This window comes from Homo sapiens, chromosome X (assembly GCF_000001405.40).
Source record: "Homo sapiens chromosome X, GRCh38.p14 Primary Assembly".
Classification (NCBI taxonomy): Eukaryota; Metazoa; Chordata; class Mammalia; order Primates; family Hominidae; genus Homo; species Homo sapiens.
Genome location: NC_000023.11, coordinates 131,010,476 through 131,146,664, shown reverse-complemented (window position 1 = coordinate 131,146,664; position 136,189 = coordinate 131,010,476). Strand labels below are relative to the sequence as shown.

The window sequence follows — 136,189 nt, the reverse complement described above, 5'->3', positions numbered from 1 at the left end:
TGTTGTGATTTTCACAGAGGGTAAAGATGCTAAATTTACAAACCAATATCTCCGCTCACCACCCGCCTCCACACACACACACAAACACACACGTAAACCACAACCCTCTTATGAGGTAAGGAATGTTTTTCCCTAAGGAATGCCAAGTTGCAGAAAGACAATTAATAGATGCAATTCAAAAGATTTTCATTCTATCCAGGGAAAAATAATCAAACATAACTAATGAACAGCAGTAAGAATAGCAATTTTAAGAGGACTTTATTTTTATGGGATAAAAAAGAAACAGATGGATCACATAGCATTCCCAAAAATATATTGTGTAAAGTTACTGAGGGTGCTCAGATACTCTGGGCTAAAACAACACTGAACAGATTAAGGAGTTGGTCCTTGGATCCCATAGCTATATCAAGCTATTAAGGGGTTGTTGAAATCATTTGGGAGACATCTTTAACCTTCCAAGATGATGTTAGGACTAACCGAATCCCCTCCTGCCCTTTATAAACTGTCCTACATTGCACAGCTGGTGTCTGAAGTTGGTCTTATAAGTCGTTTTATGGACTGTGTTTAAAATACATCATTCAGCAGAACATTAACAAATATGCCATGAAAAAGGAGGTTCTCTGATTAAATAAGTGTGTAAAATGCTAGGCTATATAGAGTGAAACTGTATGCTTTATTGCAGTATGTTTCAAAACCTTTAACATCATAAATGGGGATATAATTATCCAAGGAGATAAAATTTGCAGCTTCCCCAGTTATTTAACCTGGTCTGACAAGTGTTCCACAGACTGCCATTTGGAAAACATTGTCCTAAAGCACTGTCTCTAGAAGGCGTCTGTTAAAATACAAATATGATAATTGGGAGAAATATACTATATTAAATTATATATTAACTATTATACCCATTTTCATATTTGAGGGCAACATGTTCCCAGAAGGATAGAGCATCAGAAATATCCATTGCCCTTGGGGAGCTCATAGTCTATTGGTGAGACAGGAGAGAACGAAATCTACAGCACTATGGTAAGGACTTATATAATGGTACCTTGAATGAGGATGGTGGCAGTGAAAATAAAATGAAATGGACAGATTTGGGATATATTTTAGAGGAAGATCAATAGGACTTGGTGATGGATTCGGGGATGTAGGATGACAAAAAGGAGAAAGTTTTAAAATGACCGTAAGGTGTTTGATTTTGCAACTGCATGAATAGTGATGCCACTCACTATGACACAGAATGGAAAAGGGGAATGGGTTTTGGGAAGACAACGAGTCTAGCCTGTGAGATTTCTAAGGAAAGTTATTCTCAGGATCATCCTATGTGGCTGTTATTAGTCTCTCTGCTCTGCTACATCGTACAGTGAAGAAGCAGTTCTCATGAGGTATGTCACATTAAAGATTCTGTCTAAATCATTTATCCTCTCACTTATTCCTACAGTAGCTTAATTGATTAACTGAAATACCAGACATAGCCTACAGCACTCAGAACTTCACAGACAGAACACAGCTATTCACAAAATAAGGTTATTTCTGATCAAATATAGGAGATGATCAGATTAATAAATTAAGATTGTTAACATTTATAAGATTTTTAACATGAAAGAGTGAAAATATAACAAATTGTATATAGTTTTTTTATTGCTATTTACTCAGTCAGCCAACATTTATTATGTGTCTAGTATCTGCCAAGTTCAATACTGATTTTAAAGATGAAACAGAGTTCTTGATGTTGAATTGTTCTTAAAGACGAAACAGAGTTCTTGATGTTGAATTGTTCAGCGTCTGGGTGTGTGGGTCAGTGACACAGACATATAAAAGCAAGTAAAATAAATTTTTAGGCGGTCTGTAATAGAAGACCATATTGTACATAGTAAGGGAACAATGGCGGAAACATTCGATTCTAGTGGAGGGTGGGCAGAGAACTTGACACTTGAACTCATTCTTACAAAATGGAAAAGATGTTCTCTAAGTGGACAGAGGGGTGAGATGAAATACAAGAGGACACTCCATGAAAAAAATAACCTTGTTGCAAAAGTTAGATGTTTGAAATGCATCTTGCAGGTAATAGGAAGCAATTTAAGTATGTTAAGCAGAGAAATAATGAGTTAGATTTATGATTTATAAAGATAACCCTGGCAGTTGCATGGAGGGCAAATTAAAGAGAACAAGACTGAAGGCAGGAAGGTCAATTAGAAGTTATTGAAAGGGTTCAAACAGGGGATGATGGAGCAATATCAGTGAGGATAGAGAACAGATGGATCAGAGAGATGTCAACAAGGTAGAATCTAAAGACTTTGTGACTTTCTTTTAAAAGTTTTTATTTTTCTATTATTTCAATAGTTTTGGAAGAACAAGTGGTTTATGGTTACATGGAGAAGTTCTTTAGTGATGTTTCTGAGATTTTGGTGCACCCATCACTCGAGCAGTGTACACTGTACCCAATGTGTAGTCTTTTATCCCGCCTCCAACTCCCACCGTTCCATCCGAGTCCCCAGAATCCATTATATCATTCTTCCTCTTCTTCTTCTTTTTTTTTTTTTCTGAGATGGAATCTCGCTCTGTCACCCAGGCTGGAATGCAATGGCACAATCTCTGCTTACTGCAACCTCTGCCTCCCAGGTTCAAGCGATTCTCCTGCCTCAGCCTCACCAGTAGCTGGGACTACAGGCACGTGACTACACGCAGCTAATTTTTGTATGTTTTGCAGAGAAGGGGTTTCACCATGTTGGCTAGGCCAGTCTCGAATTCCTGACCTCAAATGATCTACCCTCCTTGGCTTCCCAAAGTACTGGGAATACAAGCAGAAGCCACCGTGCCCGGCCTCCATTACATCATTCTTATGCCTTTGCATCCTCATAGCTTAGCTCCCACTTATAAGTGAGAACATACGATGTTTGGTTTTCCATTCCTGAGTTACTTCACTTAGAATAATGGTCTCCAACTCCATCCAGGTTGCTGCAAATGCCATTATTTTATTCCTTTATATGGCTAAGTAGTATTCTATGGTATATACATATAGCACATTTTCTTTGTTTTCTTCAACTTTTATTTTAAGTTCCACTGTACATGTGCAGGATGTGCAGGTTTGTTACATAGGTAAACATGTGCCATGATGGTTTGCCTCACAGATAAACCCATCAACTAGGCACATTTTCTTTATCTACTTATTGGTTCACAGGAATTTAGGCTGGTTCCATATTTTTGCAATTGCAAATTGTGCTGCTATAAACATGGATGAACAAGTGTCTTTTTCACATAAGGACTTTTTTCCTCTGGGTAGATACCCAGTAGTGGGATTGCTGGATCAAATGGTAGTTCTACTTTTCATTCTTTAAGGAATCTCCATACTATTTTCCATAGTGGTTGTACTAGCTTACATTCCCACCAGCAGTGTAAAAGTTTTCCCTTTTCATCACATTCACACCAACGTCTATTATTTTTTGATTTTTTAAAATTTTAGCCAGTCTTGCAGGAATAAGGTGGTATCACCTTGTGGGTGTGATTTGCATTTCCCTGATAATTAGTGATATTGAGCATTTTTTATCATGGGGTTTTTGGCCATTTAAATATCTTCTTTTGAGAATTGTCTATCTCCTTACCCCAGTTTTTGATGAGACAATTTGTTTTATTCTTGTTGATTTGTTTGAGATCCTTGTAGATTCTGGATATTAGTCCTTTGGTGGATGCACAGTTTGCGAATATTTTCTCCCACTCTGTGGGTTGTCTGTTTACTCTGCTGATTGTTTCTTTTGCTGTGCAGAAGCTTTTTAGTTTAATTAAGTCCCATGTATTTATCTTTGTTTTTATTGCATTTGCTTTTGAGTTCTTTGTCATGAACTCTTTGCCTAAACCAATGTCTAGAAGAGTTTTTCTGATGTTATATTCTAGAATATTTATGGTTTCGGGTCTTAGGTTTAAGTTTTTGATCTATCACGAGTTAATTTTTGTATAAAGTAGGAGATGAGGATCCAATTTCATTCTTCTACATGAGGCTTGCCAATTATCCCAGAACCATTTGTTGAATAGGGTGCCCTTTTCCCAATTTACGTTTTTGTTTGCTTTGTCAAAGATCAATTGGCTGTAAGTATTTGGCTTTATTTCTGGGTCCTCTATTTTGTTCCATTGGTCTACATGCCTGTTTTATACCAGTACCATGCTGTTTTGGTAAATATAGCCTTGTAGTATAGTTTGAAGTCAGGTAACGTGTTGCCTCCAGATTTGTTATTTTTGTTTAGTCTTGCTTTGGCCATGCGGGCTCTTTTTTGGTTCCATATGAATTTCAAGATTGTTTTTCTACTTCTGTGAAGAATGATGACGGTATTTTGATGGAAATTACATTGAATTTATAGATTGCTTTTGGCAGTATGGTCATTTTCACAATATTGATTCTACCCATCCATGAACATGGGATGTGTTTCCACTTGTTTATGCCACCTATGATTTCTTTCAGCAGTGTTTTGTAGTTTTCCTTGTAGAGGTCTTTCACCTCCTTGGTTAGGTATATTCCTAGGTATTTTACTTTTTTGCAGCTGTTGTAAAAGAGGTTGAGTTCTTAATTTGATTCTCAGCTTGGTCACTGTTGGTGTATAGCAGTGCTACTGATTTGTGTACAGTTATTTTCATCCTGAAACTTTACCAATGCAGAAAAAGCATTTGACAAAATCCAGCATCCCTTTATGATTAAAACCCTCTGCAAAATCAGCATAGAAGGGACATACCTTAAGGTAAGAAAAGCCATCTATAACAAACTCACAGCCAACATTATACTGAATGGGGAAAAGTTGAAAGCATTCTCCCTGAGAACTGCAACAAGACAAGCATGCCCACCTTAACCACTTCTATTCAGTGTAGTACTGGAAGTCCTAGCCAGAGCAATCAGACAAGAGAAAGAAACAAAGGGCATCCAAATCGGTAAAGAGGAAGTCAAACTGTTGCTGTTTGCTGATGATATGATCGTACACCTAGAAAACCCTAAAGACTAACCCAAAAAGCTCCTAGTTCTGATAAATGAATGTGGTAAAGGACTTCGTGACTTTCTGGATGTGCTATGAGACATCAGGAATGGACTCTAATGATAATACTCTCATTTTGTTCTTTATGAGCAACTTAATCAATGACAATTCTATTGGTAAGATGGAAAAATAAGGATAATTTAGGGGAAAGATGATGATTTTAGTTTTAACATAAATGTGAAGTGTCTGAGACATATGTAAATATTTAGTGAACACTTAAATATATGAGCCTTAATTGAAGTGAAAGATCTGCATTTGAAATCTATTTGGGAGCTGACACTGTATATATGGTATTTGATTCCAGGGAATGTAGGGACTTCTACTTCCTAGTTGTATGGACAAGCGCTCCATCCAAAAATACTAGAGAAAGAAATCAATAAAACACTTACACACACAAAAAAAGAGTAAGGGCAAGGAATTTTGATGAACATGATGAAACGTGACCTAATTATAACGCATACAGCACTACACGCAACAATAGCAGGACTCATTTTCTTTTAAAGTATGTGGGGAGCATTTAACAAAATTGATCACATGCTTGGCAACAAAGAAAGCCTTGACAAGTTTATAAAGATTGAAATCATTCAGAGTATCGTCTTGATTCAGTGGATGTAATCTAGAAACCAACAACAAAATAATAAATACAAAATTCTAAATTTCCTGTGAATTATACAATGTACTATGAAATAGTCAATGGATCAAGGAAGATATCACAAGTAAAAGTAGAAAACATTTCGAAGTAGAATATAATGAATATATTGCAATTTCTGATATGCAGCTTTAGTAGATATTAGAAGAAATTTTATAAGTGTGAAATCTCATCTATAGAACTGAAGAAAGACTAGAACTAAATCAATACAGAACTAAATCAATAATTTGGACTTTTACATTTCAAGAAGTTAGAAAACAACAGTAAAATTTAACCTTAGAATACTGTGAGGAAAGAATAATATATAGGAAATCTGAATGGTCCAATTTTCATAAAGAAACGGCATTGTGATGGTAATTTCTATATGTCCACTTTATCTAGGCTATAGTCTCCAACTATTCAATCAAACACAAATCTGGGTATTGATGTGAATGTATTACATATATGTGATTAACATGTATAATCAGCTGACTTTAAGTAAAGGAGAATAACTTAGACACATAGATAGATAGGTAGATAGATCTCCCTCCCTTCCCCTTCTCTCTCTCTATATCTATCTATCTATCTATCTATATATATATAGAGAGAGAGAGAGAGAGAAAGTATACATACAGTGTATATGTGTGTGTATATGGTATATATATTTCTCTGGTGGAACCCTGACTGATACAGACACTATTAACAAATCAAATAAATCAAATGCCTAGAAATTTATCTGATAACAGGCATGAAAAAAATTTATGCTGAAACTTATCACATTTCGAGAAAAAAAGACATAAATAAATGGAGAGAGAGACTATATTATGGATCATACGACTAAATATTGCTAAGATGTAAAATCTCAAAACAAAGAGATGTAAAATCTTCTTTAATTAATATAGATTCAACAGAGTCGCAGTGAAAATCCCAGTATGTTTTTGGATAATTTACTAGGTGATTCTACAATTTATAAGAAAATGCAAAGGGTCAAGAATAATGGGTATTTCATAGAAAAGGACCAAACAAGAGGAATTTACTACCAGATAAAAATCCCTATTATAAAGGAATAGTAATTGAGAGGGCATAGTATTGGCAAAAGGATAATCAAACTAATTAATGGAACAAAATCTAGAGTCCAGAATTAAACCCACACATATACTGTCATCTGATTTATAACAAGAAAACACTGCAGTACTTTGGAGAAATAATGGTTCGTTCAGTATAGTTCTGAGTCAAGTGAATATATCTATGGAAAAAAAATCAACCCTGGATGAACTTCCAGAATGGCTGCTTAAGTGCACAGTGGACATTCTCCCCAGCAAAACAACCATTTTACTGCTGCAAATTATTTTTTGAAAAAACATTTAAAGTATTTGGAAATTGTCCTAAGAGCCTAAAGCAAATAGAAAAACATCTAATCAAGAAAATTATCTAACTCTCTGTAAGAGCAATGAGAATCCGTGACACTTGAGCCTTGGCATGTTTATATCCCCATCACTACCAGCTCACTGTGATGGAAATTCTACTCCAGGCATCTGCAATTAAGAAGATGGGCTCCCTCTCTACCTAGCTCCCAATCTAGGGTTACAGTTGTACCCTATGTGAGGCAGGCCACCAGCATCAGTCATCACCCCAAGTTCCATATTGCAGAAGTTCTATTCTGGGCAGTTACAGCAGGCCAGTCTTCCTTCCCCCGACTCAATGCCTACTTATGGGGTGGAAGTTTTACTTCAGTCAGAGCAGGCATAGTATACTCTGCCCTGAACACACCTGACCTAGGTCTCTAGAAGGGTAGAGGTTGCACATTTCAAGTAGAAAAGACCAGGGACTACCTTCAAAACCCGATCACTGCTCCTAGAGCTGGGGTGTCACTCTAGGAGAAGCATGCTGCTATCCTTACCCCAGGCTCCCTTGCAATAGCACAGAAATTCTGCCCAAGGGAAAAGGCAAGACATAAAATAGCAGAACTCTACAGCTCAGACTAAGGGAACTGGCTTTATTTTTTAAAGTGTGTAAGGAAATTCAAACTTAAGGTATTGTTGAAAACAATTTTGGTGGTGACAAGTTAAGAGAAGGCTGGTAGCTCAATGATACTTCTTGGGGAGATGAGCTAGAAGTACATATTTGTAAATTTACCATTTTTAATTCTGTTATAGATTTCCAATTTCATTCCATTTTGGTCATAGATTATATTTTGTATGGCTTCAGTAATTTTAAATTTATAGAGACATGTTTTACAGGCTAGCAAGGCTAGCATATGGTCTATGCTGGAGAAAGTTTCATGTGCGCTACAGAAAAATGAGCATTGGCTATTACTGGGTGGAATGTTGCACAGATTTGTCTTAGGTCTAATTGGTCTGTCCGTTATTGAAAGTGAGATATTGAAGTCTCCCATGATTATTGGTGAATTTTCTATTTGTCTCTTCATCTGTTTTTGTTTCATTTATTTTTAGGAATATATATATATACATTCCATATATATATATTTTCCATATATACATATATATTCCATATATTTTTTATATATACATATATATTCCATATATTTTTTCAATATATACTCCATATATGTATATTTTTTCCATATATATTCCATATATATATTCCATATACATGTATTCCATATATATATTCCATATACATGTATTCCATATATATATTCCATATCTATATTCCATAAATATATTCCATATATCTATATAGTCCATCTCTATATATTCCATATATATCTATATTCCATCTCTATATATTCCATCTCTATATATTCCATATATATCTATATTCCATCTCTATATATTCCATATATATCTATATTCCATCTCTATATATTCCATATATATCTATATTCCATCTCTATATATTCCATATATATCTATATTCCATCTCTATATATTCCATATATATCTATATTCCATCTCTATATATTCCATATATATCTATATTCCATCTCTATATATTCCATATATATCTATATTCCATCTCTATATATTCCATATATATCTATATTCCATCTCTATATATTCCATATATCTCTATATTCCATCTCTATATATTCCATATCTCTATATTCCATCTCTATATATTCCATATATATATTCCGTATCTATATTCCGTATATATATTCCGTATATGTATATTCCATATATATATTCCGTGTATGTATGTATTCCATATAGATAAATTCCGTGTATGTATGCATTCCGTATACATATATTCCGTGTATGTATGTATTCCGTATAGATATATTCCGTGTATATATGTATTCCGTACAGATATATTCCGTGTATGTATGTATTCCGTACAGATATATTCCGTGTATGTATGTATTCCGTACAGATATATTGCGTGTATGTATGTATTCCGTACAGATATATTTCGTGTATATATACAGTCCGTATATATATATATTCCGTGTATATATACAGTCCGTGTATATATATATTCCATGTATATATATAGTCCGTGTATATATATATTCCGTGTATATATATAGTCCGTAGATATATATATATTCCGTGTATATATATAGTCCGTACATATATATATATTCCGTGTATATATATAGTCCGTACATATATATATATTCCGTGTATATACATAGTCCGTACATATATATATTCTGTCTAAATATAGTCCGTACATATATATATTCCGTGTCTATATATAGTCCGCACATATATATATTCCGTGTCTATATATAGTCTGCACATATATATATTCCGTGTCTATATATAGTCCGTACATATATATATTCCGTGTATATATATATTCCGTGTATATATATATTCCGTGTATATATATATTTCGCGTATATGTTCCGTATATACATATATTCCGCGTATATGTTCCGTATATACATATATTCCGCGTATATATGTTCCGTATCTACATATATTCCACGTACATATGTTCCATATATACATATAGTACGCGTATATATGTTCCGTATATACATATAGTCCGCGTATATATGTAACGTATATACATATAGTCCGCGTATATATGTTCCGCATATACATATAGTCCGCGTATATATAAATTCCATATATATAGTCCGTGTATATATAAATTCCGCATATATATATACTCCGCGTATATATAAATTCTGTATATATATATAGTCCGCGTTTATATAAATTTGGTATATATATATTCCGTATACATATATATTCCGTATATATATATTCCGTATACACATATATATTCCGTATACATATATATATTCGGTATATATATTCCGTATACATATATATATTCCCTATATATATTCCGTACACATATACATATATTCTGTATATATATATTCCGTATACATATACATATATTCCGTATATATATTCCGTATACATATACATATATATTCCGTATATATATTCCGTATATATATTCCCTCTATATATATTCCATCTATATATTCCCTCTATATATTCCATCTATATTCCCTCTATATATATTCCATCTATCTATTCCCTCTATATATATTCCATCTATATATTCCATCTATGTATATTCCATCTATATATTCCATTTCTATATATTCCATCTCTATATTCCATCTCTATATATTCCATCTATATATATTCCATCTATATATATTCCATCTATATATTCCATCTGTACATAGTCCATCTATATAGTCCATCTATATATTCCATCTATATATAGACCATCTATATATTCCGTATATATATATTCCATCTATATATTCCGTATATATATTCCAACTATATAGTCCGTATATATATATTCCATATATATATTCCATATATATATTCCATATATATATTCCATATATATATTCCATATATATATTCCATATATATATTCCATATATATATTCCATATATATATTCCATATATATATTCCTAAATATATTCGTAAATATATTCTAAATGTATCCTAAATATTTCCTAAATACATTCCTAAATATATTCCTAAAATATATATATATATATATTCCTAAAAATAAATGGAACAAAAATAGATGAAGAGACAAACAGAAAATTCACCAGTAATCATGGGAGACCTCAATATCTCACTTTCAATAACAGACAGACCAATTAGACCTAAGACAAATCTGTGCAGCATTCTACCCAGCAATAGCCAATGCCCATTGTTCTCTAGCGCAGATGAAACTTTCTCCAGCATAGACCATATGCTAGCCTTGCTAGCCTATAAAACATGTCTCTATAAATATATAAAATATGTATATATTATATATAAAATCAATATATAAAATAATATCTATATATTATATATAAAATAAATATATAAAATATTATCTATATATTATATATAAACATATAAAATAATATCTATATATTATATGTAAAATAAATATATAAAATAATTATCTATAAATATATAAAAATGTTATATCTTCCTGAGGAGTTGACCATTTTATTATTATATAATATTCCTCCTTATCTCTGGTGACACTTTTTTGTATTAAATTCTGTTTAAATTCTGATATTAGAATGGGCACGGTGGCTGACGCCTATAATCCCAGCATGTTGGCAGGCCGAGGAAGAAGGATAACTTGAGGCCAGTAGTTTGAGAGAAGCCTAGGCAACATAGTGAGAACTTATCTTTCCAAATTTTAAAAATTAGCCTGGCATGGTGGCACATGCCTGTAGTCCCAGCTACTTGGGGGGCTGAGGCAGTAGAATCCCTTGAGCCCAAGAGTTTGAGGCCACAGAGAGCTGCAATTACACCACTGCATTCCAGCGTGGGTGACAAAGGGACATCCTGTCATAAGAACAAATTTATTTATTATTCCGATATTAGTATCACCACTCCAGGTATTTTATGGTTGATATTTGTAAGTATGTTATTTTCTATCCTTTTACTTCAACCTATATGTATCATTGAATCTAAATTACATCTCTTATAGATAGGATATGGTTGGATTTGTTGGTGTTTTCTTTTCTAGGTTAATGAACAGAATAGAAAACTCTGAAATGGACCCACACAAATATGCTCAGCTGATTTTTGACAAAGATGTGAAGACAATTCAATAAAGCAAGTATAGTCCTTCTAACAAATAGTGTTGGAGCAATTGGAATTACAAACATGTGTGCACGCATGCACACACACACACAGAGACAACTTCAACTGAAAATTCAAACCTCACACCTTATGTAAAATTTAAATCAAACATTAACTTAAATTTAAAACATAAACCTATAAGACGTCTATAAAAATCATAGGAGAAAACTGCAAGATCTAGGGCTAGGGAATTAATTCTTAGAGTTAACACCAAAAGCATAATGCATAAAATAATAAATTAACAAACTGGACATCATCAAAATTAAAAATTCTCTTTTGCAAAAGCCCAGGTGAAGAACATGAAAATAAGGCATAGATTTGAAGGAAGTATTTGCAAACCAGCTATCTGACAAAGAACTAATATCTATAACATACAAAAACTTTGAAAACTCAACATTTAAAAAATCCAATGAGAAAACCAGCAGAGGACATGAGCAGACATTTCACTGAGGAGAATATACAGATGGTAAATAAGCACATTAAAAGCTATTCAACATCATTAGCCATCGGTGAAATGTAAGTTAAAACTACAGTGAGATATCACTGCACATCTATCAGAATGGCAAAAATAAAAATATAGTGACAACTGGACGTGATGGCACACACCTGTAGACCCAGCTACTCAGGAGCCTGAGGCAGGAGGATTGCTTGAGCCCAGGAGTTCTGGGCTGAGGTGCCCTATGCTGATTGGTTGTCTGCACTAAGTTCAGTATTCAGCTTCAACATGGGGACCTCCCAGGAGAAGGAAACCACCAGGTTGCCTAAGGAGAGGAATAACCTGCCCAGATTGGAAACAGCAGATCAAAACTCTCATGCTGATAAGTAGTGGGATCATACTTGTGAATAGCCACTGCACTCCAGCCTGGGCAACATAGCGAGATTCCATCCCTAAAAAAATAAAATTATATGTATATAACAATGAGAACACTTGGACACAGGAAGGGGAACATCACACACCAGGGCCTGTTGTGAGGTGGGGGGAGGGGGAAGGGATAGCATTAGGAGATATACCTAATGTAAATGACCAGTTAATGGGTGCAGCACACCAACATGGCACATGTATATATATGTAATAAACCTGCATGTTGTGCACATGTACCCTAGAACTTAAAGTATAATAAAAATATATATATTAAAAAGAAAAAAATTAGATGTATATATAATTATACATAATATTATATGTATATATATTAAGAGACAGAAGATTATATGTATATATAATTATACATAAGTTACATACATATATAATTATATATTAAATTATGTATAATATTACATATAGTGACGAATATGGTTTGGCTGTGTTCCCACCTAAATCTCATCTTGAGTTGTAGCTCCCACAATTCCCACGTGTTGTGTGAGGACCCAGTGGGAGGTAATTGAATCATGGGGGAGGGTTTTTCCCTGTGCTGTTCTCGTGATAGTGGATAAGTCTTAGGAGATCTGATGGTTTTAAAAAGGGAAGTTCCCCTGCACATGCCCTCTTGCCTGCCACCATGTAAGTTGTGACTTTGCTCCTCCTCACTTTCTGCCATGATTGTGAGGCCTCTCCAGCCACGTGGAGCAGTGAATCCATTAAACCTCTTTTTCTTTATAAATTACCCAGTCTCTTGTATGTCTTTATTAGCAGTGTGAGAACAGACTAATACAGTGACAACATAAAATTCTAGTGAGGACGTGAATTAATTGGATCACTTATACACTGCTGGTGAAAATGTAAAATTGTATAGCCTCTATAAGTTTGCTAGTGCTGCTGTAATAAAGTACCACAAAATGGGTGGCTTAAACAAAAGAAAATTTTTGTCTCACAGTTCTGTATGCTAGAAGTCCAAAATCAAGATGTCAGTAGGATTAGTCCCTTCTGAGGTCTGTGAGGGAAGAATCCGTTCCATGCCCCTCTCCTTGGCTTGTAGATGGTCATCTTCTCCCTGTGTCTCTTTACATCATCTTCCTTCAATGCATGTCTCTGTATCCAAATTTCCCCTTTTGATAAGGACACTGGTCATATTGGATTAGAGCTCACCCTAATGACCTTATTTAACTTGATTTCCTCTGTAAAGATCTTATCTCCAAGTAAGGTCACATTCTGAGTTATGAGGGGTGAGGACTTTAACATATAAATTTTGGGAGAACACAGTTCAACCCCAGTCACTCTGGGAAACAGTTTGGCAGGTGCTTATAAAACTAAACATGCAACTATACAACCCAGCAATCGCACTTCCTGGCATTTAACTCAGAGAAATGAAAACATATGTTCACCCCAAATCCAGTACATAACATTCGTAGCAGCTTTATTCATAATAGTCAAACACCGGAAACAACCCAGGTGTTCTTCAACAGGTGAATAGTAAAACTGCGGTACAATATACTCAGCAATAAAAAGGCACAGACTATTGATACATACAACTTGTCAATCCCATAAGATTACATACCTATGATTCCACTTATAAAACATTTTGGGGCCAGGTACAGTGGTTCATGTGTGTAATCCCTGCTCTTTGGGAGGTCAAGGCAGGGGGATGGCTTGAGGTCAGGAGTTCAAGACCACCCTGGGCAAAATAGGGAGACCCTGTCTCTACAAAAAAATTTAAGATCCCAGACATTGTGGCGTGTGCCTGTGGACCCAGCTACTAGGAGAGCTGAGGTGGGAAGATTGCTTGAGCCACTTTACTCCAGCCTGGGCGACAGAGTGAGACTCTGTCTCAAAATAAATAAATAAATAAATAAATACATAACAAAATATTTTTTAATGAAGAACAGACTAGTGGTTGTTAAGGGTTAGGGATGAGAGAAATAGCAGGAGGGAGGCAGCTGTAGCTATAATAGAAGGTACCCTTGTGATGAAATTGTTATTTATCTTGACTGGTAGTGGATACAGAAACCTAAAAGCATGATAAAATTTTATAGAACTAAGTACACACATACACAAGTGAGTGCAAGTAATACTGGGGAAACCTGAGTAAGATAAGTGAATTGTATCAATGTCAGTCTTAATTTGCCATATTAACAGAACAAAATGAGAAAAAGAATGCATAATAGGTGGAGAAAAACTATTCGACAAAATTCAAAATCTATTCATTATAAAAGCTCTCAGAAAACTAGTAGGTATAGTCATGTGCCTTGTAACAATGTTTTGGTCAACAACAAGCCACATACCTATCTATGCTAGTGACCCCATAAGATAATAATGGAGCTGAAAAATTCTATAGCACAATACATTACTCATTTGTTCATGGTGATGGTGGTGTAACTAAACTCACTGCACTGCAGGTCATATAAAAGTCTAGCACATTCAATTATGTACAATACCTAATATTTGATAATGATAATAAATGACTATATTACTGGCTTATGAATTTACTATAATTTTTATCACTATTTTAGAGTGTATTTCTTCTATTTATATTTTTTTAAAAAGTTAACTGTAAAGTATCCTCAGGCAGGTCCTTCAGGAGGTATTCCAGAAGAAGGCATTTTTATCATAGGAAATGACAGCTCCATGTGTTATTGTCCCTGAAGACCTTCCAGTGGGACAAAATGTGGAGGGGGAAGACAGCAATATGGATGATCCTGACCCTGTGTAAGCCTAGGCTTATGTGTGTGTTTGTGTCTTAATTTTTAACAGATGTTTAAATATTTAAAAATAAAAATAGTAAGAACATTATATAATAAGGATATAAAATATGTTTGTACAGCTATACCATGTGTTTGTGTTTTAAGTTGTGTTACTACAAAAGAGTCAAAAAGTTAAAAATTATTATGTGACAGTAAGCTAAGGTTAATTTATTATTGAATGAAAATATTCTTTTATAAAGTTGCTGCAGCCTAAGTATACAGTGCTTATAAAGTCTACAGTAGTGTACATTAATGACATAGGCTTTAACATTCACCACTCACTGACTCACTCAGAGCAACTTCCAGTCCTGCAAGCTCCATTCATGGCAAGTGCCCTATACGTGAGTACTATTTTCAAATATTTTATACTGTATTTTTACTATACCTTTTCTATGCTTAGATATGTTTAGATACACAAGTACTTACATTGTGTTACAATTGCCTGTAGTATTCAGTACAGTAATATGATGTACAGTTTTGTAGCCTCAGAGCAGTAGATAATGGAGCTGAAAAACACCGTAGAGCTTAGGTGTATAGTAGGCTATATCATTTAGGTTTGTGTAAGTACACTCTATGATGTTCACACAATGACAAAAATCACGTAACGACACATTTCTCAGAATGTATCCCCGTCAAGAATGTACCCCTGTCATTAAACAATGTATGCAGGAACTTACTCAATGTGATAAAGGGCGTCTACCAAAAACCTACAGTTAACATGACGTTAATGGTGATATCTTCATTGCCTTCTTAACTAAGTGTGAGAAAAGCAATGAAATCAATTCTCATCACTTACATTCAACATTGTACTGGAGGTCCAAACCGGTTCAATAACACAAAAAAAAGTAGAAATCTGAAAGATTGGAGAAAAAATAGTAAAACTGTCATTATTCATAGATGAGATAATTGTATGTACAGAAAATCCTGTGGAATCTACAAAGAAAGCTACAACAACAAAAACAACAAAAAACCCTAGAACTACTAATTGAATTTATAAGGGAGTAGGGTATAAAATGAATAAATGAAAATTAATCACATTTATATATATAGGCCATAAAACAATTTTTTCCAAAAATTAGAAAAGGGAATCAAAAATGCCATGTACAATGAGATTTTTAAATCATGAAATGCTTAGGAATAGGTTTAATTTAAAAAATGCAATATCTTTACACTTAAAAATTACAACACATTGGTGAAAGAAATTAAAGACAATTAAAATAAATGGGAAAAAATTGCCATTGATTATATGTCTCAATATTAAGATTTTAATTCTTTCCAAATTGATCTAAAGATATAATATAATTACAATCAAAATCCCATCAGGTTTTGTTGAAGAGAGTGATAAGCTGATTTAAAATTTATATGGAAAAGTAAAGACACTAAAATAGCCAAAAAAGACTTTTATAAAGAAACAAAGTTGAAGGATTCAACCTACCAGATTTCAAGTCTTACCATAAAGTTGCAGAAAATAAGACAGTATGGTATAGGCCTAAGAATGAACAAGTGTATTAACAAAACAGAATAGAAAGCACATAAATAGACCCGCATATACAAAAGCAACTCATTTTCCAAAATAGCACAAAGGGAACTCAATGCAGAAAAGAAAGATTTCAACAAATGATGCCAGAAATCTACATAGAAAAAAAATGAGCCATAACCCCTATATCGCACCAAAAAACTTGATTCAAGATGGAGCACAGAACTAAATATGGAAAACTAGGACTACAAAGTTTATGGAAGAAAGCACAGAAAAAGAACTTCATAAACATTGAGTAGGAAAAAATTATACAGAGAAGAGACAAAAAAAGAGTAAAATAACATTTCTAAAATGACACATTGGACTTAATCAAAATAAAAATATTTCTGCTTGTTAAAAGACACAGATGGGAAAAAGACAATAAAATGTAATGTCTATTCTAGCTGTGAGGAGTAAACTGCAGAAGTCTAGTACCCTCACCATAAAAAACTAGAAAACTAGATGAAACATATGAAGCAACTTTTCAGATATAAGACAACAGTCAGTGATGAACTGTCATATCACAGGAAGAATCTAGTGAGATGATTCTTAAAGAAGGGTTAAGCAAGACTCCAAAGACTAGTAAAAATACATCAAGCAGGGGGGAGGAGCCCAGATGGCCGAATAGGAAGAGCTCCAGTCTACAGCTCCCAGCGTGAGCCATGCAGAAGATGGGTGATTTCTGCATTTCCATCTGAGGTACCGGGTTCATCTCAATAGGGGGTGCCAGACAGTGGGCGCAGGTCAGTGGGTGCGTGCACCCTGTGCGAGCCGAAGCAGGGCGAGGCATTGCCTCACTCGGGAAGTGCAAGGGGTCAGGGAGTTCCCTTTCCTAGTCAAAGAAAGAGGTGACAGACGGCACCTGGAAAATCGGGTAACTCCCACCTGAATACGCTTTTCCGACGGGCTTAAAAACCGGCGCACCATGAGATTATATCCCACACCTGGCTCGGAGGGGCCTACGCCCACGGAGTCTCACTGATTGCTAGCACAGCAGTCTGAGATCAAACTGCAAGGCGGCAGCGAGGCTGGGGGAGGGGCGCCCGACATTGCCCAGGCTTGATTAGGTAAACAAAGCAGCTGGGAAGCTCGAACTGGGTGGGGCCCACCACAGCTCAAGGAGGCCTGCCTGCCTCTGTAGGCTCCACCTCTGGGGGCAGGGCACAGACAAACAAAAAGACAGCAGTAACCTCTGCAGACTTAAATGTCCCTGTCTGACAGCTTTGAAGAGAGCAGTGGTTCTCCCAGCACGCAGCTGGAGATCTGAGAACGGGCAGACTGCCTCCTCAAGTGGGTCCCTGACCCCTGACCCCCGAGGAGCCTAACTGGGAGGCACCCCCCAGCAGCGGCAGACTGACACCTCACAAGGCCGGGTACTCCAACAGACCTGCAGCTGAGGGTCCTGTCTGTTAGAAGGAAAACTAACAAACGGAAAGGACATCCACACCAAAAACCCATCTGTACATCACCATCATCAAAGACCAAAAGTAGATAAAACCACTAAGATGGGGAAAAAACAGAAACTCTAGAAAAACTGGAAACTCTAAAAAGCAGAGCACCTCTCCTCCTCCAAAGGAACGCAGTTCCTCACCAGCAACAGAACAAAGCTGGACGGAGAATGACTTTGACGAGCTGAGAGAAGAAGGCTTCAGACGATCAAATTACTCCGAGCTACGGGAGGACATTCAAACCAAAGGCAAAGAAGTTGAAAACTTTGAAAAAAATTTAGAAGAATGTACAACTAGAATAACCAATAGAGAGAAGTGCTTAAAGGAGCTGATGGAGCTGAAAACCAAGGCTCAAGAACTACGTGAAGAATGCAGAAGCCTCAGGAGCCGATGCGATCAACTGGAAGAAAGGGTATCAGCGATGGAAGATGAAATGAATGAAATGAAGCGAGAAGGGAAGTTTAGAGAAAAAAGAATAAAAAGAAACGAGCGAAGCCTCCAAGAAATATGGGACTATGTGAAAAGACCAAATCTACGTCTGATTGGTGTACCTGAAAGTGACGGGGAGAATGGAACCAAGTTGGAAAACACTCTGCAGGATATTATCCAGGAGAACTTCCCCAATCTAGCAAGGCAGGCCAACGGTCAGATTCAGGAAATACAGAGAACGCAACAAAGATCCTCCTTGAGAAGAGCAACTCCAAGACACATAATTGTCAGATTCACCAAAGTTGAAATGAAAGAAAAAATGTTAAGGGCAGCCGGAGGGAAAGGTCGGGTTACCCTCAAAGGGAAGCCCATCAGACTAACAGCAGATCTCTCGGCAGAAACCCTACAAGCCAGAAGAGAGTGGGGGCCAATATTCAACATTCTTAAAGAAAAGAATTTTCAACCCAGAATTTCCTATCCAGCCAAACTAAGCTTCATAAGTGAAGGAGAAATAAAATACTTTACAGACAAGCAAATGCTGAGAGATTTTGTCACCACCAGGCCTGCCCTAAAAGAGCTCCTGAAGGAAGCACTAAACATGGAAAGGAACAACCGGTACCAGCCGCGGCAAAATCATGCCAAAATGTAAAGACCATCGAGACTAGGAAGAAACTGCATCAACTAACGAGCAAAATAACCAACTAACATCATCATGACAGGATCAAATTCACACATAACAATATTAACTTTAAATGTAAATGGACTAAATGCTCCAATTAAAAGACACAGACTGGCAAATTGGATAAAGAGTCAAGACCCATCAGTGCGCTATATTCAGGAAACCCATCTCACGTGCAGAGACACACATAGGCTCAAAATAAAAGGATGGAGGAAGATCTACCAAGCAAATGGAAAACAAAAAAAGGCAGGGGTTGCAATCCTAGTCTCTGATAAAACAGACTTTCAACCAACAAAGATCAAAAGAGACAAAGAAGGCCATTACATAATGGTAAAGGGATCAATTCAACAAGAAGAGCTAACTATCCTAAATATATATGCACCCAATACAGGAGCACCCAGATTCATAAAGCAAGTCCTGAGTGACCTACAAAGAGACTTAGACTCCCACACATTAATAATGGGAGACTTTAACACTCCACTGTCAACATTAGACAGATCAACGAGACAGAAAGTCAATAAGGATACCCAGGAATTGAACTCAGCTCTGCACCAAGCGGACCTAATAGACATCTAGAGAACTCTCCACCTCAAATCAACAGAATATACATTTTTTTCAGCACCACACCACACCTATTCCAAAATTGACCACATACTGGGAAGTAAAGCTCTCCTCAGCAAATGTAAAAGAACAGAAATTATAATAAACTATCTCTCAGACCACAGTACAATCAAACTAGAACTCAGGATTAAGAATCTCACTCAAAACCGCTCAAATACATGGAAACTGAACAACCTGCTCCTGAATGACTACTGGGTACATAACGAAATGAAGGCAGAAATAAAGATGTTCTTTGAAACCAATGAGAACAAAGACACAACATACCAGAATCTCTGGGACACATTCAAAGCAGTGTGTAGAGGGAAATTTATAGCACTAAATGCCCACAAGAGAAAGCAGGAAAGATCCAAAATTGACACCCTAACATCACAATTAAAAGAACTAGAAAAGCAAGAGCAAACACATTCAAAAGCTAGCAGAATGCAAGAAATAACTAAAATCAGAGCAGAACTGAAGGAAATAGAGACACAGAAAACCCTTCAAAAAATTAATGAATCCAGGAGCTGGTTTTATGAAAGGATCAACAAAATTGATAAACCTCTGGTGAGACTAATAAAGAAAAAAAGAGAGAAGAATCAAATAGACGCAATAAAAAATGATAAAGGGGATATCACCAGCGATCCCACAGAAACACAAACTACCATCAGAGAATACTACAAACACCTCTATGCAAATAAACTAGAAAATCTAGAAGAAATGGATAAATTCCTCGACACATACACTCTCCCAAGACTAAACCAGGAAGAAGTTGAATCTCTGAATAGACCAATAACAGGATCTGAAATTGTGGCAATAATCAATAGCTTACCAACCAAAAAGAGTCCAGGACCAGATGGATTCACAGCCGAATTCTACCAGAGGTACAAGGAGGAACTGGTACCATTCCTTCTGAAACTATTCCAATCAATAGAAAAAGAGGGAATCCTCCCTAACTCATTTTATGAGGCCAGCATCATTCTGATACCAAAGCCGGGCAGAGACACAACCAAAAAAGAGAATTTTAGACCAATATCCTTGATGAACATTGATGCAAAAATCCTCAATAAAATACTGGCAAACCGAATCCAGCAGCACATCAAAAAGCTTATCCACCATGATCAAGTGGGCTTCATCCCTGGGATGCAAGGCTGGTTCAATATACACAAATCAATAAATGTAATCCAGCATATAAACAGAGCCAAAGACAAAAACCACATGATTATCTCAATAGATGCAGAAAAAGCCTTTGACAAAATTCAACAACCCTTCATGCTAAAAACTCTCAATAAATTAGGTATTGATGGGACATATTCCAAAATAATAAGAGCTATCTATGACAAACCCACAGCCAATATCATACTGAATGGGCAAAAACTGGAAGCATTCCCTTTGCAAACTGGCACAAGACAGGGATGCCCTCTCTCACCACTCCTATTCAACATAGTGTTGGAAGTTCTGGCCAGGGCAATTAGGCAGGAGAAGGAAATAAAGGGTATTCAATTAGGAAAAGAGGAAGTCAAATTGTCCCTGTTTGCAGATGACATGACTGTATATCTAGAAAACCCCATTGTCTCAGCCCAAAATCTCCTTAAGCTGATAAGCAACTTCAGCAAAGTCTCAGGATACAAAATCAATGTACAAAAATCACAAGCATTCTTATACACCAACAACAGACAAACAGAGAGCCAAATCATGAGTGAACTCCCATTCACAATTGCTTCAAAGAGAATAAAATACCTAGGAATCCAACTTACAAGGGATGTGAAGGACCTCTTCAAGGAGAACTACAAACCACTGCTCAAGGAAATAAAAGAGGATACAAATGGAAGAACATTCCATGCTCATGGGTAGGCAGAATCAATATCGTGAAAATGGCCATACTGCCCAAGGTAATTTACAGATTCAATGCCATCCCCATCAAGCTACCAATGACTTTCTTCACAGAATTGGAAAAAACTACTTTAAAGTTCATATGGAACCAAAAAAGAGCCCACATTGCCAAATCAATCCTAAGCCAAAAGAACAAAGCTGGAGGCATCACGCTACCTGACTTCAAACTATACTACAAGGCTACAGTAACCAAAACAGCATGGTACTTGTACCAAAACAGAGATATAGATCAATGGAACAGAACAGAGCCCTCAGAAATAATGCCACATATCTACAACTATCTGATCTTTGACAAACCTGAGAAAAACAAGCAATGGGGAAAGGATTCCCTATTTAATAAATGGTGCTGGGAAAACTGGCTAGCCATATGTAGAAAGCTGAAACTGGATCCCTTCCTTACACCTTATACAAAAATCAATTCAAGATGGATTAAAGACTTAAATGTTAGACCTAAAACCATGAAAACCCTAGAGAAAAACCTAGGCTTTACCATTGAGGACATAGGCATGGGCAAGGACTTCATGTCCAAAACACCAAAAGCAATGGCAACAAAAGCCAAAATTGACAAATGGGATCTAGTTAAACTAAAGAGTTTCTGCACAGCAAAAGAAACCACCATCAGAGTGAACAGGCAACCTACAAAATGGGAGAAAATTTTTGCAACCTACTCATCTGACAAAGGGCTAATATCCAGAATCTACAATGAACTCAAACAAATTTACAAGAAAAAAACAAACAACCCCATCAAAAAGTGGGCAAAGGACATGAACAGACACTTCTCAAAAGAAGACATTTATGCAGCCAAAACACACATGAAAAAATGCTCACCATCACTGGCCATCAGAGAAATGCAAATCAAAACCACAATGAGATACCGTCTCACACCAGTTAGCATGGCAATCATTAAAAAGTCAGGAAACAACAGGTGTGGAGAGGATGTGGAGAAATAGGAACACTTTTACACTGTTGGTGGGACTGTAACCTAGTTCAACCATTGTGGAAGTCAGTGTGGCGATTCCTCAGGGATCTAGAACTAGAAATACCATTTGACCCAGCCATCCCATTACTGGGTATATACCCAAAGGACTATAAAGCATGCTGCTACAAACACACATGCACATGTGTGTTTATTGTGGCATTATTCACAATAGCAAAGACTTGGAACCAACCCAAATGTCCAACAATGATAGACTGGATTAAGAAAATGTGGCACATATACACCATGGAATACTATGCAGCCATAAAAAATGATGAGTTCATGTCCTTTGTAGGGACATGGATGAAATTGGAAATCATCATTCTCAGTAAACTATCGCAAGGACAAAAATCCAAACACCGCGTGTTCTCACTCATAGGTGGGAATTGAACAATGAGAACACATGGACACAGGAAGGGGAACATCACACTCTGGGGACTGTGGTGGGGTGGGGGGAGGGGGGAGGGATAGCATTGGGAGATATACCTAATGCTAGATGACGAGTTAGTGGGTGCAGCGCACCAGCATGGCACATGTATACATATGTATCTAACCTGCACATTGTGTACATGTACCCTAAAACTTAAAGTATAATAAAAAAAAATCAAGCAATACCCTATGTGAAATTTGAGCCCCCAAAAGGGAGGGTGGGGCAGGAAAATATTTGAATGAATAATTACACAAAGTATTCCAAATCTGTTCAAAATATAAACTCATCAAAACTCAATGAACACAAAGAAAGGAAGAGGAAAAAATAAAGAAAACCAAATCATATGTAACAAACCTGCATGTTGTGCACATGTACCCTAAAACTTAAAGTATAATAATAATTAAAAATAAATAAATAAAAAGAAAACCAAATCAAAATAAATAATAATTAAATTACCGATAAGTAAGATAAAAAGAAAATTTTAAATTCAGCCACAGAAAAAGATAATATATCCATGACGGAAAAGAAAGAGAAATGGCTTTTAAAATATAATTAAAAACTGTGGAAGCCAGAAATGGAAGAAAGTACTGAAAGAAAATAACACTCTCAAAGCAGAATTCATTATCCAGTTAAAATATAATTGAACGATAAAGACAAAATAAAAATTTTCACACAAAATAAATGTCTGTATTACAGGAAACAATAAATGAAGTTTTTTAGACTGAAAGAAAGTAAAACCAATGTTAAATGAAAATCTACATAAAGAAATGAAGGGCACTGGAAATGGTAAATATGTGATATACATAAAAAACTTTTCTCCTGTTTGTTTTTTATAAAGATAATTGCCTGTTTAACTCAGTATTAATAATACCATCTTGTAAAGTTTATTGCATGTGTAGAAATAAATTATATGACAGTAATTCAAAGGATGGAGTGGATAATGGTTGTACATTGTTCTAGGATCTTTACATCTTATATAGAATGGTAGAAAATTATTTGAAGTAGACTGTAATAAATTAAGGATGAATATTGTAAATCATGGATGACGACATAAAAATATTTTTAAAAGTTATAGCCATTAAGTCAATAGTGGTGCAACTTCAATACTAAGAGATATTCAATTCATCTAAAAGAAGGCTGAAAACAAGAAAAAGGAAAACAAAATAAGGGAAAAGAGAAAACAAAGAGAGGGAGGCTATACTTAAAGTCAACCATATTAATAATTACATTCAATAACAGTAGACCTAACACATAAATTAAAAGCCAGATATTATCAGGTTTAGCAAAAATTACAACCCAATTATAATACTGTCAGCAAAAATTATCTTTCAAATTTGAAGACATAAATTAAAAGTAAAAAGATGAAAGAAAACATCATCACAAATAAGCATAAGAACTCTGGAGTGGCTCTATTAATGTCAGAAAATGTAGACATGATTAAAACAGTAAAACAAAGGATAAAGAGTGGTTAAATGGTGTGTGCCTAGTGGCACAATTTCAAAATACATGAAGTAATAGTTAAAGAACTAAAGAGAAGAATGAAGAAATCCAAAGCACATTCAGAGATTTCAACATTACTCTCAGTAATTGATAGAACAAGTAGACAGAAATCAGTAATGTTGTGGAAGATTTGAAAAACACTATCAGCCAGCTTATTGTAATGGATATTCAGAGAATACTATACCCTAGAACTGTAAAATATATATTTCAAATGCACATGAAACATTTCCAAATATAGACTATATGCTAAGCAATATTTAAAAGGCCTCAATAAATTTGTAAGTACCAAAATTATACACGGTATGTTATCTAATGATGGAATTAAATTGGAAACCAATTACACAGCGGTATCTAGAAAATTTCTGAATATTTGGAAAATAACACACTACTAAGTATTTCATAAGTCAAAAAAGAAATCACAAGGAAAACTAGAAAAAGTTTTGAAGTGGATGATGATAAAAAGACAACATATCAAAATTTGTGGGCTATAACTTAAACAGATCTTAGAAAGAAATGTATTGCTTTAAATGATTAAATTGAAAATAAATGTTTAGAATTGATTATTCTGGCTTCTAACTTAAAAGGCTAAAAGAAAAAAGAGCAATTTAAGCCCAAAGTGAGTATAAAGAAGTAAACAATAAAAATAAGACTGGAAATCAATGAAAGAGGACACGAACAACAAATAAAAATCAACAACATCAAAAAGGAACTACAAAAGGTGTTTCTTTGAAAATATTAATGTAACTAATAAAATCCTTACAAGACTAGTTATTATAAAGAAAAAAGAAACACATTGTATCAGAACTAAAAAAGGAAATGTAACTACAGATAATGCAGATATTAAAAAGATAACAAGATATTAATTCTATTTCAACAAATTCAAAAACTGAGATGAATTGGACAAATTTGTTGAAAGACACAAAATTTTTAAAATAATAAAAAAATAAAAATATCAATAGGTCTATATCTGTTTAAGAAATTGAATTTTAAATTAAAATTCCTTCCCAAAGAAAACTCCAGACCCTCATATCTTTAACTTTTTATTCTATCAAAACCTAAAATGAGAAATAATACCAAGTTTATTCAAATTACTTCAGGAAATAGGAAAGAGAGGAGCATTTCTCAATTCTCTTAGAAAGACAAGTTATCCTGAAACAAATACCAGACAAACAGAAGAAAAATATGCACCAATATTTCTCAAGTACATATTCAAAAGAAATTTTAAACAACATTAGCAAGTTCAATTCAAAAATATGTAAAAAAGATAACATGTCATGAAAAAGTGGGGTTTACTCTGGGTATAAAAAGATGGTTTAAAACTTGGAAACCAATCAATGCAATTGACCATATTTACATAATAAAGGAAATAACTAAGTTGTCATCTCAGTAACTACAGGAAAATATCATGTGAAAAATATAGCTATATTTGTGATTTTTTAGAATTTCAGTAAATTAGGAATAGAAGAGATTTTCATCAACCTAATAAAGGGAATCTAAGAAAAACTGATTGCTAACATAATTTTAATGGTAAAATGCTGAAATCTTTCTAAAATTGAGACCAAGGCAACGATGTCTGCTTTCACTACTTCTGTGCATAATTTTCTTGGAGTTTCTATCCAGTGCAATAAGAAAATAAAATATACTTCATAAAAGGCATATATATTGTAAATAAAGAAAACACTCTTCCCTTAGAGAAGACATGCTTTTGTTTACAGATAATCATATGAAATCTTTTCAAAGCATTAAAAGAACCAATAAATACAATTTAGAAAAGTCACAGGACACAATGTCAATATTCATTAGGTATATCGCCTAATGCAATACTATGCAGTCACAATGTCAATATTCAAAGAGGAAGTGAGTTTCTATACATGAACAATATACAACTGGAAATTGAAATTTTTAAAAATACTTCCAGTAGTATCAAAAACCATGAAATATGTAGTGATAAATTTATCCAAATATATAAAAAATCCTAAATGCTGAAAAATATAAAATGTTGCTGACTGAAAATAAAGAATATTGAAATCATTGGAGAGATAGATCATGCTTATGAACTGAGTCACTCAATATTAAGATGTCAGTTTAATTACGTCAGCAAGTTAATCTCTCTCTCTCTTGCTATACATATATATGTGTGTGTAGATATATATAACCCCAATCTAAATGCCAGTAGAGTTGATATAGCAGTTGACACTTTTATTCCCAAATTTATGTAGAAAAGCTAAGAATTTAGAATAGCCAAAACAGTCTTTTAAAAGGAGAACAAGTTTGGAGAATATACACAACATAATTTCAAAGCTATGGTCAGCAAAATACTGCAACATTGGTTTGATGAAAGAGACATAGATGAATAGAAGAAAATTACAAAGATAGACCCACATATGTATGATCAACAGATTTTAGACAAAGTCACCAAAGGAATTCAGTGGAGGAAAAGTAGTCTTTTCATGAAATAGTGATGGAACCATCATATCCTTAAGAAACCAATGAACATTAAGTCTTAACTAACACCATATACTAAGTTAATTCAAAATGTATTATAGACCTAAAGATGAATGTTAAAACTGTGAAACATGTAGAATAAAACATAGGAACATATATATTCAATTTCAGGGTAGGAAAAGCATTCTTACACAAGAAACACTACAAATTTTAAAAATGATACATTAGTAGTTTATTAAAATTGAAAACTTTTACTATGTTCGCTACTTGGGAGACAGGACTATTAGAAGCCCAAACCTCAGCATCACACAGTATACCCATGTAACAAACCTGCATATGTACCCCTGAAACTAAAACTTTTTTAAAAATTGAAAACTTTGTTTTCTGAAAAACACCATTAATGAAATGAAAGACAAGAAATAGGAAGGAAATGTTTGCAATATACATATCTGACAAAAGACTTTTACTAATAATACATTTAAAATCTTAGGGATGAATAAAAACACTCTACAAAGAAACATATGTAAATGACTCATAAGCAGAAATGCTCAAAATCATTAATCCTCAATGAAATGCAAGTTAAAACTGTAATGACATAACACTTCAGACCTGCCAGTACGGTTTTAATTTAAAAACAAGACAAAACAAACAAAAATTGTCAATGCCTTGTGTTTTTCAGGATATAGAGTAACTGGAACTCTCTTATACATTCTTTATGAAAATGCAAAATGGTGCCAACGCTTTAGAAAAGAGCTGGGCATGCCAGGAGCGGTGGTTCACACTTATAATTTCAACACTTTGGGAGGCCCAGACAAGAGGATCACTTGAGCCCAGAATTCAAGACCAGCCTGGGCAACATAGATAGACCACATCTCTACAAAAATAATAAAAATAAAAATTAGCCAGGCACGTTGAGGAACACCTGTGGTCCCAGCCACTTGGGAAGCTGAGGTGGGAGGATTACTTGAACTCAGGAGTTTGAGGCTGCAGTGAACCAGCATCACACCACTGCACTCCAGCCTGGGTGACAGAAGAAGACCGTCAGAAAAAAAAAAAAAAAAAAAGAAAGAAAGAAAAAAAAAAAAAGAGAGTTGAGCAGTTTCTTGTAAAGTCAGAATATTACTGTCACCGACTGTCCCAGGTTTTTAGGACTGAAAGCTTTGCTGGGATATGAAACTTTTAGGGCTAAATCTGAGACTATCCCAGGCAAACCGGGATGGGCCACATTACTTATCATATGAGCCAGTAATTCTTTCACTAAGTATTTTCCTTAAATAAATGAAAGCTGATGACCACAAAAAGACCAGTACATGAATATGCATGGCTTTATTCATAATAGCCAAAAACTGGAAGCAACTCAGAAGTTAACCAACTTGTAAATTAGTACACAAATTGTGGTATCTTTATATAACAAAATATTACTCAGCAATAAGGAGGAATAAACTACTGATAACCTTAACAAAAAAGGACAAATTTCAAAATGTATGCTGAACTTTTCACCATGCTCACACAAAAAAATGTATATGGCCGGGCGCGGTGGCTCACGCCTGTAATCCCAGCACTTTGGGAGGCCGAGGCGGGCGGATCACGAGGTCAGGAGATCAAGACCATCCCGGCTAAAACGGTGAAACCCCGTCTCTACTAAAAATACAAAAAATTAGCCGGGCGTAGTGGCGGGCGCCTGTAGTCCCAGCTACTTGGGAGGCTGAGGCAGGAGAATGGCGTGAACCCGGGAGGCGGAGCTTGCAGTGAGCCGAGATCCCGCCACTGCACTCCAGCCTGGGCGACAGAGCGAGACTCCGTCTCAAAAAAAAAAAAAAAAAAAAAATGTATATAATGTCTGATTCCATTTAATGAAATTCAAGAATAGAAAAAAATAAATCTATAGTGATAGAAAGCAGAACAGTGGCCAGGCACAGTGGCTCATCCCTGTAATCCCAGCACTTTGGGAGGCTGAGGCGGGCAGATGACAAAGTCAGGAGTTTGAGACCAGCCTGACCAATATGGTGAAATCCTGTCTCTACTAAAAATACAAAAATTAGCAGGGTGTGGTGGTGCATCCTTGTAATCCCAGCTACTCAGGAGGCTGAGGCAGGAGAATCACTTGAACCCGGGAGGCGGAGGTTGCAGTGAGCCGAGATCATGCCATTGTACTCCAGCCTGGCCTACAGAGTGAGACTATGTCTCAAAAAGAAAAAAAAAAAAAGAAAGAGAGCAGAACAGTGCCTGCTTATAACTGGATGTAGGAGAAGATTTACTGCAAAGCAACATAAGGAAACTTTCTTTTTGGGGTGATAGAAACTTCCCGTATAATAGTGATTAAATGGATGGTTTAATTTGTGTCATCAAACTAAACATGTAAAGTGGATTCATTTGATTCTATGTAACTCAAATGTCAGTAAAGTTGATTTCAAATAATATAAATATACATGTAAATTCAAAGTCAACTGAATAATAATATGGATGAGAAAATATCCTTGCCTCATATCATACACAAAACTTAACTCAGTATGGAGCAAAGCCCAAAATGTAAAAGCTAACAGTATGGATCAGAGAGAATGATGAAGCTAGGACTTTCATACATCCAAGCCTCCATAAAAGCAACAAGAACTTAGACAAAAATAATCAGAGTCAAAATTTTCTGAATTCAGAATCAATAATGGAAGTTATAATCAACATTGAATTCAGAATTTATAGTTTGGAAATTATCCAAAGGCTTACAACAATTCAAAAAACATTTATTTAAGAAAACTGAATGACTCACTAAGCACAGCAAGTTTTGTGGGGTTTTAACTTAACCTAATCCCATCCCCCTGCCCCAGCTATGCAGTAATTCTAGAAACAAACATCCCTGCAAAAAAGATGAAAACTAGCAGGCTATCAACCACTTGGAAAGTGGCAGAACAGATTTAGTCCACCCTAAAAACATCATTCCCAGAGAATTGTCATTATTTGACCAGTCTGATAGTTCCCTGGAACCTTTACTCCTAGCACTTGTTTTCATGTGACCTGCATAACTCAGGGCTCACTCAATGCAAACAGGTTTACATCTAGGGCCATTTCTCAAAAACTATCAATGGTAATTGTTTAATACAACAGATGCCTGAGATAGCCATAATAGAAATCGAAAACAAGAAGCAGACCAAATTTAGTCATCCCTTGGTATCCGTGGGGGTTTGGTTATCAGAACCCCCGTGGATACCAAAATCCGCAGATGCTCAAGTCTCCTATGTGAAATGGTGGAGTATTTGCATATACTTTATAATTTATATCACCACTAGATTACTTATAATAGTTAATATAATACCTACAGATTTCTTAATTCATGTGGATTCAATGTAATACTTGATGCACAGTAAAGTCAAGCTTTACTTTTTGGAACTTTGTGGAATTTTTTTCTAAATATTTTTTATCCAGATTGGTTGAATCCATGGATTTGGACCCATGGATACAGAGGGCTGACTGTAATTCCAAAGGAAAAGCTGTGAAATGAGATGTCCATAAGAGGTTTGGAAAAACATAACATTGTGGTCAGAAAAGATACATAATATAATTTCAATATTCTTACCCAAAGTTAGCAAGAGGAGGGAAATAATGAAGATTGGTGCAGGAATAAATGAAATAGAGACCAGCAAAATAATCTAAAAGATTGAAAAAAAGTTAAGATTTTGCTGGCAGAGCAAGATGGCAAAATAGAAGACTCCACTGATTGTTCCCCCACCAAGGACACCAATTTAACAACTATCTAAATGGAAAAGAAAACACTTTCATAAGAGCCAAAAATCAGGTCATTACCCACAGTACCTGGTTTTAACTTCATATCCCTGAAAGGCACTGAAGAGGTAGGAAAAACAGTCTTGAATCGTCGATGCCATCCCTCCCTTATCTCCCAACAGTTGTGGTGTGGTGCAGAGAGTGTTTCTGTGGGTTGGAGAGAGGGAGAGCCAGCAAATATGAAGCATTGAACTCAATGCTGCCCTTGTTATAGGAGAAAGCAAAACTAGACCAAACTTAGCTAACTCCTGCCCATAGAGGGAGAATTTAACCAGCCATAGCAGAGGGGAATTGTCGATGCCAGCATCAGAACTTGAGTTCTGGCATGTCTTGCCATCTCAAGCTAAAGTGCTCTGAGGCCCTAAATAAAGTTGAAAGGTAGTCTAGGCCACAAGGACTACAACTCCTGAGTCAGTCCTAGTGCTGAACTGGTCCCAAAGCCAGTGTACTTGGTGGCAGGGGGGAGGCACACAACCTACTAAGACACCAGCCAGGATGGCTAAGGAAGTGCTGGCATCACCCTTCTCCTAACCCCAAGCTGCACAGCTCAAAGCTCCAAAAGAGACCCCTCTTCCTTCCACTTGAGAAGAGGGAAGGGAAGAGCAGGGAGGACTTTGTCTTGCATCTTGAATACCAGCTAAGCCACAGCAGAGTTGTAAGGCCTCCTTTCCAGGCTCTAGCTTGCAGATGACATTTCTAGACACACCCTGGGTCAGAAGGGAACCCACTGCCTTAAAGGGAATGACCCAGTCCTGACAGGATTCATCATCTGCTAACTGAAGAGTCCTTGGGCACTGAATAACCAGCAGCAATACCCAGGTCCTATGTCAAGGACTATGGGTGTGACTCAGGTGTGCTGAGTCAGGTGTGAGATGTGCTGGCTTCAGGTGAGACTCAGCACATTCCCATCTGTGGTGGCTATGGGGGCAAAACTACTTCTGCTTGAGAAAAGCAGAGGGAAAAGTAAAGCAGACTTTGTCTTGTACCTTAGGTACCAGCTTGGAAACAGAGGGTAGAGCACTAAGCAAGCTCTTTGGGTCCCTGATTCCAGGACTTGGCTCTTGAATGGCATTTTTGGACCTGCCCTGGGCCAGAAGGAAGTCCACTGTCCTGAAAGGTGAGCCTCAGGCAAGGCAGCATTCACCACAAGCTGACTGAAGAGGCCTTGGGCCTTAAGAGAATATCAGCATTAGTTTGGCAGTACTCCTCATGGACCTGAGATGGGGGGTGGCCATGGAATAAGCTTCTTCTGCCTTTGGTAAAGGGAGGGAAGAGTGGGAAGGACTACATCTTGTGATTTGAGTGCCAGCTCAGCTGCAGTACAACAGAACACCAGGTAGCCTTCAAGGGTTTTTGACTCTAGTTCCTGGCTCCTGAATGGCACCCCTAGGCCCACCTGAGGAAACTCACTACCCTGAAAGGAAGGACACAGGCTTGGCTAGCTTTGGTGCCTGCTGATTGTAGAGCCCTAGGGCCTTCAGCAAACATAGGCAGTAGCCAGTGAGTGGTTACAGCAGGACTTGGGTGAGACTCAGTGCTGTGCTGGCTTCAGATCTGACCCAGTACAGTTCTAGTGGTGGTGACCACAGGAGTGCTTGCGTCACACTACCCTCAGCTCCAGGTGGCTCAGAACAGAGAGAGAGATTCTGTTTGTTTGGGAGAAAGTAAAGGAAGAGAACAAGAATCTCTGGTAATCCAGAGAATTATTCTGGATCTTGTCCAAGACCATCAAGGTGGTGTCTCTATGAGTCTAGAAGAACCACAGTGTTACTGGGCTTGGGGTATTCTCTAAAGCAGATACAGCTTAGATCATAATTCCTAAATTCTTTCAAATATATGGAAAACCTTCCCAATAAGGTTGGGTACAAACAAGCTGAGACTGTGAAAACTACAATAAATACTTAACTCTTCAGTAACCGAACACAGATGAACATCTACAAGTATAAAGATGATACAAGAAAACATTACCTCACCAAATGAACTAAATGAGGCACCAGGGACCAACCCTGGAGAAACAGAGATATGTGACCTTTTGGGCAGAGAATTCAAAGTAATTGTTTTGAGGAAACTCAAAGAAATTGAAGATAACACAGAGAAGAAATTCAGAACTCTATCAAATACATTTAATGAAGAGATTGAAATAATTAAAAAGAATCAAGCAGAAACTCTGGAGCTGAAAAATGCAATTGGCATACTGAGGATGTATCAGAGTCTTTTAATCACAGAATTGATCAAGAAGAATAAAGAACCAGTGATCATGAAGACAGGCTATTTGAAAATACACAGAGGAGAGAAAAAAGATAAAAGAATAAAAAACAATGAAGCATGCCTACAGGATCTAGATAATAGCCTCAAAAAGGCAAATCTAAGAGTTATTTGCCTTAAAGAGGAGGTAGAGAAAGAGATAGGGTTAGAAAATTATTCAAAAGGATAATAACACATAACTCCCCAGAACTAGAGAAAGATAACAACACTCAAGTACAGGAAGGTTATAGAACACCAAGCACATTTAATCCAAAGAAGACTACTTCAAGGAATTTAATAATCAGACTCCCAAATGACAAGGACAAAGAAAGGATTCTTTCTTAATAATAATATAATATATATTAATATATATATTAATATATATTATATATAATATAATAATAAAAGCACCAAGAGAAAAGAAACAAATAACATATGATTGAGCTCAAGTATGTCTAACAGCAAACTTTTCAGTGGAAATCTTACAGGCCATGAGAGAGTGGCATGACATATTTAAAGAGATGAAGGAAAAAAATCTTTTACCCTAGAACAGCATATTTGGTGAAAATATCCTTCAAACATAAAGGAGAAATAAAGACTTTCTCAGACAAAGAAAAGCTAAGAATTTCATCAACACTAGACCTGTCCTATAGGCAATGCTAAAGATAGTACTTCGATCAGAAAGAAAAGGAAATTAATAAGCAGTAAGAAATTATATGAAGATAAAAATTAACTTGCAATGATAAGTACACAAAAAACACAGAATATTATAACACAGCAACTATGGTGTGTAAACTACTTTTAAGTAGACAGACTGAAAGATGAACCAATAAAAAATAATAGCTACAAGTTTTCAAGACATAGCACAATAAGAGATAAACAGTAGCAACAAAAAGTTAAAAAAGCAGAGGGCTAAGTTAAGGCATAGAGTCTTTATCAGGTTTTTTTTGCTTGTTTGTTTGTTTATGCAATGAGTGTTGAGTTTTTATCACCTTAAAATAATGGGTTATGAGATAGTATTTGCAAGCCTCATGGTAACGTCAAACCAAAAAACCTACAACAGATATAAAAAAATTAAAAGCAAAAAACTAAATCATATTCCAATAGAAAATCACTTTCACTAAAAGAAAAACAGAAAGGAAAGAAGGAAGAGAAAACCACAAAACAATCATAAAACAAATAAAATGGCAGGATTAAGTCCTTACTTATCAAAATAACATTGACTGTAAATGGACTAAACTCTCCAACCAAAAGACAAAGTGGCTGAATGGATGAAAAACCAAGACTCAGTGGTCTGTTGCCTACAAGAAACATACTTCACCTATAAAGAAACACAAAGACTGAAAATAAAGGGATGGAAAAAGATATTACATGCCAATGGAAACCAAAAAATAGCAGGAGTAGCTATATTTATATTAGACAAAATAGATTTCAACACAGAAACTGTAAGAAGAGACAAAAAAGGTCACTATATAATGAGAAACAGGTCAATTCAGCAAGAGGATATGACAATTTTAAATATTTATGCACCCAACACTGGAGCACTCAGATATATAAAGCCAATATTATTAGAGCTAAAGAGACAAACAGACCCCAATACAATGAGAACTGGAGACATCAAGACCTTACTTTCAACATTGGACGGATCTTGCACTCAGAAAATTGACAAAGAAACATCAAACTTAATCTGCACTATAGACCAAATGGACCTAATGGATATTTACAGAACATTTCATTCAACAGCTGCAGAATACACATTTTTTCCCTCAGCACATGGATTATTTTCAAGCATAGACCATATGTTAGGTCACAAAACAAGTCATAAAACATTTTTAGAAAATTGAAATAATATCAAGCATCTTCTCTGACCACAATGGAACAAAACTAGAAATCAATAACAAGAGTAATTTTGGAAACTATACAAATACAAAAAAATTAAACAATATGCTCCTGGATGACAAATGAGTCAATGAAGAAATTATGAAGGAAATTGAAAATTTTCTTGAATCTAATGATAATGGGACCGAAACATACCAAAACCTATGGGATACAACAAAAGCAGTACTAATAGTTTATAGCTGTAAGTGCCTACATTAAAAAAGAAAAATGCCAAATAAACAACGTAGTGATGCTTCTTAAAGAACTAGGAAAGCAATAGCAAATCAAACCCAAAACTGGTGAAGAAAAGAAATAATAAAGATCAGAGGGGGAAATAAATGAAATTGAAGTGAAGAAAACAATACAAAAGATCAATGAAACAAAAAGTTGTGTTTTTTTGAAAAGTTAAACAAAATTGACAAACCTTTTAGCTAGACTAAGAGAAAAAGAGAGAAGACCCAAATAAATAAAATCAGAGATGAAAAAGGAGACATTACAACTGATACAGCAGAAATTAAAAGGATCATTAGTGGCTACTTTGAGCAACTACAGGCCAATAAATTGGAAAATCTAGAAGAAATGGACAAATTCCTAGGCACATACAACCTACCAAGATTGAACCATGAAGAAATCTAAAACCTGAGCAGACTAATAACAAGTAATGAGATCAAAGCCCTAAGAAAAAGTTTTCCAGTACAGAAAAGCCCGGTACTCAATGGCTTCAGTGCTTAATTCTACCAAACATTTAAAGAAGAATGAATACCAGTCCTACTCAAGCTATTCCAAGAAATAGCAAAAGAGGGAATACTTTCAAATTCATTCTATTAGACCTGTACTACCTTGATCCAAAACCCGATAAAGACACATCAAAAAAGGGAAACTATAGGCCGATATCACTGATGAATAGTGACACAAAAATCCTCAACAAAATACTAGCAAGCTGAATTTGACAATACATTAGAAAGATCATTCATCATGACCAAGTGGGATTTATCCCTTGCATTCAAGGATGTTTTAGCATACGCAAATAAATTAATGTGATATCAACAGAACAAAGGATAAAAACCATATGATCATTTCAAATGCTGAAAAAGCATTTGATAAAATTCAACAGCCCTTCATGATAAAAACTTTCAATAAGCTGGGCATAGCGGAACGTACCTCAACATAATGACAGCCATATATGACAGACCCACAGCTAGTATCATACTGAATGGGGAAAACTGAAAGCCTTTCCTCTAAGATCTGGAACACGACAAAGATACCCACTTTTACTCACTGTTACTGTTACTCACTGTTACTCACTGTTACTGGGCATCATAGCTAGAGCAATCAGACAAGTAAAAGAACTAAGGGACATCTAAATTGGAATGCAAGAACTCAAATTATCCCTGTTTGCAGATGAAATAATCTTATATTTTTTTAAAAACCCTAAAGATTCCACAAAAAACTATTAGAACAGATAAACAACTTCAGTAAAGTTGCAGGATACAAAATCAGCAACAAAATATCAGTAGTATTTCTATAGGCCAACAGTGAACAATCTGAAAAAGAAATAAAAAAGTAATCACATTTACAATAGCCACAAACAAAATGAAATACCTAGGAATTAACTTAAGAAGTGAAAGATCTCTATCATAAAAACTATAAAACATCAGTGGACAAAATTGTAGAGGACACCAAAAAAATGGAAAGATATTCTATATTCATTGAATGGAAGAATCCTTATTGTTAAAATTTCTATCAAGACTACCTAAAGCAACCTACAGATTCAATGCAATCTCCATTAAAATACCAATGATATTCTTCACAGAAATAGAAAAAAACTGTCCTAAAATTTATATGGAACCACAAAAGACCCAGTATAGCCAAAGCTATCCTAAGCAAAAAGAACAAACTGGAGAAATCATATTATCGGACTTCAAATTATACTAATAAAGCAATAATAACCAAAATAGTATGGTACTGGGATAAAAACAAGCACATATACCAATGGAACAGAATAGAGAACTCGGAAAAAAAATCCACATACCTACACTGGGGAAAGGATAGTCTCTTAAATAAATGGTGTTGAAAAAACTGGATATCCATAACTATATGCAAAAGAATGAAACTAGACAGACCGTATCACACTATATCTCACCATATACAAAAATCAAATACAAATGTATTAAAGTCTTAAATCTAAGACCTCAAACTGTAGAATTACTACAAGAAAACTGGAAATTCTCTGGGACATCATTCTAGGCAAAGATTTCTTGAGTAATACCTCACAAGCATAGGATACCAAAGCAAAAATGGACAAATGGGATCACATCAAGTTAAAAAGCTTCTACACAGCAAAGGAAACAGTCACCAAAGTGAAGAGACAACCCACAAAATGGGAGAAAATATTTGCAAACTACTCATCTGACAAGGGATTAATTATCAGAATATATAAGGAGCTCGAACAACTCTGTAGGGGAAAAAAACTAATGATTTGAGTAAAAAGTGGGCAAAATATTTGAATAGACATTTCTGAAGACATACAGGTGGCAAACAGCATATGAAAAGGTGCTCAACTTCACTGATTATCAGGGAAATGCAAACCAAAGCTACAGTGAGATATCATCTCACCCCAGTTAAAATCTATTATATCAAAAAGATAGGCAACAACAAATGCTGGTGAGGATGTGGAGAAAAGGGAACCCTCATACGCTGTTGGTGGGAATGTAAATTAACACATCCATTATGGAGAACAGTTTGGAGGTTCCTCAAAAAAACCAATATAGAGCTGCCATATGATCCTACAATTCCACTGCTGGATATATACCCAAAAGAAAGGAAATCAGTATGTCAAAGAGATATCTGCACTTCCATGTTTGTTGCAGCTCTGTTCCCAATAGCCAAGATTTGGAGGCAAGTTAAGTGTCCATCAACAGATGAATGGATAAAGAAAATGTGGTACATGTAAACAATGCAGTACCACTCAGCCATAAAAATAATGGTATTCAGTCATTTCCAATGATATGGATGGAACCAGTGGTTATTATTCTAAGTGAAATAAGCCAGGCACGAAAGACAAACATCACATGTTCTTACTTATTTATGGAATCTAGACATCAAAATAATTTTACCCATGGAGATAGAGAGTAGAAGAATGGTTACCAGAGGCTGTAAAGGGAAGTGGGGGTTGGGGGAGAGGTAGGAATGGTTTATGGGTACAAAAATTATCTAGCATAAATGAATAAGACCTAGTATTTGCTAGCACAACAGGGTGACTATAGTCAACAATAATTTAATTGTACATTTTAAAAATAACTAAGAGTGTAATTGGATTGTTTGAAACACAAAAGATAAATGTTTGTAAGGTTGGATACCCCATTTTCCATGATGTGATTACTATATGCATTGCATGCCTATTCAAAATATGTCATGTACTCCATAAATATGTATACCTACTATGCACCAACAAAATTGTTTTAAAAATTAAATAAATAAATATAAGAATAAAGATAAAAAACAAAAACTACCTTTTTGAAAACATAAATGAAATTGACAGATCTTTAGCTAAACTAAGAAAAAGACAGTGAGATCTCAAATAAATAAAGTTGAAATGAAGGAGGGGACATTACAACTGATACTACAGAAATACAAAGAATCATAAAAGACTACTCTGAACAATTATACACCAATAAATTGTATAGCCTAGAAGAAATGAATAAATTTCTAGAAACTTACAAGAGGGTAGAATCAATAATAAAAAATCTTCCAAAAAAAAAAATTCAGGGCTGCATGGCTTCAATGGTGAATTTTATCGAACATTTATAGAAGAATTAATGCCAATCTTTCTCAAATTTTCCCCCAGAATGGAAGAAAGTTGAACACTTCCAAACTCATTCTGAGGCTAGCATTACCCTAGTACCAATGGTAGACAAGGACACTACAAAAAAGAAAATTACAGGCCAATATCCCGGGTGAACATACATACAAACATCAACAAAATACCAGTAAACAAAATTCAACAGCACATTAAAAGTATTACACAACATATCAAGTGAGATTTATACCTGGGATACAAGGATGCTTCAACATATACAAACCAATAAATATGATACACCACATTAGGAAAATGTAGGATAAAAATCACATGATCATCTTAACAGATGCAGAAACAAGCATTTGACAAAATTCAGTATCTTTTAATGGTAAAAACTCTCAACAAATCAAGTATATAAAGAATGTAACTCAGTATAATAAAAACCATATATGACATACCCACAGGTAACATCATACATGACAGTGCAAAGGTGAAAGCTTTTCCTCTAAGATCAAGAACAAAACAAGGATACCCAGTCTCACCACTTCTATGTAACATAGTAGTGGATGTTCCAGCTGAAGTAACTAGGCAAGGAAAAAGAAATAAAAAATATTCAGCTTGGAAAGGAAGAAGTAAAATTGTCTCTGTTTGCAGATGACATGATCCCATATGTGTGTGTGCATGCACACATGCATGTGGCTCTAAAAACTGCACCAAAGTAGTCTTAGAACTAGTAAACAAACTTACTAGAGTTACAAGGTAAAAATCAACATATAAAAGTCAATTGTGTTTCTCCACAGTAACAATGAACTATCCAAATAAGAATTTAAGAAAAAAAATCCATTTACAATAGCATTAAAAATAATAAAATACTTAGGTATAAATTTAAGCAAGGAGGTGAAAGACCTGTACACTGATAACTATGAAACATTGATGAAAGAAATTGAAGTAGACACAAGTAAATGGAAAGATATCTCATGTTCATGGAAGAGTTAATATTGTTAAAATGTACATGCTATGAAAAGAAATCCACAGATTTAATGTAATCCCTACCAAAACTCCAGTAGCATTTAAAATAAAACATAGAAGAAATAACCCTATAAGTCATTTGAAACTGCAAAAGACTCCAAATAGACAAAGCAATCTTGAGCAAGAATAACAAAGCTACAGGCATCACACTTCCAGATTGTAAATTATATTACAAAGCTATAGTAATCAAAACAGAGTGGTATGGCATAAAAACAGCCATATAGACCAGTGGAATAGAATAGAGAGCCCAGAAATAAACCCACACATATACAGTCAACTAATTTTTCACGAGGGTGCCAAGAATACAAAATGAGGAAAGGATAGCTTCTTTAATAAATGATGCTGGGAAAACTGGATATCCACATACAAAATAATTAATTGGACCTTTATATCATACACAAAATTCAACTCAAATGGATTAAAGACTTAAATATAAGATGAACAACTATCAGGAAAAAGAAAACATAAGGAAAAAGTTCCTTAATGTTCGTCTTGGCAATTATTTTTAAAATATGATACTGAAAGCACAGGCAACAAAAGCAGAAACAAACAAATGGGATCATATCAAGCTAAAAATCTCTGCACAGTAAAGGAAACAATCAACAAAATGAAAAGGCAGTCTGCACAATGGGAGAAAATATTTGCAAACTGTATATTTGTTAAGGGGTTAATATTTTAAAAATATATACAAGGAACTCATACAACTGAATGGCAAAAAATAATAACAACCTGATTTTAAAATGGACAAAGAACTTGAATCAATATATCTCAAAAGAAGACATACAAATGGCCTACAGGCATATGAAAAAGTGCTCAACATCACTAATCATTAGAGAAATGCAAACCAAAACCACAATGAGAAATCACCTTACACTTGTTAGAATGGCTATTAATTAAAAAACAAACGTTAACAAGTGTTGGCAAGGATGTGGAGAAAAGTGAAATTGTATACACAATTGTGTACATAAATTGGTGCAGCCATTATGGACAGCAGTATGGAGGTTCCTCAAAAAATAGAAAATTGAACCACCATGGAATCCAGTAATCCCACGTCTGGTTATATAAAGGCATTGAAATCAGAATCTTGAAGAGATATTTGCACTCCCATGTTTATTGTAGCACTATTTACAGTAGCCAAGATTTGGAACCAATCTAATTATCCAACAATGAATGAATGAATAAAGAAATTGTGGTATATAAACACAAAAAAAATACCATTCAGCCTTAAAAATTAAGGAATTCCTGCCACTTGTAACAACATGGATGGATTTGGAGAACATTATGCTAAGTGAAATAACCCAAACGCAGAAAAACATATACTACATGATCTCACTTATATGTGGGATCTAAAATAGTCAAACTCATAGAATCACAGAGTAGAATGGTAGTTGCCAAGGGCTGAGGTGGGGGCAGGATGGAAAGATGTTGGTCAAGTGTACAAAGGTTTAGTTATGCAAGATAAAAAAAAGTTCTGGAGATCTACCATACAGCATAGTGCCCATAGCTCACCACACTATATTGCAAAGAAGGTAGTGTTTCTTTCTTTCTTTCTCTTTCTTTCTTTCTTTCTTCTTTCTTTCTTTCTTTCTTTCTTTCTTTCTTTCTTTTTCTTTTCTTTTCTTTTCTTTTCTTTTTTTTTTTTATGGAGTCTCACTCTGTCACCCGGGCTAGAGTGCATTGGTGCCATCCTGACTCACTGCAGCCTTGATCTCCTGGGCTCAAGTGATCCTCCAACCTCAGCCTCCCAAATATCTGGGATCACAGGCACGTGCCACTATGCCTAGATAATTTGTATTTTTTTTCAATAGAGATGGGGTCTCCCTATGTTGCCTAGGGTGATCTCAAACTTCTGGGCTCAAGCAATCCTCTGGCCTCCGAAAGTGCTGGGATTACAGGCATGAGCCACCATACCCTGCTTGTTAAGTGTTTTTACCTCCCTCAACAAAATAATAATAACAATGGCAGGAGGAAACTGTGAGGTGATTGATGTGTTTATGGCCTTGAGTTTGGCTCTTTTGTAGGGATATACATATAAATAAATGAAATAGAATTGAGAATCCAGAAATAAACCTTACACATATTGTCAGTTGATTTCAACAAGAGTGCCAAGACAAGGCAATGGGCAAAGAAAATGGTGAAATTTGACCCCTGCCTCATACCATACACAAAAATTAACTCAAAATGTATCATATACGTAAATATAATAAGACTTGAGACTATAAAATTATTAGAAGAAAACTTAAAGGTAAATTTTCACGAGTTTGGTGTTAACCAGTGGTTCCTTGACTATGAAACCACAGTACAAGTGACAAAAGAAAACATAAATTGAACTTCATTAGACCAGTACTACCTTGATCCAAAACCAGATAAAGACACATCAAAAAAGGAAAACTATAGGCCGATATCACTGATTGATAGTGACACAAAAATCTTCAACAAAATACTAGCAAGCCGAGTTTGACAATACACTAGAAAAATCATTCATCATGACCAAGTGGGATTTATCTCTGTGAAGGATATAATCAAGGAAGTAAATCAAGGAAGTAAACACACAACCCATAAGATGGGAGAACATATTTGAAAATTATATCTTTGATAAAAGACTTGTATTCAATATTTATAAAGAACACATATCTTAATAACAAAGAGACACACAGACATAATATGAAAATGAACAAATGCTCTGAATTGACATTCTTCTAAAGAAGATGCACACATGGCCATTAAACACATGAAAAGATACTTAATATCATGAATCATTAAGGAAATAGAAGTCAAAAGCACAATAAGATACCACTTCACACTCACCAGAATGGCCATAGTAAAAAGAAAACAGAAAATAATGAACAATGGCAAGAACATGAAGAAGCTGAATTCCTCGTACATTGTTGATGGGATGGGAAAATGGTGCAGCTACTTTGGAAAGCAGAGTGACATTTCTCCAAAATATTAATCACGAAGTTTCTGTTTGACCCAGAAATCCCTCTCCTAGGTGTTTACTCAAGAGAAATCAAACATATATCTGCACAAAAATGTTCATAGTAGCACTGCTCATAACAGCCCAAAGTGGAAACAGTCCAAATGCCAATCAGCTAATGAAGAGATTAGTAAAATGTGATATATCCATAAAATAGAATATGTAATGCCAATAAACAATGAATGTAGTACTTATACATACTATAACATGGATGAACCTTGAAAATATGTTCAGTAAAAGAATCCAGTCACAAAAGGTCACACATTTTAAGATTCCCTTTATAGGAAATGTCCACAATAGGCAAATTTATAGAGATAAAACTTAGATTAGTGTTACCTAGGGCTGAGGATAAGAAGGAATAGGGAATGACTGCTAAGGTGTATGACTTTTCTTTTAAAAGGGAGGTAAATGTTCTAAAAATTGGGTAGTGATGATGGTTATACAACTCTATCAATTTTCTAAACCATTAGATTGTGTACTTCAAATGGATAAATTTTGTGGTATATGAATCATATCTCAATAAAGCTGTTTTTAAAAATGAAAAAAGGAAAGCCAAAATGGCTACATTAATGTCAGATAATGTTAATGTTAAGACTAGCAATATTACCAGGGATAAAAGGGCCTTTGTATACTTACGAAGGGGTCAATTCACTAACGAAACAACAATTCTAAATGTGTGTGTACCTAACATCAGAGCTTCAAAAATAGATGAAGCAAATACAAATCTTAAAACAAAATAAACAAATTCACATTTATAGTTGGAGATTTCAGTACTCTTTCTACAAGCACAGAGAAATAAATATGTGCAGTATACAGATTACTTGAGTTATACTATTAACCACTTGTCTTAATATATACAGAAAATACAGCACCCAACAACAGCAAAACAGTTTCAAGTACACATGCAACACTTGCCAAGATATACTACCATATTTCTGACTTGTAAAACAAACTTCAACTAATTTGAAGGATTTGAATCAGACAAAGTATGTTCTATAACCACACAGAATTAAATTAGAAATAAACAACAGAAAGATATCCAGAAATCTTCTAAACAGTGTAAAATTAATAAATATTTCTGATTTTCCTTTTGAACAGGAAGGAGTAACAGGGAGCAAATTTACCATCCCACTTGACATGACTAAAAACAATCAATGTATATGAAATAATGGTTCTCAAGACATTGAATGTCATACAACAAAGGACAGTGATCCCTGAAAGACAGAAAATGAATGAGATGAGCCAACAATTGTTCCAGCTTGCTGCCTGAAAGATGTACCAAGGTGCAGTGCAGAGGATAGAAACCCAGGTGTTGCCCAGAATCCAGGCATTCTCTCTGAGTTGAGGAGTTAGACCTAGAAGTCCTAGGAATCCCAGGTAGCTAAAGTTCACAGGGCAGAGTAATTGAGAGGAGAGAGTCAAACAGATAAAGAAATGAGGAGATCTGCAGAGTGTCCTTATTCATTGCTTAGATCAGGGCTGATGGATTTGTGCATGTAAGAACCCAAAGGGATTATAGAAATAGTACCTCATATTCACATAAGGCAGAAAATAATTTATGTACCTACCACCAGAGTGAAAGACCTCATAATTCATGGGACATAGAGAGGAATACTCAGAAGGGTCTTGTCTGAGTAGTGAAGAAAATGAACCCTAGACTAAGTGCTGTTCTGGTCTACCTGGAAGTTTAAAAGGAAGACATTAAGTACCAGCCTTTTTTCAAGTAATTTAGCTGCATCCTAGAGCAAAGCTCACGAATAGTTATAGGAATACAAAATATACAACACCTACAAGTCAAAATTCACATCTGGCATCCAACCAAAAAATTACAAGATGAACAATGCATCAGGAAAACACTACTCATAATAAGGAGAAAACTCAGCTAATCAGAACAGACACAAAACTGGCACAGATGAGAAAATTAGTACATAAGAACATTAAAATAGTCAATTTGCCTGTATCTCATGTTCAAGAAGATAGAGGAAATACTGAATGAACCTGTTAGCTGGAGAAATGGAAGATACAAAAAAGATCCAAGTCTAACTTGCAGAGATGTAAACCACATTGTCTGAGGTGAAAAATACAGTCAATGGGAATAACAATATATCAGACATTCAAAGTAAAAGATAAACAAAGATAAAGATATAGAAATCAAAACTCTCCAAAATGAAATACAGGGAGAAAAGAGATGGAAGTAAAATGAGGAACATCATTAAGTTGTGGGATAATTTAAAGTAGCCTAATATACATGTGATTGGAGCCTCTGAAGAGGAGGAGAGAGAGACAGAAAACTAAATATTTGAAGAAATAATAGTATAAAACTTTCTAGAATTGGTGAAAACTACAAAACCACAGATCCAGTAACTTTAGCATGTCCAAGCACAACAAAGATGAAAAAAAATACATTAAGCACATCATAATAAAATTAACCACAGTAATTCATGAAAACAAACTCTTAAAATGAGCCTAGAAAAAAGACACATCATGTAGAGGAAGACAGGTAAGGATGATAGATAATTTCTTTTCAGAAACCATGAAAGCTATAAGACAGTAAAACGATATGTTTAAAGTACTGTAAGAAGGACAAAGTAAATCCACAATTCCATACCCAGCCAAAATGTGTTTTTTTAAAAGGGATAAAATAACATTTTAGGATACAAAAAAGCTGAAAGAATTAATCACTAATTACATTTTGCATTAAGCAAATTGTACAGGAAGCCCTTCAGGTGTGTATCTATAAATATGGATATGCACAAAAGAAGGAAAACCACTGGGGTTTTAGCATATTAAAAGTAAAATACGTGACATTTTCAAAAAATTGGGAGGGAGGAAATGGCATATCTTAGGATTCTTATGTGGCAGAGAAAATATGAATATGGTTCCCAGGATCTCTACTTCCTGTTTTTATGTCCTGTGTAATCCACTCACCTTGAGTTTAGGTGGCACATGTGATTTGCTTCTAACTGGTAGAATACGACAAGAGTAATGGGATATTACTCCTTTAGTGAGGTCCTGTTATACGGCAAAGATGATAAGCTGCCTCTCCTATCATTATATTGCGTTATAAAAGTCTTACCAGACTGGTAAGAGAGATTTTCTGCTAGCTTTAAAGAAGCAGACGAACATGTTATGAACTGCCTATAGAGATAGTCACATGGGAAAAAAAAACTGAAGGTGGCCTCTAGGACCTTGGGGACACCTCCAGCTAAGGTAAGAAACAAAGGCCTTTAGTCATACAGTTGCAAGGAAATTAATTAGGCCAACAAGTTTAATGATTTTGGAAGCAGATTCTTTTCTAGTTGATTCTCTAGATGAAAATATAATCAATCAAAACCTTGATTGCAGCCTTTGAGACCCAGAGCAGAATATCTCATTAAGCCATGCCTAGATTCCTTACCCACAGAAACTGTGAGAAAATAAATGTGTGTTGTTGTGTGTCGCTGCACTAAAGGTTGCAGCTAGTGCCCCAAGACAAGAAAAATAAGAGGTGAGTCTTTATTGCAGACCCCAAAGGAATAAGGAAGACTTTATTCACAGATACCACAGTCATCAATGTAGAAAAGCCAACCAATTTTACAAAACAAAACTATTATGACTGATAATATACAAATTCAACTTCCAAAATTTACTTTTATTTCTATATACTAATAATGAGTAATCATAAGTTAAAATTTTTTAAAATACCATTTACAAAGGCATCAGAAATGTGAAATACAAATAATTCTGACAGCAGAGCTGCAATATTACTGAAAACTATAATATGTTGCTGACAGATAATAAAAAAGACATAAATAAGTGGAGATTTACCTTGTTAGTGGGTCAAAAGAATCTCGGAATTGATCTACAGATTCAATGCAATACCAATCAAAATCCTATGAGACTGCTTTCATTAAGCTGATAAACTGACTCCAAAATTCCTATTTAAATGCAGAGGACCAAGAATATTCTAAACAACTTGGATAAAGGAGAATAAACTTGGTGGCTAAGACTACTCAATTTAAAGGTTTATTTATAGTCATGAAGATAGTATGATACTGACATAAAAATAGACAAATAGATCCTTCAAACAGACAAAATGTAGAAATACAGAAAAAATGAATTATTAACTGATTTTTGATAAAGCTATAAAGGCAATTCAGTGAAGAAATGGTAGTCTTTTCAATAAATGGTGCTAGAAAATGTGACTATCTGTATGGAAGAAAAAGATAAACTTCAATCCATACCTTATACTATATACAAAATCAACTCAAGGCTAGCGGTGGCTCATTTCTGTGATCCCCACACTTTGGGAGGCTGAGGTGAGTGTATTACTTGAACTCAGGAGTTCAAGACCAAGCTGGGCAACATAGCTAAACCCCATCTCTACAAAAAATACAAAAATTAGATGGTTGTGTTGGCACACCTGTAGTCCCAGCTACTTGGGATACTGAGGTGGGAGGATCCTTTGAGCGCAGGAGATCGATCCTGTGGTGAGCCATGATCACACCACTGCACTCCAGCTTGGGCAACAGAGTGAGACCCTGTCTCCAAAATATAAAAATAAAAATAAAATTTAAAAATCAACTCAAAATAAATCATAGACAGAAATAAACAAACTAAAAATATATTTTTTACATTTTGTTTCTTAATATGATATATTAATTACATTGATTGGCATTACTAGTCAATAGGGAAATGCAAACCAAAACCACAAGAAGATGCCATTCAGACTCACTGGGAGGGCTATAATAAAAAAGTCAGATAACAAATATTATTGGCAAGGATATGAAGAAATTGGAAATATCAGACATTTCTGGTAGGAATGCAAAATGATGCAGTCACATTTTTTACAAAGTGTTTGGCAGTTTCTCTAATATTTAAACTTACGGTTACCATATGACGAGCAATTCCACTCCTAGATACATACTTAAGAGAAATGAAAACATACCTCCACACCAAAACTTGTATATGAATGTTTATAACAGCAATATTTAAAATAGGAAAAACTGGAAACAACCTAATTGATCCTCAACTAATGACTGAATAAATTAAATGATAAAAAATTTCTAGGAAACAAAAAACAAGAATACAGGACCAGGAATAGGGTGACACAAGTGAGGAACTGAGGGTGCAAAATATAAGGACATCCTCATTCTCAGGGACTTGCACAACCCTCAGCATGAGTTCCTCCTTAAATTTTGTGCCTTAGGCGCCTCATCTCCTTCCTCTAATGTCGACCTAAGAGAGACATCTTGTGATCTTGGATTAGGCAAAGATTTTTTAGAAATGACACCAAAAGCAAGATTCATAAAATTTTTTAAAATGATAAACTAGACTTCATTAAAATTTTAGAAGTTCTGCTCTCTAAAGGGCACAATTGAGAGAATGAAAGTCAAGTCACAAACTAAAAAATAAAAAAAAAATCCAGATTGTACAAAGAACTGTCAACATCCAATCCAAAATCTTAGTTAAAAATGGGCAAAAGATTTGAACAGATACATGATGAAAGAAAGAGGAAAAATACAAAAAATTGCTCTACATCATTATTTACTAGGTGAATGCAAATTAAACATGGTATAGCTATACAATTAATTGTTATTCAGCATTAAAAAGGAATAAAGTTCTGATACATATTATTAATACATATAACATAGATGAAACTTAAAAACATTATGCTACATGAAAGAAGCTGGTCACAAAAGATCACATATTGCATAATTCCACTTACAAAAAATATCCAGAAGAGGCAAATCTATTAAGATAGAAACTACTTTGGTTGCCTAGGATTTGGGTGATGGGGAGGATAGAGAGTGACTGCTAACCGCTACATGGTTTCTTTTTAAGGTGATGAAAATATTTTTATTTAAATTCTGGCAATGGTTGCATGCCTCTGAAAGTATACTAAAAGCATTAAATTGTACACTCTAGATGGTAAAATGTATATGAAAATTATATCTAAACAATTATTTCAAATAATCATGAGATTTCTGCTTAGGAAAAACACATAAATCTTTCTTTCCAAACTCCTGCACACTAAGGACAACTATAAACTCTGGAAGCAACTCAAAAGACAACCAAAGAAAAACTCTGAAAAGTGGAAGAGGAAGGTGTCTTGGTTTGGGACCACAGAACTAGGAAAACGAAATGGTAGCCAGTCATCTTATGACCTCTTATCCAACAGAAAATGGTGACCCAGGCCTGCCATTTCCTCACCACCAGCTTGGCAACGGAAGGTGGTCATATAAGCTCATTTTTCCTCAGGATCAAATAGAAGTGCTATCTATAACAGATGATCCAGACAACACTGCAAATCAATAAGAGAAAAATGTCAAAACACTTGGAAACTAAACCAAACTAAACCAACCTTGGGTCAATGAGAATGTCTCAAAAGAAATTAAAAATGTATCAAACTGAATGAAAATAAACACTCGCCATATAAACACTAGTGGTATACTGTTAAAGCAATGCTAAAATGAAAATAGATAGCATTAAATGCTTACATTAGAAAAGAGTAAATCAATAATCTAAGTTCCTACCTAAAGAAAGTAGAGAGGAGAATAAACCAGATGCAAGCAGAAAGGAGGAAATAATAAAGATATCAGTATAAATAAAATTGAAAACAGGAATATAATAGAAAAAAATTAATGAAACAAACAGCTGGTTCTTTGAAAAGAGCAATAAAATTGAAAAATCTACTACAAGATTGACAACCAAAAAAAGAGAAAAGACACATATTACTAACATGAGGAATGAAACAGACTATCACTATAGACCCTGCAAACATTCAAAGGATGTTAAGATAATACTAAGAACAAATTTAATCTCATAGATTTTGCAACCTAAAAGACATGTACCTAATATTTGAAAACCCAAAATAAAATAATCTGAATAGTTTTATCATAATTAAATAAAATTCTTTAATTCATAATTTTTCATAATTTCTAAAGTTCCCAAAAAAGAAATCTCTAGTCCCAGTTGGTTTCACTGGAGAATTCTACCCAATGTTTAAAGAAGGACTAGCACCAACTCTATACAATCTTTTCCAGAAAACAGAGGAGGAATTACCAATTTCCAATGCATTTTATGAGGCCAGTATTATCTTGATACCAAAACTATATAAAAAAGTACAAAAACAGAAAGTTACAGATCAATTATGGATCATTAATCTAGGCATAAGAATTCTCAGAAAAAAATAGCATAGTGAACTCATTAATGTAAAAATAAACAACTTAAATACCATGACCAAGTAGAATTTATTCCAGATACGTAAGCTGGTTCTATATTCATAAATCAACCATTGTAATCCATAATATCTACAGGCTAAATGAAAAATCATATGATCATATCAACAGATACAGAAAAAATATTTGACAAAATCCAAAATTCATGATAAAAAGCAAAAACCTCTTAGCAAGATAGGAATAGAGACGCACAATCTCAACTTAATAAAAAGCATCTATTATACAAAAGACCTACACCTAACATCATAATTAATGGTGAAACATTGAACGCTTTTTCCTCAAAGATGAAGAAAAATGCAAGGATGTCCTCTCTCACCACTATTATTCAATATAATATTGGAAAGTCTAGTCATTGCATTTAGATAAGAAAAAGGAATAAAATGCATATAGATTAGAAAGAAAGATATAAAACTGCCATTATTTTCAATTGACATGATTAGCTGCATAGAAAAGTTTCAGGTAACCTATTAAAAAACACTCTCTTAAAACTAGTAAGCTCATCAAGGTCACATAAGACAAGATCAGCACACAAAAATCAATCTCTTTTCTATATACTAACAATGAACATGTAGAAACTGACATTAGAAATGCAATATTAGATATGTCTGGTTCCAGCTCCAACGTATAAACAGGTTGGAAGTTGTCACTTCCGTCCTACAACAAGAAAAAGCTGGACAAACTAAAAATCGACAACTTTTCTTGACCCATCAGATAACTGAGGTCACAGGGCAAATTATCATCCCTAAATCTGGAGAGAAAGGCACGTTCAAAAATCTACAGCAACTGAAATCTGCTTAACTAAAGCAGAAGCTACTGGAACCATAAGATGGTAAAAACATTTAAACGGTAGTTCTGAAAAATTGCTAAAAGGCTGAGTGTGGACTAGTATGAGAGTCAGAAACTCATAGGATCCACAGTCTTAGGAGGATCCTCACATTTTTTAATCTACTTTCCCTTCTAGGAACCCCATCAGGTTCTTACAATGAGGATACAGGATCCAAGAAAAGTCTCCTTATGGCACTGGTGAGATAATAGAAGAGTAACCTTTCTGAAATACATCTAGAGCCCTCTCCATAACAAATGCTAACTCTCCAACATAATTCTGAAACTTTATCCTAGCTGAGAGAAGAGAATTCATCTGCCCTCCCGCATCTTCCAGCCTTCCTGTCTCACCTGAGGGAAAAATCGTAAACAAGGGTCAGACTTTTGAAGAAATAGATTGGAAACACTGCAGGCAAAGAATGGAACAGGAGGCAGGAGGGGAAAAGCTCTATCATTAAAGAAACACTTGTAAAAGTCACATCCCAAAGACACAGACCCATTAAAAGAGAGATGTAATCAGAAGATTATAAAATATCCCCCGATCCACACCTTAACACCATACCAACAGGGCTACAGTATAATAATAGTGAGTTACAATTGAAAGAGCTGCAAGACACAGACTCTCTCTCAGAGGAGTACTTAGGAAAGCACAATGTTAATTGGGGAGACAAAAACAAGAACATAGAAAAGTTTAAGCCTGAGGCACCAATAGTTACAGAAAAGATTAAACAAAGCCCAATTCTTGCCAGATTAACATGAATCCTCAGACTAGAGGTTTACTTACCTTAATTCCTGACATCAGATACAATATGTTCAGCTTTCAACAAAAATTACAAGGCACACCAAAAGGCATGAAAAATCATAGTCTGAATAGACAATGCAAGCATTAGAACAAGACTGATACAAATGTTGGGATTATCAGACAGGAATTTAAAATAACTATGGTTAATATGTTAAGGGCTTTAATCAAAAAAAGTAGACAACATGCAAGAACAGAATAATCATGTAAGGAGAGAGATGGGGATTCTAAGTAAGAATTTTTAAATGCCAAAAATGAAAAAACACTAGCAGAAATGAAAGCTGCTTTTAATGGGCTCATCAGTACATTGGGCACGGCCAGGGAAAGAATGAGTAATCTTAAAGATAGGTCAATAGAAACTTCTTAACTAAAATAAAAAGAAAAAAAAGAATGAAAAAAGAAAAGAGCATCCAAGAACTATGAGACATTTTCACATGATGTAACATGTGTAAATAGATTACCAGAAAGAGGAGAGAGAAACAGAAGAAAGATTTGAAATAATAACGGTACATCAATTTCTAAAATCGACGATAGACATCAAGCCACACATCCCGGAAGTTCAGGTGACACCATATAAATTGCCAAAAGTCATACTTAAGCATATCATATTCAAGCTGCAGAAAACCAAAGGTAATGAGAAAGTCACGAAAGAAGTCAGAGGGGAAAATACTTTGCCTATAAAGGAAGAAGGATAAGAATTACAGTGGACTTATCACCAGAAATCATGCAAGCAGTGGCACAAAAGCAATTCAATGGGGAACAAATAGTCTTTTCCACAATTGGTGCCAGAGCAATTAGATATCCACATGAACAGACATTTCACTGAAGACTATACAGATGGCAAATAAACACATAAAAAGATGTTCAATGTCATTAAGCATCAGAGAAATACAAATTTAAACCACAATGAGATATCGCTACACAACTATCATGATGGGCAAGATAAAAAGAAATAGTGACAAGACCAAATGCTAGCAAGCATGCAGATACATTGCTGGTGTGAATATAAAGTTGTATAACTACTCTGGAAAGTGGTTTGTAAGTTTCTTATAAAACTAAACATGCAATTGTGTACGACCCAGTAATTGCACAGCTGGGCATTCATCCAGAAAACTGAAAACATATGTCCACTCAAATTCTGTACACGAATGTTCATGGTAGTCTTATTTATAATCGCCCCAAACTGGAGAAACAACCAAAATGTCCTTCAGTAGGTGAGTGGTTAAACAAACTATGGTACATCTATACCATGAAATACTACTCAGCAATAAAAAGAGATGAAGTACTGCTACACACAACCTGGATGAATCTCAAAGTAATCATGTTGAGTGAAAAAAAAAAGCCACTCCCAAAAGCTCACATATGTATGATTCCATTTATATAACATTCTTGACACGACAAAATTACAGAAATGGATAACAGATTAGTTACCAAGGGTTAGGAAAGGGGGTGGTGGGGATGAAAGGTAGATTTGTCTATTTTGCTATAAAAGAGCAACAGGAGGAATTCTCATGGTGATGGAACATTGCTGTATCTGGACTGTATCAATGTCAGTGTCTTAGTTGTCATATTGTACTGTAGATTTACAAGATAGTACAACTGGAGAAACTGGGTAGAGGATATTCAGGACCTTGCTGTATTGTTTCTTAAAACTGCATGTGAACCTACAATTATCTCAAATAAAAATGTTTAATTTAAAAAATATAAGTAAAACATCAAGAGATGATGGTGTGGTGGTGTCACTGAGACTGAGGAAAATAAGTGTATTACCAATGTTTACTGAATGTAATAATAGGTTATTGGTGGTGACTTTTGCCACCATTTTATTAGAGTAGTGGGAATAGAAGCCTGATTGGTATGGACTGAAGAATACATGGGAGGTGAGAAGGAAGATAGAGACCAGGCGTGGTGGCTCACGCCTGTAATCCCAGCACTTTGGGAGGCTGAGGTAGGTGAGTCACTTGAGCTCAGGAGTTCAAGACCAGCCTGGTCAACATGGCAAAACCCCATCTCTACAAAAAATACAAAAAAAAATTAGTAGGGTGTGGAAGCATGCGCCTGTAGCCCAAGCTACTTGGGAGGTTGAGGCATGAGGATGGCATGAGCCCAGGAGACAGGGGTTGCATTGAGTCACAATCATGCCACTGCACTCCAGCCTGGGTGACACAAATGAGACTCTGTCTCAAAAAAAAAAAAAAAAAGAAGGAAGATACAGAATAGAACAGACTCTTCTTTCAATGAGTTTGACAAAAAGAGCAGTATAGCAATTGTTACAGGGTGATGACGGATCAAGGAATTGTTTCTAAGGATGAGAGACACTTGATCATGAGAATATCCTGAAGTAAGTGAACTAGTAGACAAGGAGAGATTTAAAAATCAGGCAAGAGAACTGAGATAATAGTGTAAGCAAGGTTTTAGGGGTGGGGGTAATGGAGAAGGAAAGCAGAGGAGAGACAGAGCAAGGGAAAAGAAACTAGAATAGGAACTTCTAAGCTGAAGGAGTGCTATATAATAAGAAGTAGTGCTATGCAATATGAAGTGAGAGTTAGTGAAGCCAAAAAGACCATTGTAGGTGTAGGGTCAAGGAGCTGAAGTTAACCTCAATCTCCTTTATGAAGTAGGAGTCTGAGCCATTGTATGGGGTGTGGTGAGGGTAGAGTGAAAGGGGCTGTTGTTTGAGAGGAGTGATGAAAATCTTGGAGTACAGATAGGATGAAAATTGGAGAAAGAGATGACCTAGGGTGTGTGAAAGGATTGCAAGGTGGCCAGAAGGGCCAGCTGAGGTTGGAAATTCTTGGGGTGCTGCTCCTTTCTCCCACAGTGGTTATTATGGAATCAGAGAAAACATTTGTTTGGAAAGACCGAAAATTGGAGATAAATAGTGCAGATGTGGTATTTGGAGGGCAAGGGGATGATAAGGCAGTTAATACTAAATCAATATGCCCCAAATTTTGTCTGGACAGGGAAAATAGTGAAGACAAAAGGAAGGTCTTGGGTACTGGATCCCTCAGGGAAGCCAAAGAGCAAATGGCATGGACCCAGCCTTCGTTAGAAGATTTGGGCCTCAGTGGGATATTGGAGTTGAAGCCACGCCCAGTGATGCCAAGTGACTGGGAGTGGTTGAGGTACTAAGAAGTTAAAGGTCAGAGAGGTGTGAGGCCAGGGTATATGGGGTAAGACTTCCATGTGTACATTGTTGGTGGCACCCAGAATAAGGACAGGACTTGGAGTGTCAGGAAGCCTGTGAGCTGGGTCCTTACAGTGTGGAGAACAGCAAGGATAATGCCCACATCTACAAACACTCTCAGGCCCAGTCCCTGAGGCTGGTTAGGAATTGGCACTGGGAAGAAATGTAAGATTAGGAGAAAACCTGGTTTCAGGGAAGGCCAGAGAGTGAAGGCAATGTTTTCAAATCTACTTTCTTCTTTGTTATCTGGTTTGTTTTGAAGCTGAATGGTGAAAGCACACATAAACTTTTCACAGGACATATTTTACTTTTTTGACCCCATAAAGTCCTGGAAATGCAGTCAGAAGGTCTGTCCGAATCTTACTCCCGGATTTCTGACCTTTCCCAAGTCTGAGCCCTAGTATGACTATTCACATAACAAGAAGGTTGGAATGGGTGAGCTCCTACATTTTCTTCTGCCTCTGATATCTGTAAGCCCCAGCTATAACTGCTAGAATCTGCCTGAAATATCAGTTATTGTCTAATAGCCTGTCCTTTCTGGAGAGAAAGGACCTATAAGGAAGAAACCTGAAACTTGCTTGTTGAAAGTCCAAACCCCAATATAAAAAAATTGCTGCAGACATCACAGTGCATCTTTGTGTCTGAGGCAAAATCCCAAGATGAATGGACCAGTATAATCTAGTGTTTAAACAAGCCAGCTTTAGAGACTGGCTGGTTTTCCACTAACCAACTGTGTAATTTGGGCAGGTTATTTAACCTCTCTGTACCTCATTTTCTTCAAGAGTAAATTGAAGATGACAGTAGCATATATCTCAAAGTGTTATTGTGAATATTAAATTAAATGATGAACGTAAAGTTTTTAACAGTGTCAGACACTTTGGAAGACCTTGATATGTGTTAACTATCAGGATTATTATTATTTACAAAATTTATTAGTGTAGGAGGGGACAATGCTACGAGTCTGCAGTCTGTAAAGCTCTATGCAAGGAAATACCCTAAAGCAAAGTGTGTAAAAATAAATAACACAAACCATTCCACTTTCTAAGGCCCTGTATCTAACATGGAAAATTTTCAAGTATGTCATGAAGCCATAAGTTTTCAAGAAAGGTTGGAAGTTTTATCAGTCAGACAGCAGTATGTTCTTCCTCTGACCCTTGGAAGTCATATGTCTGCCTATGTTTTTAGGATTTTATTTTTCACTGATTCGGGGGAACTTCTCAGTTGAAAATACCTAGTGGTCTCCTCATTTATTCCCCTCCCTTCCCCCTTATAGGCTCTCCTCTTAAGCTTCCTTTGCTTCCTCTACTTCTCTTTCATCTCCCCTTAACCTTTTCTACTTTAATAGTAATACTTCCACCCCCTTTATTCCATTATAGCCCTTCCCCTTTATTCTATTTTACTTCCCTTTATTCCACCTCACCCCCCATTTATTCCACATCAGCCCCTCCCCTTTATTCCATATCATCCCCTCCCCTTTATTCCACCTCACTCCACCCCCTCATTTCATGTCACCCCCCTTCCCTTTATCCCATGTCATTCCCTCTCTATTCCATGTCTCCCCCTCTCATTTATTCAACTCTATTCCCTCCCCTTTACCCCACATCACTCTATCCCCTTTTTCCCACTTCACTCCCTCCCCTTTATTCCACATCACTCCACCCCCTCATTCCTTGTCACCCCCTTCCCTTTATCCCATGTCATCTTCTTCTTTATTCTACATCACCCTGTCCTGTTTATTTCTATTCACCTCTCCTTTACCCCTTCAGCTCTCTAGTCAGAGCTTCCCAACTCACCCCCCAAATTAAAAAGAAGAAAAACACAGTAAGCCATGAATATGCTGCTGTCACAATACAGATGTTTATTAATGATTAAATGCCAGAGAAGTTTTAACAATCACAAATCTTTGAGCTCAGCAGTTGTTACCCATTAAATGATCAATTTCTATCCCTCAATACAATACAGTCTTCATTTTATGGACCTTAGCAGTTGTCATCCATAATATCAGCTGTAATTCTGGATCATATGCAACCCATATCTGTGTGTTACCAGAGCATGTCCCACAATTTTGTACTGTCCTGTATAAAGGAATTACAGAGACGATAGTTAAGAACATTTGTAATCAAGTGACTTTACCTACTTGGAACTATATGTCCTTACCTAACTAGCTGTTTTGCTGACAAGAGGGTGTAAACACCAATTGTCTTTAAAGCAGATCCAGGCAATAAAATCTAAATTTTCCTCTAACTTTGGATCCCAGAAACACTAATTAGACCTACACTTGAGGTTTCCCTGTTGGCGTGACCTGAGCAAAACTGTACAGAATTTTGGGAGAGGCCATTTGGCAAGCCATTGGTCTGAATAATTTGGAGGGGGAAATCCTAAGGTGGTGGAGTTGCTGCGTGGACACGGCTATGGGTTGGTGTGACATGATTTCGCATTAATTGTTTGTCAGCTGTCAGTAGGCTGACCTAACGTTCTAGCATGCCTCTTGAGGGCCTTTCCAACTGAGCTCTCTGGAGGAGGGTAGGAAAGTCAGGGAAATCATGCAATCCCATCTGGGGAAGGGAAAGCATCTCAAGATTTGTGAGGTTCCCTGGGAAAGGTGTTTACCACAAATGTCACATCAATTAAAGGAAAGTCTGCAGAGAGAGAGAGAAAGCCAAGATCAGGGGTAAAAGAGAAAGGCAAGGTAGCACCGGGGAGCTTGGGCATGACACAGAAACATCTCTGCTTTTACCAGCAGAAGAGACCAAGCATCCCCAGTGAAGGGGCTGGCAGTGTGTTTGGAATTCTCATCCTGACCCGAGCATCAGGTGGAACTCCTTCTTACCTTCAGATCTTTACCTTCAACTCTCTCCTTAATGTTTCCTGTGACATCCCAGATGTACCCCCACCCTTTTCCCCTGTCTGGCACCTTATAGAAGGAAAAACATCTAAGGAAAGAAGTAGCTGACGCCAGTTTTGGCCTCCTTCTCCCGGGGCACACGGAGCAATGGGCGGTCTTGCTCCGGAATGGGAGGGTTACCCGCTCCTTCCTCATCGTCATGGGAACGGGCAGTGCCGGAAGGCACAGCTGGCTCCTCAGAGGAACCTGAAAAATAGTAACAATGTTAACTCCTTATGTTTCTAGACTTTATACTTTGCGCAGCACCCAAGGCACTAAGACCTAATTTTGAGTTTCAAATACAGTATGAGGCAAGAAGGTAGGACAGGGATGATTATCCCCATTTGACATATAAGAATACTACAGCCTGACAGCAGAACACAGATCTCTGAATCTAGGACCACTGTGGGAACTGGGAAAAGAGCTGAGTTAGGAAAGAGAAAGAGTAAGACAGATACCCTGCGCTCAGAGGGAATGGACAATACCACCAGGGAGACAGGTAAGAGGGCGACCTCCTAATAACCACCACCACCCTACAAGTAACCTGACTAATTTTACCAAGCAAATGAGTAACAAAGCTAGAGCTGAAAGCTTACAGCACTGCATGGAAGACAGAAAGCAGGTGTTGCCCTTCAACACCTCTGGTGAGGACTTGTAGTCCATGACTTGGCCAGGCTGAGACTTGTTTTTAAGGAGAGTGGTATCTACAGGGAATGCAACATCTGCATCTTTATGAAACTGAATTGCCTTTGGATTCTGAACCTCTTTAGAGTTTAAATCTTTAGGCATTGGGACTTCTTCCACATCCATGACTTCTTCAAGATTGACAGCCAGGTCTTGTGGAGGGTCTGGAATTGTATTGAGAATGGAGACATCATCAGTTTCTGGAGCCATAGTGGTAACTTCTTCTTCTTCAAATGCACTGGCTTGGTCTTTCTGATAATCTTGAACTTTGTTGTAAATCTGGGCATCCTTAGGTTTTGGAGCCACATAGAGAACTGAATCTTCTTCAAGACTAGGGCTTTCTTCAGAGTCTTGGTTTCCACTAACATCAGAGGCTTCTTCACGTCCCGGAATTTCTTCAATATCTGAGGCTTCTTCGGTGTTTGGGACTCCACTCACATCTGAGGATTCTTCATGGTCTTGCATTTCATCAAAATCAGAGACATTTTCAGGGCCTGTGACTACATGGAGAGCTGGGACCTCTTCAGGGCCTGCAATTCCATTGGTCTCTGGAGCTTCTTCATGGTCTGGAATTTCTTCAGTGTCTGAGGCTTCCTCATCATTTTGGGATTCCATCAAAATCTGAGACCTCTTCAAGACTGGGATCTTCTTCAGGGTCTGAGAGTCCACTAACCTCTGGAGATTCTTCATGATTTGGGATTTCATGTCCACCAGGGGCTTCTTCAGGGCTTGGAACCACATAAAGAGCTGAGACTTCTTCAAAATCAAGGTCTTCCTCAGAGTCTGAAATCCCATTTACCTCTGGGGCTTCATAGTCTGGGATTTCTTCAGTATTTGAGGCTTCATCATTTGGAACTTCATCAACAGCTGGGACATCTTCAAGACTGGGATCTTCTTCAGAATCTTGGATTTCATCATTATCTGAAGCATCTGCGTGGTCTGGGATTTCATTGTTTGGGATTACATCAAGATAGGGAGCTTCTGCAAGGTTAAGATTTTGGTGGTCTTCAAAATCTGCTCCTTCTTCTAGGTCATGGTTTGAGTTTTCTCCAGGGTTCAGGATTTCTTGCACATCTGGGGCTCCTTCAAGGTCTGGGACCATATCAAAATATGGAATTTCTTCAAAGTCTGGGATCTCAATGAGTTCTGGAATTTCATTATCTGGTTCTAGAATATCTCCAAGGGGAGGAAGATCATCAAAATTTAAAGTATCATTATCATCATCATCATCTTCCTCATCAAGCTCTGGTATTCCTTCAAGATGTGGGCCCTGAATCTCAAAGTTATTTGGGATTTCTAGACCTTGAGCTTCCCCAAAGACTACTCCTTGATTAAGATATTCAAATACTAGCTCTTCATCTTCCTCAGAGGACTCATCTTCCTCAAGGGGCTCATCTTCAGCAACGACCTGGCCTTCAAAAAGGGCCTGACCTTCAACAAGGGACTGACCTTCAGCAAGGGCCTGACCTCCAGCAGGGAACTGACCTTCATCAGAAGGCTTGCTTTGAGCAAGGACAGCAGCCCGGGCTTCAGCAGAGGTTTCCACTGGATCAGAAAGTAGTGCATCCTCTTCCATCTTTATGCGTGCACTCCTGAATGGGAAGGATTTTGAAAAAGTCAGTTTGTGTACTTGCGTTACTTAATATAAAGATAGTCTGGAGTTGGAAAACCCCATAGGAGGAGGTACTTCAGGCTAAGCATAAACAAACCCAAAAAACACTCACTGGATCTTCCTCAAGTTCCTGCGTCTGATAAAATCAAGTGCTTCCGGGCTGGACTTCCACACGCGCTTAGCAACCTGCCTCTGAATATGGGGAGGCACCTGAGGGTAGAATTAGCAACATTAGCCATCATTACACAGCACCTTTTCATTTATACTCATCTCTTTCAGGTACCTAGGACTAAAGGTACCAGGGCCAGCTAATGTGGGAGGAATTTCTAGACTGGACGATCTTGTGGCTGCCTGTTTTGGCTACCCTCAAAGATGCAGGTACAACTGTGCCTTGCCTTGTGAACAGGAGATGGATGTGTAAAACAAGTGCATCCAAAACTTGCACCTACCTGGAAGAGGACATCCCAGTTATCAATCATGGCACGGACCACATTGACAGAAGCAACATAGTGATCAATCCCCAGCTTTGTTTTCCTGGACTCTCTCTTGCCAAACTTTCCTTTTTTCAGGAGAGCAGATCCAAACACCAAGGCCAAGTTAGTGGAAGTCATACGGTTGCCTGGGACCTAGGCAAAGGAAAGCAGAAAGTGATTGACGCTGAGGTAGTACTGGGAGTTGTACAAATGAATATGTCTCTTTTTATTCTTGTTTCTCTCTCTCCTCTCCATCCACCCTCTTGCTGATATACTCCCACATATGTCCCCTACTACAGTTTTCACTACTCTTTCCAAGATCTTTTTACCAACTGTCCATCAATGCCAATTGAGTCCTCGCAGTTCTCAGTGATTTTATGCAGGGCCTTCAGCAGACGCTCCAGGGTATCACTGTGGCAGGGTGGCATCAGGTAGACCAGCAACTGCAGGGCAGAAAGCTGATCCTGGGGCTTTAAAGCTAGAAGAAGGAAAACAGGGGCTGTCTCAGGGGGATAGTCTTGGCTGCAGACTGATACCAAGGGAGGTGAGATTCTGCTTGAAACTTGCTGGCAGTTATGGAGAAAGTACCCAGGCATCTTGCCTTTGCTCATTTCCAAAGCATTTGAGCTCAGGAACTCTGAAAGCAAGAAGTGCCCCCATAAAAACCAGACCTCCTCTACAGAACCTGGGTGGTTTTTTTTTTTTTTGACCTGAGAGGGCACACACATCTTCAAGAAGCTCTAGAGAAATTTCCAAGCAACAGACTTATAATGGAACATTTAGAAATACAAAGAAAGTAACCCAAATAAGTTTTTTATTAAAATTTTATTTTTAATTGACAAATAATAATTGTATATATTCTGGAGAGGTTTTTAAAATCTTCTTATGGTCATTTTGCCTTAGTTCTTCAAAGTCCTCCAGCCTGAGCTCTGTCCCTAGAACCCCCTAGACCCCAGTAATATTTCCTTTCCTTGCCCTACTAGGGAGGTCAGAAGACTCACTTGCTGTCAGGAGGAATGACATGTACAGATCATCTGGCAGCAGAGAATCCTTCATGTCACGGAAAAACTCCTTGAGGAGTGCAGCCACATCATGCACATTCTGATTGTCATCCAGCACTACATCCAGACCTTGATCAAATTCTTCACGGAGCTAGGAAAAGGAGAAGACAGGGACTGTCTGCCTGGCCCACCACAGCTCCATCTTGGTCATTCCTTCAACAGGTTCCAGTATTCAGTGGAGGTAGCTGGCAATATGGTGGGCCTGGGGGCTACAAAGAAGACCCTGCTCCTCCCCCCACCAGGTAGTCAGGTCTATGGGGAAACCCCACCTCCTCCTGCTCTTTCTTATTGGAGGAACAAACATGTAAACATAGCCAATTTACCTGACGCACTCGCTGCACGGAGTATTCAAGGGTAAAAATCCCCACTGCGCTTAAGCCTGAAAGAAAAGACCAGGGGATGCTAAGCATCTCTGAATCCCTTTCCCATGGCATTTCTCTTCTCCCCTCACCCCCTACTGCATCGCGACCTCCACTGGGTGTCAGGGGAATGTTATCCAAGCCCTTCATCCTCGGCCTCTTTTCTCCCCCCATTTCCAGAACATCCCTCCTTTCCCTTTGCTTCCTTCCTTGATTTACCCATTTGCAGCTCCCTTACCATGTTTTTCAATGAATTGGCAGCAAGCCTCAACAACCTGGGGGATTTGTTTCGCAATCGGATTGAGACTCATCTTCCTTTTGGATCCCAGAAGTCGTTGGCCAATTGGAAAGGAAATTTTTGAAAGCTGCAGGGTCTGCAGCAGCAGGGCTCCGTCTTCCAGCTCAGCCAGACTATCCACAGACACTGCACCCTGTGGAGAAATCCAGATTATCTTAAAATGGGAAATAAAGAGAGTCAATTAGGACCTTCCTGAGTACTGTATGTATGACATTCAGGACAAGATACATTCCCTTTGTGGCAAGCCAAGGACACCACTTCAACATATTGTGTTCAGCTCCCCCCTGCCTCTGAGGGCACAGGCCTTGATCCTCCGGCCTCACATTCCTGCATACCTCAGGAGAGGCCCCTGCCTGAAACCTGGAGGGTTTAACTCACTCGACGCCCACGGCGAGTGAACTCCCGGGGCAAGGTGGGCTCATTCCGCCTGCGACTGAAAAAGCGCCGGATGCGGCCAAACACCCTTCGCACCACGTTTCCCCGACGACGGCCCGCAGCCTGACCGGTGGCTTCTTCAACCTGCATCGTGGCTGTCAGTTCAAGATGCTTGCGGCGGGTAAACTCGTTCACCAGGACCTCTTCCAGGCTAATGCCAAATGTCTTGTGTGATACAGCTGGGGAGCCACGAGAGAAAGAATGAGAAACGTCAAAGCCTCGCAGCGCTTAAATCAGGAGGAAGCAGGGGCTGTAGCACTCCTCCCAGCAACCACCCGCAGCCAACCCCACCTCTCCAGAACCGCAGCGCCCCTCCCTGGGGAGCTAGCCAAAAAGACCCCGCAGTGGTTTGGCGAAAGGACTCAGCTCCACTCAACCACCCCGACGAGGCTCGAGGTCCCTGCCTTAAATTTTCCCTGGGGGTGACTACCTTGAAACAAAGAGGGCGATTTCTTCGGGTTGATCTGTGTGGGGTGAGTCCACCAGGAAGGTCTGAGAGGACCGCCCCAAGCACCTACAGCTACTGCGCCATTTCCTGATATCACCCACTGTGGGGTTTGGGAGCTGAGGAGAGTGTCCCCTGGGACAGTGGACGCCACCCAGTCTCCAATAGCCAGGGCCACACTACACAGGGGGTTAGCATTCTATTTCTTTTCTAAAGAAAATACAAGAGCCCCCTCACCCCTCTGCTGTCCTCTCAAAATCAGAAACCACTTATCCAAGGTGTTCGGACGGTCAATAGGCAGAGCTACAGAAAGAGAAAAAAGAAAAGATACACTTACAAATAGGACTTAATAAGTGACTAAAACATCCCAATGCCCTGATCTGCAGCAGGGGGAGGGAGCGGCAGAGAGGCGAGCTCTGCCCAGCGGGCGAAAAGTAATTTGCTTTCTATGAGCCTCAGTTTCCCCACCTAACAACAAGGACAAGCCTATCTCACTCTTATCAGACTCCAAGAATTTAACCAAACCAGACAATCTAATGCGCCGCGTGCGCACCGCGCATCTTGCTACGCACCCGTAGTCGCTCAATACAACACTTAAAACATAAATTCCGGGGCTCTGAAGCCCCCAGATCACGCAACAGGAGAGGGGAGGGAGGGGCTCTCCTGCAGCGCCACCGCGGGTGAGGGTCGCCAAGTTACTGCGGGCGCGCTCGCACCAGGTTGCCGTCGGCTCCCTGCGCTGCGGTAGGAGAAGCGGCGACACCTGGCTGTCCCCGCACTCCGAATCTGGCATCAGTGGCTGCCAGCGGGGGCTCCTCGCCCTTTGCTTCGCTCAATTCAAGCTGCGTTCGCGGTGCGCGCCTAGCGAAGCTGCCACCCCCAGCACTTTCCAATACCTCTGGGGCGCGCCTGGGTCCGCGCTAACCGCCTGGGCTCCGCTGCCAAATCCGCGCGCTTACCCCTGAGATTCCCTGGTGCACTCGAACCTCGTCCTGCGCCGCGTCCTGCTCGCTCCCCGGCAGCCAGCTGAGGTGGGCAGTGCTAGAGGCGCACCTCCTGCCGCCGCCCCCGCGCCCGCACCGCCCTCCCGTTCACCGCCCGGCTAGGAGCGTCTCTCTCTCACGCACTGTCTTGCTATCTCCCTCTACTCTCTGTCTCTCGACCGCGCTGTCTCTATCTCTCCCAGTTCTCTCCAGAGTGTCCCTCTGCGCTTCCGTCTCGCTCTGCCCTATTCTCGCACCGCACCTGCTGCGGCTGTCTCTTCACCGGCCCTCTGTCCACTTGTCTGTCCCTGACATCTGCCCGTCTGTCTTACTGCCCCCTCAACTCCCAGCCTTCGACCAAACTCAACTAATTTTTACCTCTTCCGCAATTCAACAAACAGCCTTCAACTCCGGCTTCTTCAGTTCCCCAGACGCCAGGAGAACTGATCAAGTCCGAGATCAGGCGTGAGCCCCTCCCACCCTGCCAGACCCCTAATCCGCCCCGTCCTGCCCGGAGGGTCCACTCTCCCGAAGGCGAGGATGCCACAATCCGGGGTACAGCTTACCTCTGTCAGGTTTGAATTCGGAGAGGAAATGTCTGGCCACGAGTTCGTGGTAAGCAGTCTCTTGCAGCTTCAGACGCTCCAGCTCAGAGAGGCTGTGTATCGATACCATCTTCGTCCTGCGGTCGGGGTTGTGTCCTGGGGCTCCTCCCAAGACACTCACTAAAAAAATGAAGGCGGACAACAACAGCAAAGGGGGCATGATTCTGGGGCACAGTGCCCTTGCTGCCTTCAGAAAAGGAATGCAGCCACCCATTCTGGAATCGGATGATTATCAAGGCTGCATCATCCAATTGTCACTGGACCTGGTGGAGAGAACTATGGGGGTGGGGGTAGAGGGGGAGGGAAAACTGGGAGGCGGCTTCACCCTCAAGCAGAGCAGCCTCTGGTTGTTTTTGCTAAAAAAGAAAAAAAAAATCCAACTTCAAAAATTCAGCCCTTAACAGATAGTCCAGGAAAAAGAAAACCTAATTAGAAAAAAAAAGTACAAAGAGAGAAAATAAGAAGAAAAAATAAAAGAGAAAAACATTTTTTAACAAAAGCACTTTGAAACAAAAATAAGATAGTATTTTCCATTAATTAATTAGTTAATTAATTAGAGCGTTTTTAGAGGTTTTTTTTTTTCTTTCCATGACGATACTCGATGCTGTCCAGGTTGGATAAAAAGGGGACTTTCATCTAGGTTAGGAGAGCTGCAAATTCAGACAAGTCCAGAAAACAAAATGGACACATGGGTCTAGAGCCAAAAATCGTCCCCAGGCCCTTTGACCTAGTAACTCCCCTTCTAGGAATCTATCCTAATAAAATCTTCCTACAGACAGGGAAAAGCATATCCACATAAACCATAATAGTAACAAAAAAAGGGAAAAAAAGCTAGCCCAGCAATGATATTAGTTATATAAATTTTGTAATGGCCACAGTATGGAAAAATTATGCAATCATTAAAGTTATATTTACAAAGAGTTTTTTAACAACAAATACAAAACACAGAATTGTATTAATTTTGATTGCAACTATGTGAAGAAAAACATGCATAAAAATAAAAGACTGAAGGAAATGCACCCAAATGCTAACAGCATTTGCATTAACTGGTGAGATTTTGTTTGCCTGTTGCTTTTCTCTATTTACCAAACATTGTACAACTTCATTATATTACTTTTTCATAAAAAAATCATTTGTACCAAAACCAACAAACATCATTTCCAGACCATTTCTAGTGAGACTCCTTAAACAGAATTGGTATCAAAGTGGAGTTTGTCTTAGTGTAATGGTAAAACCTATTTTATATGTGCCTTCTCCATGATGCCCACTATCTTATACTACTTCCAGACTACAAAGCATCCCCAATGGGGTATGCCCCTACACCTCACACAGCATCCTTTCCCGCACATTCTCTATTACTCATTTGTTCACTCATTCATTCATTCATTAAAACAAAAACCTGTATTAATTGCCCACTTTGTGCCAGGCGCTAAAGATTGAAAGGATGAGCAAGGTAATACTATTTCTTTTTTTTTTTTTTTAAAGATTTAACAGTGCAGTGAAGGAGATACACAAGTTAGCAACAATTTACAAAACCTTGTGATGTTAGACCTCCAAGATATAAACAAAGTATTGTGAGAGCAGAAAGGAGAAAACAGCTAAATCTGCCTGGAGACAGAGGAGGGGAGCATCCAGAGAGAACAGCTTGTGCAAAGGAAAAGAGATGGGAGAGAGGTTGTCATATTCTTGAAGCTGTATAAAGGGATTGGAAGGAGAAAAATCTGGATGGGCAGGGATGAGATCATGGATGGCCCTATAAGCCAGCTTAAAGAGTCGGACTTTTTCCTGAAGGCAATAGGGCTTTAGGCAGGGAGTGAAAGATTCAGGGTTGCACCTTGGAAAAATCACAGAAAGCCATGAAAAAGCCTGTTTTGGGTAGAGAGCTGGAAGTAGGTAGATGAGCCAAGAGGCAAGGGATATTGACACAAGTCAGTGTCACTAGGGCTGGAGTAGGGGACGAATCTCATGGATGGAACTGACAGGGCTTAGGGAACATCTTTAATTGCAATGGAAAGAAAACAATTTAGGATAGCTCCCAAGTTCATGGTTTGGGTAAATATGGCTGGTTCCTGATAGAGAAGATAATTCAGGAGATGGGGAACTAAACCTTTTGCCAAGAAAGGAAGTAGTTACATACAACTTTACTGAATGTCTCTTTCCCATGGAATCTACAATAACATTCTATATATGATTTGGGGGGTGGGGAGCTTAAATTTCAAAGATCAGGCAATGCAGCTTTGGCAGAGAAAAGTTAAGTAACGGTTTATCATGCAATAATCTAAATAGATGAGCTACCTTCTGTCCAAAAAAAAAAAAACAAAAAACAAAAAACAAAAAACAAACAAACAAATAAACCATACTTGAATTTTGTCTCCAAAACTCTTTTGCCTACTTCCCTTAGTAGCCAGGATCACAGATGTCAGAAATAGGTGCAGTAAGAGAAAAGATGAGGAGTTTTCCTGTGGCTTTTGAACTAAACCAAGAGGAAAACACCTAGCATAGATATTAAACCTTCAACTGCAAAGCTCCATCCCCTGGACCCAAAGTGAACACCTAACCCCAACCACCAAACTGCAACTTGCAAAGTGACCATTTTAACCAAAGGCACATGCATTTAACCACAGTTCCAGACTAAGCCTCTAGCAATTCCCCATTCAAAATAGCAGGTCCAGAGCCTATTAGTCTAGGGTCTCATCCTGAGACACACAGCCTAGCTCTGGCTTAATTTCTCTAACATTACTCCCCTCTCCCCTTTCCCCAATCCAGATATCTTTTGTACCTGTTTTGGAGTTTCAGCTATTTCTTCTTATCGAAGCTTACCAGATCTGATCATCCAAAGAGCAGAGCTGGTTTTTTCACCCAAAAATAAGATGAAAATCAGTCCCTTCTCTCCCCCAAATATAAGGTAAGAACAAACAGTAAAATCCCCAATCAACAACAGCCCCAAAAGGAGAGAGAGAGAAAAGCCTTTGAGAGATGAGTCAGCCTAGATGCTTACAATTCCGAAGGAAATCAAAGGCCTTAGAATAAACCGTTTGTCATTGCCTCCCTGCTCCAGCACACAGGGCTAAACTTAAGAGCAGTTATATGCTGCAGTTCTAACAGAAAAATTGGCATTGCCTTACTTGCTTTCAACCTTCTCAAGGTGCCAGTAGCATACAATACAGAAGCAGATTTAGGAAGACCAATGTCCCCAGACAAGAAGCAGATGGGTGGGGTGGGGAGGGGGAATGAGTAGGCAGGCTTTCGCACTATGAGAGAGGCACATAACAGGATCTTGAGATTTGAATACTTCAGGCCTGACATTTCAAGCTGAACACAAAAGGAGGCTCCCTACAGGAAAGAGGTGCCAAGAGACCTCTCTTGCTCCAAAGTGTTTTCCCCTTACCCCTTCAGTATACCATGGCACTAGCCTGAAGAGACCATGAGATTCAAAAGCAAGATGAAAGCAAACCAGCTCAGTTTCAGTCTAGAATTCAAAACATTTGCAGAAACACTATCTTTAGACAAATACTTTTACTAGTGTTAGAGCCAAATATAACTGAGTTCAAAGCCAGCCTCTAGATTTCTTAGCTGTGTGATCTTAAGAAAGTCAGTTGAATTCTCTGAGTCTCAGTGGCCTTCTCTATAAAATGGTGAAATGACACAGTATCCATTTCAGTGGTTGTCTGAGAGTTGAATGAATAATATTATGTGTGGTATTTAGCATTGGTTTTTAATAAACATGTTAATAGTGAAGGTTCTTTGCAGAGGGCTGGAGTTTACAAAAAAAATCATGTTTCAAAAGTAATTACATAAAATTAGAATTTGTATCAATCCATTGAACAATCTACTCTTCTCCACTAAATTTGAATTATGTAAAGAGATCTTAGGAGATTTTAAGGGATATATCTTTCTTCTTCATTCTCCAATTTCAGCAGAGTCAAGTATTTAAAAAAAACATTTTATAAAATTTAGAAAAACTAACTGCATAGGTTAATATTTCAAATGTTATTATTCAGATTAATAAAGTGCCTGTATGTCTCAAAATTTGTTTCTCTTTCAAGCCATCCAATTCTACATTGTCACTAGCAATATATATATATATATATATATATATATATATATATATATATGATTTTATTTGGATAAGTAAAGGGGCTAGAATATGAGCAGATATCAAGAGAGAGAATTTGAACAAAGAGCGGACAGGCACAAATCAAGTTTCCATCAATACAAAAAGGGGAAACACACTTGAATGGCATCAAGCCTGTTTCTCACGTCCTCCCAAAATGCATGGCACACAGATGGAGAAACAAATTAACGTCAGAAAGGTTACCCACTTCAACATTGTGAGGACTGAAATGGTTTCAACTAGGCATAAATCTACAGCCTTCATGATTTGGAGGACTAATTTACTCCATTACCCCCATAAAATAGTTAAGAATGGTGCAGTGCTTACTAGTAAACACCTATGGAAAAAAAAAAGCAGGGACTGCACTGATGCCATGGTTTAAATCCTTATAAATTAGGTACTCTATGGCATCACTAGAATTTTGGTCCAAGCCTCTGAGAGTGCCTCAAAGTTTAGGAAATTGATAGTGAATGGGGCTGGGTGCCCAGAAGGTACTGCATCTACATTATTCAAATGACTACAGGCAGCGGCAATGGATAAAGACATCCCCATTAATGTATCACAACATGGGAAAGAGATATGGGTCTCTATACGAAAACATTTGGGCACCAGTTTGGTCTGCTGACACATTAGCTTATTCATCCCAGAGCATTAATGAGTTAGCCTTAAAGTTGTTATCCCATAACCTCCATTTCAGCAAAGGCTGCTGATGCAATGAACAATATGGCTCATTTTATACAATGTGGTGATGACGCTCCAAGATAATTAAATCTGGGGATAGTGTTCATCAATACATTGAGTCAGCCCATCATGTTATAGCAGAAGGTCATAAACTAGAGGTAATATTACTGTTAAAATATATGGAGAAAAGCCCTGGCTTCAAAAAAATAAGAAAGTTTCAGAAACATTATAATATTAGAATGTTTCAGAAATAGGACCTTAGCCATCACCTGGTCCCAAACCTCCATTATACAGGTCAGAAAACTGAGGCTCACAGAGAGACAGGGGTTTTCCCAAGACCACACAGCAATTTGACAACAGAGCTTGGACAAGAACCCAGTTCTCTTCAGTCTCAGGGCTCTTGCCATTGACGCACCCATACTTGCTTTCACTAGCTGCAAGATTCTGCATTGCTAAATAAAGAAATCAAAAGAATACACATAATCAAAGCCTGATTCCATAAGCCAGGGTAGGTCATATCTGACGGCAGGCAGCCACCACATATTACAGCATCTTTGTAAAATAAGTACAGTCGTCATTCCATGGAATCCTGTTTTTAAATTTTATTGACTAAAGAAACAACTCAGGCTCAGGATGGTGAAAGGCAATTTTTATGCTATAAACATCCCAAAGGATAGTGTAAACAAGGCAATGTGACATCAAGTACACGAAGATACAGATATTCTCACTATTATCTGCAATATGTATCAGGGTGCATAATAGTGTTGGCATCACAAGCTGTGTCATGCATATCATTTTTTCCCCTTTTGGTTGCTGCTTCTATTAAATTGTGGTGGAAGAAGTTAAAAATAAAATGTTCTATCAATAGGAGGTAAAAGTTTTTAATGCCTAATTTGTCTCCTGCTTTTCATTTTCTTAAAAGCTTTCCATATGCCCATTATCTCCAGACCCTAGCACACAATAGATGTTCAATAAGTGTTTGTCGAGTGAATCACAGGATTATAAGCTCTTGAGAGTCTTGTAATTAAAACAGCTATTCGTGATTCATGAATAAATGAATCATGCCACTTTATTCTTACAATAACCCCTGGGAAAGAGGTAGGTTGGATATTTCCTCCCCATTTTACAATAGCAACAAACTAAGACTTTGGAGAGGCTGTGACTTATCTAAAGTTGCACAAAAATGCCATGGAGGAATATGATCTGGGAACCAGCTCTCCCTTCCTATCCCCAACTCAAGCCTTGCCCTTTCCACCAAACCATAGCAGTTCTTGGTATTCACCACCAACATCTGCTGCCTGGAACTGGGAAAGTCTAAACCAAGACTACCTTCTTTCCTAAGGATGTGGTTGGATTTTTGAGGTATTATTTTTATACATTGCTCTGTGCCATTCCGTGGGAAATGAAGATAGAAAGAAAGATAGATACATGGACACACACACACACACACACACACACACATATATATACACACATATATATGCGTGTGTGTGTGTTTATATATGTGTGTGTGTATATATATATTTACAGGAAGAGTATATATATGTTTTTGGAAAAAAAAGACTATTATGAAAGGTAGAGGAGAGGAGTTGACAGAGGAGAAAGACACCAAAAGCCCTGTGTAGGCATCTCACCATATTTCTTACCCCAGCCCACCCCCAACCTGACAGCATGGTATCCTGGCAAGGTCCTGTGATATAGACTGGAACTTAGCTTCAAATCCCAGCTTCACTCCATGTAAGTTTACACACTCACTAACTATGTGACAGAGAGCAAATTATCTTGCTTTTCTGAGCCTCAGATCCATGACCTTACAAAACAAGAATCATGGTACCTATTAAGTGTGGCTGTGAAGATAAAATAAAAGGGTAGAATGAAAGTGTTCTCCAAAGGGTACATTTCTATGCCAAGCAAGCAAACAAGCAAGGTGAGGAATTGCCCTCCAAAATACCTGGGAGCCAAACTTGAGAGGAAGACTTAGCAGAAGTGCTACTATCTGGAATGAGGCAGATAGTGTCCCCTGCTGAAGAATGCCTCTGTATCATCCTTTGAAGATGAAAATGGGTACTCACCCACTGTCAGCAGGAAGCACACTTCTAGATGGGATAAGATGAACTGTATTTTCACTGGGTCTTTCATGATCAGAGATGCAAGGCAGCTAACTGTGTGATATGTGGGGATTAGTCTAGTCTATGAAATGTAGATAAAAGCTAACTGGCCTACAAAATGGATTTAATCCTGAACTTTGGCTTCCTTGGCACAGTATGGAAGCCACCCATGCTAGAGATGGTGGAGGGAAGGGGAGAGCTACCTGGAGTAGAAAGCCCTTGTTCCTGCCCTGGGATCTCACAGCCTAGTCGAAGGTCACATAAATGTCAAGTGTCTGAAGACTATCAAGAAAGGCCCATGGGTTTAACATCATCTTTCTTGCACTAATTTAAATATGTTTCCTTTCCTTTGTTCTTTTAAGGAATATTAAGAATTGACTATTTCCCCAGGCCCACCAGCACTGGACAGATCCCTAGTCAGCTATAAGTTTTTAGTTTGCACTCTGTAAATTCGGATTCATTCTTCTTATCTCCCTTGCCTCTCTCAAAGCTTCCCTCTTTGAGACCTGCTCCCTTTCAGACACACACACACACACATATTCCCACTCACAGACATCCATGTACACACACACCCTTACACTCTCTTACATAAGCATTTTCCCTCTCTCTCTCTCTCTCACACACACACACACACACACTCACACACATACAAAATTCCCTTCTTCGATGTACTCACTACAAGAGAGGGAAAAAGGGAAATGAGACTTAATTAAAAGAAGGGTCATCAATATCTGCCTCTCCAGACCACATCTGTGGCTTCTACAGAGTGGGCATAAGAAATAAAGGACTGATGGGGACACTCCCGGAAGCCATCTGAACAGAGGCCATATCAAAGAAACCTTCAGAATAAGGAAGTTCTCAGAATCCGTGCTGAGAGCTTCTTCTCCTCCATCTTTGTTCCCCCACTCCTACCCCCTCTATTCTCCTTTGATCATATCTTCCCCAACAAGCATCCAATTTTCTGTCAGTTTTCTTTTTCAAAATCCTGTCTGAGTGGCTGTCATAGGGAACTGGGGCTGTGGGAGATGTTTTTCCCTGTAGTTTTCATGGCAGGAATGGTATTTTAAAACTACATTCAAATAAGCATATTTTTAAAAATATCAATATCTGTCTGTCTGTCTATCCATCCATCCATCCATCTATCCATCCCCATTCAAAATTGGACCACTCTCATGGCTATGACGCAATCAGAAAAATCCCTAGACCAGGAGTCAGGAGGCCTCCTCAGTTACTAAGCAGCTGGGTGGCCTTGGGCAAGTCAGAGAGCGTCTCCAAGCCCGAAACATACTGGCATAATTTATTATCATTCTGTTTATCTAAGGGCACTGTAGAGACACAACTCTCACGTCTGCAAAGTCCTTGATTCTTCCACTGGACTTAGCTAACTCCGGGACACAGGGCCACACGGCTGCTATTCGCAGTTGAAGAGAGAGCCCACCACCCCCAAGCCCCTCCAAGGGGCCAGAGTGCAGGGGACTGAGCCTGTCTCCACCTCCGACCCTCCGCCCGAGCACCCGTCCCGCTGCGTGCCCTCGGCTCTGAGCTAGGGACAGAGGTGAGGGTAGGGGGCTGCGGAATGTGCGCCCTCTGCCTCTCGGGGTTGCCCTGGGTCTCTGGCTGCCACTGCGCTGCAGAGCATGGCCTTTAGGCTGGGTTGAGGTGCGCTGCGCGGGTCCTGCCCCTGGGTAGCTCCAGGCAGCGCAGAACCTGTAAAGTTAAACAAAGCCCTGCGGCGCGCGGAAACCACTCACTGCTTCCTGCTCCTCTGAGAATTAGAAAAATTAAATCTTTCTTGCGCTCTTACGTTTGAGACATCGAACGCAAAAGCCTGGGCAACTTGTTCCACACTCTCAGGTCTCCTCTCCCTCCCTCACGTCGGGCCTTCCACGTGGAAGTGCCCTCACCTCCCTCTCTCACCCCGCAGTGGGCTGCGCTCAGGCCACTGGTGCCCTACCCCTGCACTACCTCTTGGCGAGCCTCTTGGTCCGGCCAGGGAAAGGCTGCGTGACCTGCTCGACAGTCCGGCGGGCGGCAGCGGGTAGTGCTGAGAGGAGCTGCAGGCACTGCCAGCGCTTGGCTCTGCCTCTCAGATTCCCCTACTCTCTGGAAAGCTTGCCGCGGTGAGGAGGGGGCTGATTCATAGCAATTTTCTACCCAGCAGCCAGCTCAGTGCCTTACGTATACCTGTTTGCTGAATTCTCTGGGCCACTCCCACTGGTTCTCACTGTACCCCACAATCTTCTCTCCCCTATTCAAAGCAGAGCTCTCCTTCAAGATTCAGCCCAAGGGTCCCTTCCCTCTGAATGCTCTGAACCTCCCCTCCCCTGGCCATGCCACACAATCTCACAGTACAAGTGAAGGAAGAGCAGAAATGGAGGTTCAGATGGTTAAGAAACTTACCCAAGGACACAGCTAATTAGTGGCAGAGCCAAGATGAAGGTCCAGAACTCCTGGATCCCAGCTCAGCACACAATTTGCCACAGCACTTTGCTTCCCTTCTGCCTTGACTGGTGTGGCATTTGAGGGCAGGGGACATTCTTTGTTGGCCCTTTGCACACAAGGACTGCACAAGGAATAGTCCTTTCCCCTCCTTGCCTCACTCTTTCTGCTTTTTGTTTCCCCTTCCTGTCTAGGGCCTCTGGTCTTCTTGTCTAGGGCCTCTGGTCTTCCAAACTCAGAGATAAAAAGGTCATTTTTTTCAAAGTTCAATGATCAGCAAGAGCAAAACAGAAGCTGACTTCACAAAGTCCTCCATCGACCTGGCTGGCAATGGTCTCCCACCCCTGCCCCCCACTACTATAGTCTTAATTTTTCATGTACTGTCTTCTTTGCATATCTAGGCACTTAGAGAAGTCAGGAGGCCATCTACACCAGCCCAAACCATCTTACCTTTTAATACCTCTTCCAAAAATACTCTCTTCTAAACTGCAGCCCACCAATCATATATACAAATCACCATTCAACCAAGCAAAAATATATAATTTACAAGAGCTTAATATTCTTATCTGATGCAACAAGGGCAATATGGGGTTATAATCACAAGATCTTAAGTGGGAGAATTTCAAATACACAATTACACCCCCCCCAATTGAATTCTCTCCTGTCTTGGGCCAAGTAAATGCACAAGGGACAGTGTTGTCAACAAAGAGGGACAGAAATGGAGAAGAAAGAGAAGAGTCAAGAATATAAGAGACTATGGGTGAGCCCAGCAAGAGGGAAACATGGGGAAGCAGAGCCTGGGCAAAGGAGAGAAGGAAGAAAAAGGAAGGGAAAGGATAGAGTACAGCTGCTGGCTCCAAGTATAGCTGCTGTGGAAGCCCAGGCAGACATGGACTTATTCTCCAAAGGCTCAGAGATATGACTCTTAGGTGCCTGGATTGGAAATAAGATCCAGAAGCCCAGTGTCAAGTTTCACTTATCCTCTAGTAAAGAGAGAGAGCGTCTGGCTCTAAGCAGCACTGGTGGTGCTCTTTTCAATTTAAGTGCCACCTCACCATCATTGCTACCATGATGAGGCCCTCGCCCTCCCCTCCCCCCAGAATTAAATAAATCTTACCCAACACAGGAGTACAATTTGAATACTCAGGACAATTTGCCCTTCCATTGAAGGAGAGGAGAGGAGAGGACCTCTCCCTCTCCTCCTGCTGTAAGTGGACTGGGTGCTGCCCCTTTATACATTCTAGAGCACCAGGTAAGTAGAGGGGGAGAAAGGGAGGGAGCAGCAGTTTGAGGCTGGTCCAATTTGTCCCTGGCATCCCCTCTTTCTCTGTCTCTCTCTGTCTCTGTCTCTGTCTCTCTCTCTCTCTCTCTGTCTTCTCTCTCTCCCTGGATTTTTCTGCAGCCCCTCCCTCTGGCCCTGGAAGCTCTGCTCCCCTTCCTCACTGCAGCATCCTGCAACCAGCACCCTGCAACCAGCACCCTCCACTGTGATAAAACACAAAACATTGGAGTACGTCTTTCTGGTGACGCTTGCTTTTTAATGTGAGATTTTAGACCTATATGCCAGGAAAAAAACTTGAGTTGAGGTGGGAGAGGGTGTCGCCGGAGAGGAAAAGAAAACCCACCCAGGTAACTAGCAACATGGGCTGGTATTGGGGGCAGCTGGGAGACACGATTTGAACCTGAGTACATAGGGATCCAATTTAAATAGAGGACTGGCATACTAGAAGAGGCCTGGATTACAGCGATTGCCTGGTAACATACATACACAAAGACCGCATGATATAGAGAGAAGGTAGATAACAAAATATCACTCAGCCTCAGTTTTCTCAACTGCAAAATAGGAAAATTAGTGCTCCAATAATACCGTGGAGAGGAATGTGTGAAATGACATAGGTGAAGTACCTAGCACTTACCTTGCCACTGAAGCCCAGAGAGGGGAAAATAACTTGCCCAAAGTCACATAGTAAGTAGCAGAGTCAGGATTGGAACCCAAGTCTCCCAAACATTCCCCTCCCCAGGAGTGTGCCAATGCTATCCTTGGGGACTTGGTTGTGGAACTGGGGAGGCAGGTTAGGAGCTGACTTTGTGCATATGAATATAGACGTTCTATCACTCAGTCCCAGCCTCAAGGGCTCAGGCTCCTGCCTCATCCCCCTTCTCATCATCACTCAGGTAATCTCCTCATGCCATCTTGGACTGATTCATTGCCACTTTAGCGCCATCTCTGCTACCTAACTGAGATGGTGAATCACCCTCTAGCTGGCCAGGGCCTCTGCCCTCCAGGAAAGAGGCTTTCTTCTTAGTTGCCTGCAGAAGCCTCAGCCGCAGTGAAGCAATGCTCTTCCAGACAGGCTTAGAGGTGGAGGGCTTTGAGGAGGAATGGAATAACTCTTTGTCCAATGGAATAACTCTTTGTCCAATGGAATAACTCTTTATCCAAAGCCACTGCCCTCCATCCCTGCAGTGCCTAGGGTCCTCTCTTTAGGTTCCTTATGATAACTCCTCATGTACCCTCGAGTCTCAATGTTTCCTAGGGATTTCACCCAGGACATCTCTTGCCGCCTGTATAGCGCTTGCACTGTGTGTCTGGCACAGCGCTAGATGCTGCTGGGACATAAGTTAACAGGAGACATTCCTGGCACCCAAGGAGTGCTCACAAGAAGTTTAAAAATATTACTGTGGCATCTCTGTAAGAAGGAAAAGAATACAAGTGGAGGTGAGTTAGGAAGTCCTTGTAAGGAGGGGAGGTGATGGGCAGAACAGCCTCATCACAAATCCAAGGATTGGAGTTGTGACCTGGATTCTCTTGTGGCCAGTGAATGGCATCACCAAATCATTGGTGCAGGCATTTCCCTTAAATACAGCATATTGCAAGTTAACTGAACTCCTGCCCGTCCTCTGTGTTTCTGGCCTGGCTTGGGAGCATCAGCTGGTGGCCATGTCCCCCCTGCCAGACTCTAATCCCCTTTCTTTTAAACTCCCATATCTTTATATTTTTGAAGAGGGTGGGGGAAAGAGGGAGGGAATGGACATCCTCTGTATGTTAACTGGAAGAAGTACTTCACATATGTTACTTCCTCTAAGCCTCACAACTACCCCGCGACCTAAGCCAGCGACTTACCACGTTAGTCAGCTAAGAAGTGGCAGAGCTGGGATTCGAACCTATAAAGAACTCTGAAGCCTGGGTATTTTTACATGACACTTTACATAATGCGCCACGGGGTAGTCGGAGGGGGAGGTCCATCTCCCTTTCCCTTGCTGTCCATCTCCACAGAAAAGAAGCAAGTGGAGGACAGGAGCCAGAAAGTCATCTGGCCGCGGATCATTCCGGAGTGACCCCCGCCGCCACCACTCGCATAGTCCGCTTATGGCGGGAGGGCACCTCAGAGATTCTCACAGGGGCTGTGCGGCCAGAACCAGAAGTGCAAAGCACCGTTAGCGACTCTATCGCCCCCTGCCGCCTGTGGCGCCCAGTCCGAAGCTGCTGTTTTCAGGAGGGCTAGTGGGCTAAGAAAAGAGCTCACCGACTGACTGCCCAACAGCTGTTGCGAGCCAGTGCTAGGCTGCAGACAGCCTTGCCAAATGTGGTGACATAAGCGGGAGGGGGGAACATTTAGAGAGCCCTACTATGTGTCCAGCGCGGGGTCGGGGATTTCTAATAGCCATTGCCCTTTACGTAGAAAATGTGATGCTTTGAGAAAGAGTGAGCTCTCCATTAAGAAAAGTCTTCAAGCTAGATTAGAACAGGCTTCGCAAAAAGCTTGTCTGCCAGTCTTAACTCCTTACTTCTTGAAACCAATAAAGCCCTCAACCCTTAACAGTGGCCAGTTCTCTCCAGTGGGGCTCGGGGGGTGGGGGCGGGTGGGGGCCGGGGAGAGAAGCACATGTCCTGGCTGAGGGTGGGGGTGCGGAGGGGGACAGAGGTCAAGGCAGTGAAAGGGCCAGGGGGAGGGTACTGGGAGGAGGAGCCTCCGGCGGGGTCGACAGTGCGCTGAGTCAGGGTCCCCGCGGAGACCTCGCGCCAGCTCGCTGATTCCCTAGACCTTCTTGTTTTCCTGGGTTCCGCCTGGATTTTCCTTGGATCCAACTCACTTACTCCCTTTGCTTGGGAATGGGGAACATGGGGGCAACACCCCAGGTCAAAAGGAAAAGAGCATCTGTGCCCGCCCCGCCTGGCTCGCTCATCCCCCCTCCTTTTTTCCCCTCCTCTCCTCCTCGCCCCCTTCTCTTCCGCCCAAAGGGAAGGCGGGGGCGGGCTGTGTATGTATGTATGTATGCATGTAAGCGTGTGTGCGCGCGCGCGGGTGCGGTAGATCTGTGTGTGCGTTCGGTGTGTGGCCGGGTGTGGGGGGTGTGTGCGCGGAGCACGTTTTAGCTGGAGTGCTTGGTGTGGTGTGTATTTGGTTTGCGCTTTGACATGCAGCATGTGTTTGTGTGTGCACGCTTATAGGTTGTATGTTTCTGCCCGATTATAGTGGGATTATGTGGGTGCGGTTTGAAGGTGGGTGTGTGCTGTTCCTGCCGGGGTTTGTGGTCGTGCTGTGGTGAGTGTATATGTGTGTGCAATGTGTGGATGTGTGTGTGCCCGTTGAAGCTTGTGTGCATATGTGTGGAGTGTGTTTATGCTTAGATGCAGTGTGTCAATGTGGGTTTACAGGTGGTGTCTGTTGAACTGTGTAGTGTGTGAATGTGTGCGTGTGCAAGATTTCTCTATAAGTCAATCTACTTGAGATGTGTGTTCAAAGGTTTATGCATGTGAGGGTGCGGTGTGTGTCTTTTGGTGTGATGTTCTCATGTGTGTGGTGTGGACGCATGTGGTCAGCTTACGTGCTTGGATGAAGGGGTTGTGTGTGTCTTGAAGGGGGATTGCCGCGTAAGTGTATGGGTGCGGTGTGTGAGAGTACAGGGTTGTCTAAAAGAACCCAAGTGACCGTGTGTGTGGTTGGGGGCGGGGACGAGTGGGACGTTGGGCTGGGACTGAGAGAAGAAAGGAAGTAGGGGCCGCGACCCCGGCAGGGGTTCCCGCTGGTCTGATCTTCACCGTGGGGGTTCGCCTGCCCGCCCACCTCTGTGTCGGCAAGGCCCGCTGGGGCAGGGTGTGAATGTACCTGGCTGCTTAAAGGAAAGAAGAGGAGGGCACCGCACGTGATTGGCCAGGTAGGGCGCCTAGGGCGCGATACAGGGGCTGGTGGGAGTAAGCTGGAAAGATTCTTGGTCTCTGACCTGACACCCCTCCCCCGCCCAGGAGATCCCAGCTGGTGCCTAGCTGAGCCCAACTATTTGCTCAGGGCCTGGCTGTTTCACACCTTTTTGGCTTTGTGTGGGCAGATCCAGTTGCCTGGAAGCCCTTTCCCCTTGGGCCTTGTGACAAACTCCTACTTATTTTTTTTAAACCTAACTCCAGAATCACAAAACTTTCTCTGCTCTTCTGTACTTTTCCCTCTCAACTGAGGGCTCGCTTCTTTGAGCCACCACAATTACACCCTTCATACTTCTCATGCCATGATCATACATAACTGCAATCATTTCTTTCCCTTTTTAAACTCTGAACGGCTGTAGAGAATACCTGGTATGTAGCAAGGATAGTTGTAATAATAATAATAATGTTGCCATTTGTTAAGTACCTACTGTGTACTGGGCATTGTGCTAAGTGTTCTGACATGCATTATCTCCTTGGGTCCTTACAATGATCCTGTAAGGTAGACAGAGCTATAATTATTGCTATTTTTACACTTCATACATCAGGCTCAGAGTAGTTAAGTAATTTCCCCAAGATCACACAGACCCTAGGAGGCTGAGCTGGTATTTGAACTCAGGTCTACCATATTTCCTAAACCTGTATTACATACCAGGTGGCTTTACTAAGAGTCCCCTGATTCCTGCTAGACATTGAAGTTTCTATCAAACATTATCATTTCTCTACAAATCTTTCTTTTGAGTTTACTGACAGCACCAAGAGTACTCATCATAATTACTGTCTTTGTCTCCCAGACAGCGGATACTTTCTCCACCTAATTACCTGCTTTGTTGATACTTCAAAATCTGTAATTACTCTAGGCACAAGTGCACCTCACTAGCTCCAGTTCTGGGAGCTCTCCGTAGGCTGGTGCTGAAAGAAAGAGTTGAAAATGAACATTTTCTAGCCACAGGGTCAGGGGATTTGGGTATGGAGGGAAATGGAGGTGAAGAATCAGGGTGGAGTAACAGAATGATTTCACAGCTCCCCCAGACCCATTTTTACAATATCACTACCAGAAGTTGGTATATGGCGAATTTCAAATAGAGCAAGCATCTGCATACCAAACTGCATGTAGAAAAACAAGCAGAGCCTCTCCCTCAGAAAAGATTACTGAATGGACCCCATTTTATATTATTCATGAGTCGGGGGGCACTGCACTTGCCTAATGGGGCTCATGCTGCTCTAATGCCTTCCAAGCAGCCTCATCTGAGAAACCCAAATTAAAGCAATACATCGCATTTTGGGGAACACATTTATGGGGGGGCATGATGTCATCCCAGTCACAGCTAAAGGGCCTCTGGAAGCTCTAGCTCCCAGCTTAGCCCCCAGGGAACCAGCCTAGACTGCTGCAAAGAGGTCAGGGGGTGGATAGAGAGGGACAATTCAACAGTGGTGAGTCACTTCGCCACTTTTCAGGGGGAAAGTGAGAAGCACGATTTAAATTGCCACTGTTATTATTGTGCCCTTTCATCTGGCACAAATGAGCCTGGTGCGTGGATGAAAAGCAGTTGGAACATCCATAAAGCTTCCCCCCAGCTGGGCCTGGGTCAGCACCTCATCCTGGGTGGGCACAGAAAGCATTGCCTAAAGTATTATGTAGCCAGAAAGTATCCTTTGGAGGGGGAAAGGGAGCCTAAATACGTCAGTCTTACTCAGGCAGGGCATAGACCACCTGAAGCCCCTTGGTTTCATTAAACTTAAATCCATACAAGGTGTTCAGGCAAACTTTGGTATCTCCCAGCATCTGGTCTCAGATGCTCAGCTTTCCTGCTGCTGTGGGGCCAATCTGACACCTCCTCATTCTCCTCTGAATATACTGGCTTCACTTCCACCTCCTCACAGCTGTTCATGTGAGGCCTCTCTTCCTCAGAGGTTCTGCCCCTGCTTCTCAACACCAGCACACACACATACGCACAAATGCATAAACACATCGCTAGACTACCCATCTAAATCCTGTTGTGTAAGTTCCACTTTGGTTCATAAAGACCATCTGGTTCACTCCAGCTCAGTGTTCCTGCCTGTGCAATGGAAGACAAACTTCAACTCTGAAGAAGCCAAAAGCTCCAGGCTATGTCTCCAAAGATGCAGTCCTGGGCCAGGGGCTATTAGAATAATTGAAAGCTATCCTTCTCTAATGCCCCCCACCCATATAATTGGGGCAATAAGAGGGGCTATCAGAATCCCTATCAATATGCCACCACCATGGGATGGACACACAGACACGCAGACACACACACACACACACACACACACAAACACACACACACTTCCTTGGAGCTTAAAATCGCTGTCATAAGTCTCTCTCTCTCTTTGGAGTTCAGAAAATGTGTTCCCATAACATGAAGATTATATGGGGAATTGTAAAGGTGAAAATGCTTTACTAACTCCCATTACTGTCCAATATAAACAGAGATTTGTTTGATTTCACCCTAAATATAAGAATCTGGAGGAGCAGGGCACCAAAATGTGGATTTTTGTGGGGAGAGAGATCATGGTTTCCCCATGAGAGTAAAGCCCTTGAAAATCAGGGCTTTTGTTTTTTCCATGTGGGGAGGGCAGAGAAAGACCACAGGCTTCGGAATGAGACAGCTTTGTGTTGGTATCCCAGCTCGAGCACTTACTTGCTGTGTGATCTTGGGAAGGATACTTCACCTCTCTGAGCCTCAGTTTCCTCAACTGTAAAATGGAGATGTTAACACCTGCCTAGAATTGCTCAGATGACTAAAGGAGGTAAACCATAGAAACCACCAGCCAAGTGGTTAACAGATACAGTAAATGTTTAAGAAAAGGTTAGTTAATTCCCTTCTGCACTTTTTTTCGTTCTCATGTAGCCCAGAGTGTCTCAACCATGGTGTTCAGGGAGTGGAGCCAACTGACTAAACTGCCAATTTTCCTCATTACTGGCTTGTCTGACACTCTTGAAATAGTCCCTCTTCTTTTAGGAAGATGTTTGATCAGCCTAATGCAGCCCCGGAAGAACTGGACCTTAAGTCCAATTCTCACTCTGCAGTTTCTCCTCGCAGTGTTAATGAGACCAAGGTTTCAGATGTAATACTCCACACAGGAAAGTTTCAAACTTTCTGCTCACTGTCCAGACTTCCCTCCACCCCAATTGCTGACCCAGCCCCAACCCAGTCTCCTAAATATGTGCCATTGTGCCCCAGAAAATAAAAGCATGACTATTTCCTGGCTAAGATTGCCCTATGACTCCTGTTTTGCTTTGCCCTCACTTTCACTCTAGAAATAATAGTGCCTAAGACCATCCAGTTTCTAGCAGCCACCTACGTTGAGGGGTAGATGGAATGATAGAGAAAGATATGATGGTTCTCTGAGATATGCTATGCAGCACTTAAAATACATCTCTGATTAGCTTTTATTCATATGTTCCCAATGAAAGGAAAATAAATTCTACTCTTTGCCAAAACTAGTGAAGTGGAAGAAGACCCCAATCTGAACCCCCTCCTCCCTGGTGCTTTTGCCTCCCTCTAGAGACAAAAGCAAGTCACTGCAAGCTAAAGCTGCATTTAAGCAGGGAGCGGTGGTGGAAGATCAAGAAATTGGGGGCGGGGGAGGGGTGGTGGTGGTGGATATAATCCCAGGGAGGGATAAAGAGACTACAGAGTAGAGAGGTATTGAGATTCATGGCAGGAAAAGCTCTGAGAGGTCCACCCCTAGATGTTCCCAGACTCTGGAAGGTGCCTTCAACTCCTCCCTCTCCTTCATCCCTTCTATTTATCCTGCATGCTACCTTCACTAACCCTAGATTCCTCCTTGCAAGTGAGTCCCTCTGAGGATTTAAGAATTTCGAAAAACTTCTCCAGCTCCTACCCCTGTATGCTTCTGTGGAAATCCTGGAGCCTTAGCTTTGAAAAGGGAAATGGGAGGGGTAGCAATTAGGTGTCAACCACATCAGACAGAGAATAGTTAGAGCAGGGGTTCCAGATATGCCCATGCCACTTAGTAAGTTTCCTTAATAAGCAGGGACCTACCAGCTGCTGAGTATTGAGTACTCATCCCGAGGAAGCCGCGTGGTTTCTCAGGAAGTGTATCTGAGACGTGACAGTAGCTGCCAAGGCTCATCAAACATGCCATCTACCTACTTCTGCTGATACATGTGAGAACAAATGATACTGCCGAAGGAAACAGAAATCGTTTCTTAGTGACTCAGAGCCACATCTATGAGGACACAGGTGGTGCGTTTGTATTGCATCTTTCAGTTGAAATTCCTTTTCACAGAAAGAAATTTATAGATAATCAAATAAGTCAAAGACCAGCATCTGGGTCCTGGGCAAAGTATCACCAACATCATGTTGACCACCTAGTAAATGTCTGCCATATGTCAGCATAGGAGTTTTGCAAATGTTTCTCTCTTTTAATTTCACTCAAGCTTCGAAGTCAGATCAAAAAGGATTGTAATCCCTGCTCAGCCACTGTGTGACAGTGGGCAAGTTACTAAACTTCTCTGAGATTTTGTCCTTAAAATAGAGACAATAATACTAACCTCAGAAAGTTGTTATGGTTAGAGATAGTTTATGTAGTATGACTGGTATTTACAAATAGTAAACATTTGGGAAAAAAGCTTCTTTTGATAACTGAGCCATAGAAAGCATTTAACATAATGACATCTACAACAGCAGTAATAAGAACTATTATTATTATTTACAACCCCAAAATATAGACATTATTATGTCATTTTAAGAGAGGTTAAGTAACTCTCTCACAGCAACCTTATAAGAGCTGGCCTGGGATTCAAACCAGTTGTTCCTCTTCCCACCCAGAGTTAGTGGAAATTTCATGATCATTGGGAAGATCATGGTTGGCTGGCCGGATCTAGTCATTACATTTAAACTAAAATTAGGAGAAAAAATTCTTTAAACTATGTATAGTGAAATTCTAGATCACTGTATAGATTATTTGCATATCACAGGTACTAAATTTACCCTTGTATGCCTTTTTAAATTATAACAGTAATTGAAGAACAAACTTCATAGACTTTAGAAAACATAGAGAAAAATAACTATTATCCCACCACCTTAATAGATTCTCTAACTTTATCTTATTGTCGATTTCTTTCTAGTCTTTCAAAAATGCATATTTGACAGTTACAATCATACCATTTTCTATGTTGTTACATATTCTTCACAAAAACAATTTTTATGATTCTGTGCAATCTAATAAGGGGATATATCACAGAATTTATTTAACCATTCCACTATTGTTGGACATTTAGGTTGTTGTAGTAGGTAGGTGTGAAAAAAAAGGAATGATGTTACTTTCACCATTGCCATAATCACCCTCACGGACCTGGTGCCTTGCTGTATCAGTGCTCAATGCTTTCCATCATTTGATATTTAAGCCTGATAAATGTCAGCTCTACTGCTGGAGCCTGAGATATATTTGCAAGAGTATTATTTTCTGCCAGTTTTCATCACACAGATTCTGTATTTTATCCTCACGATGGGTAAGGTATGGGCTAAGCTCTAGAGCATCACATTTTTTTTCTTTGGGAGAAATGTATTTTGAGGTACAAACAAGTAATAAAGAAAATTGGGGAAGTCCTGCCATTGGTGAATGGGGGTGCTTATCTGACGACCTGACTTGGAGAATGGGGTGTCTCATTGGTCTCATTGGCAGTCACGCCCCAGCTTTGGAAACTGATCCTGCTGCAGCACAACTAGGCCTGGCCTCAGCAAATCGATTCGGTCCCATCTCCAAGAAAAGATCAAATTTGTATGTAAAGTGCGCCCCAGGGTCCCTTCAGCTTTAGAGCTTTGGCTGCTTTACAGAAGTCCAATTGTTTGAGGCCAAATCCAATGCCAAGAGTGAACTGGGGAGAGAATTTCAAGTGGGTCAATTGTGCTGTCTCTTTCCCTGGGAAAGAAGGCCTTTCTGGGCCCTCATTCCTCCCAGACCTCAGTGATGCCTCTCCCAAGTGCCTTCCTATGGTTGCCCATTGCCCGTTGTCGCCCTGAAAAATCTCTCTGATGCAAACCAACGTGGCACATGTATACCTATGTAACAAACCTGCACGTTCTGCACATGTATCCCAGAACTTAAAGTAAATTTTTTTAAAAAAGAGTTGAACAAAAAAAAAAATAGCAAACATCAACAAAAGAGTGATGATATTCTAATGAAGACAAAATAAACCTGCCCCTCAAAAAAAAAATTGCTGTCACATGCCAGCTATCTCTTGGGCAAGGGGAATGGGGGTGAAGGAACATTTAGATACTGCCCCAGTTCTGTCCAGTCAGCTGACAGCTTCCTCCCCCAACCCCATCTCTGACTCCTGAAGACTTCTGAAGGACATTCAAAGGGAGGCACCAAAGCAATTATAGCCCTGCAGAATATCAATAGTTACCCACAAAGTTACCCTTCACATTGTACAGCATTTCTCAGGGGGAGTGCAATGAAATGAGCTGTTGCCCAGTCAAAAAACTACCCAAAGATTATTTATTTCAAAGTGATGCCCTGTGACTTAAGTGAGATTATACATGTAAGCAATTGAGCCTAAGGGCCCAACATTTGGGAAGAGCTTCACATATATCAGCTGCTGTTGTTTGAGTAATAGAGCTGATGTAGGCAGTGGTGTGCTGCAGGGGTATGTTGGGGAACAGGTACCACCAGACTAGAAATGCAGCAGCGAATATAAGGTCTTACACTTGAGTTCAAACACCAAATACAGAATGGAGACTCCAAAAAGAACTTGGGTTTACTTAAGGAAAAAGAGTAGCTTTCGTTGAAAGTAATTCAATGTGAATAAAGTCTTTGTGTGAACTGTGTGGCTGTGCATGGGATTTGTGAGTGGTGCATACACAGGTGATGTGAGTATATTGTGTTGTGTGTGGAAAGTATGTGGTGCATGTGAAGCGTGTGTGTGTGTGTTCGTGGCTTTGCAAATGGGCATGCATAGGTGTGGTAATGTGTATGTTATGGGTGTGTTTATGACTACGTATGTGTGTACCTTGGGTGTGGTGTAGGCTTCTAAAAGAGGGAAAGTCAGCTTTCCAGGACTATATTTATAGGGGCACAGCTGGAAAGCCTCTTTTGGCCTGGTCACTGGACATTTATAACTTGGAGCATGTTCAAAGAAAAGCAGCTAGACATGGGTAGGGGCCTTGAAGCTATGTCACATGTTAAATAGATGAAGAAACTGGGGAAGTTTGGCCTAGGTAAGAACAGGGTGAGTAGGGGATGGGACAATGGGGAGAGCTGACACTGTTTCCTAGGAAGGAGGACCATGGAAGTCAATGCCAGGGCCAGAAGGTGGAAGTTCCCAGGACATAGATTTGGGTTCAGTTTAAAGAAAAGCCTTCTAATTCTAATAGACATTGCTGTTTTTAGATGGGAATGGGCTTCCTGGTGTAATATGGACTCCCTCCTATGTGGTTACTCATAAAGGAGCCTTCATGTCCTTGATCTCATTGGAGTCACATGACAACCTTCTAGTCCAAGCAACTGTGAAATGTTTCCCCCACCCCCTTTTTCAGGGTATACTGTTAGAGCAGTAAGGCCTTAAAAGACATCTTATAAAACTCCCTTATATTTTTGATTCACCAGGATCATATAAACCTTAAAAATATGCAAAAGAAAAAATTAAACTCTGTGTGTATGCAGATCTTTTTCCTTCTCAGAGATCTTGTTGCTGGCCTGAGGCTGTACTTGAACTGCCTAAGCAAGCTGTAGTCTTTCAGCAGGAGGTCAAACTCCTGGGATGGTTCTCAGCAGGGTGTTGGGGCTGGCAAGAACTAAAAACAGGTCTCTGCTGAATTAAGTTGCTGAGGCCCCTCCTTTCCCTGCTTCCCCTCCCCCGCCTGTGAAGGGACAGAGGAAAGAGGAGACAACCCCAGGTTTGGTCTATGGCTGGTGCCCAATGACGCACTCTCACCAATATAGATTTTGGAGGTGGAGACTATGAAAAAACAGGTGGCTGTGGGGGCAGGTGGCAGCCTGAAGGGGGTGGGGCTTATTATCAAGGGGGAGTGAAGGACAGTGTGGGTGGGGGTCCTGGGGTATGTCAAAAAGAAAATATCAGTCTCCTGAAACTTTAAGGATGAAAATATAATCAGTTGTCAAAATGTACTTTGTAGAAGCAGTTCCCGAAAAGGGGTGAAATGTGACCCACATATGCCGGTGCTGTGATCTTTGCACACTTGTGTCCTCAATTCCACAGAAATAGGGAAACCAAGCATTGATCTCAAGTACCCAAGGAAAGAACCCGACTAAAGACCGCAGGGGTCCACTACTGGGCAGTCTGGGGCAGTGGGCAGCTGGCAGAGCCTAAGCTGACCCAGGTATGCTGCCAACCTGTTGGGTAACCTTGGGCAGGCTTTTCCCATCTTCAGTGTCATCATCTCTTAAATGAAGGGGTTAAATTCGACGACTCTAGGGGGTCCATTGCTGATATTCTGTGTTTGAGATTGAGACAAGGGGACGAACTTCAAGGCAAAATGAATACCCGCCTCCTTCAGGGTCCCTGGGGCCTGGCTTGCCCTGTCAGGGACATTCATCCTTGGGCCTTGAGGGTCCTTGAGTTGCGGGACGCCGCTCCTGCGCGTCTGGCCCCAAGGCTCTGGCTGTCCCTGCCGGCGGCTGAGCCAGCGACTCCGCCCACGCGCTCGTCCCGCGTACCGCCGAGCCATTAGCGCGATTGCTCGCGGTTCCCGGCAAAGCTGGTGATTTATGCGGGGCCTCGACGGGGCAGTCCCTTGAGCCAGGAACAATTAGCTAAAAGCCAGCAGGAAGGGAGGCAAGGGGGCGACCAGCCAAGCCCCAGGGCGCCCAGAGGGGGCTGCAGCCGCCGGCCGCCCCCGGCCGAGCACCCCAGCCCCCCGACTCGGTGGGCCCCACTCACCACGGCGGGGGCGGGGCTCAAAGGCCGAGGCGAAAAGGCAGTCCAGTATCCACGCCATGACCCGCGCTGAGTGCCCGGCAGCTCGCAGTTAACCTTTGCGTCGTCCCCCGCACCGGCGGCCCTAAGTAGCCCCCGGTGACCACGCCCTGAGCCGCACCCTGCACCCAGCTAAGAGTGTTTCGGTCACCGGACACCTCGAGCATGTCACGAAGGGGGCAGGGCCTCCGGGGAACCCCCCCTCCTGCCAGAAGAGAGGCCGCTGGTCCCGCAGCCCCTTGCCCCACGCGAAGGGAGGCAGAGACACACAGCTCCTGTCCTGGGAAGCTGATTCTGAGGGCGGGACCCTGCCCCTACCCCAGGGAGCCCAGAGTCTGAGGGGAGACGCCATCTCAGCCCTGGTGAGCCCCAAATCTGAGAGGGAGGGAAGGTCCTTGTCCCCCAGCCCCACCCCAGGAGCCCTTGATCGGGCACATAAAAGCAGGCCTGCCCCCAAAGGCTGGAATTTGAAGGCGAGGTAGCGCACCTGTCCCAGGGAGCCTCAGATCTGAGAGCGAGACAGTATCCCAGGCTCTAGAAAACTCCACGATTTAGCGGAGCGTTATCTCAGCCCTCAAGAGGCCTAGTCTAAGCGGGAAGCAGTGTGTTCCCCAGGATCCCTGAATCTAAAGGGGAGATGCTGTCTCAGCCCTTGGGGACCCTCCCACCCCCACCCTTAACCCCTCTCTTAGGGCAGGCATCACCTCAGCCCCGAGTAGCTCCAAGTCTGATTTAAATCACTGGTCCGTTCTAGAGGACCAAGAATGTGAGCAGGAAAAACGATTTTGCCGCCTCCCCCAAGAAGTCCCATATCTGAGAGTAATCTTACTTCCCTTCTCCTGCGAATTCCGCAGCGAAGAGGGAGATGCTCTCCTGCCTGGGAACCTTTGTACTGAGGGGGTTGATCATCAACTGAGATAAAAGAACCCAGTGTCAAGTATGTATAAACGTGGGGTGCCCCCCAGTTGCTGCCGACTTACAGATTCCACTGCCAATGCTTTTGCTCAGGGCACTGATATGGGAGGGGGACCCACATTTATTTTTAGAAAGAATTTGATATTTGATATTTCAATGGAGGGTGGTACTGTGTTGGATTTTCTTACACTTCTTTTATGGCTTTGTATTTTTACGTTTTAAATACATATGGAAGCACGTGCCATAATGGGTTCAGTGTTTGGGGCCTCTGGTGGTGGTAAAAAGAGCCCTGCCCCCCAAATCCTGGGGTAGAAGCAGCCACCAGAGATGGACCACATTAGGCAGGAAGGGCTTCTAAACGAAATTTCCTTTTTACTTCAAGCCCAGGGGCCCAAATTAATTTCTCTCCCAATTCGCCAGTGGTAGCTCCACAGACGTGACTCTGTGCCTTGTTTTTCTCCACTGGGAGAATGGGGCTCTGTTGATCAAAATGCTAGTGAGGAGGTAGAAAGAAATATGGAAAATCTCCTTCCAACAGTTCGATTGCAGGCCAGAGGAGTGGAAGCCTCAATCACTGGGTCCACTGGGGAGAGCAGTTATTATATTTGCTTTGCTAACCACTGATATTAGTATTAATGCGGCAAAAGGGGTGCATAAAATGGAAAAATTGCCTGTACTTTGCTGTACAATTCTTAGCAAAGCAGAGCTATCTTCAGAGTTTAAAGGCCCTCCACTTGTTTTCCTTCCTTTCTGGGAAAAATGGTACCTCTCTGCCTTTGTACCAACTTCTAAATCATTTTGATTTTCTCTGTTTTCTAAAAGCAATCACAGACAACAAACACTCACCAGACCTGCTCTTTTACCGATTTCTTCTTTACGAATACTTAGTCATCCAAGCCAAACAAGCCTAACATCTAGAAATGTCCAGTTTCAGGCCCTGGATATTGAAATCTCAGCCTTACCTCTTCCCATGAGCTTATCCAGCACCAGCTTTTGAAATGGCCTCAATGGGTTCCTTTTTTTTCCAACTGAATGAGCTTTTTTTGGGCTCCCTCATGGCACAAAATCTGCCTGCTTGGTCCAATCCCAGAGTCCTCGGAAACTGAAATTGCTCTGCTTCCAAGGCAGCTCTACATGAGGTACAAACCCATGACAGCCGTCCTTCTTTGTTGCCTTTTTCTCAAGAGGTATAATGTAATAAAGGAACAAAGCTACAGAAACTCACAAACCTAGATTGGAAGCTCAATTCTGCTATGTTCTAGCCATGTAATCTTGGGAGGGTTATTTAATCTCTCTGAAGCTTAGTTTCCTCCCCTGTAAAATGGGGATATTAATAGCTATGAAAAAGCTCCAGGTGGACCAAAGCATCTACTCTTTTGGGAAAAAAGAGAAGAGGAAATACAGAGGTCAGAATTCTTTAAAAAATTGATTTAGTAACTAAGTTAGCAGTTCTGCCCTGTCCCTTTTCTTTGACCACCTGCCTACTCTGCCACTTAATTACTTAGTGTTACATTACCTTTGAAAATCTTTATCCTTAACTAAATTTCCTGGGGTAGAAGGGCATAATAGACATAATAGGGAAATGCATTCATCCATCAATCCATTAATTCATACAACAAATATTTTTCAAATGTCCTCTAGGTGCCAGATATTGAGCTATGCAAATAATGTTGATTCACTCAATGAATTATTATGCAATTATTTTTAAGTGTATAATTCAGAAGCTTATATGATAAACTGAAAATACGCGTATGATATTTTTAAATGAAAAAAAGGCAGGATGCAAAATGTGCACACATTGTAATATAGACAGCGCAAATAAATAATAAGCCTATATACAGAAAAAAAAAGGCTAAAAGGAAACGCACCAGAATCTGAGTCGTGATTGTATTTAGGTAATGCAATTATGGGCAATTTTTAACTGTTTTATTATTTTCATATCTTAGTATTCTCCAATTTTTCTTTAATAAACCTATATTATTTTCTGGAGTTAGAAAATCCTACTTAGAAAAAAATCTACAACTTCGTCTCTGCTGAATAAAGGACTAGGCTAGATAGGAGAATGACGAGGGCCTTTAGGTTGGGGTTGTGCCAGTGGCACAGGGCACCTGGGCTGGCTTTGGTGACCCAGAAAAGGCTGAGAAAGTTGGCCTGCGAGTAAAACGCAGAATTCCCCTCCTGTGCAGGGGCACATAACAAGTTATGACTCCTCCTTTCTGAGGATGTAGGAGTCCTTAGTGCCCCCATCGAGCAGCCAGGAGCCTGCTAGCCTGGACCTGTAATCCCTCATCCCACGGTATGTGCTCACAAGGGATACATAGGACATCCTTGTCCTCACTCTGACAGTCCAAGACCTACGGCACGACAGTTTACTGCTTCTTAAGCGTCTTCTATTGTAATTCCAATTAAGAGCCAAGCATCCTGCTCCTAGTTTGGGTCATTGTCTTCCCAGAGGTCTTTAGCCAGAATGATAAAGTGAATCTGGGGCTTGTTGACTTTTAGAAGATAGGCTTCAGACCTTCTTAACTTTTTTCCTGAAGCCCAAAAGTGCTTGACACCCGGGCATATAATTGCTAATTAAATGGGACTCTAGGAATTAAAGGCCCTTAAACCTTGTTGTTGATCAGTGTTTCCCAAAGTACAATCTATTGGACCAGATGCATCAGAATCACTTGGAATGTCATATAACAATGCAGATTTCCTGCTCCCACTCCAGTCCTACTAAACAAGAATTTCTGGGCATGGGGACTAGAAAATAGTATTTTTAACAGGCCCTCCATGGTGGTTTTACGCCCACTAAAGTTAGAGAAACTCTAATATAGAAGAAAGAAGTCTTTCCCTGCAAACCCTCCCCTTGCACCCTAGCTACAGGGAACACTGCGGCACCCTAGCCACAAGAAACACTGGGGCAACCAAATGGGGAAACTGGTCACTTTAAGCCCACTCTACTTCTTTTGGGTGCATGGGGAAATATGTAGCATGGAAAATTGACTAAACCTTGAAACTTGACTCTTCATAAGGCCTAGGTGTATTCAAAATGAGCATACTCCATACAAGTCATTCATTTGGATTTTCTAAGAATCCTTGTGTATATGTCTACATAGCACTTCCCAGTCAGGTTATTTCATTTGAACATTCTACTTGTTGGGTTCCTTGCATCAGGCAAGAGAGCACAGTGGAAAGGGCAGTTAAAATGCCAAGAGTGAGGCTGGACTTACTGGCTGACTGGCTGGGTGAATGTGTGTCTGCTTCCCAACATGAGCCTCAGGCTCCTCCTCCATGAAGTGGGAATCTCAGTCCTGCCACCCACCTCCCTTTACAGCAGGCTTGTCCAACCCATGGCCCGTGGGCCACATGCAACCAGGACAGCTTTGGATGCGGCCCAACACAAATTTGTAAACTTTCTTAAAACATAAGATTCTTTTGCCATTTGTTTTACCTTATCAGCTATCATTAGTGTTAGTGTATTTTATGTATGGCCCAACAATTCTCCCAAAGTGGCCCAGGGAAGCCAAAAAAATTGGACACCTCTGCTCTACAGATTGTTAGGAAGGTCTCTGCATTTTCAGGAACGAGATAACAAAGTACTTATTTCTGGGTCCATGAAGGGAATTGGCAGATTAGCACCCTGCCCCCCAGCATCTCCTTTTGAGAAGCCCTATCAGAAGGTCCACACAGAGCACACAGGGATCATATTTGCTCTCTAAAGGGGACTCCAAGCCCCAGGACCTCAAGACCCTGCCTCCCTGGTTTTCTATTTGTGAAAGACTTAGCTGGGCAAATGGTAAACATGTCAGTGAAATCATGGGTGCTTTGGGGGACCACTTCGAACCTCAGAAGGGCCTCAGTTTCCTCATTTCTCAAATGGGTTTATACAGAGAAATCTTGAAGTTCCTTTCTAGCTACTTAACAGCATTTCTAGGGGTACACTCCTTCCATAGCACTTTTTTCCCATAGCTCTATTAATTCTAAATTTTCATATCACTGAAACCTGACAAAGTCCTGGCACCATCTTTGTGAGGTAGATATGGGAGAGAATTATTCCCATTTTCTTAGATTTAGAAAAGTGAGGCAAAGTAAGTGACTATCCCAAAGTCACCCAGGGGAGAAGAGATGAGCTGAGACCAGCCTCCACATCTCTCGCCCCCTGCCCATTCTTTTCCGGTACTCCTTGCTAGATCCCAGGAGCTGTCTGTCAGTGTGCTGACACCACTCAGGAAATGCAGGTTTCATCCTGACACCAGAAAGACAGAGCAACGATTACGCTTCAGTCCCCAAGGAGGCAGAGAAATTGCTTTTAGTTGACAAGCGCATCTCCCACACACATACCCCTCTGGTTGAATGAAAAGATAAAATCAAGTTAAAAATCCCAAATGCTCACTTAATTTTGTAAAGCATTTTGCTCTTTGAGCTAGGGGTAGGCAGGATGAAAGAATTTTCCAACTCCAGAAGTCTCAACAGGGTGGGGTAGGGAGAATAGTGGGAACAAAGGGGGGCACAGGAAAAAATGTCAGAAAGAACAAAAAGCACAGGGATGTTTTCTTTCAGTTTTGTGCGCCATAATCAATAAGAAAATGGAGTTATCTGAAAAAAGAACTAGAAAAAATTCAGGTGTGTGCTTATGCCTTTGAAAAACTACAAGACATGCAAGCCACTGACATTTCCATTCTAGAAGAAAATTCTGTGGCTTCCAATAACAAGAGTTTAGGGGCTCAGCAGGGGGACCGTCCACTTCTATGTGTTACCATGGACTCATGGGCTTTACTACCTCTGAAGTTCATCTCTGCAAAGCACTTGCCTTTATATATTTAAGTGTAGCAGCTCCCAACGTACTCTCATATGTATTTTCAATCTGAATTGCATACAGCTTTGGGAGGTTGGCAGGACAGAGATTAGCACAACCCTCATTTTATAGAGGAAGAAATTAAAGTTTGAGGAAGGGGAGTGACTTGCCTAAAGTCACTGCCTTTTTTGTTTGTTTGGAACCTGTTCTTGAAGCACTTTTGTGCTTCCTTCTTTTGTACATGGCTCCCTCTCACACTACCCATATCCAGCCTAAAATCTGGTCTTTAGATCTTATATGTCTCTTGACCCCTCCCTTGGACTCCAAAAACTGGAGACTTTCACCTTGCTGAGAATTCCAAACCCCCTAGAAAGCCTGAGAAACTCCCCAGCTAAGAACATTTTATTCTTATGAGATGCATTCTGAAGTATTTAGGAGTGAAATGTCATGATATCTGCAACATATTTTCAAGTATATATATATATATGACTCTCTCTTTCTCTCTCCCTTTATCTATATATATATATATATATAGATAGAGATAATTTATTGTGCTATTATGTATACACACACACACACACACACACACACACACACAAGTATAAGTTAAGGAGAATCTCCTCCCAGGCAGCCACCCCACTGGTCTACGCTAAAATCTGAGTGTTAGTGGTGCATGCATCTCATGGGGCTCTACCTCAGGACCCTATCAGGATGACCCAGCCCCAAACACAGAACTAGCTCTGCAGGAGGGGAAGGCTACACCTGTGAGTGGTTGTGATGTCTTAGATGGAGCTTGGGTGCTGGTAAGTGGCTGCCTGTACTGCATGGGAGTTTAGGGTGAAGGATTTGATGGTAAAGCAGCTTAAATTAGAGCCTGAGAGGAGTCCTTAAACAAATTCTAATTAGAGCTGGCAATTTTCCAAAAATAATTTTTTCTTTAATTTCAAAACTTGCTTATCAGGGTTGAAAGTGCCATTAGAGATAATCTAGTCCAACCTCTTCACATCACGGGGGCTGGTGGGAAGGGGACACTGAGATCCAGAAAGGGAAAGTGACTTACCCAACATCATCTAGCAAGTTAGTGGCTGAAAAGGGACTAAAAGCCAGGTGTCCAGCATCCTAGTCCAGGGCTCGGTCCATTACATCATGCTGCTATCCCACTTTGGCTTCCTGGGTTCTTGAAAGGTCATCTGCCCACCCCAGGGCTTGCTTTCTTCAGACCAGCGTGGCACTTGGGGGATTTGCAGTCAGTGACAGTCCCTGCTGCTGGGAGCAGAGCCGGGCGCCTGAAGATGGCACCTGTCACATCCCACTGGAATGAATTACCTCCCTCTGAAACTGAGAGGGCCAGGCGGAATCTGGGAGCGGCACCTTGAGAGCAGAGTCAGTCCTGGCCCACGCGGCTAGCGTGCCATGGACATTCAAGGCAGAGAAGGTAATGGAAAATATCCTGAGCACTGTTTGCTGGGGAGCTTTCCACCTCTCTTGGACCCCAAGTGATTTATTGATTATTTTAGGGGCAGCCACTCTGGTTTATTGGTTTATCTGCCATTACTCGTGAGGGGGCGGGGTGGGGGGGCTGCCTGCCCGTTGCGTACCCTGGTCTGTCTTCTCACAGGATTGGTTCATGGGACAGCTTAGCTGGACCCTCGTGAGTCTGTCGGGATTAATGGCATTTGACTGTAGATCATGAGAAATCACATCAGTTGCTGTGGGTGGAGGTGGATGGAGCAAGCAGGAGGAGGGCAGAGGAGAAGAAGGAAGATGAGCAATAGCGGGAGGGAAGAAAAAGGACGAGGGAGAAGGGGGAGAGGAAAGTGCAATAAAAGAATTCTCTTGTACAACAACCGCTGACATTTCTGAGCCTGTAGCTTCCCTCGCTTTTAATCATTCCCTTCATTAAGTGCCATTTGTCAATGCAAATAGGTCTTTCTCCATTATAACTCAATCCTGGGACAACCCACACCTTAAACAAAGATGCAAGGCTAGCTCCAGAGCCCTAGGTTTCCCTAACTAAGGGGCTGTTTGCCCTTCCCTCCCTGTATTCCTCCATCCCAGGAGCCATAAGATTGGTATGTGAACACCAAAATTGACCCTGGGACAAAAGATACCAAGGACTGACTTTAACTTCTGAGCTACTTTGGGTCTGGCCCCCACCCAAGGACCCCCTCTCCTGACTTCTGTGGCCCAAAACCCTCTCCTGCTTTCAAGCACCCAGGGCTTATAACCGTCCTGCTGTTCCACCCCCCAGATCCCAGGAGAGTTATGAGATTGAAAACTAAGCGGTAAGGCAGGAAGGTGCCATCAGAGATGCATCTGCCTATGACCAGAGAGCAGCCATGCTGGAGAAGAGGGGCTGTAGCTGAGGCTGGGTCAAGTGGCAGGACGGCCATTTGACGCATTTGGCAGGCTGTGCACACATGTTGAAGAGGGGAAGACCAGGTTATATTCAGAAAGCCCTTCCTTTTGCCCCTAATAAGGAAATTTCTGGCCAGATCACAGGACTCTGGGTCCCTAGTGCCTTAGCAAATAACAGGAACATTTAAGTCTCTGAGTGACTGTGGACCCTGACTTCATTTTTAAGATTGGCTCTGGGGTGGCAATTTCAGTGACAGGGAAGGAAGAGATTGTGTAACATGGATATAGGTCATGGACTGTAGGCCCTCCTCACTGGGCCAGGCTCTGGGGCCTTGTATCCTGGGACTGGGGCTACAGCTCTCTGCCATCTCCCTAGGGAAAGAGCCGCCAGTATATTCTCCAAATCACACACCTTGCTGTCCTCAGAGACAGTCCCTCAAATCTACTCAGTGATCATGAGATGCCCTGAAAGTTATGGGGTCAACAGTGGTGATATTAGTGCCCAAGGCCAGGTTCAAGGACCAAGTGCAGAACGTCGGCTCCTCTGGCTTTTTTGTCCTTTCCTCCCACCTCAAAGGAAAAAAGGGATCCTCTCTGGGGTTCTCCTCACTAGTGTTCTGAAGCTCGGCCCCTTCTGCTGCTGCCACCTCAGCCACCAAGAAACCTCTGACCCTCTTCTACCTTCAGCCTCTTCTCTTCCGCTAACTCCTTCCTTCCTACACACATCTCAAACCTCCCCGTAAAGCATAATCTCTCCCTTAGCCTTGTTCTACCTGCTCCTGGGTCTGCAAAACTTCTCAAATGTGTAGTGTCTACCATCAACTCACTATTTTACCTCTTCCCACTCCACTTCCACTCTTGAGGCCTTCCTAATTCTAGATGCAATGGCTCCTTGTCAACTCTCAGCCCTCTTGGCTACTTGACAGCCATTTGCTACCCCATGATCTCTTTCTCCTTATTAATTGAAAACTCCTCTGCTCTCAGCCAAACCTCCCAGGTCTCATCTCTCAGAATTCTTCTTCTGTCTGTTCAGTAATCCTCTCTGTCATCTACTTATTCATCTTTTCTTTCCCTGTGGGCTTCTTCTTCCCTGTAGCCCACAAAAACATTGAAACGTTCCTATATGGAAACAGTCTTCCCTCAACCCGGCGTCCCCTTCTAGCTATCATCCATGCTTCCTTTCTCAGCCTTAGTCCTTAACACCTTGAAAGAGTATTCTAGATATGCTCACCTTACGTTTCCCCAAACATACCTGCCATCCACGGCAAGATGGCTCCTACCCCCTCCATACATGCACGTGCGTGCATGCACGTGCAGACACACACAGCCCCTCTCAAAGCAGTTACGAATGTTTTTTTTGGAGGCCTGCTCCAAGGGGACACATCTCTGTCCTATTTTGATTTTCATTCTCTGCAGAATGCTACATTGTAAGTCTCTATTTATTGAAACTCACTCTTCCCTTGGCTCTGCGGACACTGCTATACTGGTGTTCTTACCTCTGATTTCTCCTTCTGGCTCTGCATTCTCGTTTGGTACCCTAAATGGGAGCATTGCTCAGGTCCTGTCCTCAACGCTCTATTCTTATGTGGAGGGGCTCATCTACTCTGATGGCCCTTATCTCTCTGGATGGCTCACAATACCTAAAATAGTGTCCTCCATATAGTAGACACTTAAGTAATGTTTACCTAATTGATTAACGTTTGTTAATTGCACAATGCCTGGTACATTTCAAATGTTCTGTAAAGACTATTATGGGGGATTTTACAGTTTACAAGCATTTCCTGTATATTTGCCTGTCTTCATCCTCATCATAACCCTGTGAGGATAATTTTTTCTTATTCTCATTTTTATAGATGAGAGAAGAGGAGGGAGCTAATGTTTGTTTTCTGCCTATTCTGTGCTAAGTGCTTAATACATATTTTAATTTAATTTTCACAACAGCACTGTGAAGTAGGTGTTCTTAGCCACATTATACAGATGGGAAAACTGAAGCTCAGAAAGGAATTCAAGATCACAAGGAGCATATAATTTGCCTCCTCTGCTATTTCATTGTTCTGTAAATTTGATCATACAAAATTTAGTGAGCAATACTGGGGAGGCATATAAAAGGTATCATACAGTGATATTATAATTATTGTTTACATATGAGTATTTTTTGGTTTGCATTTGTATGAAATTTAATGTCATGCATATAAAAAGCTGAAGAGGAAAATAAAACCCTTCTATTTCCAAACATTCTCTGCCTTTCTCCCTGCATATTATAATAAGAAGAACAGATTATTAAATGTTTACCATGTGCCAGGCATTATGTTTAGCATTTTACATGTGTGCTTTCATCTAATTCTCACCACAACACTATGAGGTGGGGGCTATTATTATATCTCAATTTATACATAAGGTAATTGTGCCTCATAGGAGTTAAGTAACTGGTTCAATGACCCCTAGTTAGTTTGTGAGGTAACTGAAATTTTAAATCAGGTTGGTCTGACTCCAAAGTGAATATTCTTTAAGTGATACCAGACTGCCTTTCTAAGAGGATAGGGAAACCAAGTCTCAGAGAGATTGTGAGGTCAAATCTCCTGACTCTACATTTTTTTCCAGCTGAGATGCTTCAGCTGCTAGCATCTCTTTGTTGAAGGGACTGCTTTTATTGTCAATAATCTTTCTATGTCTGTGGTCTGTCTCCTCAACCACATTGTCAGCTCTGCCAAACCTCTTTAGCTCCCCTACAGAGGGTCCTCACTAAATACTTGTCAATTGATAAGCATGGGGCTCTCTTCAGTTGAGAGAATTATTAATAAACCGTCAGGCTTTGACAAAGCCCTTCTGATCTCCAAAGGAGTTGAGCCCTTGGAGCTTAGGAGATGTATCAATTCCTCGCCTTCCTGCAGCTTGAAGTCAGGAGCCCACACTGCCCGCCTCCGCACAGCATCCATTCTCCAGGGAGCCTCTATAGCGTCAGAATCATTTCACCGAAGACTAAATTATGTGTGTGACTCTGGGAGGGTGAGGTCTCCGTAAACGGGGAGAAGAATGTGGGCTGTGATTCTGCATGCAGATGGACCCTGGGGATGTTTCGCACCATCTGAGATGATGTGTCAACCTCTGGCAGTGGCACTCCATAGAACAAGCTTTAAAGATTGATCATTACTGTTATTATTGGGAATATTAATATTATTTTTACATTCGTACAGTGAACTCCTGTTTACGCAAAAGGCTCCTGCACAAGAATTCATTTTTTTCGTTTGTGCTGGCCTTCCACAAAATCTTTTGGGCTTCAATATTCCCCCAAAGAAATATTCCTCTGTCCAGCTTTTGGGAAAGAGAACCACCCCAGGGAAACAGAAACAGCTGAGACCCTGAGAACGGGAACCTTAGCTGGCTGGGACTGAAGGCCAACAATTGATCCTGCTGAGCAATGAAATACATTTGGAGCCTGAACACAAATCCCCAATCTCCTTCCTTCTCTTTGCCTGTTCCCAGAGCTGGCGGGACCTCCCACCCCAAGCAGAATCCGTAGTTCCTCCCGCAATCAGAATTCACTCTTCCTCGTCCCTTCCCCCATCAATGGCCTCAGGGACACTTATGTGGAAGCCACCAATTATCTCTTCCCCTCCTCTAGACCAATTTTCTCATGCATTTGTATGAGTTCACTTAGCATCCTGCAAAGAGACAGGCAGTAGTAATAATCACAGCTAACATTCATGGAGCTTTTACTATAAGGAAGGCACTATAATAAGCACTTTGCATGCATAATTTCTCTTCATTCTCATAATAGTCCTACGAGGAAGGTTTATTTGGATCCCCACTTTAAAGAGGAGGATCTTTAAAGTAGAATTTCTAAGTGAGTAAGCAGCCTGCATTAGCCTAGCTAATGCAGAGCCAGGATTCAAAGCCAGATCTATGAACCTCTCCAGTATACTGTCTCTTAGTATCAGCTTCCATTTCTTGGATACAAACAGTGGGACCCAGAGATTGGAAGGCCGTGTAGCATTCAGAGGAAAGAGTCTCAGGAAGTCAGGAAATAGTTTTCCTCCAATTTCTGCCAGTAACAGGCTAGATGAGTCTGGGTGAGTCACTAAAATTCCCCTTTTTCTGAATCTGCAAGCAGGGTCCACAGTGTGTGAGATGCAAAAGATATGAGCCAAGGAAGGTTAATCTCTTCCAAATCTATAGAGTTTTAAAAAAGCACCATGCAAATGCAAAGTGTTCCTTATCATAATCCTTAACATTATTATTCCAGCCTATTCATCTACCAATGAACCTGGGATAGAGTGCCTGGCTCTGCCCCTGGATTCTGGTGCCATTTAAGTGCCAAGACAAATGGTCTCAGGGAGTCAGGGGTGATCCATTATCTGGATATGGATTATTTCTCAGGAGTAAATTGTTAGCCCTGTCAGGTGGCTGATGAATTCTCCCACTGCACCTGGGGGCTCATCACTCTGCATGGGACGTGCAGGGAATGCAAGCAGCGCAGCAGCTGGAGTCGCAGTGTGACTCTGCAGATGGGGTCTTGGGGGCGGGGAACAAGGATGTGTTGGTTAGGTTCCAGGGAGCAGCAAACGACCCCACCCATCCTTGAGTGAAAAGACAGATAATGAACCCCACCCACCCACAGTCCAGCCCAGGGCAGAAAAGAGTAACTCCTTCCTCCTCCTGATGCTTGAAGCATCTTTGGGGAGAACAAAGCAGAAAAGAGGCTGACAGATTCATACACAAGGAGCTACTGACAGAGAGATGAGAAGAATGGGCAAGAGAAAGAGAAATAGAAAAACAAGACATGGAGAAAGGGATAAAAAAGACAGGGAAAGAAAATGAATAAAATAAATAAAGGATCACAGAAAAGAGACACATGGAGGAAGAGGAATACAGTTAAAAGAGAAACCCAGAAATAGGAGCTAAGAGGAAAAGAAGAAAGAGAAAGAACTAGCTGGGTGCGGTGGCTCACGCCTGTAATCCCAGCACTTTGGAAGGCAGAGGTGGGCAGATCACTTGAGCCCATGAATTAAAGACCAGCCTGGGCAACATAGCAAGACTCTGTCAATATAATTTTTCTTTAATTAGCAAGGCATGTTGGCATGCACCTATAGTTCTAGCTACTCAGGAGGGTGAGGCAAGAGGATTGCTTGAGCCCAAGAGGTCAAGGCTGCAGCAAGCTATGATCATGCCACTGTGCTCCAGCCTGGGTGACAAAGTGAAACACTGTCAAAAAAAAAAAAAAAGCAAAGAAAGAAAGAAAGAAAAAAGCAGACTCAGAAAGAATCCCCAAAAATGGGAAAGGTATATAGAGAAAGAAAAAAATAAGAAAAGGGGAAATATATGGGGAAAGACAAATCTAGAGAGAAAACAAATAGGGGAAGAGAAAGGGGAAGAAACAAATAAAATAGAAAAGAAAAGTATACAGAGAAACAGAAAAATAGAACAACCAGAGATAAAGGAACACAGTGAAAGAAAAAGGGATGAGGGAGATATGAATACTGGGAAAAAAATAGGTGAAAAAAGTTAAGAAACATAGAAGAGGAGATTGAAGTCTTTAGGAGGACCAGAAACAGTTTTTTCCTCCCTCCCTCCCACTTTCACTGTTAGCCATTCTTGTGGGATAAAATCAGTCAGACACAGACACACATTCTGAGGCAAATAAGCACATGAAAAATAGTACATCTGGACACAGAGGAGCTGAAAGACTTGAGATGTAGGCAGCGACAGACTCACAGTAGAGAGAGCCAACCTGAACACAAGAATGGGCCTCAGGCAGAAACTGACAAGGAACTAGATATACCACTGCAGAAGATGACATAAAGGCATCTTAAAAGATGGACACATGAATAGACAGGTACACAAGCAGATATCCGCCAGGATGGGAGGAGGAGGTTTGGCCTAGCTCCGTTCCTCCTCTCTTCTCTTTGCCTTTGTGAAATACTCTAATAATGGACATTTACCATTCTGGGTCTCCTGCCCTTGGGATTTTCCTTTAGGCTTTGCGAAGGTTGGTAGCAGTGTGTTTCATTTAAATAAACTCACTCCTGCTAGGGTCTGTTAGTCACTGTGTCTCCCCTCCTAGGAACACACGTCTCTCATCAGTTTAAATGATCATATCCAAAAGACCCCTTCAGGCATGAGTGTAAATGGCTGAATATCAGGCCCTTGGCTAAGACAGAGTTGCAGTCTGTCTTGACACTTACTCCAAGACTGGAACTTTTTGCCCCTAGTATGCCACGATCCTCCTTAACTTTACTGGACCTTCCTTTTCACCTCTGCAGTTTGAAGCAGTTGAGAAGGGGAGGCTATGCATCAGGATCCGCACCCCTACTTGAATAAGATGAACGTCATAAGATTTCCTTGGTTAAAAAGTGTTTCTTGCGAAAGCGAAGCTTGAAAACCTCGGGGTTACACAGAGCCAGATGAATTCTAAGGGTCCTTTCAGCTCTGACATTCTGAAATTCTATGACTAACAGCTAATTTGTTCGAATCTAAACCCGCAGTAATTGCACAGAACTTGATTGAATTTTCTGAGCAAACGGCGTCACTGTCTGCCCCAATAAGTATTTAGCCATGGCCCCAGTTTATTGATTTTGTGCAGTATCAATATTTCTTGGTGCAGTTTCCAGCACTGACTGGTAGGTGCATGATGACGTGAAACATGTAGGCTCAAGATGCCCACCCAGGAAAGCCACAGGTGGTTGTCGCTGTGTCCACCTGGCTTGGGCTGGCACACAGACTGCACCAACCTCTCTGGCTAGTGCTGGGCACATGGAGGGGTAGCACGACTGCCTTTGAAAGGGGCATGCTGGTTGGGTGGGTGGATCGGGTTGCCCTAAAAGCTCAGGGATGCTGTAGCCAACGGGTCACAAAGAGAATAGCAGTGAATGGGTCTTGCTTTGTACAACTTCACTTTGATACAAATCATCCCTGAAGGCTACTGCCTCACTTAGTATTTCATTCATTCGTTCATTCTACAGAGAGTGCATACTCTGTGCCAAGCTCTGTGCTAGAACTAAGAATATAGACATGAACAAGATACAGTCCAATATCTCCCAAGAATCTCATTTGTGAATCAGAATTGTGGTACAGTCAAGGGGGCAGTATGTGAACCAAAGTCAAGAAATATTGATGCCGCTCAGCATCAACAAACTTAGGCTATGGATAAATATTTATGAGAAGAAATAATTTCGTAGGAATATTACTGTATATGCACACTTTTAATTATTCCCACTGGCAAAACTGATGAATCAGAGACCTTTTTTTGTATACAGTATTCAAGATGCAAAGAAGTCGTATAATTAGTTCAGGTAAAATAACTTGATTGTTTCCTAAGTACAACTCTGAAAAAGTACAAGTTAATTTAATACTTTTTGTTTATCTTTTAGTTACACATTCTCCATGATAGAGTTTTATTTGTTGGTGATGGTTTGAGAGCATTGTATTTTGGAGAGAATTAAAACATTTACTGGAAGAGAAAGGAAGATTGGTTCCTCTCTTTGATGCTGCCATGACACTAAGCCTGTCATTCCCAAACAGAGATACATTCGTGTATGTTTGTGAGTTCTCTTGATCATTTGTCTTTTATATATCTAGACTTTCATACATGCACCAACCATACACAAAGCACCTTCTCTGATGCGTGCACTGGGCCACGAGTGGGAACACTGGAAAGATTAGAGCATAGCCCCTGCCCTTGAAGGGCTTACGCTCCAGAAGGGGAGCCAACAAATAACTCGAGGACTTTATGATGAGTGGCATAACAGAGGTGTGGACAAAGGGAAGCTGAGAAGAACAGGGACTAAGAGATGAGGGTATGTGGAGAAGCTTTAAGAGACGAGTGGTCTATGGTGGGGAGTGTTGGGGAAGGTCTGAAGGTCAACCCTATTCATCATTGTGGGGCTAGACGGAGCCATCCTCTTTCTCCAGACTCTGTTTTGTTTTGTTTTGTTTTAATCAGTAGAATGTATTTGTGAGAACCACAGAACTACACTGCAAGCAGATCAGTCTGTAGCTGGGATTAGCCTGGTAGCCTGCATCAGTTAACTGCTTCAATTTAGGATGAAATATAGCCACTCCTTTTGAAAAACACAATGCAGGGAGGGGGGTGGTCGGAGACTGGTTCCTATCCCCTAAACTTAGCTTCTTGAAAATCAGATTTTCCTTACCCACCCAGCACTCCTATGTAGCAGAGTTATTCTTTTATGGGGGCAAAGTGGTTTGAGTAGCACTGGGTATCATGGTGGCTTTCAAATTACTCACATTCCAAAGGAGGTTTAATGATTTCCAAGATAATTGGTTGTAGAAATAAGTCCTTCTAAAAACCCAGCAATAGAATGTTCATGATGCCACAGGATGATTCAGAACATTTGGCCTTAATTACTTTGATTGTCCGCCAGGATTTAATATATGAATATTACATTGCGATCTTCAATTTAATTTCTTGTGTAAATGGATTGTGGCAGAATCCTGTAGTCCTGAACTGGCACATAACTCAGCGTGGGAGACACTATCTTAACTCATCTCATTACTCAAGCCATTTGTTGTCCTTCAGGCTTTGACAGCCAGGAGATGGGAAAGTAGCAGAGGTGATGTGATCTCTCAACCTGGGTCCAGACAGACATGAGCCATAGTCTCTACCGATTGCGTTGTTACACAGACACAGACAGCACTTATTTTCAGAAGAAGAAAAAAATGCCCCCGCCAATGTGCAGCTGTGTGCTCTGGTCTTTCTTAGCATAATGGAGTGGAAAAAGCTGGGGCATGCATGCAAGAGACCTGAGTTCTAGTCCTAAGTTGGCCACTAACTTGCAGTATGATGGACAAGCCGCTTAATTTCTCTGAGCTTTTGATTCCTCATCATTAGAACTACATAATCTCCAAGCGCTTTCCAGAGTGAAGGTTTTCTGACGTATTAATAGCACTTGGCAAATCTGACAGTTTTGGCACCATGGCTAAAAGAAGGTTGTTTCTATCCATCCTGTGAATAATAAGCAGCCCCCCAAGAATGGGCAAAATTTGAGGGAAGGGAGAGAGAGAGACAGGGCAGATAAGTGGGAGGGAAGAAGGAAGGGAAGGTGGAGAGAACAGCCCTGCAGCCTTACTGAGCTATCCCTCAGGGCCCAGGTGAGCTTGTTAGAACCTTAGCAAAATGGGGGACATTTGAGCCTGGGAAGCTTGATGGAAATTAGAGGAAGAAAATGAGACTCAAAAAGCATTAAATGGGAAGCCACAGTGTTGGAAAATTTATTTGTACCACATATAACAGAGAGCTTGCATCTAGAATGTATAAAGAACTCCTAGAAATGAATATGAAAAGGACAATCTAGTAGGATAAAATGGACAAAAGACTTAAATGGGAATTGTACAAAAGAGTATATCCAAAAGGCCAATGAACATATGAAAAGATGCTCAACCTCATTAGTCACCAGAGAATTGCAAATCAAACCACAATGAGATACCACTGCACACCCACCAGAGTGATTAAAATGTAAAACTCTGACAATACTTACTGTTAATAATGATTTGGCACAATGGAAGAGTGCAAATTGATACAAACTTTGAAAAACTGGCAGCATCTAGCAAATGGAACACGTGCTTACGACTCAGTGATTCCACTACTAACAGAAATGCAGGGACATGTGCACCAAAAGTCAAACAAAAATAACCATAATAGTGTTAGTCAAACAGTCCCAAACTGAAAATGCCCATCTGCAGTAGAATGGTTAACTCAGTTGTGGCATATTCACAAAAGGGAATATTATACAGCATTGAGAAGGAACAATATCAGTTTTATGCAACAACATGGATTAATCTCACAAACATAATATTGAATGAAAGAAGCCAGAAACAAAAGCGTACATACTGAATTATTACATAAAAGTCAGTAACTGGCAAAGCTATAATGTTTAGTGATGCATGCTAAGGTGTACAAGTCTAAATAAAAGCAAGGAAGTGATTTTTGGAAAAGTCAGAAAAGTTGTTACCTTTTAGTAGGGGAGAAAGGAGTTATGATTAGGGAAAGGACACAAGTTGGGCATTGGAGTGCTGATAATATTCTATTTTTAACTGGGTAATGATTAATATGGGTGTTTCATTGAACAAGTTGTGCATTTATGATTTATGCACTTTTCTTTATGTGTGGCATATTTCACAATTTAAAAAATAAAGCTTTAAAAATGCAGAGATTGAAAAAAGTCAAAGCTAAATCTTTGTTTCAGACTAATGCAACTCCAATTCCTATCCATTCTCTCAGGACCCTGCAGATTCTAGACTTTTGGCAAAGAGAGGACGAGAGTTTGTGTCTCATTTCTCTCAGTATCTGCCTGTCACAATCTTCCAAATTTAAAGCTAACCTGACCCCAGTTGGTACCTAACAGCCACCAGCCAATTGACTGGAGTCAAAGACACCTTGTTCCTGCTACTTTCTAGTTCCCTCTCATTTCCCCATTCTCAAACTATTCTTGTTCCATTTCAGTTCCATCTTTCTCCTGAGTCTTTATTCCGTCTTCTGTTTGCAGCCCTGTTCCTTCCTTTTGGACTAATGGCTGAGTGACCCAACTGGATTTCCTTGGCTTGAACCTGAGCAAGCCCTCTCTCTCTAAAGACTTGAATGCCTACTCCCTTCACTGAGTGGTTTCTTCTGTTCCTGGCCAACTCAGGTAGGGTATCTACCACCTCCCCATCCCTAGATCTTAAAGGGTTAAAGTGCCTTATCTCAAATCCTTAGGGCCAGATGTTTCGAAATTAAGAATTTGGGGAATTTTATCAAGGTAATCATGTGTATTTGCCAATATCACATAACACCTCTAGCAGGTTGCAGTATAGCTCCCCATTATCAAATACATTAATATTTTTGTCATGAAATATATGAACATTCACACTAAGTGGGATAAAGAAAGACTATTATAATATAAGTTAAACTGAGTTTTAATGTCAAACTTATGAGAACGTTTTTGGTTTTCAGAGCTTTGTGGTTTGGGAAGTGAAAATAAGAAATAGGAGCCCAATGCTTGTTTGGTGGATGGATGGAAGGATGGAAACATAGATGTACACAATGAATTACATGTGTTTATCATCTCAAGTGACAAATGTGCATTTAACAAGAGTCTTCATCACTTTAACCAATTGTGGGCACATCAGAATCCATCGCTGGCAAGAGGAACACTAATAGAAAAATCCACCACATAGGTCTGCTACCAGATCATGGATGGCCTGCCTGGGGTTAAGTGGCAATCCCTGGGCCACTCTTCTGCATAAAACATCCATCCAGCCCTTTTTCCTGGCTATGAGTGAGGTAGGCCTAACTAGAAGGGAAAGTTATGGGCATGGCAGGTACCTGGGGCTAGTCTTTTGGGTCCAGTTGGAAAGGAATGGATGGGCTTCAAGCACCAATTTCAGGTGGCCCTCCTTAAATAGTATTGCTCTCAGCAAGGCTTTGCAAAGGTATTGAGTGGAATTAGTTCGAGATCACCCTTCCCAGCAAGTACTCAGAGTGCAGTAAGTATATATTTCTAGGAAAGGGTACAGCTAGGTGTTTTTTTACTTCCAGCCACCTGGGAGTGTGGATACTATATAGCTTATTGTCCTGGGATGCTTCAGAGGCAAAGCAGTGAGTTCCAGGAGAGGCTAGCAAGGGACTAGAACAGAGTCAAAGCCAAACCTTCAGGCTTCCCAACCCAGGAGACACCAAAGAGTCATGGGAGACCTCATCAGGAGAAAACCACGCAGTTCCAGGACCGATGCCTAGAGGAGAAGCTCAGGGGAAGGTGGATTTGAGGAGAGGTTAGGAGGCTCAGCCTTAGAGCTTCAGGAAACTGGGTTGTTTGCTCCTAGAAGATGGAAACTGAGTTACCAGCTAGGCATCTCCCATAGCTCTGCCCCAGGCTTTTCAATCTTAAAACAATAAGACAGGACTTACGTGAGCTCTTTCATCTGTTTCTGCTCTGCTTTCCAGAGCTCATAAATCTATGATTCTCTTTTAAATAATCTTTGTTTTTTTTTGTTTGTTTTGTTTTGTTTTTATTATACTTTAAGTTTTAGGGTACATGTGCACATTGTGCAGGTTAGTTACATATGTATACATGTGCCATGCTGGTGCGCTGCACCCACTAACTCGTCATCTAGCATTAGGTATCTCTCCCAATGCTATCCCTCCCCCCTCCCCCCACCCCACCTTGTTTTTTTCTCATAAGAGTAATACATGCTCCTTGTTGAAACTTTGAAAAGTCAGGTAAATATATAAATATTTAGACTTGCCTATCATCCCACCCACCTCTCACACATTTGCGTGTATTACCTTTCTGCTTGCTTGCTTTTATTTTCCATGTCTTTATAAAATTGTGATCATAGACTTTTGTATTTTGAGTTAGACACTTAAGTATATTGTGAGCATTTCCCATGTCACCACAAAAGCTATCATTCTAGTCTAATTTGAACATCCATCAGACATTGTGGGGCACACTTAGCAAGGATAAAATGTGTACCCTGCCCTTATGGAACTTATACTCTTGTTGAGAAGATGAGGTTGATATATATGGAACCAATAGTGATAAATACAAATGGAATATAATGAAATGTCACTTTGAGGGATAGGCTGGAAGGACAGTAAGAAGCCAAAAGAGGGAAAGACTGATGTGGGCAGCACTAGTAAGGGGAGGCTCCTGGAGAAGGCAGGACTTAAATTGGCCTTTAAAGGATAAGGAAAAGGGGAATGAGAAAGGTAGAAGCATGAAGAAAACAGACACAATGGGGGAAAGCTGGATTGAGTAATCCCAAACCCTTTATACTTATCATTGTTGTTGATAATACAGAGCTACCCAGGGCCAGGATTTCAGGACTGTTCAGGGTCCCACCTAATATATGAACAAATAAACCCAGGTCTCTAACTTAAAGGGGATTTGGAGGCTAAATGCATGAAAAACGAAGCACTGGTATTAATATGGCAGTAGCTTAGACTCAGACCTTTTTGCATTTAGTAACTGACTTGCTTCTCTGCTGCATCTTGCACAGTGATGGCTCAAACATCACAGAGTCACCAGTTGGACAACTTCCTAGCTAGATAGCAGATTACATGACTCCAGAGCCCTGGTCACAGTCATCTGACTACTGTGGGTTGGTACAAGAAGAGGGTAAACAGAGAGAAAGCCCATGTCACAAGCCCCCTTCTTCATACACTGAAGACACAGCCAAAAACTTGTTGTAAATGTTAATTAAGCCATTAATTTGTGATCTGAAGATCTCCCCAGTGAGGCTAGGAGTTTCGTTAGGACAGAAAATCAGTGGTTTGAAAAACAGTAGAAATGTACATGAAATACCACAGTTTAAGATTCATTTGGGATGCATCAGAAATGTCCTTGCCTATGGTCAGGAGACTTGCCACTAACTAGCTACATGATTTTGACTAAATTCTATTACTTCTTGGAGTCCATCTCAGTTTTCTTCCTCATCTGTAAAATGGGAACTATTTCAAAGTTCCCTTTTGGCACCAAAATTCTATGAACCTATAATTTCTTTGGACCACCACCACTTTTCAGATTTCAGGATCCCCTACAACAATGCAAATAACCCTAAGAAAAAGCTACATCTTACCCTGTGTTGCCAGTCACCACCATACCTGGGAATCGAAGTCCTTTGGGGAATGGGACCAGGAGAGCAAGCAGGCCCAGCCAGAGGGGAAAGGCACAAAAAGGAGAAGTTGGTGGACCCCAAGATGTCACCAGTTAAGCAGAGAGAGGATCTTGATACCTCCTCCTCTATCTGCCTGTCCCCTGAGTGCCCAGCAGCAGGCTGTGCTTTACTGCATGCCTACGTAGGTGCCTGCTCACCACAGGGTGCCCTAGCTGCCAGCATGCTATTCCAGGCCAATAGGAGAACCCTGAGGTGAAGTATCCTGGGGCCAATCATAGGTGGAAATATCTCTTTAATGGCAAGAGAGACTGTATCTTTGGCTCCTTTTCATTGGTTCAGGCCAACTGAAGGCTCTCTGGACTCTCAGCCAATGCCAAGCCATCAGCCAACAGGAATGGGCTTTGCTGCTGGATCTTGTTTTCGTCTAGGGCTGATGGGTAGCCCTGCCCCAAGGGCTGCCTTGTCTCTTCATTGTCATCCCTGACTGAAAACTTTTGCCATGAACACAGAAGGCATGAGCAGTGGGACTTAATCGAGTCAGCTCAGAGAGAGGTAGGCATGCTTGGGGCCAGGGGCCATGCCTGGGCCCAGTCCCTGCAGGTGAGTGCAGGTGAACCAGCGAAGGAGACAATAAGCAAGTAGAATTGGTGGGCATGGGCACTATGAGATTAAAGCTAAGGGCTGATCCTGACCGATCAAACCCTTCCTTCCCACAAGCCATGAGTATCTGAGTAGCTTGTCCACAACCCTATGGTTCCCTCTTTACTCTTTCTCTGTAGCCCCAACCACAACCAGGGAGGGGTTCCTCCCAAGAAAGTAAGAGAAGCTTATTGGAGAAGGTGTGCCGGCTCCCACTTGCAACCTGCATTCCCTGACTTAGGATGCCCGCAATGATCAGAGATATAGACTTGGTGACTCTGGCCTTCAGAGATACATGGATTCCATAATATTCACTTCTAACATCTCAGACTATAGTCTGACTATCTCCTCATATGCTTTAAGGAAGTCTAGGGTTGTGGGTTCGATCCTGGGTAAGTTGGATAGCCTTCTTCACTTTGGTCTCTGATCATTGACACAATTATTAGTCCCACCCAAGGGCAAAATCTCTAACCTGAACAGCTATTTAAGCAATGTGTACACAGGAGGCAGAATGAGAGAGTATGGAGGGTACAGTGAAAAGCCTTCCCTGTTTCTGGAAACATTCAGTCTTACATCAAACACTCACTGAATGCCTTTTGTGAGGCAGACACTCAACTAGATACTAAGATAACAAAAAGGAATAAGACACATGAACTTTTGGTGAATCCCACCAGGGCAGAGCCAAAGGGAAGAGTGTGTTTTAAGCACTGGTGATAGACTACCTTTAAAAATAGACCTGAGATTATAGTTGGCTTTGGAATCCCCCAGACCTAGCCCTTGGTAAAACTGGTCACAAATGTCTGTTTACAATGCCCCTTAAGGTGCTCCTCTATTAAAACTTTCTTTCAGAAAAAAAACTATACTTCAAAATTTATGTAAGACCTTGGGCAAGTCAATTCTCAGTCCTCCCTTCCTTAAAATAACAAGTTTAGGCTCGGGGCTGTGAAGCCCTTTCCAAATCTAATAGATCATCTAGGCGTCTGTAGTAGCAGTCATTTACTCATTAGTATAAATTTAAGTAGCTATGTTCCTTCTCCCTGGATTAGCTACATTTTAAGCTTTGTTTCCAATTGTGGAATGAAAGACTTTGTCACTTAAAAATATTGCAGGGATCTGCCTACAAGAGGGAAAAGAATTTGTGGAAGGGAAATGAAGATTAAAGAGGTTATAATAAACCTCCCCAATATCCTAACATCCTCTTTCCTTGGGCTCTAGGGCCCTGCACTCTGTTGAGGTTAATCCCAACAGATTACTTAGTTACTAATAAAAAGAATCATTAAAAATAAAAAATTAAGCCCTCTTGGGGGCTTACAATGATCTAACACCAAGAAACTGTTCCAACAATGAACCTGAAAAGCCTAGTGAAAAGTTCTGAGGACATATTATACAGGCTCAGGATGCAGGAATTGCAAACAGCACTTTGCCCCTTGCTCTTCCCTCCTGTTTTGGCTTCCTTTGGAGCCTAGATCTCAGTCCTACTGGCCACAGATATTTTGAATGATTCAAGGTCAGGAAAGGGGAAAATGATTCAGAAATGCACATGATTCCTTAAGTACATTTAATTGTAAAATACATCTAATCAATCCGATCACCTGTCTGAACATGGCAGCTAGGAGAAGCAAAGCAAAGCTTTTGCGTTTCACTCCAAACCAAAGTAAGAAGCTAAAGGCGGTAGGGGGAAGGGATAGGATCAATGAATCCAATCAATGGTCTATATTAATGTTTCTTATATGATAGTGCTGATTTGCAGCTTTCCAGGTGCCAAATGGCATCTGGGAAACATTACTCCATCCCCCAATTGACGTAATAATTAGATTGCATAAATGGTTCCTCTGCGCTCAATGCCAGCCCAAGAGACAAATGTTATTGGTGAGCCAATCAATCTTTCCCCCCGTTAAAGTTTCAACCTGCGTCAGCAATTATGCTGTGGAGGTCGAAAGCCACCCAAATGAGTGAAAACTGGCAAAGATGAATTTCAGGAGTGGATTATACTGCACTGTTTCCCAGCAGAGTGTGTATGGTCAGAAACCGGACAGGTACATGAACAGATCTGCAGCTGGATATACCACCAGGGGCCAGAAGAGGAAAGAAAGTCTAGTGGCATCTTCTGCAAAATTTTGCTTTTCTCTATTCCAGTTGTCTCCTTCATACTTAGATAAACCAAGGGGCTGAGGAGAGTATGTCAGGGGAAGGCATTAGTAATTTGTTATTAGTCTTTGTGTTAGGCTGAATAATGCTCCCCCTCCCATAAAATCCACATTCTATTCCCAAGAACATGTGAATATTATCTTCTATGAGACTTTGCAGATGTGATTAAATTAAGCATCTTGATATAGACAGATTATCTTGGACTAGCCAGCTGGGCCCTAAATGCAATCACAAGTGCCCTTATAAGTGTGTCAGAGAGAGATTGCAGACAGAAGAAGAGAAGGCAATGTGACCATGGAGGCAGTGATTGGAGTGGCGTGGCCACCAGCCAAAGAATGCCAGCAACCATCAGAAGTGGGAAGGGGCAAAAGATGCATTCTCCCCTAGAGCCTCCAAAGGGAGCTCAGCCCTGCCAGCACCTTGATCTTGGCTCAGGAAACATATCGGACTTTTGGCCTCCGGACTTTGAGATAATAAATTTCTATTGTGTTAAGCCATAAAATTTGTGATCGTTTGTTACAGCAGCCCTAGGAAACTAATATAGATCTCCATTACTAAGCCCAGGTCATAGGTAGAATGATAAACAACCTTCCTGTTGTATTGTAAAGAGCATCAAAATCCTCCTCTAGCCAAAATAGGCCCTCAATCTATCATGATGCAATGTCAAGGACTAGGAATCCAAAATTCACACATATATGTCAACATTTCTACTTTTTGAGCAATTCTTTCTTGCTACTACATTGCAAACAGTACACATAAGCCCTTGTTTTCCATTAGTCCTTTTGCATGAATTTATGCATCCAATTAACTCCAGCCACCAGGCAAGCCTTGGAGGGACAGGGAGGGACACTGAGCAGGTAGGGAAATACAGTAAATATGTCTAAATTGAAACCACAATTGGGCTCAAATCAAATCTTTTTTAGTAATAACACTAAGTAGGGCCTTTAGGAAAACAAGTCATGGCAGAACTAACTTAATTTACTCTTCTGATAAGGTTACAAGGCTTGTAGATCAGGAGAATGCTGTAGACAGGATGCATCTGGATTTTAACAAGGCTTTTGACTTAGACTCTCATGAGCCTTTTATAGATAAAGTGAAGAAATACAGACTGCAGGTGAGACACCAGAGGTAGCAGGTGGCTGCTGATATGTGGATCAGTGTCTCTAGTGATAGGTCACAGATCTTTACATCAGTGTCAGTCAAGTCACCATTCTTATCCAACAGCTCAGACAGATGGCATGCTCTCTGAGAGTGAGGATGCTGGGAAGCTAGAGGATCTAGCTAACAGATTGGATGGGAGACTCAGGATCCAAAACAATCTCAGTAGGCTGGAGCATGGGCTGACCTCTGTGAAATGCAATGTCCAGCATTAGGAATTCAAAATTCACATGTACAAAGACAGGCTTATATACAGAGCAGCCGTCAGCATACAGAAGGCAGAGGAGATCAGTAGGCAGACAGCTGGATGAGTCAGAAGAATGGTGAGGCTGGCAAAAATAAAAAAATTTAAACAATAAAAGCTAAATGTAGCTGAATGTGCCTCTCTGGAAACAAGAGAGAACCGTGCTAACACTTGATTATTTTCCATTATCCAGGCCATACTGGGTTCCATTCTGGGCAAAATTCCTTTTATCTCCCTGATGTGTGTTATCTTTAAAAAATAAATAAAAACAAAAGGTGGAGGGGAAATGGAGAGATGTTGGTCAAAGGATATAAAGTTTCAGTTAGGAAGAAGAAATTCTGGAGATCTATTCTACAGCATAGTGACTACAGTTATTAATAATGTATACTTGAAAATTGCTAAGAGTATATCTTAAATATTCTCACCACACACACATACTAACTATGTGAGGTAATGGATATGTTAAATAGCTTGATTCAATCATTTCACAATGTAGGCATATATCAAAATGTCACATTGTACATTGTAAATATATACAATTTTGTTTGTCAATTACCTCTTAATAAAGCTGGGGAGAAAAATACAAAAAAAACTTACCAAAGTATGTAAAGTGAAAATTGACAGCGTTCCTCCCTCCCAGTACCTAACCCCAAAGGTAATCACTGTTAACAGAATACTGAGTATCCTTCCACACTTATCTTTGAAATTATTTATGATGTACAATTTATTAACACAAATGAAAGCAAGCTATATGTATTGTTCTTGGCCTTGCTTTTGATTTAACAATATATCATGGGCATTTTCCCATGTCAGTGATCATAAGAGCTAATAATTACTGTACACTTTCCACGTACCAAATACAATTCTATAAATACTTCATATTTTCATTCAGTTAAAACTCATAATAACTTCCATGAGATGAAGACTATTGTTATTATTCCCACTGTAGAGAAAAGAAAACAGCTCAGAGGACTTTCCTAAGATTACAGTTATTTAATGGCAGAGGTTGGATTTGAGTTCAGGTCTATCTGGTGCCAGAATCTATGCTCTTAACATCTACACCAAGCTGCCTGTTAGTTCTTTGAGGGCTACCTCATTTTAAAAAAATACAGTATAGGAGTTTATTGTATGTGTATCATAATTTAATTAATCTTATGTTAGTGGACATAAGATTGTTCTGTTACTGAAAGATTTTTCAGAGCTTTTAATATGCTAATGTGCATTATGAACCTCTTCAGAGGTGGATATAGTAGGCAATGTGTTCGAAACTTCCCTAACCATGGCATCTTTTTTTTCTCACAGAGTACTTGAGAGACTGGAGCATTGGGGATCAGATTTTGGTGTGCATCTGCATCATCTGGGATACTTTTCAAATGCAGACCCCCAGGCCTCGACTAAAGTGCTTCTGATATGGATAATTTATAGATCACACATTGAGAAATACTGCTGTGTGCTATGGGATTAATATTTGATGTATAAAATGAATATGAGTAGCTACATAACCACAGTTTTATTGATCAAAGACATGAGTAGCTGGGAGAGAGAAACACTCTTTTCCCTTCCCTCCTCAGGTCACCTAATCATCAGAACCTTATTCACTCCAATGTCAGAAACCCACATCAAGGATGCATTGATCTGGCATCCCCAGTGAGCTAAGTTCCCAGGAGACTAAGCCACCAGTAACCATCACACCTCTCCACCTCCCTCAATGAAGAACTTGCCACTACTGAAAGTATAAGATAATAATAGATTAAAATCCATTAATCAGTAAGTTAATATTCCATGCATATTCTAACTCTTACTATTGGGATCTCTTTTTTTCAGTTTCTCTCATCTACAGATACATTAAGAATAGTCAGTTTCTTTTCTTTCTTTCTTTCTTTTCTTTTCTTTCTTTCTTTCTTTCTTTTCTTTTCTTTCTTTCTTTCTTTTTCTTTCTTTCTTTTTTTTTTTCTCTGAGACACAGTTTCTCTCTTGTTGCCCAGACTGGAGTGCTATGGTGTGATCTCAGCTCACCAGAACCTTTGCCTCCTGGGTTCAAGCAATTCTCCTGCCTCAGCCTCCTGAGTAGCTGGGATTGCAGGCATGCACCACCACGCCTGGCTAATTTTGTATTTTTAGTAGAGACAGGGTTTCTCCATGTTGGTCAGGCTGGTCTCGAACTCCCAACCTCAGGTGATCCACCCGCCTCGGCCTCCCAAAGTGCTGGGACTACAGGTGTGAGCCACCACGCCCAGCCTAAGAATAGTCAGTTTGTAACACAAACATCTGCAGAACAAGAATTAACCCAATAGCGACAAAAACAAATATGAGAGAATAAATGTTATTATGTGTTTTTTAAACTATGAGTTTGGAAAAGTACAAGATGTCCTGCTTGTGCTCTCAAGTTATATTTAATATCATCAAATCCCACTCACCATTGCAGGTTATTGCTTAAGGGTCACTTGAGGTCGAAGTGGAGACAGGAGAGAAAGGACAAAGGGGGAAAGGATGAGAGGGTGAAGACATAGCCAGACTGCTCAAAGGAGTGCTTAGCAGGGAGGCTCCTGGAAACATTCATCTCCAGTGAGTGGACAGGGGCGCTTACTTGAGAAGGAGCCAGAGTAGGCTATTGCTGTTCAACCCCAAACCCTGCACTTGAGACCCCCTCCACAAATCACATGCTGAGATTTCCAAAATACCCTTGCCCTTAGAATCTCAAAGGATTCTCACTTCAGCTGCAAGAAGCCAAGGGGGCATTACTACACACCCTATTTGACAAGTGGGGCTTTAAAGGCTACAGAAGTTTGGAAGAGGCAATGCCTAGTGTAGAAAAGGAAACCAACAGATCATGATGCAGTGGAAAGTATACTGGAATTTATAAATTTACATTTAGCAGAATCTCAAGCATGTCAAATTGCATAGAAAAAAAGCTGGAAGGAAATATGGACCCAATATTGATCATTATGGATGACTGACGTTTTCTTCTTCATACGTGTCTGGGTTTTCCTCTCCTCTCAAACATTTTACAATGGGCTTTACTGGTTTTATACACAATAAAAAAGGTAAATACTAAAGAAAAATAGGGCATCAGCCTAAAATTCATGTTCCATCTCTGCTCCTCTCACTCTCTGAGACTCAGTTTCTACAACCATCCTCAGGGAACTGAGATTGGATGGAGATATTGACTGAGAGAAAGGGAAAGAAAAGAAATGGAAGGAAAGGGAAGAGAAAGAAAACAAAGGGAAGGAAAAGGGAAGAGAAGAGAAAGGAAGGGAAGGAAAGGTCAAGACTAAGATGGTGGTCTAGTTGAAGTTATCTTGGAAAAGGAGATACTGTTCTCTGACCTCAGAGATGGTGGCTATGATAATGCTTTGCAAATTGTCAAGAGCTATTATGCAAATGACAAGACTCATTGCTCTTAAAGACCCCTGCTCCCCATCGGACATATGTGTGCATGCATGCATGCACACACACACACACACCCCTTCCCTAAACTGCTTGAACATTTACACTTTGGCTCAATTTTCTCTTCCATTTCGGCGATCTCATTACCAATTCCAGGCAGAGTCTGTTCTCTGCTTGCCACTAGCCAATCTAGCTACCTTGGATTCCCCAGCGTAACTGAGTTTTTCCCCCTATAGACTGTTGTCATTAACAAGTGTCATCTACATAACCCAAAGCCATGTCCCAGAGCTCTGCAAGAGCCAGCATAGTGACTAAAAATGCAGCCTGGTCCAACCAGGACAGGATCTACATTTCCTTCTTTCAAGCCATATTAATTACCTCACTATGATAATTCCTCACCTATGCCCAGAGTCTATGGTTTGCAAAGAAGCTGTATATTCCGTATCTTTCTGGGGCCTCACAGCAGTATTGGAAGGGAGGCAAGTCAGAGATGGACACTCCTGTTTACAGAACACAGAGAGGGCAAGTGACCTGTTCTAGAATCACAGAGAGTGAGTAAAAGATAGTATCAGAATTCAAATCCAACTTTATCCCATACCCAAGCCAGGCTCTTTCTCCTATAACATAGCATTAGCTTACAGTTGGATATGGAGAAAGGAAAACACAGAAAATGAGTAACTATGCACATGACCATTGAGAGATTCAACATGACATGGTTGCAAAACCTTTTTCTTACTGGAATAAGACAAGATCCACGACTTGTAATAAGACTCCATTTGGAATCTGGAAGCCAGATAAGAGAAAGTTCTCTGTCTGAGATTATCACTGGGCTCTTCCACGAATCATTTCTTCATTCATTTCTTCATTCATTTATTCAGTATATAAGCATTTATTAAATATTTCATATGCGCCAGGCACTGTGCTTAGTGCTGATGGATAAGATATAAAGAAAGGCAGGATATGGTCCAGAGCCTCAAGGAATTCATCATGGTCTAAGAGGGAGGAATTTAAAACAGACATGGCTAATTCCAAATACATAGCAAAGTAGGATTCATGCCATGAAAGAGTAAAATGCTCTGGTAGCCTAGAGAAAAGATTCAGATCTGTTTGCTGTTTGGGGGATGTGGGATGACTTCATGCTATATGAAACTGACCAAGGAAGGATGAGTAGAATTTGAAGAAATAGGAGCTGGGTGGGTGTAGGGACTGCCAGGAAGAGAACAGCATGATATAGGCACAGTGGTAAGAAACCAGACGGATTAGAAGGGAATCAGTGAATAATTCTATTTTGATGGAGCTGGGATTGGATACAAGAAAGAAAAAGATAAGATGGGAATATATATTTGGGCCAGATCATGGTAAGTTTGGAATACTGTGGGCCCAGCATCAGTTTCCATCCTTCTCAGAGGCCAGCAGTGGCTGTGCAGGAAGGATTTGAGGAAGGCACAAAGGATGGACGCTGCTCCCTCGGATCCACAGGCCAAGGGAAAAAATAGTGATGCTTACATTGGTTCCAAAAGAGGGAAAGCCACACTAAGTCTTTTTGGCAGGGTAGCAAATAATGGCAAGTTGCTTTCAGAGAAAATGTGCTCAATTTTGGTTTTTTAAAATTGTTTTTATATATTTAGGGGGTAGAAGTCCAGATTTCTTACATGCATATATTGCCTAGTGGTGAAGTCTGGGCTTTTAGTGTACCCATCCCCCCAAAGAGTAAACACTGTAGCCAATACGTAATTTTTCAATCCTCATCCGTCTCCCACTCTCCCACCTTTTGAAGTCTCCAATGTCTGTTATTTCTCCCTGTATGTTCATGTGTATCCATTGTTTGGCTCCCACTTCTAAGTGAGAACATGTGGTATTTGTCTTTCTGATACTGAGCTATTTCACTTAAGATAATAGCCCCCAGTTCCATCCATCTTCCTGCAAAAAAACATGACTTCATTCTTTTTATGGCTGGGTAGTATTCGATGGTGTATACATACACCACATTTTCTTTATCCAGTCATCCGTTGATGGACATGTAGGTTGATTCTGTGACTTTGCTATTGTAACTAGTGCTGTGATAAACATGTGAGTGCAGGCATTTTAAAAAAATAATGATTTATTTTCATTTCAGGAGAAACCCAGTAGTAGGATTGCTGAATCAAATGGTAGTTCTATTTTTAGTTCTTTGAGAAATCTCCATGCTGGAAAATGCTCAATTTTGTTCACTGAAATTTTGGCCTTGGCACCTTCCCCAGTTCACCTTCTATGCCTTTACTTGTGCTAAACTTTAAACCTGTAGTGTCATCCTCAGCCTATCTCCCATGAATTCCACTTGTTGAGGATGCAGATTCATTTTGTTCAAGGTATTTTTCCTGCCCTTTGCTTCAGTGGTCCTCACTTCCCCATAGTTAAAGCCACTGATACCTATTTCTGCTCAGTCTTCTTCCTGGCTCCTCCTTGGCTTACTTCTTTGGAGTTAGTCTTTTTTAGTTTAGTTCCTGGTCCTCTTCTCATAGTCTAATTTGAAGATGCCATTCCTGAGCAATGTGGTCCACACTCATGGTTGCAACTTCTTTGCCAATAACCTCTAAATCTTTATCTTCTCTTTTCTGAGTCCATGTCCCACAAATCCAGTTGCCTCATTGTACATCTCCACTTTGATGTACCACAGTTAACTCCAACTCGAAATCTCTTTCACCATTCTAGAAGAAATAAACTTCTAGAAGAAATCTCTTCCACCATTCTAGAAGAAACAAACATGCTTTTCCACCTAATCTACTATCATATGCTTCATCATGCAAATTAGGCACCTAGACCTTTTTCTTGACACTCTCCACCCACTGTCCCCTAAATATCTAATCAACAAGCAAGTCTTGAAATTTCTACTTCTTTAATATTAGCCGACTATGTCTGCTTCTCTTTATCTCCCTGCTGATATCTCAACTGGATTCCTAAAATAGCCTTCTAACTGATGTCCTTGACCCCAAATAATGCGCCCCAATTCTCACACAAGCCATGAATCAGTACTCTTTTCAAATATCACTTCTTCCAGGAAGCATCTCTGGATCCCTCTCAACCAGTCCTCTCTTCACATAGATCTTGCTCTGGGAATAATGGAATTAAATAGCATCTCATAGCCAAAGAACTTCAGAAATGCTGATGTTATGTCCTGTTTCTGTAAGAAGAAATTGGAACAAGGGAGATTTATGCTCCCCAAAAATATTCTTGAGGTGTATTCTGCTGTGGAGAATCCTGAGGTACATGTAAACCTAAGAGAGCAGGAGTTCAGGAATTGGGAGTGGGCTCCAAGAGAGCAGCCAGCTCTGTAGAATCCACACTAATCTGCCTCCAAACACTCCAAGTTTTCTAATTTTACCCTTTTTCTTTGGCTTTCTCACCAAAGATGTGACCCACTGCTGCAGGGATTTGGGAAATAAAATGCATCATTAATCAAAAATTACTCTTCCCTAAAATAAAATATTAGCTCTGTTGGGTAGTTAATTGCATTATCAGAATGAGCAGCTCATCCTCTTTTACAAGGGCTTTAAACACTGATCGCCTAATAAGTGCAGGAATTATAGTTAATCTAGCTCAAAATTTAATTATGATGAGTCATACATCACAAAGCAAGCACACGGGGCAAAACTCTGGTGAAGTCATGTCCAACTGACCTTGACCCCAGGCCTGCTGGTTCTTCTTTCTAAGTGGGAAATTGGAAATCCTTCCTGTTTGTGAAATAACAGGGACATCCAAACAAGACCCACCCCAGTCTACCTCAGAAGTCTTACGGGAAAGCCTGCCTTAATCAAATCTTGCAATGAGAAAGCCCAGAAGCAATTCTCCCTCTGGGCTCTGCCTTTCCAGACCCTGTTAGAGTATTATGAAGTTAGATTTGAAGAACACCATTACAGTGGATCCAGGCTGGGACTAGGTATTAAGGAATTGCGTGAGACGTTCAGAATTTCAAGAATGCATCTAAATATATAGTTTCAAAGACTTTCGTGGTTGACACAGACCTAAAAAGTCAACAGTTCCTCCACGTGGTATGGCTTTGTGTCCTCGAATTCTCCCAATTGCTCACATAACTGAGGACAATCTTCCAGGTTTTTTTCTGAGTAAAAAAAGCTGATCAGCCTTCTTCATTTGGAATTTTCCACTTCTAATAATGTGGTTTAAGAAGTTATTATCTCTGAGCAGTTACTGGCACCTAAATTATTTTCTCACTGGTCATTTTAATTATTTGTATACATATGCAGGTTGAACTCAATTGCCTCACTTTTCATTAATGACTGCTAAATTCTTTTATATTTAACCCATTATTCAAGCTAGTCATGACTTTGGGGAATACTCTTTCTGCCCTCCAAAATAGCTAGATCTTCTTCTTGCTCTTTGCCATCTGTACTATTGAAAAGCAATTCTATTTTTTGTTTCCTGTTTGGAAATCATACATAGTTTTTCTTTACCATTTCAAGGGTGTATCAATCTCTATGTATTTATTTCCTGATGAGGGTATTAAGGAAGTCTCTTATATGTCTTTATTCAATCTTCCTACCCTCTAGGTTGACTTCCTTTTCTTGGTATTTTGGGGCTTAGGAGAAAAAGATTTTGATCTAAACCTTCCATGATTATAGGCATGTTAGTCATATTTCCTTCTCTTCCATTTTGCTTATCTGTTGTTGTGCTACAAACCATCCAAAATTTAGTGGTCTTAAGCAACAATTTTATGTTATTCATTATTTCATGGATCAGGAATTTGAGACGGCCTTGCCTAGTGGTTTGTTTCTCATTCATGTGGAGTTGGCTGGAGGGCTGGGACTGGACACTCCACTTTCAAGATCGCTTCTGCACCTACATGTCCTCAAGGTCTGGAACCTTGTACCCCACCTCAATATGACATCTCATCCTCCAGGCCCACTCAATATGACTTGAGCTTTTCATAGCGTTGATGGTCTTAGGGTAGTCACATGTTGGCTGGCTTTCAAGAAATCAGTGAAAATTTCCAGAGCAGTTAAGAGCTATTCCAAGTACTGTAACAGCATCACTTCTATTGTATTTTATTGGTAAAAGCAGTCACAGGTCCCATCCAGTCTCAAAAAGTTAGAGAAATAGACTCTACTTCTTGATGGGGTAGTGGCATTGCAAAACAGCATATAGAATATGACATATTGTTGTAGCTGTCTTTGGAAAATACAAACTTCCACACTTTCTATAGATTTCCAGACTTAAAAGTCTCATACTTTAAAATACACATGGAAAGACTGTACAAGAATGGAGAAATTTCAAGAAATAAAGATTTAAGGAATTGGACTATTTACCTTGAAGATAATATCACGTGGTGGATGAAACAAGGATTTAAATTCATAAAAATCTAGATTCAAATCCTACCATGAATCTTACAAATTTTAAACCCATGGAAAAATAACTTTATACATCAATAAACATTTACTAAGCATTTTAATATGCTAAGCATTGTGCTAGAAACCTAGGTATACATAAATGCCTAAAACAATATATAAGCCTTCAAAAAGGATCTTGAATGAGACCCATGTTTCATGTTTGGGTAACCAGTTGTTTTGTGTTGCTATTTACTGTGATAAAACATACAGGAGGAGATAATAGTTTCTATATAAGCTAAAGTGCAGGGTTAAGCAGGGGAAGATGTCAAATAGGCAGTCAGAAATACTAGAATACTGAATGGTCTGGTCTAAAGATACAGTTTTGGCAGTGATCAAAATAAAAATGGTAACTGAAGCCCTAGAAGTGTATGAGTGTGCAGAGCGAGAAGAAAAGGTGGCATAAAAATGATCCCTGATAAAACATCAGTGTTTATGGGGTAAATGGTGAAAAAGGAACTTGCAGAGAAAAGATTACTGGATTTGAAGACATAACGTTAGAAGCCTGAAAATTAAACAAAGAGAGGAAAAATAAAAAATGTCAACATAGTGTTAATGAGCTGTGAGACCACTGAAATCAGCCTCATAGACATAATCAGAGTCATCAAAGGAGGAGGGAGGACAGAAAAAATATTTTAAGAAATAATGGCTGAATATTTTTCAAATTAGATAAAAATTATGAACCCACAAATCTAAGAATCTCAACAAATCCCAAGCATAAAAATTGTGAAAAACTACACCAAGGGACATCATAACCCAATTGCTTAAAATCAGTGATAAAGATAAAATCTTATCTTTAAGATAAATCTTAAAAGAAGCCAGTACAAGGGGACTGGGAGTGGGGTGGGTTAGGTGGGTGGTGGAAGACACATTACCTAAAGAGGGACAATTATAAGAAAGACAGCAGATTTCTTATTGGAAATGATGCAAGTTATAAGACATCAGAAAAAAAATATATTTAAAAGCACTGAAACAAACCTGTTAACCATGCTAACAATGGACACAGGAAAGCTAAAGTGGCTATATCAATACATGCAAAGTAGACTTCAGACCAGTGGGGGTCTTTTCATAATGTTAAACAGGTTAATTCATTAAAAATACATAATAATCTTATATAATGAGGTTCAAAAATACATGATGCAAACACTGATAGAGCTTAGACAAATCCACGATCATGGTTGGAGATTTCACTACCCTTCTGTCTTAGTCTATTTTGTGTTGCTATAAAGGAATATCTAAGGCTGGGGAATTTTTAAAGGAATTAGTTTTATTTGGCTCATAGTTGTGCAGGCTATACAAGAAGCATGGAGCAAGCATTTGCTCCTGATGAGGGCTTCAGGGAGCTTCCACTCATGGCAGAAGGCGAACGGGAGCCAGCAAGTACAAAGATCACATAGCAAGAGAGAAACCAAGGTGTGGGGAGGTTCCAGGCTCTTTTTAAAAACCAGCTTTTGTGGGAACTAAGAGGGCAAGAACTCACTTTCCCTCATCTCAGGGAGGACATGAATCTATTCATGAGGTATCAGCCCCCATGACCCAAACACATCCCATTAGGCTCCACTTCCAACATCGGGGATTAAATTTCAACAGGAGGCTTGGAGGTATATCCAAACTATAGTAGCAACAAATGATAGAAAAGTAGAAGGTTAGTGAGATTGGAAAAGACTAAAAAAGCGCTTTCAACGAAATTGACCGAAGTGACATTTATAGAGCACTTCACCCAAAGTATTGGAATAAATATTTTTCCGAGTACAGATAGAACATTTATCATGATAGACCATATTATGGCTCATAAAACAAACCTGAATACTTTAAAAAAATAGTAAAATTATACAAATATATTCTGATCAATATGGAATTGAATTAGAAACCAGTAACAGAAAGACATCTGAAAAGTTCCCAAATATTTTAAAAAAAAACCTAAACAATACACTTAAATTACCCGTGGGTCAAATAGGAACTCATAAGAAATGGAAAATATTTTGAAGTGAATAAAAATGATAATGCAAAATACCAATTTTGCAGATTGCAGATGAAGTAGTGCTCAGAGGACAATTTATACTATGAAAGGCTATATTAGAAAAGAAGAAAGGGCTCATATCAATAATCTAAACTTCCACTTTAAGAAACTATAAAGTAAAAGCAAATTAAGCTCAAAGTAAGGAGAAAGAGGGGCATAAAGTTAAGGGTAGAAATCAATAAAATATTATGTAAAACAGAAATACAATTGTGAAAATCAACAAAACCAAAAGCTAATTTTTTGAGTAGATAAATAAAATTGTTAAACCTCTAGCCAGACTGTTCAGGAAAAAAAAGAAAGAAGACATAATTTACTAATATCAGGAATGAGAGAGGTGATACCACTGCAGATTTTACAGATAATGAAAGAATATTATAGACAATTTTAGGCTAATAGTTTCAACAACTTAGATGAAATGAGCAAATTTCTTAAAAGATGTAAGCTATCAAAGCTCGCTCAAGAAGAAAGAATTTGTAGTTGAAAACCTTTCTACATAAAAAATTCTAGGACCAGACGGCTTTTCTGGTCATTTTTACCAAATATTGAAGAAAGAAATAATACCAATCCTACACAAACATTTCCAGAAATGTAAAGATGAGGGAATACTTTACGACTCAGTCTATGAGCCAGCATTACCCTGAGACTAAAACCAGTTGTAATCAATACAAGTAAAGCAAACTATATATCAATATCTCTTACAAGCATGAAGATGAAAATGTTTAACTAATTTTATGAAATCAAACCCAGTAATACATTTAAAAGATACTACATCATAGTTAAGTGAAATTTATTCAAGGATTGCAAAGTTGGATTAATATTTGAAAATGTCAATATATAATAATTCACCATATTAACAAAGAAAATCCATATAATTATCTTAGTAATGTAGCAAAAACACGTTCTACAATATTCAATGTCCATTCCTGGTGTTAAAAATAGAAACTTCTATGCAAACCTGCCATAGAAGACAGCATCTTCAAACTGATAAATGGAAAACCTGCTGCTAATATCACACTGAATGTTGAAAGACTGAATGCTTTTGCCCTAAGATTCAGTAGTAAGGTAAGGGTGTCTACTTTCACCACTTCTGTTCAATATTTTACTGGAGACCACACTCAATACAATAAGGTGAGAAAACACATAAAAGACATATGTATTTGGAACAAAGATATTTTATTCCCAGACTACAGGATCATCTCTGTAGAAAATCGTAAGGAATCTACAAAAAAGCTATTAAAAGTAATAAGTGAGTTTAGCAAGGTTGCAGGATACAAGGTCAATATACAAAAATCAATTTTTGTACCCTAGCAACAAACAAAAGGAAATTGAAAAATTTTAAATATTATTTTCAATACCGTCAAATAATATAAAATACTTAGGAATAAATTCGACAAATAACATGGAAAACATGTACATAATATTGCTGAAAGAAATTTTAAAAGACCTAAACAAATGGAAAGTTATGTTTATGGATCAGAAAGCTCAATAATGATAAGATAGCAGTTTTCTCCAAATTGATCTACAGATTCATCATAATCCCATTCAAAATCCCAGTAGGCTTCTGTATAGATATTGACAAGTTGATTCTAAAATTTACATAGGAATTCAAAGGACCTAGATGTGTCAAAAATAACTTTAATAAAAAACGAATAACTGCCTGGTTTTAAGATTTATAGTAAAGGTATAATAATCAAGATAGTATAGTATTGGTATAAAAACAGACTTATATATCAATAGAACAGAATAGAGAGTCCAAAATAGACCCACACATATAAGGTCATTTGATTTTTCACAAAGATGGCAAGGCAATTTAATGGGGAAATCTTTTTCAACAAACTTCTGAAACAATGGAAAGATCACGTATAAAAAAGTAGGGCCTCAGCCCTTATCTCATGTTATATATAAAAATTAACTCAAAATGGATCAAAGACTTAAAAGTAAGAGCTAAAACTATAAAACTTCCAGCACAACACTTAATAGAAACTCTAAGTGACTTTACATTTGGCAAAGATTTTCTAAATAGAATACAATAAGCATGAGGACTTAAGCAAAATCAATAATTGGACTTCATCAAAATTAAAAACTATTGTTTCCTAAAAAATACTATTAGTAAAATAAAAAGGCAAGTCACAGATGGGAGAAAACATTTACAAATCACATATCCAATAAAGGACTTGTATCTAGAATATATAAAGAATTTTTATAACTCAATAATAAGAAGATAAGCAATACACTAAAAATAGGCAATAGATTAGAATAGACACTTCACGAAAGAAGAAATACAAATGGCAAATATGTACATGAAAAGATGTTCAACATCATTTGTCCTTAAAGAAATGTGAATCAAAACCACAATGAGATATCATTACACATCCATTAGAATGTCTAAAATGAAAAGACTGACCATACCAATGTTGGTGAGGATGTGGAACAACTGGAATTTTCATTCATTTCTCATGGGAATATAAAATGGTATATCCACTTTGGAAAACAATGTGGCAGTTTCTTAAAAAGTTAAACATATACCTATATTACAACCCATTCATCCTTCTCCTAGCTATTTACCGAAGAGAAATGAAAGCATATACACTAGCCCACAAATGCTCATTGCAGCTTTATTAAAAACAGCCACAAACTGTAAACAACCCAAATGTTCATCAACAGGAGAATGGATAAATAAATTGTGGCATATTTATACAATGGGATGCTACTTAGCAATTTAAAAGAGCAAACTGTTGATGCATGCACAACATGGATGAGTCTCAAAATAATTATTTTGAGTGAAATAAGCCAGACAAAAAAAGAGTACATCCTGTCTGAATCCATTTATATAAAATTCTAGGAAATGCAAACTAATCTGTGTTGATAAAAGCAGATCAATGGCTGCTTAGGGACAGTGTGTGGGCTGTTTGGTTTACCAAAGGGTATCTCGAAACTTTTGTTGGTGACAGATATGTTCATTATCTTGATTGAGGTGATAGTTTCATGGGTGTATACGTGTGTCAAAACTCATCAAAATGTATATTTTAAATATGTGCAATTTATTATATGCTTCAATACAACTGTAATAAAAAGTAAGAGCAGGACTAAAGAGTAATCATGGTAAATGTAGCACAGTGGAGTAGTATGATTGATCACACTGAGTTGAAAAAAGAATAGGAAGTGAGAAAACTGAGATTGGGTATAGACCACTGATTTTTTAGACTTAAAAGATGAGAGCAGCTTTAATAGTAGATGAAGGGGACAGTGGTGGCAAGAAAAGATTTCTAAAGAAGAGGGACAGTTGAGCATATGAATAACCTGAGGTTAGGGAACTGGTAGGGAGAGAGGGAATAAAGAGTCAGGAAAGAGAATGGATAGTAGTATAAGCAAGATTCTAGGGGAGATAGGAGGAGGAAAATTAGAGGAGGGTGTACAGAGCAAAGGTGGAGAAACTAGAGGATGAGGGCCAGTTCTTCTGAAACTAAAAGAGAAATGTGAAGTGAGAGCTAGTGAAGCCAAAGAGACCTTTGTAGGTATGGGGACAAGAAGCTGAAGTTAACTTCAATCTCCTTTATGAATTAGGAGTCTTAGCCATTGTATGGGGTGCGGTGAGGGTAGAGTGAAAGGGACTGTTCTTTGAGAGGAGTGATGAAAAACTTGGAGTATAGATGGGAGAAAAACTGGAGAAAGAGGTGACTTGGGGCATGTGAAAGGATTGCAGGGTGGCCAGAAGGACCAACTGAGGTTGGAAATTCTGACTGTTAGAGGTACCAATACTTGGGGTGCTGCTCCTTTCTCCCACAGTGGCCATTATGACATCAGAGAAATCATTAGTTTGGAGAGACTCAAAACTGAGGCTAAATAGTGCAGATGTGGTCATTGGAGGGCAAGGGGAAGAAGAGGCAGTCAATACTAAATAAATATGCTCCAAGATCCTGGCTGGACAAGGAAAAAAGTGAAGAGAAAAGGAAGGTCTTGGGCTCTGGCCCCTCAGTGAAGCCAAAGAGCAAATGGCATGGACCCAGCCTTCATCAGGGGATTTGGGCCTCAGTGGGATATTGGAGTTGAAGCCACACCCAGTGATGTCAAGTGAATGGGAGTGGTTGAGGTGCTCAGAAGTTAAAGGTCAGAGAGACGTGAGGCCAGGGTGTTTGGGGTGGGACTTTCGTGTGTATATTGTTGAGGACACCCAGGATGAGGACAGAACTTGGAGTGTCAAGGAAGCCTGTGAGCTGGTCCTTAGAGTTCAGGAAATGATCATCACAAGGGTGGTAGATGCTGGTATAGTATGATGCTCTATGTCTTAATGGAGTTTCATGCCTTGAAATCTAGTGGAAAAAACAATTCTACTACTGAAAAGATTCATTTTAATTTGATTAAATTCTAGGGACAAAGTTTCAATATAGTCAATTTTGTTTTTTTCTTATGCCAGTTTTTTTGAAGAGGTGGTTTGAACACTTAGTTCATTGCATCTCTGAGAGAACAAATTAAGATAATGAATTTAAAATGCTCAACCCAGAGCGTGGCACCTAGTAAGTGATCAGTAAATGTAAGCAGCAACTATTAATATTACTGTGCTTTTGATTTGTTTTACCATTAAGTAATGTTATCTCTTTGAAGACTTATTTCTATGGCCTATGGATTTTCTCTGGAGCTTTAAGGCACAGTTCTGTCTCTGCAAATGACAAATCCTCTGACTTCTAAAGACAGCCAAGACATCTCTCAACCCTAGGCAAAATATCCCCAATTTCTCCCCTGTTCCTCTAAGGATCTCCTTTCCAGAATCCCAGTGAAAAAAAAAAAAAACCACAAAACAAGTTCAGTCATAACTTGTCTGTTTCCACAGGTTCACAGCTAGAGAGAAATTTAGCCTCAGGACAAATTGTACCTTGAGTCTCACTCATACATGATTTAGACGATATTTAGATGATACCTTGCACTTAAGACTTTAGAGTTGTTGCTGGACTGAGTTAAGACTTTTGGGTCTGTTGAGATGGACTGCATATATTTTGCATGTGAGAAAGACATGAATTTTGGGGGGCTAGGGGCAAAATGTTATGGAATGAAAGTTTGTGTCCCCCCGGAACTCATATGTTGAAGCCATAACTCCCAATGTGTTGGTAGTTAGAACGGGGCCTTGGAAGTGTTAGATGAGGTAATGATTACAGAGCCCTCATGATGGGATTTGTACCCTTATAAGAAGCAATATCAGAGAACTAGCTCTCTCTCTCTCTCTCTCTCTCTCTCTGCGCCATGTGGGGACACAGTGAGAAAGCAATCATCTGCAAGCCGGGAAGAGAGCCCTCATCAGAACTCAACCATGCTAGCACCCTAATCTTGGACTTCTAGCCCCCAGAACTGTGAGAAAATTAATTTCTGCTGTTTAAGCCACCCAGTCTATGGCATTTTATTACGGAAGCTAGAGCTAATATGTGTATCTTGACTAGAGTTCTGACTTCACATAGTATTCTTAGCATGTGCATATGTCACATTTTACTTATTCAGTCTTTTAGTAATAGAAATCTATATTGCTTTCAGTGCTATCACAAACAATGATTTTATAAACACCCTTGCACATGTCCCTTAATGGTTCTGTTATAGAATTATAAACTCATTCATAGAGTTTATGCATATTTAGTTTCATTAAGCACCTTCAGATTGCTCTCCTGAGTGGCTCTACCACTTCACACTCCAACCAACAGAACTTAATATATGATTTCTCATATCATCATCAGCTCATAATATTATCTGGCTTTATAACTTTGCCATTCAAATGTGTGTTAAGCAATATTTTGTGGATTTTTAAATTTGCATTTATATGAGTACTACTGAAACTGGGCATCTTTCCATAGATTCATCCGTAGATGTAGTTCCATCTACATCCAAAATCGATTTGAAACAGATTAACATAAAAATTCAGAGAAATAGGGCAGATAAATAAAGATCAAAAGAATGATAGGAAAATCATGTAGAGAAAGGGAGAACCAAAGGTGAAACAGTTTCCTCTACCTAACATAACTCTGAGTTTCCTGGTAGCCAAGACAAAAAGGAAAAAATGATTCATTTATTCAATAAATGTTTCATGTTGCAGCTTTAAGGTTTGAATTTCTTTGGTCTGTTAGCTGAGTTTCAGGATAGATAGAAAATAAATATAGTTTTGAGAAAATAATCTGACTAAATCAAATCCTCAAAATGTAAGCATCAGAATAACACTAGAGAAAATATTCCTCAGGGCTGAATCATCTTACCAATCATCATATCTGCAAATAGCTTTTGAGACATTTGTTTTGGTTTGAAAAATATTTTTAAGACATGTTGATTTTTAAGTTTTTTTCTAAAAAAACTTTTGTTTTGAGCAGTGGGAAGCAGACTGCATAAAACCATTCTGAAAATATTTTCTCAAAACACTGTGATGCTTAACAGTGTTTAAAGAATTTTGATTTTCAAATGTTGGTTTCAAAATGGCTATGAAAATTGCATTCCTCAGGCAAAACTATGGAAATAGTAAAAGAATCTATGGTTGTCAGGGACTAGGCGGAAGGTGGGATGAATAAGTAGAGTGCAGAAGATTTTGGGGGCAGTGAAACTACTCTGTATGGCACTATAATGTTGACTACATGTCATCATACATATGCCCAAAGCCATAGAATGTACAACACCATGAGTGAACCCTAGCGTAAACTGTGGACTTTGGATAATGGTGTGTCAATGTAGCGATTCATCAATTGAAAGAAATGTATCACTCTGGTGAGGAAATGTTGATAACAGGGGAGGCTGTGCATGTGTGGGAGCAGAGGGTATATGGAAGATCTCTGAACCTTCCTGTCCATTTATCTGTGAACTTCAAGCTGCCCTAAAAGATTGTCTTTATTTTTAAAAGTTTATTTACTCCTCCATCACAGTGAGTCCCCCCATTGCTGCACTGGGACCAACTAGCCATGGCTCCTGCCTGAGGGCTGCAAAGGGTCCCGGCTATAGGCCTGGATCATTATATATTTAGCCTTATGAACAAGAAAGGAGCAAGTCTGGGGGCTCCCCAAGGCAGAGGCAGAGTCCTTAACTCCATGGTCCCTGGTACTGCCACAAGTGTCTACTGGAGAACTGTAGAGGGGTAAATGAAGAAGTGGCCCTTTGAGCTTCAGCAGTCACCTTATTCAACTGCAGTAGATGAGGCCTTGCAAGCCACTTAGCTAACCCTGGTAGGGTGAAAGCTCTGGATCTTTTTGAATCCTGGTATCCCAAAGCAGAAAAAGCTCTCAGCAAATACCACTGTTTAAATGTATACTATATTTCAGGACCTGTACCAGGCACTTAACATGTTGCACTCAATGTTGTCAGCAATCCCATGAGGTAGATAAAATAGTGTTATTCCCATTTTAAATATAAAGAAACTAAGGCTTAGCAACATTATGTGACATCCCCAGAGTCACACAGCTGGTAATTGGGGAAACTGGTGCTAGAACCCAAGTCCAAAGATTTCAAAACCTGAAATCTTTTAACCATTTCACTATATCACCTGCCTCCTCTTCACTCAGCAGTGGGATTAGTAATTGACATCATTATATTCATTATATTAAGAATATATTAATATTGTCCTTTATGCTTACCAAGTACATTACATCCTTGTGTCTAACTAGATTATAAGTTCCTTAAGGGTATCAACTGCCCTTTATACTTCCCTTGTAGCCCAATAGTGCTTATCATAGCTGTAGGAACTTACAAGGAAAGGATGGAAGGAAAGGACTAATATTTATCCCGTACACACTATTCTAAGCATTTTATATGATTTATCTCATGAAATCTTCATACCTCTTTGATATAACTGCTACTACTAGTATTCCTGTTATAAAGACTGAGGAAACTGAGGCCTAAAGGGTTTAAATGACTTTCTCAGAAAGAAGCCAGACACTAGAGAACATTCTGCATTATTTTGTTTACATGAAGATTAAAAACAGACAAAATGGCTACACGGTAATAGAAGTTATCATAGTAGCTACCTCTGCAGGGGATACTAACTAGAAGGAGCATATCGGAGCCTGCTGAGGTGCTGGAAATGTTCTACATTTTTATAGGAGATGGGTACATGATGTATACATCTCTAAAAATTCATTAGGTTGTACACTTAAGATTTATGTATTTTTGTATGTAAGTTGTATCTCAGTTAAAAGCAAATGAAACAACTTTTTAAACACTTTCTCAGAGAGCCGTAAGTAGCAAATGAGAAAGCTAAAATTTGAATCCAGGTACATGTGCTCCAACTTTTATGCTTCAAATGTCCCTGCCTCCTCTCACTTCTGCCGTTTTTATAAATATCAGCTCGATCCTCCTCTAGATAGTTTTCACTTCCCCTGACAGCTTCACTAGCTGAACATGAGCTGAGAGAAAAGGCTTCATTAAATATCCCACCCTCTGGCGCTCTCCACGCCCCTCACTCAACCCTTCTTTTTAATCAAGGGACCACATCTTAATCCTCATGATGTCAATAATTCAAGCAGAGGCATCCATCAAATGGACTTTAGTAATTAAAAGCTGGTGATGTTGAAATAATTCTTCTGCTTACATTCTATGATTGGAGAGTTTTGCAACCATACACTGGAAGCAATAATAAACAGCTTCAATTTAGTTAATCTATTCAATCTCACCAGTATTTATTGGTCAACTATTCTGCATAAGTCATCGTACAGGGTCTGGTAAAGACTACAAAGATGACCACCAGGGTCCCTGAGGAGGTCTAAGTCGAGTGGGAGTAGTAGATGTGAACAGGTATCTCAGCTCTGCCGGAAGATGGAATGCTGTCATTAACATTATAGAGCTGAAAAGTGACATGAGTATCTAGGGAGAGACATTGATTTCCATGGTAGGAAGGTAAGGAATGTCAGGGAAGGCTTCCCAGAGGAGGTGGCTTTGAACTATCTCCTACCATACATCCAAACTATCCAGATATGTTGGCTCTGTACTCAAAATATATCCTGATCCAACCACTTCCTCCTCACTCCCATTACTAATAGTGGACCAAGCTATCATCATGCATCACCTGGTCTATTGCACTAGCTTTCTAACTGGGTTGTCTCCTCTTGCCTCCAGGATTTTCCTCACCAGGGTTCACAGACCTACTATTTAATAACAAATAAATAAATTGTTGCTGACTGCCTGCATTAAAGTCTTTTGTTGGCTTTTAATTTTACTTAGAGCAGTCTCTCAACTTTATTATGGCCTCCACAGCCCTACATGATCTGGACCCTGCCTAGCTCTCTGATCTCGTATGCCCATCTCCTTGTTCACTGTACTTTAGCCACACTGGCCTCCTTACTATTCCTGAAACTTGCCAAACACATTCCTGTATCAGGGCATTGGCACTCTTAGTCCTCTCTGCTTGGAATGCCTCATCACTCACCTCATTCAGGTCTTTTATATGTTCTCTCCTCAGAGTCCCAAGCTAAAATAGGAATCTTCTCCACCATTGTCTACCCCTTTGCCCTGCATCATTTTTCTTCATAGCTCTTATCACTACTTGACATTTTCTTATATAAATATGTGTCCATTGATTTATTGACTGTCTTCCTCACTAAAATATAAACTCCATCAAAGCAGAGGCTTTTGTCTGTCTTGTTCACTGAAAAATTTCCAATGCCTAGACACGGCCTTGCACATAGTAGGTGCCCAATCAGTAACTGCTGAATGTACAGTTAGAAATGGAGGTAAAATATATTTCCCGTGGAACACTGATTCATGCATTCGTTCAACACCGTGCAGGGTGTGAACGTAACATATGTCTGGGAAGGTAAACCCGACAAATGTGGTCCCTGTCCTCACAGAATTCTCAGTCTCATAAACAAGCAGTTACAAACTATAGCATAAGTTCTTTGATGGGGCAAACATTGTCGACTGTGGGAGCACATGAGAGGACTATCCTACAATGATGAGCATAGTCACTGGTCCATGGTATTTATTTATTCATTGAATCACCTGTCAAACATTTATTAAGCATCTCCTCTATGAAAAACACGGTGCTTGGCAAAGGAAATTAGGCAATTAACAAGATGACTCAATCTCTTCTCTCGTATAGGTCATAGTCAAGTAGATGGGATAAGTGATCAATGTCGGGATATAGAAAGATAAAGGTGAAGAGTGGTGAATGGAATAGAGCCAAGAAGCTAGAGGCAAAGAGGCCTGGGAAAAGGCTGTTGCAATAATCCAGTCAGAAAGTAAGACAAGCTGGTCTGGGACAGAGGCGTTGGGGGTGCAGAGGAGGAGATTAACTTTGCCCATAACTAATAAAGTAAGATATGACCACTTTTCCCCAAAGCACCCTTAACTGGCCTGAAGAACCCCATATCAGGCTTTTCACTCTGTCTCTCCTCCCACCATTATTCATGCTGCGTTCTCAGTTGGGAGTCCCCATTAATCCTTCCTGACACTGGCCTATTCCATTGCACACAACAGAAATTTGCCACTGTAAATAAAAATAGGGTGTGAAGGCATTTCCTCTACTGCAAAGCAGACTACATTAACCCTACTAAGCAGAAAGTGGAAGACGGGCAGGAGGCAGATGGGAGCCAAGAGGGTTTTGAGAGGTGGAAGGCTCCTCCCTTGAGCCAGCCAACTGGGCCAAGAGAGCCAGACCAAGGGCTGAGTTTCCAGGGGCCCATTCCATTTCAGTCGACTTATTTAGGCATTACTTTATTTATACCCCTGCTTCATTCCACGCTGCCTTCTGATCAACAGATCCCCTCCCCCCATCTACCCTTTCAAATTACGGTCATTAGGATAGATTTCCTTGGGGACCCAGTCTACACCTGTTTCTTGCACTTGCTCAAGTGGGAAAGTGTCCAAGGACTGAATACAACTACCTCATTGTTGGGGAGAAAATTGAGACCCCGAGAAGTTGACCACACGGCTCAAGATCACAGATCTGATAAGTGACTAAATTCTGATTTTGTATGGATGTGAGTCCAGGTCTTTTGATATCCCTGGTTTGGGGATGGCATTTTCTTATGGTTCAAATGACAAGAACTCACTTTCCAGTGGAGACCTTTCCTAAACGGAGTGAAAATGTCATTTAGTGGAAAAAGGGGATTCCCTTCACAACTTGGGTTGCATTCAACTTTGCAAGAAGCTATGCTTATAAGGGTGAGAGTGTGAAGAAGTATACACATGCCTATGTGGTGGTTTCTGTCAACTCCGCACATACAATTGCAAGCGCCCAGGCACACACTTATATGCACATTCACTCCCTTTAGTTGCCCAGAAGATTGGAGCCATCTCTGGTGAAAAAAAAACACACACACACAACTATTTTGTTTATGATGCAGC

The 136,189-nt window shown here is 39.9% G+C and overlaps 1 protein-coding gene, 1 long non-coding RNA gene and 1 pseudogene across 5 annotated transcripts, besides 5 other annotated features; 2 read left to right on the top strand and 1 right to left on the bottom strand.

Annotated features, from left to right (window-relative positions):
• On the top strand, positions 12,278–12,579 carry RN7SL191P (RNA, 7SL, cytoplasmic 191, pseudogene; annotated as a pseudogene).
• Positions 17,781–18,281: an enhancer, noted in NCBI's record as "NANOG-H3K4me1 hESC enhancer chrX:130262358-130262858 (GRCh37/hg19 assembly coordinates)". NCBI's record gives its function as "activates a minimal SCP1, AML or CMV promoter by ChIP-STARR-seq in primed H9 embryonic stem cells {active_cell/tissue: H9 hESC(primed)}" and the evidence as "EXISTENCE:reporter gene assay evidence [ECO:0000049][PMID:30033119]".
• ARHGAP36 (Rho GTPase activating protein 36) lies at positions 56,780–88,319 on the bottom strand. Of its 4 annotated transcripts, none has more exons than NM_144967.4 (12): positions 88,221–88,319; positions 64,747–65,141; positions 63,435–63,500; positions 62,696–62,931; positions 62,258–62,450; positions 61,984–62,039; positions 61,601–61,751; positions 60,929–61,077; positions 60,576–60,752; positions 60,239–60,336; positions 60,000–60,106; positions 56,780–58,037 (listed from the first exon to the last, which is right to left on the bottom strand). In NM_144967.4, exons 2-12 carry the CDS (start codon positions 64,997–64,999, stop codon positions 57,880–57,882), a joined length of 1,644 nt encoding a protein of 547 aa, NP_659404.2. In that variant the 5' UTR covers positions 65,000–65,141; positions 88,221–88,319; the 3' UTR covers positions 56,780–57,879. The 4 variants fall into 4 exon arrangements, with proteins under 4 accessions (NP_659404.2, NP_001269536.1, NP_001317580.1 ...); NM_001282607.2 differs by having other exon boundaries at positions 64,747–64,905; NM_001330651.1 differs by lacking the exons at positions 64,747–65,141; positions 88,221–88,319 and adding an exon at positions 64,157–64,230.
• Positions 61,091–62,290: an enhancer, noted in NCBI's record as "MED14-independent group 3 enhancer chrX:130218349-130219548 (GRCh37/hg19 assembly coordinates)". NCBI's record gives its function as "activates an origin of replication core promoter dependent on BRD2, BRD4, P300/CBP and CDK7 cofactors, and independent of MED14, by STARR-seq in HCT116 cells {active_cell/tissue: HCT116}" and the evidence as "EXISTENCE:reporter gene assay evidence [ECO:0000049][PMID:35650434]".
• Positions 73,475–74,195: an enhancer, noted in NCBI's record as "H3K4me1 hESC enhancer chrX:130206444-130207164 (GRCh37/hg19 assembly coordinates)". NCBI's record gives its function as "activates a minimal SCP1, AML or CMV promoter by ChIP-STARR-seq in naive H9 embryonic stem cells {active_cell/tissue: H9 hESC(naive)}" and the evidence as "EXISTENCE:reporter gene assay evidence [ECO:0000049][PMID:30033119]".
• Positions 87,661–88,313: an enhancer, noted in NCBI's record as "H3K4me1 hESC enhancer chrX:130192326-130192978 (GRCh37/hg19 assembly coordinates)". NCBI's record gives its function as "activates a minimal SCP1, AML or CMV promoter by ChIP-STARR-seq in primed H9 embryonic stem cells {active_cell/tissue: H9 hESC(primed)}" and the evidence as "EXISTENCE:reporter gene assay evidence [ECO:0000049][PMID:30033119]".
• Positions 88,314–88,967: an enhancer, noted in NCBI's record as "H3K4me1 hESC enhancer chrX:130191672-130192325 (GRCh37/hg19 assembly coordinates)". NCBI's record gives its function as "activates a minimal SCP1, AML or CMV promoter by ChIP-STARR-seq in primed H9 embryonic stem cells {active_cell/tissue: H9 hESC(primed)}" and the evidence as "EXISTENCE:reporter gene assay evidence [ECO:0000049][PMID:30033119]".
• On the top strand, positions 88,519–130,196 carry LINC01201 (long intergenic non-protein coding RNA 1201). The gene is made up of 3 exons (NR_126350.1): positions 88,519–88,618; positions 106,812–106,952; positions 130,144–130,196. It is a non-coding gene; the product is annotated as a long intergenic non-protein coding RNA 1201 (long non-coding RNA).
• Positions 130,197–136,189: the final 5,993 nt, after the last annotated feature.

Coding starts and splice junctions, on each gene's coding strand:
- ARHGAP36 (NM_144967.4), bottom strand. CDS start 64,999: ATGGGTGGCTGCATTCCTTTTCTGAAGGCAGCAAGGGCACTGTGCCCC. Junction 62,040..62,257: donor CCAATTCATTGAAAAACATG/GTAAGGGAGCTG, acceptor CTTTTCTTTCAG/GCTTAAGCGCAGTGGGGATT. Junction 60,753..60,928: donor TTGGCATTGATGGACAGTTG/GTAAAAAGATCT, acceptor TCCTTTGCCTAG/GTCCCAGGCAACCGTATGAC.